The following is a 144,179-nucleotide window of genomic DNA, read 5'->3' on the forward strand; positions in this document are numbered from 1 at the left end:
TGTAACATAGATGGGAGAAAGGATATACATATTGCCATATACAGAGTTTTCCATAGATTATGTTTTCTTTGATAACACTGCAATGTTCATGTGGTGTTATATGTGTGCACGTTAATATATACTATTCATACATATAGATGTGAGTGAATAATAATAGAAGCACTAAAGATTTTCCAAATTTATTTAGAGTTCAAATTAAAACTCAAGAACCTAGATTTACATACATTAAAGAAAGGTAGAGTTAGAGCAAAATTAATGTGAATGCAGGTTATAAAGATAGCTCAATCTCTGTCACATAAAATTTAAATTCACAGATGAAATTCTTTAAGCTCTTTACTGCCATGTCATACTCTGATCCCAGAGAGCAGAAAACTATTCAGACATGTAAAATCTCAAATTTCTCCTTTCTGAAATCGATCAGTGGATAACAAAAACAAAAATCCTCAAGGCACAATACCATTTTCCAGAAAAGAAGCTTTTTAAAATCTAGGGTTACTAAAACTACAAAAACACCTATCAGCCCCTCTATGGCTTTTTTTGGCTGAGGTGTCAATCAATCAGCATGAGATTAGCCCTGGGCTGAGGCGGCTTCAGAACCTGCGCAGGCTTCTTCCTGTAAATCCTCCCCTGCAGAGGATTCTGACTCAACTGGAGAATTTTCTTCCAGTTCAGCACATTCACCACGGCTTTCGTTCTCTGATGTACCTTCATCACTACCCACGGCAGCAGCTTCCTCCGGAGCTGCGCTCGTGACCTCCGAGGTCGTTTCAGTGCTGACCTCTGCTGTCTCCACTGTCGCCGCTTCTGTCATCTCTGGCCTAGGTTCCGCACCGACCGCCACGGTCTCCGCAGGAGCAGCCTCGGCGTCATCTGGACTGGGGGGAGCCTCTTTTACGACCACAGCTGGAGCATCGGGAATCTCTTCAGTAAGCACCAGAGAAGTTTCCGTTGAAGATACTTCAGGGGCTTCTAAACTGGCTTCCTCAGCACCCACAAGGTTCTCTTTTTCACCTTTAAAATTCAGTCCATTAAAAAAAGTGTTAAAGAACACGGGAATACAGTGGACACTCTACAGTCATCTTAAAAGCTGAGTCAGGGAATTCCCTGGCAGCCCAAAGGTTAGCGCTCTGTACTTCCACTACCAAGGGTGTGGGTTCTATCCCTGGTCAGGGAAGTAAGGTACCGCATGTGCTGCCTTGCCGCCAAAAAAAAATTTTTTTAATAAATACATAAAAATTTAAAACTGAGACAGATCAATAAGTACCGATATGAAATGGTCTTCAAGGTAGTCTGTTAAGTGGAAAAGAGCAGTGTACATGTATGGTACTATTTGTGATAGGACAAAAGGAAGGTAAGATGAAACCTAAATAGTTATATTTGTAAAGACTCTCCAGGAGGACACAAAGAAATTGGTGTTACTGGTTGCCTCTGGAGAGGAAAAATGGGGAGTCTGCTATTTTGCAAATTGTTTGGAAACTCTTGAACTTTAAAAAATAATAATTTACATGTATTATTTATTCAAATACAGGTCATGAAAATAAACAGGCCATGTGTCATGTGCAATAGCATGGGAAAATAACCAACTTACTGATGACTTTGAAGAGTCACTAATCCTCCCTCAACCTCAGTTTTTGTCTCCTGTAAAATGGGTATATTAATAATATCTACCTAACAGAGTTATTGGGAGGATTGACTAAAATAATATATGTGAAAACGGTTAAAACCAAGGAAACGCTATGGAAATGCTGTATTTTAGTATTATTATAGTCAACCATCTCATGATTATATTCAATATGTTTATTAATGATATTCTCCTTTTGTTCTCATGACAAAAAGGTTAACACTGGTGCATAAGAAGCTATTTTCCTTGTCCCTTAATAGTGATCATAATATCTGATAATAATGATGTGATAGCTGAAATGGAAGAAAGTATGATATAAAGCAAGCACTTTAAGGCAAAAAGTATACATTAGGGTGAAAATATGAAGTTTCTCTTCTTACTAATTGCCATTTTATCAATCCTCTGAACTGAGGGACTCAGTAGAGATGACTGACTCTATTAATGTCACTGCACACAGATGGTCTTAGCCAAAACTGAAACAAAATGAGTTTCGTAACTTAAAAAAATAACGAGAGAAATGAAAGGTCAAGCTTATAGGCATGAATGGGAACCTGAGTAGGGGAAAAGTAATGTTATCACACAAAGAAGTCAAAGATGCTTGTCAGCAGTTTAAATGTATAATGTTTTCATTTACCAAGCACACACATCCAAAATGTCTTCAGGCTTTGGTTGGACTTTTCCTTTTTGAACGAACTCCTACCCACAGCCATTCTGGACTAAGTAAAGAAGCCAAAATCAAATAGTGTTCATCACTAGACTATGATGATGAAAATCAGTGCCTCAAGGAAAAAGAAAACAGTGAATTCACTTTACCTTGAGGTGGATGTAACTCCGCTTTGGTTTTTTCTTTCAAATCTGTTACATGATCACTGCGTTTGGCCTTCCCTGATGTGACTCTCTTGTAAGTCTGAAAGTGAATGTGTGCTTAAATTTATTTCTTGAGCAAGAAGGTTCACCATGCCAAGTTTAAAGGTATATACAGTTCAAACAGGAAAAACCAATACACACCATCTATTTTTTTTTATTTCCTCTTTGGAAATCTTTGTCATTAAGTAGAATGCTTTCTGAAAATAAAGAGGGATTTCCCTGGTTGTCCAGCGGTTAAGGCTCCACCCTTCCAATGCAGGGGCTGTACGTTCTGTCCCTGCTGGGGGAGCAAAGAATCCACATGCCTCACAGCCAAATTAAATTTAAAAAAGAAAAGAAAGAAATGCTGTGAGAGAGGTCAAAGATAACTGAAAACACACAAAGTAGATAAAGACAAAGAAGAAAGTAGTAAATTATTCTAGAGTAAAAAATACTCTGATAGGCATTTAAAAATATCCCCTGGCGTTCATCTCAGAGCAGCAGAAATTTATGTGCACACAAAAACCGGAACACACACACATTCATGGTAGCTTTCATTGTAATAGCCAAAAAAATTGGAAGTGGTCCAGAAGTCCTACACAGGCTGGTTGGTTACACAGGCTGTGGTGCGCCCATGACATGGGATCCTGCTCTGCCATAAAAGGGATGAACTATAGATAAAAAGGAGTGAACTATAGGTACAGGAAACCATTTGGATGAATCTCCAGGTAAATCATGCTGAGTGAAAAGAGCCAGTCTCAAAAGGTTACATACCTTCAGACTCCATCTACTTAATGTTATTTGCGGGGTGGGTAACATTTTTGAAATGATAAGAAATATAGAAATAGAGGATAGATTAGTGGTTGCCAGGAAGTCGGAGGGAGGGAGAAGAGAGCAGGAGGGAAGGAAGCACAATTACAAAAGACAACACTGGAGATCCTTGTGATGAAAGAATAGCTTTGTCTCTTGACTGTGGTGGTAAACACATGAATCTACACACGTGATAAAATTGCTTAGGACTAAATACATGCAGTTAGGTGTTCACACACACACACGCAAACACATGCACAAGTGCACGTAAAGCTCGTGGAATGTGAATAAGGTCTACAGATCGTATCAGTGTCAGTCTCCTGACGGTGATATTGTATTATAGTTAGGAGAGATGTTGGCACAGGGGAAATGAGGTGCAAGGTATATAAGCTGTCTTGGTATTAGTTATTATAACTGCATATGAAACTCCACTCAATTCTCTCACAATAAGAAGTTTTCAAAAAATCTTCCAAAATGACAGATTTGTAGAGCCCAGTGAAGATTTCTAGGGTTAGTCATTGAAAGCAGAAATATAACTTACCATAGGTTACTTGCAAAACAGAATTGGGAATAAAGCTATCTTAACCTTAGATACAATGTATATCATGTGTAACCTAGAGGACCTAGCTTTTTAAAATCTAACATAATCAAGCAGAGTAGAAGAAAGATCAATTAAAAGAGAGGGTCTCAGAGTTAGACTTTGGAAATAATTTCCATATGACATTATATATTTATTAAATATGAGCATTTAAAATCTATCACAGCTTTTAAAACCCAGCCTGGCATTTCGTTTCTCAAGATACCCAGACCCTGGACTTCCCTGGTGGTCCAGTGGTTAAGATGCTGCGCTTCCAATGCAAGGAGTGCAGATTCAATCTCTGGTTGAGGAACTAAGATTCCATATGTCACTTGGGTGGCCAGAAGTAAATAAATAACTTTTTAAAAATATAGCTGGACTCTCAAAAAATTGAAGTGACCTGGGCCTTTCTCAGATTTTAAGAGGCTCTCATAGTAGGTTTTACTTGGAAATGAAAAAGTGTTCTTGGCTACAGAACATCTGTAGATTCAATTTGGATTAAATCAAATATAGAATTCATTATTCTATATTAGGATAATATTATTCTAATATGATAGAATAATATTATAAGAATACAGGTGTTTGGAGTGCTTCACATTCTGTATTTCCTCCTGAAAGTAGCCTAAGATTCTTGGGAATTAAGGCTTCCAACATTCAAAATTAAAACTATATAATCTTAGAGGTGGAAAGGGACTTAGAGAGCATTGCCTTGTCCAATTTCCACTCCCACTGTCAGAGAACAAGCCCAGAAAGAGCTCTCACGAGTAGCCAGTTTCTAACCGTCCAGTTTATTCCTGCTTTTGCAAAGAAAGATTTAACGGACTGGAGAGGTTCATGTCTGGCACTAGTAAGCATAATTAGGGATGTGGCGATGTTCAGATGAAATTCAGTCTTCCAGCTTCCCACATAATCACATGACCTAGTTTAATCTGTTTTATCCAGTGGCCTATATCTGACTAGAGTAGCTGTGGGCAGTGAATTCAATATTAAGCAGCGGAAAGATGGTAAAAGCAAAGGAATCTAGGTAAGAGTGAAAGCAGATTAGAGGAGGACAATAATAAAAATGACATCTATGAACTTTATAGATTCTTGAGGCTTTCAAATTCCTGAAGATTAGAATATGCATTTTGGTTTCATTGTCTTCATAGTCCTACAAACTGCTCGTAATTAAGACTAAAAATTTCTGTAGTGTCAAACCCAAAATGTAGTGATTGTGTAGTCTTATGGTTTCTGAAGAATAATACTTATTCTACTTTTATTCATAATAAAGATTCAATTTCAATTTAGAAAGTTTATGACAAAATGAGGAATGATTCAATTTAATAGAATTATTATTATTATTTTGGCCACACTGCACAGTTTTTGGGATCTTAGTTCCCTGACCAAGGATTGAACTGTGCCCACAATTCTGAAAGTGCTGAGTCCTAACCACTGGACTGCTAGGGAATTCCCTGTTTCAGTTTGTTTTTTTTTAGCTTCGAAATCATACTATTAAAAGCACTGTTTTATAGTGATTATGGGCAGGGAGTGAATAAGGGAAACCAGGCAGGAAAACATTCTTTTGATGTTATATATGTGGGTATTTTGAATTTTTTAAAACAACATTGACAAATATTATTTTTTAACAAAAAAATATAAAGCTAATAAAAACTATGGAGACAATAAAAAGATTGTGGGGAAGGAAGGAAGAATGACTGCTTGGAGCACAGAGGATTTTTAGGGCAGTGAGACTGTACGCTGCTGAAACGGTGAAGGTGTATGTTCGCATGCGAAGTTGCTTCAGTCGTGTCCGACTCTTTGTGATACTACAGACTGAGCCCGCCAGGCTCCTCTGTCCATGGAGATTCTCCAGGCAAGAATACTGGAGTGGGTTGCCATGCTCTGCTGCAGGGCATCTTCCGGACCCAGGGATTGAGTCTGCCTCTCCTGAGACTTCTGCATTGCAAGCAGATTCTTTACCGCTGAGCCACTGGGAAAGGCGTTATGGTGAATACATGTCTTTATATCTTTGTCAAGATCCATATAATGTACAACACTAAGAGTGCACTCTCATGTAAATTGCAGACTTCAGGTAATAACAGTGTATCAGTATTGACTCATCAGTTGTAAGAAACTGTAGCTCACTAAGGGGAGGTTGTTGATAAGGAAAAGGGGGTCAGAGGGTTAAGGGGGGAATATGGGAATTCTCTGCACTTCCTGCTTATTTTTCTGTAAAACTAAAACTCGTCTTTAAAATAAAGTCTATTAAGTTTTTTAAAAGTTTCTCTCTCAAAACGGTTCTTGGTGAATGTTATTAATAGTACTTACCTTAAAGAATTGTAATTATTAAATGAATCATGAGTCTGAAATATGGTCTCAAATGTCAGCCATTAGTACTACTCGTATTTATAATAACGTATAGTATTTATAATAACGTATTAGTATTTATATATAACTCGTATTTATAATAACGAGTTTTTTACTGGAAGTAATCCATACTTAGCGGTATTAAGCATTTTATACTTAAATTCCTTTTTCATAATCTTGCATATTCAATTACTCGTAGGTCCTGATCTTGACATTGCTTTGAGTTTTACCACAGGTTGTAAAATATATGAATTCCTGAACCCCAAGGTTATTTAATCACTTACATAATATCCACCAGCACTGACTGTGACACCTACAACCAGATAATAGATCATATTTGATCCAGACGATCCAGGGAATTTGTTAGATGATATCCAGCGAAGAGATGCTATGAAAACAAGTTTAAACACAGTTAGCTCCACCATGGGCAAAACTATTTTAAATGATTACATAAAAATTTTTTTTTTTCCCCTCAGTAAGCATAGACTATATTAACATCAACTGATTTTAGCTTAAAGGAATACAGTATTACAAGGTAGGGCAATAATTCCACTTGACATTTTTCTCAATCTAATTTGATAATTACTTATGAAACCTGTCATCTGGATGCTCAGCATCATGCTTTTCTTAGGAGGAATGCAGGCGTGAGTAAGGAGAAATGACAAAAGCACTAAGCAATTTTAACAGTCAAATGAAATACAGGTTAGCAAAAGAAATCCATTTATTATATATACTATACCACAGCATTCAATGGAAAAGGTTATTTTTTAAAATGAATTAAGCAATTTGTGCTTAAAATTTTTGTGTTAAATAAAAATGTATGTGGAAATACAACGTTTCTATAAATCTATAACACAAATGCAGACATAGAAACTTTAATTCTTCTAATATAAAACCTTTAAAGATGGACAGATATAAACTTTTTAAAGACAAATGTTGCCAATAAGTTCATATCTAAAATAGAAGGGCAATTTTGTACAAACTAATAGAAATAGATAAGGTACTACACTACTCTACTTAAATATATTAACTGTGTAGTGCTAGAATTTGTATATACTGTATGCTATGGAGTTGAAATTTTTTATAATAAACTCAAAGCTAGAAGAAGCTTAAAGCTAAAATTCTCTATTTTAAAGATAAAAAAGTAGAGACATTTATTACTCATTTGACAAACACAGTTGGACAGTAATGTGTTTGACATTGTTAGAAGAATTAAGAGTATGACTGAAGGGACCTCTCTGGCAGTCCAATGGTTAAGACTCTGCACTTGCAATGCATAAAGTGTGGGTTCAATCCCTGATTGGGGAACTAGAATCCCACGTGCCTTGAGGCACAGCCAAAAATAAATAAATTAATTAAATAATCTTAACAAAAATATGACTGTAAGCACAACACACCAGGTCCCTAGCCTCAAAAAAGAAGGAAAAGATGTAGAGACAAGTTACTGTAGGCAAATAACTGCAACGCAGTACGACAAATGATGTAATAGATGAAATATGAAAGCCAAAGCAACAACAGCGGGAAAATGCAGTGAAAGAACTCAGCCAGCCGGCTCAGTGTAACTGTCACAGTTGAAGAGACATGACCTAGCTTTGAGGGAAAGGAGGAGTTTGTCAGATAAATAAGGGGAGGGAAAATGGCGCTGGAGGCAGAAGGCAGAGCGTGTGCAAAAGCATGAGGCCTGTGTGATGAGGAAAATGCAAAGTATTTTGATGTGACCTGACACAGAGAATAAGGGTATGGGGACCGGGAAGAAGCTCTGATTTGCAGAAGGCAAATCTTAAGACATCTTCACAAACTACAAATCTCTGTAGTAGCAAAACTGGAAAGATTTTGTATATATGTTCTTAGTTTGCATATAAATGATCATTGCTTAGGAAAAAAACATTTTTTTTTCCACACATTTGCCCAGAGAGGCTATGGTAAGAAGTTATGTCTTAGACATCTAGTGGAGCTTTTGTTGGTTTAAAAATATATCTGTTATTAAATAGGGAATATGTAGTTTTCATAGTCAGCAAGCAGGCATAACTATCATAAAGGTTTTTTTAACAGGAAGAAATAGAGAAAATTACAAACGTTTAAGTAAAGACAAATACAAAGAAAATTAAGACAAAGATATTCAAATGAGCAGTAAAATGAGAAATAAATATTCAGCAAGGATTAGATAAATTTTAGCATATTCATAATATGAAACATAAATATTTTAATTTTTGCAGAAGACTATATGAGAAAATATTTACAATATATTAAGTGAAGAGTTACAGGAAAGTAATCTTTATAGGACTATCCCAGATTTGTGGAAGCAATGTACAAAAGGAAAAAATGCAGGGAGAAAAAATGGTGTGGGACACTGTGCACACTAAAATACAAATAAACAGTGGTATTCACTAAGTGATAGGATTTATCAGTGACTTCTATTTTGCCCCTGAGTTTTTGCAGTGATTTACTATCAACCTAATTTATTTACTCATTAAAATTTTACAGTTTTTAAGCAAAAACCAGAGAACAAAATTTGATGAGGCACAGTAAGAATTTAATCCTTCAGTAAAGTGAATCAATTACATTTTTCATCAAAGTTGAAAGAACCAATAAAAAGTTAATGCTCACGACCAAAGCGAAATTTTCAGACAATTAACAATTCTGAAAATACTTAAATCAAAAAATTAGGTGAAAGTGAGAAAAAGTACTGGTCTTTTTTTGTAGTACTGCTACAACCAGTATTGCTAACCTATTTAGAATTTTAAAACTGCTTTTCTTTTGCCCCAAGTAATTATCTGAAATATGTGTAGCTACCAAAAAAATTAAAAGATATATATGCTTGTCCGGGTGGCCGGTGAGGGCTGCGGTGAGATAACGCGAAAGGCCACGGTCAGGGGGCTCATCTGTCTCCCTCGTTATCTTCAGAAATTTCAAATAAATGGTTTCCTCTTATTGCACCAGCGGAAAACCTGCTCTATCTTACTCGGCATAAAGATCAAGGAAAACGAAGTCTCCTTATTTCTGTTAATGGAGGCAATTTCTTCCCAGGAGCATTTTAAGAGGAAAAATAATGCTAGTTAGGCAGACCTTGCTCCCCTCCCGCTCCCACTAATCACCACCACAGGCTTAATCAAAATGAGGGGAGGGTGTGTGGAAATGGGCCATGGAATTTTCCGCCGGAGTCTTTCTCTTTCCCCTCTCCCCGACTCCAAAGCACGATCTATGCTTAGGAGAGAGGCAAAGTGAAGGGAGAACCAAGAATTTCCCATGAGGTTGTCTAAGAGCCGGCGCCCCAATCAGGGACAGAAAGGACAGGGGAGAGGTATGCGGACTAGGAATGAGCCGGCCGGGGCAGAAGTTCTCCGGTGGCGCGGACCTGGATCCAAGGTCGCCGGCTGCCGGGGAAAGATGCTCTCAGTGCTCACACTTAAGCATCTGCGATGTCCCAGGCCCTATGCTAGGCGCTTTCGTACGTGTCAAGTTTTATTTAATAAGCTTCCAAGTCGCACTGCCATTTCACTTCTAGGAAATATGTCCCTTTCCCCATGTTTTAGAAAATCTACGGGTGACAGATCCAGGGGCGCCGCAGTCGAGCAGCTGGTGAGCTCCAGTTTTCTGTGCAGCCCCCAAAGAAGGTGCGACGAAGCCGCTTCCTCAGCGGGGATGCCACGGCCCGCGCGGGCCGAGTCCCGGCCAAGTCTCGAGTTTATTTCTCAAGAGCAGTTACCCAATTTCTACTGGACCGACACTGCCTCCCGCAACCCGCCTGGCCCGCAGATCTGTGACCATCTGCCCACCAATACCTCTGCATCCTCGTAAAGATGGAGAACGCCTTGGTCCGTTATGTCAATAACAGTGGGAAGCTATGCCTACGTTAGCCAGGCAGTTTTCTAAGCGCTTCTAACTACATAATAATTCATTAAAACTCACAACAATTGTTGTCCATTTACCAGTTGAGAAAACTGAAGTTAAATCACTTGCCCAAGATCAAGATTCGAACTCAGGAAATCTAGTCCGGATTCAGAAGCCCGCGCTGGAAATGTTCCCTACTTCCAAGATCTCCAAGAATTTCGAGGAGATTTCCCGGCCATTCTCTCCCATCTCTCGCCCATCAACTTCAGGCTTCTGCTGCCTGGGGATGGATTTGACCCACCAAGGGCAGATGGGTACTGGGGGCGCCCCCACAATCTGTGCGCGAGGCACCTGTCCTCAGGCTTGGACGCCGGGAGAGGATCCCCGGTCGACACCTGGGACTCACCGTCTTTCCGAAGCGGCGCGGGGCCTGGGGGCGCCCTCAGTGGGAGCGCCAGGGTCTTGGAGACCGCCCGGCGGAGGTACATCGCGCCAGCTGCTAGCAGCGAAGCAGCCTCTCTAGCCCTGAGCCGGCTGCGGGGCTGCGAGCCCCGCCCCGGGGAGGGGCGTCGACCCCTGCCCGCCCCGCCCCAGCGGTCTCTGGAGATGTGCATAGGGGTTGGTCTTCTGCACCATCCTCCCTCAAATCTATCTCCAGACTCTGTTGCTTTTTCCTGGGCCTGAGAACTCAGCTGACGGCGGCACCTCAGTATCGGGATAGGGAAACGTGAAGTCGCTGTCATCTGCCTGCCCACTGCCTTATCTTCCACTCGGAGTGGACTGGAAATGTTTCGGACCTCTCATCTGGAATAAGACAGACATGACTGATCATGCCCCATGAAATCGGAACCCACTTTATCTCATGTACGCCACTAGCATTCCTAGGAGTGGAAAGGGTAGCTGCAAGCTCCCAGAAGACGAATCAAAGAGAGAGACAGCCTCAGCATTCCACTGGTGCTCTGGGTGATGTTCAGAATCGTACGAAAATTCCCACGTAATGGCTGAATCTCTAGGCAATTCACTATTACAATGACTTTAAAATATAATCTCCAAAAGTGCTGCATATTCCTCTACGGGATGTGAAACTGCTGCTGCTGCTAAGTCGCTTCAGTCGTGTCCGACTCTGTGCGACCCCATGGACAGCAGCCCGCCAGGCTTCTCTGTCCACGGGATTCTCCAGGCAAGAATACTGGAGTGGGTTGCCATTTCCTTCTCCGGGATGTGAAACTAGTATTTCCAAATCAATTAAAAACACTAATTAGACTTTTCCTCCAAATTTCAATTACTTTCCTCATCATGTCTTCAAGAATCTGTCATAGTTTGAATACGGAAACTAGTAATTTATGCTTATGACATTTCTTAAATGATTAATCTTTGGGACTTCCCTGAAATGATCAACCTTTGAAAGGGACCATTTCCTACTGTAATAACCCCTTATGCATGTTTGGCGTTTGACAGTTTACAAAGCACTTTCACATAATTTTCTCTTTTAATTTTCATTTTACCCCTCTGAGGAAGGTGGCAATGATTCCATTTAGCAAACAATGGCAGTGACTTTTTTTTTTAAGGACATGAACATGGTCCTTCTAGTTTCAAGTTCTCTGGGCATATTACAGGCAAAATATTTGCTCATTCACTATGCAAATAACTAAACATTCCTCAGAGGTTCTAGTTTTAACCCAATTCTAATATTTAATATACTCTCATTTAATGAGTACAAGCCAATGATCAGAACTGGTTTTTTTTATTTTTTGATGGTCAGAATAATGAGCTATTCCTAGTGACTAAATCTTAAGAGCAATTAGGCAAGCTGTTAATGAGAGGTCTAATTTAGACTTCCAAGCCTGGAAGATGGGGCTAGACCCAGACCATCTACCAAGAAGTTAGGTAGTCCTGAAATACAACAAAATGCAGATTAGTATACTTGCTACCTTTGGCCAGCATCAAGCACATGTCTTAGAATGAACTGCCAGCAGATAGAACAGACTGACAAATAGAATCAAATCAGTGGGGAGAGCTCCCAACCATTTCCAATTTGGTGCTGCTGGATTAAAAAAAAAAAAAAATCTGTCTACCACTACAGCTCATTCTTTCTTTGGCCTACTTAGGTCTGAATTTTGAAAGTTTCCAGGGAGAGGAAATAGTCAAAGGCAGTAAATGCATTTAAATAAATTAATCTAGGGGGGAAAAAAAGAATGCCAGGGAATTCCCTGGCAGTCCAGTGGTTAGGACTAGGCTCTTTCACTGTCGGGGGCCTGGGTTCAATCTAGGGTCAGGGAACCAAGATATTGCAAGAGGGGTGACACAGTCAAAAAAAGAAAAAGAACTAGTGTATACGTTATCCTGGTATTTAGTATACTGGCAGCTTCCCTAAAACAGGATTCTCTCTGAGTAAACACCTGTAAATGGTAATGGGTCCCAGAACACCGTTCTAGATCTTTCCCTTTGGAATTCCAGTGTAGACCCAGGGTCTCAGTATAGACTGAGCTTCTCTGGATCCCCAGGTTCCACAGCAGCCACCTGCTGTCAGTCACTCACACTGTCTATCAGGATCTATCAGAATGCCTACAACATACGTGTTCTAGATGCTGAGGATTGCTTATAATCTATTTCATAAATATTTACCAAGCATCTTATCGCTGGCGTTCCGGGGCGTTCTTCAAGGAACAAGATATGATTTTTGGTACTGCTTACAGTTTCAGGTTACAGAGACATACATAGAAGCAACATTTTTTTCTCAGCGGTGGCTGCCAAGCCTCCCATTAATGGGGGTCAATGATCACAAAGATATCTCTGACCAGACATCAATAATAAATGTAAAAGAAGAGCACTGGTTAGAGCCAAACTGGTTTAAACAATGCAAACCAACTAATTCAAACAATACAAAAATAACTCACATGTATGTGCTGTTTTGCTCAGTCGCGTCTCTTTGCAACCCAATGGACTGTAGCTTGCCAGGCTCCTCTGTCCATGGGAATTCTCCAGGCAAGAATACTGGAGTGGATTGCTATGCTCTCCTCCAGTGTATCTGCCTAACCCAGGGATTGAAACCAGGTGTCCTACATTGCAGGCAGATTCTTTTAACCTCTGAGCCACCAGGGAAGCCCAAGAATACTGGAGTGGGTCATCTATCCTGTCTTCAGGGGCACTTCCCCACCCAGGAATCAAACCAGGGTCTCTTGCATTGCAGGAGGATTCTTTACCAGCTGCGCTACTAGGGAAGCCCAACTCACATGTATATCAGGCTTTAAAATTTTTCCCAACATGTTGTCACATCTGTCACATCTGTGCTTCGTCCTCTACACAAGCCTAAGGAGTAGGCGGAGGGATGTTGATTATCCTTGTATTACACATGAAAAAAATCAAGGTAGTATAACACTGTTAACAGTCTTAGTTTGGGAGTCACATACCTGTTCTAATTTACTGGTCTGAGTAAAATGTGGGTAATTCCTTTACTCATAGGGTTTTGGGAAGCGCAAAAGCACATTAGGTATAAAACGTGCTCAGCTAGTTGGGGGAGGCAGTGCTAGCTTCTGACTTCCAGCCTAAACTGAAGCTCAAGTTTCCCTTACAATGTTCTAAAGCCGCTCAGTGTGCATATGACAATATCCATTATATTCCACCCTCTCATCATATGGTAAAGTCCAGTGGGGAGTTTATTGTGTCCTCTATGTTGGATGTGGCCATCCTAGCTGAGAGAGGCAAGAACTGTGAGATAAACAGTGCTACTTCTCCAGATCCCTTTTCATCTTAGCTTTAAGCTTGTGCCTCTCGGATCAAAGGGAATTTGCTACCTACTCTACTGCTCTTGATGCTGGGAGGGATTGGGGGCAGGAGGAGAAGGGGACGAGAGAGGATGAGATGGCTGGATGGCATCACCGACTCAATGCATGAGTTCGAGTAAACTCTGGGAGTTGGTGATGGACAGGGAGGCCTGGCATGCTGCGATTCATGGGGTCGCAGAGTCGGACACGACTGAGCGACTGAACTGAACTACTGCTCTTGTAGGATATGTGGCTTCCCATTTTGATGCCAGCCTCTTTTCACATCTTGATGAAATACTTCCCAAGAGAGGACATGCCTGTGGGTTGTCAAATTCATTCTATAGCAAGCTGTTTCTCCAGAACCCCAAGAGAATTTTAACAGTAGGTCTTTGCTACAGATGACTCTGTAAGGCTCAGACAAGTTTCCCAGCTGTTAGTCACAGTTTATAATGCTGTCCTTGAGCACATCCTTGACAATTTTTCTTGGTCTTGTTGGGAAAACAAGAATCTAGAGTTGGAGTTAAATTGGTTTGTCTAATGATTTCCACCTAATTGTGATTGTTGACAATATTAATTTCGAAAACATATTTTAAGAATCCTCTACTGACAATATCAATACTTATTCAAGGCTTAAGTTCCATATAATTAAAGGCAATTTTCGAAGACTGACTTCCTAGACTCCATAGAAAGCTAGAAACAGCTTTGTTTTTCTTAATATTAAATCCCTAGGCTATAACTTGTACTTCAACAGATCAATATGGATATAAGGTAAAACAATTTAGAATATAGGGGGACTTCCCTGATGGTGGACTTCTGTGCTCCCAAAGCAGAGGGTGGGGTTCAATCCCTGGTCAGGGAACTAGATCTCACCTGCTCCAACTAAAGATGCTGCATGCCACAACTAAGACTCCTGTGCAGCCAAATAAGTCCTTTTAAAAAAGTGTCTAGGAAGACAGATTGGCAAGCAATTGAGAAGGTGCTGATAAGCACCCTTTTAATGGCCTAAAATACTTCAATAAAATGGAGAAAGGGTAATCAAGACGGTAATTCTTCTTGGAGGTTCCTCAGCACTCCTCTCATCTATCCACTTTCTCTTCTGCAGTAAAAGAAACAAGACATTCCCTACCATTTCCATATTATTTTCCTAAGGCTACCAAAACAAAATGACTACAAACTTGGATGGTTTAAAACAAAATTTATTCTCTCACAGTTCTGGAGGTTAGAAGTCTGAAATCAAGGCATGAAACCTGCAGGCAAGAATCCTCTCTTGCCTCTTCCAGCTCCTGATGTTTACCAGTCCTCCTTGCTTTGCAGACGCGTCACTCCAATCTCTGCCTCCCTCATTTAAGGTTATCTTCTCTGCCTCTTTTCCTCTTAGAAATGCATCGGTCATATTGGATTAAGGATCCATTTTACAAAGGGCTTCCCCAATGGCTCAGTGGATAAAGGATCCTCCTGCAATGCAGGAGACACAGGAAACGTGGGTTTAATCCCTGGGTAGGTAAGGTCCCGTAGAGAAGGAAATGGCAACCCACTCCAGTATTCTTGCCTGAAAATTTCCATGGTCAGAGGAGCCTGGCGGATACAACTAAGCGCACACACTACTCCAATGCACTCATCTGCAAATCTCCTGTGTCCAAACAAGGTAACAATCTGAGATACTGGGGGTCAGGACTTCCACTTATCTTTTTGGGGCCAAAACATGAACCACAACTTCTTAAAACCAGCTCATAAAGCTTTTTTTTTTTCCTACTGCAACTTAAGAAAATAATTTAAATGACTATCTCACAGATACTAAATCTGAAAAAAAAAAAAAAAAAGGTCTGATTCTGACCTAAAAAACTTGACAGCATTGGACATATGATTTTGCCTGCATCTTCTTTTTTATGGAAGTTCTTTTATGTTATTGCTAAAGGAACTGTCATTTGGCCAAGTTTCTCTTAAGTATTTAGTATCAAAATGATTCTTGTTCAGTTCAGCTCTCTCTTAAACTGAGGTGTAAATCCAGAGGCTATTGATTGTGGCCTTCTCTTTAGAATGTGAATTAGGGAAGAGACGGTCTGTGTGTAAAGGCAATAAAGCAGATATACAGAGAGCAGAGCCAGGACCAAAAGTCTTGATGACATTTGAGTTCTAGGCCTCAATTATTCCTGGGCACAGGTGCATGCCTGTTAAGGGGGTCTTAGAGTCATCCTGTAGCCTCTTAATTTTTGTTAGTTTAATATAATTTGAGTTAGGTTTCAACAGTTTAGAAACCATCTTCTACCAGTGCCCCTAGGTGGCACAACTCTAGGAGGTGTTACTCAGAATCTGCACCTCTACCGTTCAATACTGCAGCCAACAGCCCTGTGTGGCTATTTAAAAGAATTAAAATGAAATAAACACTCAATAGTCACATGGAAGTAGGGGCTACTGCATTGGTTAGCACAGACAGAACATTTCCATCGCTGCAGAAGATTCTTTTGGACAGCTCCAGTCTTCATGATGGCTCTCCATGTGGTTACACTGGCACAATCAAGATCAAAGTCCACACAGGGTAGCAATATTTTCAAGGCCTGATGTACAGTAGAGCTTGCTTATTAAAGCTGTATTTTATTTCCAACTGAGGCTATCAGCTTCCAGAATTTAAAGTGTCTTAGAGTTTTCTGCTTCCTTTAGGGATGTGAATTTTAAGTGTTTCTTTTAAAGTTCTTTGAATTGGGAGTTGGTACCTGACTTCTTGGTCCAATACAATTTGACAATAATAGTTTTCTACTGCTGCTGTTAACAAGCTTAGTGGTTTAAAACATCAAAAATTTATCATCTTATATTTCTGTAAGTGAGAAATCCAACATGGGTCTCACTGGGCTAAAATCAAAGTGTCAGCAAGTCTGAGTTCCTTTCTGGAGGCTCTGGGGGAGAAGTTCTTTGCCTTCTCCATTCCTTGGCTCTCTGCCCTTTTCAAAGCTAGCCACAGCTGACTGAATCCTTCTCCAGTCACATTGCTCTGACACACTCTGGTGCCTCCCTCTTCCACTTATAAGGACCCTTGTGATTACATCGGGCCCAGCCAGATAATCCAGGATAATCTATCTGTATGTCTGATTAGCAAATTTAATTCTATATGCCACTTTTAACTCCCCTTTGCCATAAAACCTAACATATACACAAACTCCAGGGAATAGGACATGGTCATCTTTAAGGATCCATTATTCTACTTTCCACTGATGCTGGGCAAATGACTTTTTGCCTCTGGTTTTTGCACATGTAAAATTATGAAACTGGTCTATATGACCCCTAAGGTCCTTTCCACTTCTACCAGCTAAAACTTTGAACCGACAAATGCTAATAGTTACTATTATATTTGGTCTTTCACTGAATTTGGATTAAACACTTATTCTGAAATAATTTAACTGTGAATTTATGTTTGGAAATAACTTCCAAAGACATTGAGCAATCAATCTCCCAGAATAAGTGCTGGCCAGAGCCCCAGACACACACGAAGTCAATGAAACTTTCTATTTAACATCAGAATGGAGTGAAATGGCATATAAATAAATTTTAACCAATTCATAAGAAAGGCTTCTGATGAGGGATAAATGATGTGTTTGTTAATTTGTGTCTATTAACTTCCACCAACCCTGCCTCCCTCACTTTCTGAATTAGTCTGCTATTCACTGGATAAAATTCATGTTAGCAAAAAGAGGCCACAAACTCTGTGTGGCCATATAGATGTAAAAACTGTTACCCAAATGAAAATCATCCAAATTCAAGGAAATGGAGTCAGAAGAAACTCTTTTTGAAGAGGATTCACCTTCACTTTCTCCTCTAGAAGAAAACAGTATTTGGGTTCTTTTGTATTTTAGACAATAGGAGTAGCTCTACCACCCTGATCACTAAAGAGTAAATGCTTTGATTAGAAAGTAAAAGTTGATATAAGGAGTAAATCCTCCAGCAGTGACTTTTAAAAAATCTATATCCTTAAAAAGTTTTCTTACCAATGTGTCCTTAATTATCATTGACCCTATTATCAGATGGCACGTTCCACATTAAAATACTTTTAATAATTTACCTTTGACATTCTATACATTGTCACAATATACATAATCTGAAGAACACAGAAGTATTTTTAATTTAATTATGTAAAACACAAATGCTGACTTGACATATAGTCACACGTAATTCTTTCTCTCACGTTTACAACTCAACAGATTCGTGAATCCAGAGGAACTGCTATAATCACTATATGGAACACACCTATAATGAAAAAAAGAAAAGAAAGCTATAGCATTAGCCAGCAGAAATATTAAAATTACACCATTTTGAATAATTCATCTTATAGCAGCAGGGGAAGTTTGAAAACCAAATCCACAAAAAAATATCAACTCCTCATTTTTATCTAAGTTTTAGCAAAAAACATTTTTTTTTTTTCATCCCAACTACAGGAGTAGCAAAAGCATCTGGTTTCAATTTAAATACCTATTTCATACTTATTTTGACTGGTTGACTGAAGCAGTTTGGGTGGGCAAGGTGATAAGTCTTAGTGATTACTATTTTATTATCCAGCAGATCTAAGTTACCTAGTTTAATCAACCTAATCCACGGAAGCTGAGATTTAGAAAAGTGATTTTTCCCTTTACAAAAGGCTCAATACAGGATTGCTTTAAAAGGATTTTCAGAAATATGGCACCCATATACATAGCTAGGTTTTATTATGAATTGTCCAACTAGGTATTAGCTGTAGCGACAATCGTAACAAAATCATCATGTAGTTTAAAACTTTTTTAACAATTGAATGCCCTGTTTTCATTAAATTTTACACTCATGTGGTATATGACAAAGACATATTAAGAAAGTCATACACAAGCAATGATAACTTGTCCTAAGTGCTAGAAAGGCACTGTGTACAGCACTATTAGATTTAAGAAAATATGATTTCAGTTTCACTCTTAAGCACAACTTCCTTTGAATGCAGTTAAAGCATAATGGTTAAAAATGACTATGCTAAGAGATATCTGAACCAGGTACTAAAAACTCATAAATTTTTCAAAGATAGGAATAGAGGTGCTGAAAAGTATAAACCTGATAAAATAATAAGCAAAACACATTTAGAGGTCAAACTGCATCCTCCTGTTCATCCTATAAAATTGTATACTTACTGTTTTAGTATTTCCAAAGTTTATTCCAACCCATTTCTTCTTTTATACTCTAAAACATCTTCATTATGTTGTTTGATGAGCTAGAAGTAGGTAACAGTTAAAATCAGAAATGTTAATTTTCCTGGCAACTTAAAAGAAGGAAACCAACAGTTGACATTTATATTTCACAAGAGAAATGAGGACACATTAAAAGAATTACAACTATTCTAGTTAGAAATAAAAGGTTAAAGGATAAAAGTCCCAAAACAATGAATGAATATACTTGTTCACCACAATCTGACATACTAATTTGAGAAGGCAACCCTCCAAAGTTTAAATCCAACTTCTGCAAATAAATTACTTCATTCAGTGGGTAATTAATGAACTGGAATGCCTTACCACAGAGGGGCCAAACCAACACGACAAAGCAGAACTCAGTTATTAAATGAGGTTGGTGGATGTGTATTATACTTCTAACCTTAGAAGTTTCATACTGTGAGTGAATGACCAACCTGCACTCCCCAATTATATACGTGTTAATTAGATGTCATGGAGGGCAGCCACTTTCTTAGAATAACTGTCTGACAGATTATGCAACTGGAACAATGCCTTAGTACAGGGTGACATTTGTTGCAACGATTCATTACCAATCAGAGCTCTCAGCAACATGTTTCTTTTTTAGGAAAACTTTAAGAACATACAAAATTACATTATAGCAAACATTATTTAGAACGGATTGTTGTTGTTTCAGTCACTAAGCCCTGTCTGACCCCATGGTCTTGTAGCCCAGCCAGGCTCCTCTGTTCATGGCATTTCCTAGGCAAGAAAACTGGAGTGGGTTGCCATTTCCTTTCCCATTAAAAAAGGATCAGTTACTAACTTGTAATTGACTTTCAGTATCTTTTGCTCCTTCTTATGTCAAAGGGCTGAATCACTGTAAGGAAAAAAATCCCAAATACAGGTCTAGGAGTTGAAGGTGGGCAGCAGTGGAGAAAATTTCAAAACCATTAGCCACAACACAAAAAATTTAAATGCTAACGGAGCATCAATACTTTAAGTCAACTTTTAAAAAATTCATCTATAGAGAGACACTACTTCACAGTGGTCTACAGTGTAGCTCTGTAGTTAGGGAGAACTGGGTTCAGCAAATTAACTTCTCCAAGTGTTTTCTTCATCCATAAAAGGTCAACAATAGTAGTACTATCACATAGTGTTGTATTTAGAAAACATTAAGTAAGTTTTTATAGATAAAGCATTTGGCATACAGTAAACAAAAAGGTATAATTTCCAACAGTGTATTTACACTGTTAAAATCTAATGTCTAACAAATTTAATGGGATTTAATTTGTATTAGTTGTTCAGTTGCTAGGTCGTGTCTGACTCTTTGTGAACCCATGGACTGCAGCATACCAGGCTCCCCTGTCCTTCACTATCTTCCAGAGTTTGCTCAAATTCAAATCCATTAAGTTGGTGATGCCATACAGTCAACTCATCTTCTGTTGCCCCCTTCTTTTTCACTTACCATCTGTTCCTATGGCATCTGAAAAAAGTGCCTTCATAAAACTCAACCTGTCTCCGTCTTCATCAAGAAATACAGGATAAATAATATGTAGTAAAACTGCCATTCACAAAACCATGCGAAGGAACAATGACATAAGTTTCATCCTGGTTACACTTAAAAAATGTTTATTTTGTTTTATATTTGATTAACAATGATGTGTTACAGGTGTACAGCAAGGTGATTCAGTTATACTCATACAAGTATCTATTCTTTTTCAAATTCTTTTCCTATTTAGGTTATTATAGAATACTGAGCCGAGTTCTCCGTGCTACAGAGTAGATTCTCGCTGGTTACCTATTTTAAATAGAGTAGTGTGTACCTGCCTCTGAAATCTTAACATTTTTTAGTCCTTAGGATTTCCCTCATGGAGAAATAGGTTGGATTGGCACGATTGAAGGGAGTAAGTACTTACATAGATCCACAAAAAAGCGGAGGTGCCCAAGGTCAATCCAACTTTCAGCCAGTTAGGACTGCCATGTGGCGGTTCCTGAATGTAGAACTTTGACCGCGATGAAGCTGAAAGGGGACAGAAAGGGTCTCCAAATCTGTAACTTACCGCCTTGTAGGAATAAACCTGCCATTTAAATGCGCATAATCGCATTTCATCCCCGCTTCTACTTCCTCATTTAAACAGCCACGGAGCGGTTCAGAGAGGTCGAGTGAGACCGTGGCCTCTGTCGTCCAGGACGCCTTCAAACCCTCTATATTGGCTTTTGCGAACCTCAGACGACTCGGAAGCGCCCACGGAAGGGTTCCCCTTTCCCCCGTCTAAGTCCACTCGCACAGACCCAGGGAGGTCGGTGGCACTGGGAGGAGGGTGGGCGGCGAGTGATGAGGAGCCGAGAGTCGCGGGTGGAGGCAGGCGTGGGCTCCGGGACGAGGGTCGGCGAAGGTCACCGCAGGACGAGCCCGGGCGCAGTCCCCTCCTGCCCTGGCAGGGCTGGGCTCACCCTGGGAACGGCAGGATGGAAGCTCGGGCCGGCCTGATCGAGGAAGGATACTTACAGACACTCGGGAACCTAGCCGGGGCCAGCAGCTTCCAGAATGGGCGCAAAAAAGCGGACGGCGCCATCTTGCCTGGCTTCCTGGGCTCCGCCTCCTCCAGCCGCGCAGCTCCCGGGGCCGACGTCGGGCCGAGCGCCCCCTGGCGGGTGGAGGCGCGGAACTGCGTGGTACGGCGGCCACGCTGCATGGGCGCCTAACCCTGAGAATGCCAGATAAAGCCAGGTACCCTTAGACCCTTGTCCTCAGTTCTCAATCTGTAAATTAGGGTGAGGAAGGGGATGACTGCAAGGCGGGAGGGGGTACGAGAGAAGGTACTTTAGCCACTTCTCTTTCCTCTGAGAGTTTATTTCAGATCCCCACCCTAGGGATTTACCAAAATCTTCCTACATGAACCAGATCACTGAAAATGAAGGTGTGTTGAATAGTATCAGTTTGATTGATTTTGGCGTTCCAGGAACTGGGCATTAATCCATCATATGATTTATAGGCATCCATCATATGCATGGTCTCATTTCACCTTCACAACAGTCACATAACATGCTGTGGTTATTCTCAGTTTATAGATGAAGCTCAAAGAAGACAAGCTATTTATCCAAGATGACCTATTATTATACCTTACATTTGAGAGGACCTCTTACAGTTCCCAAAGTTTGTTTACACACAGTAGCATAGTAAATCCTCACAACCCTGTGAGGAAAAGAGAATCCTAATATTTTAGAAGTGACCCGACCAGTTCAAGATCACACTTTTGGGGAAACAGGGACTTTAAGACTGAGGATTTTAGACTCCAGATCTATCCTCCTCACCCTACCTAACAGGTTTAAACAGTCCCCTGAGGCCAGGAGCTGCAGAGCAGGCTCAAAGAGCCAAGTTCAAAGAGTCATTCTAAATGATTTTGAAGCAAATTAACCTCTATGCCTCAGTTTTATATCTGTAACAGAACACCTACGCTATAGGTCCCTGGGAAGCTTAGAACATATCTGGTAGTTGCAAACAACTGGCTTTTGCTGATCTCTTATGGCCACCCACTCCAGTATTCTTGTCTGGAAAATCCCATGGATGGAGGAGCCTGGTAGGCCTGCAGTCCATGGGGTCGCAAAGAGTTGGACATGACTGAGTGACTTCATTTTCTTTGCTGCTAAGTCGCTTCAGTCGTATCTGACTCTGTGCGACCCCAGAGACGGCAGCCCACCAGGCTCCCCCGTCTCTGGGATTCTCCAGGCAAGAACACTGGAGTGGGTTGCCATTTCCTTCTCCAATGCATGAAAGTGAAAAGGCAAAGTGAAGTCACTCAGTCGTGTCCGACTCAGCGACCCCATGGACTGCAGCCTACCAGGCTCCTCCATCCATGGGATTTTCCAAGCAAGAGTACTGGAGTGGGGTGCCATTGCCTTCTCCTCACTTTCTTTGATACCTAGTATACTGACCAATAGGTTTTATCTTTTACATTTGAACCAAAATTTTTAATGCATTTAGCTCTTAATTCAAACTGTTGTTTGAAGACCATGTAAAAATATGTACAGGTAAAAGAAATAATTTAGAAAAGGCAGAGGAAGAGTTAGAAAATGCAGAGAAACCAGAGATTAAATTGCCAACATCCATTGGATCATAGAAAAACCAAGAGTTCCAGAAAAACATCTACTTTTGCTTTATTGACTATGCCAAAGCCTTTGACTGTGTAGATCACAACAAACTGTAGAAAATTTAACTGATATACAGAGTACATATGCAGAGAAATGCCGGGCTGAATGAAGCACAAGCAGGAATCAAGATTTCCCGGAGAAATATCAATAACGTCAGATATGCAGATGACACCACCCTTATGCCAGAAAGCGAAGAGAAACTGAAGAGCCTCTTGAAAGTGAAAGAAGAGAGTGAAAAAGCTGGCTTAAAACTCAACATTCAAAAAACTAAGATCAGGGCATCACTTCATGGCAAATAGATGGGGAAACAATGGAAAGAGTGTCAGACTTTATTTTCTTGGGCTCCAGAATCACTGCAGATGGTGACTGCAGCCATGAAATTAAAAGACGCTTGCTCCTGGGACAAAAAGCTATGACAAACCTAGACAGTATATTAATAAGCTGAGACATTACTTTGCCAACAAAGGTCCGTCTACTCAAAGCTATCGTTTTTCCAGTGGTCATGTATGGAGGTGAGAGTTGGACTATAAAGAGGGCTGAGCGCCGAAGAATTCATGCTTTTGAACTGTGGTGTTGGAGAAGACTTGAGAGTCCCTTTGACTGCAAGGAGATCCAATCAGTCAATTCTAAAGGAGATCAGTCCTGAATACTTATTGGAGGGACTGATGCTGAAGCTTCAATCCTTTAGCTACCTGATGTGAAGAACTGACTCATTGGAAAAGACCCTGATGCTGGGAAAGATTGAAGGCAGGAGGAGAAAGGGACGACAGAGGATGAGAAGGTTGTATGGCATTACTGTCTTAATGGACATGAGTTTGAGCAAGCTCTGGGAGTTGGTGATGGACAGGGAAGCCTGGCACGTTGCAGTCCATGGGGTTGCAAAGAGTCAGACACAACTGAGTGACTGAACTAACTAAAGAAATAATAAATTTTAATACTTTAATCTTTTAAACATAATGTCATGTAGGTTCATGTTAAAGGCAAAATAAATGTTAGCAAATTTCTTTTTCCGTCTATATATTTTTTAGCAATGTTATTGAAAAAAATTTTAACCAAAAATTATTGACCAAAAATAGTTGTTTGCTGTTTGGTTCATTTTTACATTCAACTGGTGGCTACAGAGATTGCTACACTGTAGATCACTTTATAGTTTGTAACCTAGTTTGAGCCTCCTGGGCTCATGCTCAAGTAAGCAAACCACCCGACTAATATGCTGAGTCAGTTGTTGGTTCTCAACTTCTTGGCTTCTTGTCCACTCAGCAACCTGTCAGTTGTATATCCTTTCTACACCATCCCTTGGAAGCTTGTCCTAACACAGCTTTTGCTAGACTCCAACAAGTTGGAACAGAAGCCACATTTAGTCAAAGCGTAAAGAGCCATGACTGAGTGACTTAGCACACCCACACCCACACACATACATACCCATTAGGCAAATTACTGAATTTCACTACTGCTATTGGAAAAAGGCTGTTTTCTTCTTTTGCCCCCGTGTCCTTTTACTAGTGTATATTTTGGGAAAGTGATGAAGTATAAGCACATTTCTCTCAGTGTGTTAGAGCTGATGGAACCCTACACTTGGAGTAGGCAGCTGTAGGTGAAACTCCATCTTAAAAAGAATCCTGATGAAGCAATTCCATCCAGGAGCTAATAGCTGTATTTTGGTAGAAGCTGCTACATGACATTCATTTACACATCTCTAGAATTTGAATGCTAACACTTTATTTATGACCCAGGCAAAGGGGAAGGGTTAGAGTTAGCAGCTAAAAAAAAAAAAAAAAATCATGATTTTGTTTTGTTTTTACATATATATGTATCTATTGTTTATCAGGTTGTTACAGACTATTTAGCAGAGTTTCCTGTGCTATAAAGTAGGCCCTTGTTGGTTATCTATTTTATTTTATTATTTTTTAATATAAATTTATTTATTTTAATTGGAAGTTAATTACTTTACAATATTGTATTGGTTTTGCCATACATCAACATGAATCCGCCACAGGTATACACATGTTCCCCATCCTGAACCCCCCTCCCTGGTTATCTATTTTAAATATAGTAATGTGTACATGTCAGTCCCAGACTGCCTGTCTATCCCTTCCCCTCTCACTTCCCCCTTGTAATCATAATTTCGTTCTCTAAGTCTGTGAGTCTGTTTTGCAAATAAATTCATTAGTATCATTTTTTTCTTTTAGATTCTGTATATAAGCAATATTATATATTTGTCTTTCTCTGTCTGATTTATTTCACTTAGTCTGATATTCCCCAGGTCTATCTGTGTTGCTGGAAAACCAAATTTTTAGTTCCAGATTTTTTTATTCAACTCACATCTTCTTGGAGGGTTAAAGTAAAGCAAGAACTGAAAACAGTATAGAAAAATAAAAGTACTTCCTACATGTTTACTGACAAGTATGACAAGGCTGTATATATATTGTCGCTCTGTTTATTTAACTTTGCAGAGTACATCATGCGAAATGCTGGGCTGGATGAAGCTCAAGCTGGAATCAAGATTGCAGGGAGAAATATTAATAACCTCATATATGAGGGTGCTTCCCTGGTGGCTCAGAGGTTAAAGCATCTGCCTGCAATGTAGGAGACCTGGGTTTGATCCCTGGGTTGGGAAGATCCCCTGGAGAAGGAAATGGCAACCCACTACAATATTCTTGCCTGGAGAATCCCATGGACGGAGGAGCCTGGTGGGCTACAGTCCACGGGGTCGCAAAGAGTCAGATACGACTGAGCGACTTCACTTCACTTCACTTCATATATGAAGATGATACCATCCTTATAGCAGAAAGTAAAGAGGAGCTAAAGAGCCTTTTGATGAAAGTGAAAGAGGAGAGTGAAAAAGTTGGCTTGAGGCTCAACATTCAGAAAACGAAGATCATGGCATCCGGTCCCATCACTTCATGGCAAATAGATGGGGAAACAGTGGAAACAGTGACAGACTTTATTTTGGGGGGCTCCAAAGTCACTGCAGATGGTGACTGCAGTCATGAAATTAAAAGACGCCTGCTCTTTGGAAGAAAAGTTATGACCAACCTAGAGAGCATATTAAAAAGCAGAGACATTACTTTGCCAACAAAGGTTTGTCTAGTCAAAGCTATGGTTTTTCCAGTAGTGATGTACGTGAGAGTTGGACTACGATGAAAGCTGAGCACCAAAGAATTGATGCTTTTGAACTGTGGTGTTGGAGGAGACTCTTGAGAATCCCTTTGACTGCAAGGAGATCGAACCAGTCAATCCCAAAGGAAATCAGTCCTGAATATTTATTCGAGGGACTGATGCTGAAGCTTCAATCCTTTAGCTACCTGATGCAAAGAACTGACTCATTGGGAAAGACCCTGATGCTGGGAAAGATTAAAGGCGGGAGAAGGAGATGACAGAGGATGAGATGGTTGGATGGCATCACCGATTCAACGGACATGCATTTGAGTAAACTCCAGGAGTTGGTGATGGACAGGGAGGCCTAGTGTGCTGCAGTCCATGGGGTCGCAAAGAGTTGGACATGACTGAATGGAACTGGACAGCAAGATCAAACCAGTCAATCCTAAAGGAAATCAACCCTGAGCAGTCGTCATGGGAAGGACTGATCCTGAAGCTGAAGCTCCAATACTTTGGCCATCTAATGAGAAAGAAAAGACTCTGATCCTGAGAAAGATTAAAGGCGAAAGGGGCGGCAGAGGATGAGATGGTTAGATAGCATCACTCACTCAATGGACATAAATTTGACCAAACTCCGGGAGATAGTGAAGAACAGGGAACCCTGGCGTACTGTAGTCCATGGGGTTGTAAAGAGTCAGACATAACTTAGTGACCAAACAACTGTTTATTGATTTATGAAGCATGAGAGTACTAGTCACCAAATTTAGAATCTAGAGAGGGATGGAAGTATCTGAAAGCTTTTGTTTAAAAGAAGGAAGCAATCACAGAAATGTTAATATTTTGTAAACGTTGAGTGGCAAATACAGATTTCATTTCCTTCTATAAAATTTAAATATGTAAAGATCTAAAAGTGTCAATAGAGAACATCTTCCATATATGAAGACAGAGGAATTTCACTCTACATTTCCCTTTTGTAGACTTAAAGTTTGCAAAGTTATATATTTATGGTTGTTTTTTAGTCGCTAAGTTGTGTCCAACTCTTTTGCAACCCCATGGACAGGAACCCAACAGACTCCCCTCTCCATGGGATTTCCCAGGCAAAAATACTGGAGTGGGTTGCCATTTCCTTTTCTTGGGGATCTTCCCCACCCGAGATGGAACCTACGGCTCTTGCATTGCAGGCAGATTCTTTACCACTGAGCCATCTGGTTATGGTTGATTTATCACAGTGATATGCAAATACATGGGGTTAGATGAATGAGCTAACCATTATCATCATCATCACCACCTCACATCTAGCCCTGGATATGTTAACTCCCTACATAGCTGCCACTCAGAGTATAACCTGTTAAATGGGATTTCTATTTGTCAAATAGTGGTGATTTATCAGAATAGACATTTTCTTGAGTTCAGGCTATCAAATTACGAACTGTGTGGTCCAACTATCAGGTGCATTTGAACTAGGATGTAACTCACATAAATGTTGAATCAGACTAGTATTCACTGAGTCTTAAATATTGTTATTTGTCATCAGCCAAAAGGAACATATTTGCCAAACTATATTGCTGGCTCATCTATTCAGTTACTCAGCTTCTGGTGGAAACTACTGTTTGTTTCAAAGAGCAGAAATTTTCTTCCCCCATGGTGAAAACAGAGTATTATTTACAGCAGAAATTTAGAGAAATATAGCAAACAATATTGCTAAAAGTACTTTCGGATATGAAGCTAGAGATTTGGAAACTCAAATGAGAAGCTAAGCTAAAATTATCACCTTGAGTTACACAATTTTTCTACTTTTTAATAGTTCAGATAGTTGAAAAACCTGTTGAGGGGGGTGTGAAGTTTGAAGGTTATCACTAAATAACAACTGTATTTTATGAATTCTAAATTAGTTCTTAGTTTTTTTTTCTTTTAAAACTAAAGTTAAAAAACTGGTCATATTTCAAAACTCAAACACTGTTTCTTATATCCAGAATTTTCTTAATGGAACTTTTAAAGAGATCACAGAATTTGAAGAAATTCTGGGATTTGACTTCAACGATCTTACTGGTGACCCAGGCAAAAGGAGAGGGCATTCAAGATAACAGCCAGAAAACCCAAGTATTGGTCCCAGATTTTTCCACAGGAAAACATCTTACTCAACTCACACCTTCCATGGCGCATTAAAGAGCAAGCCAAAACCAGCAAAATATCTGTGTAACTATGATTAAAAGATCAAAGCTACTGGAAGTATTATTTAACGACTCGATGTAAAAAATGCTACTACTGATGGAATTCAGGATCTGGAGAGAGATAATCAAAAGCAATCAAGGATAATAATTGTTCATATGATGTGAAAATCTGTAGTCATTGATAGAATGCCACTTTTAAAATAGTTTCACTGTCGATTTTTAGTGAAATGACTTCGAAGAGGTTCTATTCGGTATCCAGTCTGACCTTGCTTACTGCAGTTCTCTAGTATCCTTGCCAGATACTCTTCGGCTTCCTAAGATTTAAGGATTTCTAGTGACGGGCAGTCAGAGTATTAAGCACTTGCTTGAAGCCAGCTCCAAGGGAGTCAGTGACCTTGAATTCTTCGCTACCCCAAGGTGACCCAACACTGCATTGCATGAACTCGCTGATAAAATGAAAACACACTTTAACCTTCAGACGTTTCTTTGGCAGTGCAAATATGATCTGACTGACTACCTTTGCAGGGTCCTCTTAAAGTAACAAAGTAGATCCTGGATACCCCAGCCAGGCCCGTTTAATTGGTTAACTCTTTCACGCTTTTCAGACTCCATTAAGTTCCATCCTCTCTGTATCAGTTTACAAGTCTCCTCCGCCTCTGCTGCTCAACCAGGCACTTTGTCCACGATCAAACACAGCGCTTCTTGAACAGCCGCATTTTAGCACTTCAGGCTCAAACTCTGATTATACAGACTCGGAGAGCCTACCCAATGAATGAAAGGCCAATCTAGCAATTAGCAGTGGAGACGCGATGCTGAGGCGGTCGGAACCGCAGCCGGTCAGTTTCCCCACGCTTCCCCAGCGCCTCCAAGACAAGAAACCGAAAGGATGGGCGGGGCCTGTCGAGACCCTTCAGGCCTCCGCGGGCCTGAAGGCCTCCAGGTTTCCCAGCAAGCTCCAGGACAGAGGAGGTGGGGAAAGGAGGTCATCGCGCCTGCGCGCTAGTAGGTGTGACCCGGGTGGGAAAGCCCTCGGCGTCCGCCATTTTGGCTGCCTCTGTCGGTCTGTTCAGTTACCACGTGAACCGCCGACGGAGACCCGTTGGGGGGGGGAGGCGGCGGCAGTGTTAAGTGAGAAAGGAAAAAAAGACTACGAGGGGAAGGGGGTGTCGGGGTTGGGCGACGCGGTGACACCTGAGGCCTGGTGGCGGCGGTGGATCCGGGCAATCAAGGCTGAAGCAGCCAGGACGACGGCGGCGGCGGCGGTCGGACAAACAGGCTGACCGAGCCGGGCGGTGGCGGGAGCAGCGGGAGGAGCCGGAACGATGCCGGCCGTGAGCCTCCCGCCCAAGGAGAATGCGCTCTTCAAGCGGATCCTGGTAAGTGTGAGGCTCCGAGCAGGCAGCGAGGAGGATTTAGCCGGTACACGGGCCTGTCACCCCTAACCTCGGCCCACCGGGCACCGGGCCACCCCCGCCCGGGACCCCGCCTTCGTACTCCTGGTCAGGCCGAATGCACTCCTTCGTCCGTTCCTTGAGGTTCCCTCTTCGGCCCGCGCGCCCGAGACCACAGGTTTCCTCCTCCCTGTCCCCACGCTCCGAAGGCCGTGGTTGCGGAGTAGGCCCCTTGCTCCCAGCTTCTAGACGACCGGTCCTCATTCGTCCCGAGCGAAGGGAGGAGAGGCCTGCCTTCAGCAGGGAACCGGGCGACAGGGGCAGGAGCGGCGGCCCGGCTGGTGTGGGAACGCTGCCGGCAGGCCGGGGTGGCACCCTTGGAAGGAACAGGTGGTGCGGATGCCGCACCGCTCATTCATTGCCCAAGCGCGGCTCTCCTTCCATGGTCCGTCCCTCCCTCTTACTCTCCTCTCGGGATTCACCTGTCCCCGCCCGACTCGGGGTCACTGATTGACTTGGGAGGAGGGAAGGAAGAAAGGCCTTCAGAAGAGGAGAGGAAGCTTTCTGAACGACTACCCTGGTAGTCAGTAGGGATGCTTGCGTTTCCAGCTTCTCGGCCTCTCTCATTCCCTCTTTTCTGGAGTAGTGAAGAGACATTTATTTCTTAGTTTCCGAGCGGGAAACAGCCCCACCCCATCACCCTCCTTGGAGGTGGGGCCCACTGCGAGGGGGCGGTCCAGTAGGAAGTGAAAAGTTGAGAGCTTTTAGTTGAGAAGTTCTAGACAAGGGTTTCTTATAGACTGAAGTGTGTTAACACGAATGCAAGAAATTAACAGAGAATATAAGAACTTTTGAAATGGATCTTTTTGACGGTAGCTTAGGCTCGATAATTTCCTGCATTTCAGATATGTGCAGTTTGCGTTGTTTTTTTTGATACATTAATAAGATGATGCTTGGAGGGACTGTTTACGTTGTAGAGTGTCTTGTAGCTTAGGTGCTGTAATTAACACTCTGTAGCACGCTTTTGTTTGGCTGGGTGGGTTGCCGCTTTCATGGAGACATTTCTTTGAAAGAATTAACTACGTTTACCAAACTGCCAAACTGCAGCCTGTCGAGCTGAAATCCATGGGGTCGCAGAGTCGGACACGACTTAGAGACTGAGCAACAACAACCAAACTTAAGACTTAAAATTTGGAGTGTGTGTTACGGAAGTGCTAGTGTTTTCCTTTTGCAGTTTAAATGTATTTCGTTTGTTTGAAAAGTATAACAACTCCAAGGACCCGGGTTTTCTAGACCCGTGTTGAACTAACTTTGATTTTACAAAAACATCCATATGCCTATAGACTTAGTCATTAAGTATGGAAACACATGTAAGAAAGTCACATCCAATACGGTGTACCTCTTAGTTACCTTGAAATCCTTATGGGCAGTTTTTTGGTTTTTAGACTAATGGAGTGTATGTAGGACTGTATCACTATTTCACCAGAAGTTTGTTTTTTATATATTTTAAAGGAGTAATTGGTGTGTAGGTTCGACTGTAACATAGTTTTAGGATAGTAGTTTGTCGTTAATCTTCCTCCCCAACTCTACTTTGAAAAAATTCAAGTTGAAAAGTTGAGATGAGTACAGGGAGCCCTTGCAGATTCTGTAAACATTTAACATTTTGCCAGGTTTGCTTTTTCTCTGTCCTCACACATATACAAGAGTTGAAAGGAAATTGCTGGCCTGATCTTCATCCCTACTGCTTCAGCAAAGCATCCTCTTAGAGTAAGGATATTGTTTTGTATAACCATAATAATAATCACTCCCTAGTATTGTCTAATATCCAGTTTATGAAATTTTCCTAATTGTTAGGGCAGCACTTAAAAACCTTAGAGGTGGACTGTAGAGTTGCACATAATTTAAAAAAATAATAGATACCTTGTACTCTTTATCCACTTTCCCCACGGCTAATGCTTTGCAAAGCCATAGTTCCGTATTGTAACGTTGATACAGTCTGCCAGTCTTATTTAGATTTCTCCATTTTACTTGTACTAATTTGTGTGTATATTTAGTTCTTTGCAGTGTTGCCACACGTGTAGATTACATAACCATCATTACAGTCAACATACAGAACAGTTCCATGAGCACAAGGATCCCCCTGTTGCCCTTTTAGAACTGCACTCTCTCTTGTTCCTCCCATCTCCTCTAACCTGAGACTGGCAACTACCATTAATCTGTTCTCTGTTTTTATAATTTGGTCATTTGAAGAATGTTTACTGAAAAGAGTCATACTGTACATGACTTTTTAGGATTAGCCTTTTTTGTGTGTGTAACCAGATTCCCTTGAGATTCATCCAGATTGTTGAGTGTATCAATAGTTTGTTCTTTTTAATTGCTGAGTTGAATTCTACCATGTGGATGTACCACAGTTTGCTTTAGCATTCATAGCATAACAGTTTTTGATTAAACATCTTAAACTTTAAAAAAAATTTATTTGGTGGTGATAGTGGAGGAACTCCCTTACATTCATTGCTACAATCAAGGTGCTAAAGGGCTTGTTATAAAGTGTATGCAGAAAGAAATGTAAAAATCATTAAATGAAAGGGAATATAATATCCTTATTGTTCTCTTACATTAAAAATGAAGATATTACTAACCAAAGTATGGTTAGTATTTGCTCTTACAAAGTTGTTTCTGCTTCTTCAGTACTTGTAGTAGTTACTGCTTTTGATTTCAACTCCTCCCCCCTCCCCCTCAAAAGTTTGCCTACTCTAATACCTGTAATCAAGTGTTGCTAGGTTAGTAACTGTTAAATCCTTCTATTAGCATTCAGGTTTTCAGCTAGTGCTTTGTTAGTTGTATCCTGCTTGTTTGTAATGAAGTTGTATAAGAATGAAATCAGTTTATATTTTTTAAATATTTGAAGCACTGATTTCAAAATAATGAAGTATGTTTTTGCCTTAATTTTTCAAAAGAAACCTGGTTTACACATCGGTGTGTAAAAAAATTTCAGAATTTCTGTAGTGGATTTTCCTGGCTTGTTCTAGTCTAGTTGGTATCTGAAATTCAATTTTGTTGCATATTTGGCCCATCTTTCCCCCCCCATTTTACTCTACTGTGTTCTGAAATGCTGAGCCTTGCCATGAGTTGGTCAAAATGTCTGCAAAATATGTCTTAATTTGTCTATAGAAAGAACAGTTGATGAATTTAATGTGATATTATCTGGGAGTTTAAAGAAGAGTTATTTGTGTTTGCCAGAGGTGTTTTGTTGTTGTTGTGATTACATACCATTTTAACAGTTTGGAAAACTGAGTTATTAGCAAATGTGTGTTTGCCCACCTATGATGCTATTTGTTTATCTAAATAGTTTGAGGGGCATTACCAGATCTTTATATGACTTTCTTGGGATATAGCTTAAGCTAGGAATAATGAGATTGCTAGGGTAGAGTGAAGTCCACACCTTTTTAGATTTTAGCCCACTTGGAAAAGTAGTTGGACATACCCTCATACCTTGGAATGAAGCTAGTTTGGTGACTGTTAGTGCCTTTGCTTTATTTTCTCTTCTTTTTAGATGTTAGTGTGAACTGTAAGAAAAAAACTCTTTTAAGTTGGAAGTACTTAAAATATGTACAGCATTAATCTATTTTTGGACTATAGCCTGAATGATTTATGTTGTTAGTTAAAAGTCTAATGGATAAAATTTTTCTTTCCTAGAAAAGTGGTGAGAGAAGTTAGCATAGCATGGTGATAATATTTGCAATTTATTGGAAACTTACTCTTTGTATTACACAGTGGAACTTCCTGTGATAATAGAAATGTTCTATATCTGTTCTGTCTATTATCGTAGCCATTAACCATTTGTGGCTGTTGTACACTTGAAATATGGCTAGTGTGATTGAGGAACTGAATTATTAATTTTAATTAATTTAAATTCACATAGCCACAGTGGACAGTGTACTTGTAGAATCCTTCTCTAGTCTCAAAGCATCTCAAGATAGGGACATGTTTATTAAGGAACGCACTGAGATTAAGGTTAACAGCTAGTGTAAGGAATGAAACTTTTTTTAGGACACTTATACCACACCCACCTAGTTCTTTATTAGTTAAAAGGAGTTTTAATAATTGTTGGTGGCTATACATGTTGTGGGTACCTAAAATATTGTAGGTAAATTATTTCATTTTAGTTATTGCTTTTGGAAAAAGTGCTGTTTCTACAGTTAATGATATGTAGGTTGGATTGAGTTGCACATAAACTAAATTAAAATTAGTAATTGTTAACAAGGAGATTTCCATATGCACATGGGAAGGTCAACTGACTTTAATTTCTGTGTGACAATAATAGTTTTGCAACTGAGTGTGGATAGTAACCTTGAAACTGGCTTTAATATACTTTTGCCTGTACTGTATATGTTTAGAATATAATGAAAACAAAAAAGTTTTAGCTGCTCTGAAGTCCCCTTTTGTATACAGTAGGTAATCAAACGTTTGAACTAGAATGAATTTGTTTAAAGGTGAATTAGGAAACAAAATGCAGTTTTGCTATAATGTAAAATAGCTATATTCTTAATAAACACTATATTCTTATAGGGTACAACATACTTTTAAAGTTTTTTGTTTTTTTTTAATGCTTTTAATAAAAAGTCTAAAAAATCTTATGAGAAGAAAAACTGATAATGTTGCGAATTTACTAATTTGTTTTCTTTTAACTTTCTATCGTAAATTCTTACTGGAATGGGTGTAGGGTGAACAAACACATGTCTTTATGTGAATTGACAAAGTATATATATTTTTAAATGCTTTATTGTGTTAGAAACATGAAATATTTAAGAAATGATGCTTTTGGGTTAAGAGAGTTGGTTACAGTATTTATTTGTGCAGGTATTTTGGGAATAGTGTATTCAGGTTAAAAAAAACCCGAATGACTACGTTTTAGTTTTTGATTGTAATAGACAACACTATATGTGTAGAAAAGCAGACAAAAGCTAATAGGAACCTGAATTTAATGTTCGATTCTGTGAGTATTTCAAAGCCTTGCAGTCTTGAACCTTTACTGGGGATTATACAAACTAAGTTATTTGATGATAAAGAGTTGCCATTCCAACTGTTAACTTTGAAGACTGGTTAAAAGCAGTTTCCACAGAGGCAGACATGGTGCTCTGTTTGATTGATGGACAGGAGAGCTATTGGCCAACTGGCTTTAACAGAAGGGATCTCTTTGTTTAGTGTGCATTCTTATTTCCTTTAATATTTCTGCTTCTGATAATGCATTTCTTAGAAAGCATTGATTCAAATTTATTTTCTTTGCTCATAAAAGTGCTTTTGGACATAGAAAGCTAAGTTATAGAAGGGATCATGCACAGAGGCTGTTTGTTCAGAATTTTGTCCCCCAGATACCTGCATGGTTCATTTCTTCTCTTATTCCTTTTATTGATAGAATTCTGCTCAGATATTCTCTGAATGTTGTATTGCGGCCTTCCTTGACCAAAAGCCCTCTTCAACTCATCTCTGTATTTTCTTCCTTGCTGTATTTTTCTCCTTATCATTATTTGGCGTATCAATACAAGTAATTTATCACGTCTTCTATAATTAAGATGTAGGTTTTATGAGAATAGGGACTTTGTTAATCAGTACATATTTTTGCATGAAGTGAGCATGAAGACAGTGACTACAGGGCAAGAGAGAGAAATCTTTATCTTTGGATTTTGTGCTTGCGTAAAGGTTTTTGGAGAAGGGAGTTAACCTGGGCCTTGGCATTGTAGAATACAGTATTACATGAGGTAATTGTAGGATATCAGGCAGAACCTGTATTACTTGGTAAAGCCTTGGAAGTTGTATTTATGAATGAATCATAGTATTAGGTTTGTTTACCTGGCCTTTCTCCCATCACAAAAGCATAAGAGAACATTTTTATTGTTTCTTTTTTGGTTACGTTAGCATTGGAGGAAAAATGGTACCTGGATTAAATGAGGATGTTTATCATGTGGACCCTGTTGGGTGAGTCATCTGTAGTTTCATAAAGCTCTAAAACTGATTCTGATAAAGTCAGGGACCAGTGTATATGATATTATCAGACAGGAATATAAAATGTTAGAAGGGAGAACATTAGTAATTTAGAGTTGCTTTGTAGGTGGTTTTCAGAAAACTTAAAAATCAAATTGAATTCTTGGAATTTGAGGAAGGCTTGCTGGCAAGCTGGTGTGGCAGAGCAAGCCATTTAATCAGTGAGCCTAGCCAACTGTCAGCATGCACATCTAAATGTTAATACAACTCTGCTCTCTGTTAGTAAGCAATAGCCCTACTGAAAAGAGAAGAACTTAAGATTTTCAGTGAAAAATGATCTCAGAAATAATGCCAGTTGTTGGTGTTGATGGTAAGAAGAACAAGTGGAGATTCAAAAGTGATGGTTTTTAGTGTATATAGTAGAATATGGAGGGAAGGAAAACCTTATTCTTGACTTCTGGGAATTTACCTGGAACGTCAGCAGTAAATTTACATTTAAGCTGTTTTAAGATGCAGGCTGTACAAACTTGTATTACAGTTGTAACTTAAAAAACAAAGCAAAACTAGTTTGATGTGTTGTATGTGATTTCCCCGCCCCGCCCCGCCGTGGGTAAGGTATGAATTGTATTTTCATTACTTAATTTGAAACTAAAATTTTTCCATTATTATGGAATTAATCAATTATAGATTAATAAAAGCAATCTTTTTGGCTATTTAAAAGTAAAATGTAAATTGAAATATAGAAATAAATGATGGTGATGTTAGTTTTTTGTTACCTTATATGCTGTATTCCACTGAGATTTTCTAAGTAAAATAATATGAACACATTTTCACTTGAGATCCTTTGAAATTTCACCTAAAACCTCTTGGGACAATTACAATCTTGTTTGAAGCTGGTGATAATTTTAATCTTAAAGATTTTTTTTTTAATACAGGAGATAGTTGAACATTTCTGTGTGTAATCTGTAAGAGGTGTTTTATCTGATAGCGTGTGAAAGGAGAATTGAAAGTTTGCTTTTAAGAATACAGACCTAGGGGGAAAAAAGTCCCTGGAGTTGGTTGTTTACTTCCATACATGGTGGTGGTTCTGATTTAAGAAAAAAAATTTTCTCCTATGTTAATGGGTTTCAGTTAATATGGTATCCTGTTTTTCACCTTTGGTTATCAGTGCTCTGGAACTAAGTCAGAATCTTTAAGAAAGGGAAAATGTAGTAACCTGGCATTTATTGCTCATCTATTCTGAGTTAGGTTCTTTGCTAGGCTTCCCCCCAACCCCATATTAACTGATCTAAACCTTGGTTTACTCTTTTGAGGAAATTGTAATAAGTGTAAACAATACTTATGGTTGCGTTGTTTAAAGTATATTTCTAATTGCTTTATATACAGTCACTTGTGCTATATCAGGACATAAGTTCTTGAAAGTCAGTGTATTATGCAATTGCTGACTAAAATCAGGTAATAACCCACAGAGCTTGTGGGAAAAATAGAGTTGGGCCACAACAATTAAAAACTTCATTGAAAACAAATTAGAAACCAAGGTAAGAACCTAATAAAACTGAGAGCACAGTTTTACATATGTAAAATGGCTAACAAATACGTCAATACTGTAATACAAATACTGCCTTTTGGAAGTTTACTTGTAGAAGTGGGTGTCAAGTATTGCAGCTAGTGAATTACTGTGAAGTGATGGAAGGAAAGTTACCTTAAATCTCAGAGAAAGTTGTAACACCAGGGGTGGGTGGGATGTGACTTGTAGCCCAGGAGATGAACTGAGGGCGCTTAGATGTCTGAGGTGTGTGTCAGTGCTGAGCGTGCCTATTCGGCTCATTTCAGCTGAGTGCAGTTTTCTGATTCACCTAGTATTTCTGGTAGACAAGTCCTACAGAAGCAAACTTCAAATTCAGTGTGCTCAAAATGCCCCGAAGTATCAATTGTGTTGGAGCAAATACGTGTTTTCAAAACTAGTATTCTACTGGAAGTGGCCGAACGTGAGCTTAGAGATCACACAGCCTGGGTCTGAGTAGCTCTTCCTTCATTCACTCTGCTGTTTGTCATTTACTAAACCAGAACTTCTTGCATCTAGTACCTGAGACAGTGTCACATTTGTTGCCAGCTTAGTTGCCACTGCCATTAAATAGACTCAAACTTCTTCATACATTTTCTTTGTTTGAAGAAGCTTTGTACCCAGAATATCAAAAGTTTCAGGCTAATTCCTTCAAAAGATTTTTGAAAAGGGGTGGCTAAGTAACACTTTTAAAGCAGGAAATAAAATATTACATGTTTCTTCAGTTTGTATTTTAAGATGATGAGTTTTAATCCTGACTGCTTTATCTTTTATGCTTTTAAGCCTTAGTTTGTAAATTTGAGTAAAAAGAGAAAAACAGTATTTTTCTGTCCTACTTTACTGGTCAGGTAGTGAGATATGTATAAAAGTCCTTGGTAAGTGCTAAAGCGTCAGTCAGTCAGTCAGTTCAGTCGCTCAGTCGTGTCCGACTCTTTGCGACCCCATGAATCGCAGAACGCCAGGCCTCCCTGTCCATCACCAACTCCTGAAGTTCACTCAACTCACGTCCATCGAGTCTGTGATGCCATCCAGCCATCTCATCCTCGGTCATCCCCTTCTCCTCCTGCCCCCAATCCCTCCCAGCATCAGAGTCTTTCCCAATGAGTCAACTCTTCACATGAGGTGGCCAAAGTATTGGAGCTTCAGCTTCAGCATCATTCCTTCCAAAGAAATGCCAGGGCTGATCTCCTTTAGGATGGACTGGTTGGATCTCCTTGCAGTCCAAGGGACTCTCAAGAGTCTTCTCCAACAGTTCAAAATCATCAGTTCTTCAGCGCTCAGCTTTCTTCATAGTCCAACTCTCACATCCATACATGACTACTGCATAGCTTTGACAAGATGGACCTTTGTGGGCAAAGTAATGTCTCTGCTTTTGAATATACTGTCTAGGTTGGTCATAACTTTTCTTCCAGGGAGTAAGCGTCTTTCAATTTCATGGCTGCAGTCACCATCTACAGTGATTTTGGAGCCCCCCCCAAAATAAAGTCTGACACTTTCCACTGTTTCTCCATCTATTTCCCATGAAGTGATGGGACCAGTTGCCATGATCTTCGTTTTCTGAATGTTGAGCTTTAAGCCAACTTTTTCACTCTCCACTTTCACTTTCATCAAGAATGTGTTAGTAAATGTATAATATAGGTATAGTCTGTTAAAGATGTTACCTTTTCCACTGAATTTCAGACCTTATCTTGGTTTTATGTTACTTATTTTGTAATTTTTAAAAATATTTTTATTTTGTTTTGTATACTTTTTGGTATCTAAGGAGGTTTATATTTTTGTTTTAGTGAGTTGCTTTTATATTTATACTTTAAAAAATTCCTGGGAATTCCCTGGCAGTCCAGCTGACTCTGGACTCCAGTCCTTGGCAGTCCAGCTGACTCTGGACTCCAGTCCTTGGCAGTTCAGAGTCGACTCTTTTACCCTCTGGGCCCAGGTTTGATCCCTCAAGCTGCAGATGTGGCCAAAAAAAATAAAATTCTTTTAGTTCTCTTTTTTCTTATTTAGAGGTGTGGAGGGGAGGGAATTTTATGCTGTGTTTATTAATGTGTGAATGAACTTACTCTACTCAATTTTTTTTCTAGTCTCTTTTCCTTTGACTTTATTACTTTGTGAGAATATGCCATTTTATGTATATTCTACTCATCAATACCTTTGTTTTAGATTTAATTCTATAAATAGAGTTAATGTTAATTTTCCTGAAGTTTTATTGTCTCTTGGTTGGATGAAACTTACTGTCTGGTAGAGATTCCTCAGCCGCGCTTGTGGAAACCTTTTAAGGGCTTAGATGTTAAAAGTGCGTTCCTACAGTCTTGATGTTTGAAGGATAGCTTGACTCACATATTCTTAGATTTCTTAAAAATGATTGCCCTGCCATTGTCTTGTTTGTATGTTGCTAATGCCAAGCTGGTTTTCTTTTCTTTGTTGATGATGTGGTCTTTTTTGAAGATGTGAGTTTTTCTTTATCTGTAAAATTGAATTATTTTACTTAGTTATGTCTCTGTGTTGACTATTCTAGATAAATTTTCCCTGGTATGTGTTTTCAGTTTGTAGATTGATGTTTTCTTTGAGTCAGTAATTATAGTTTTGAATATTAGTTCAAATATTAGTTCAACTGTTTCATTCTTCAGTGACCTTTGCTTATTGGATCTTTGCATCTCTTTTATATTGTTTCCTTCAATTCTTTTATATCGTATGTCTTATAACTTAGTCTTCATTTCTGAGATGGTTTTGTGGTTTTGTTTTTTTTTTTCTATTTTAAATTCACTTTGTTCCTGTTATTTAAACTTTTTGTTCACTCTATTTAGAGTATTTGATTTGAGATGTTCTTTTATGTCTGCATCTGTTTTTTTAGTTATTTCTTATTTGTGATGGAGTGTTATATCTTTCCTCAGTTTTATTGCTATAGTTTTCGGTATGTTTTCATCTGCCCAAATTTTTCACTTTCAAAAATCCTGTGTAAGTAATTTGGTATGGATGCTGAGTTCTTTTTTTCTCTTGTTATTTGTGATGGGTTTTACTGTACCAGCAATACAGACAGTTTTATTTTGGGGTGAGGTTGGGTGGTTTCTTCAGTCTCTTAGTTCAGGAATACCATCTTTGTTGCTACAGTCAAATGCAGTTTTTAAAGTAAGTCCCCTCGGGACTTGCCTGTTGGTCCAGTGGTAAAGAACTTGCCCTCCAGGGGCTTGGGTTGATACCTGATTGGCGAACGAAGATCCCACATGCCACAGGGCAACTAAACCCATTTGCCACAACTAAAGAAACCCATGTGCTGCAATGAAGACCAACCACAGCCTAAATAACAGAATCTATCAAACTATTAAAAACATAAATAAAAATGAACTAAACCCCCCCCCACCCCCACCCCTTGTTCTGTGCTGACTTAGCGGGCCTGTGTCTTCAGTGCTGCCCCACCATCCGGCTTACAAGGGACAGTTCCTCCTCTCAAGGTGGCTCCTGCTCCAAAGCTGAGCCCTACTAAAACTGTCACCTTTGGTCCTACAGACTTGTTGAGCTTCTACATTCTGACTCCCCGGTAGTCATTGCCCTCATCCATCATGTCTGTCAGTACTTCTTTGGACTTCTTACTTGGGTGAACCTGGGTGAATCCTAGTTAATATAACCCATATCAGTGGCTACTAGGGCCCTGCTATATCCTTCTTTTGGACATCTCCTTTTGAAACTTGGAGCTCTGGTCCTGAATGTTTATACACTTATATGTAAGTTAGCTTTTAGTTGTCTCATCTTCTTATAATGCTCTGAGTGATTTTATTTGCTTTCTTCCTTGGCCTGTATGTTTTTTATGAGGACTTCTGTAATGTTTAGAAATTAGGGGCCAGTCATTATCCTGTAAATAATTCATTTCTGTTTTTATGTGTTATGCTGGAAAATAATAGTGTTTGCTTTAAAATAATTTATAATTTACATTTATATAATCGAGTAATTGCTTGTACGTCTCTTTCTGTGTCCCCATGACCACTCCATTGTTTTCCTTAAGCTCGTTGGGATTATTTATCATTGAAATAATTAAATTTTATTAAATAGCTATGGTTTTTTCAATAGTTGTGTATGGATGTGAGAGTTGGACTGTAAAGAAGTCTGAGTGCTGATTGATGCTTTTGAACTGTGGTGCTGGAGAAGACTCTTGAGAGTCCCTTGGACTGCAAGATCAAACCAGTGAATCCTAAAGGAATCAACCCTGAATACTGATTGGAAGGACTAATGCTGAAGGTGAAGCTCCAATGCTTTTGGCCATCTGATGTGAAGAGCCGACTCACTGAAAAAGATCCTGATGCTGGGAAAAAGTGAGGGCAAGGGGAGAAGGAGGCAACAGAGGATGAGACGGTTGGATGGCATCATTGACACAATGGACATGAGTTTGAGCAAGCTCCAGGAGATACTGAAGGACAGGGAAACCTGGTGTGCTCCAGTTCTTGTGATTGCGAAGAGTCAGACACAACTTAGCAACTGAACAATTAAATAGCTAGCTCTTAATCATATGTATGTACCTGGAGTTAGTACTGAATTTTGTCCTGTCCCTAAACACTCACATTCATAGCAGAGTTCTGCTCATATTAAGCAGGAATTCTAAAATTTCGTTCAATTTTCTTTTCTCAAGTGACATAATTTAATGCTGATGGGGAAAAAAAGATAGGTAAAGGAAGTCTGGCATGTTTCACAGTGCATTAACAGGATTATGGTATCTAGTGAGCAGGTGATGATGGTCACATTCAATTCTGCTGCTAGTAAGACCTTATCTGTACGTTTAATTTCTAGACCCAAAACTTGGAGTGATGCAGACCAATGATGACTATCTAATGCTGACACACTACAAAAATACTGGTGTAAAGTTCTTCAGTTCAGTTCAGTTCAGCCACTCAGTCGTGTCTGACTCTTTGTGACCGCATGAATCGCAGCACGCCAGGCCTCCCTGTCCATCACCAACTCCCGGAGTTCACTCAGACTCACTTCCATCTAGTCCGTGATGCCATCCAGCCATCTTATCCTCTGTCATCCCTTCTCCTCCTGCCCCCAATCCCTCCCAGCATCAGAGCCTTTTCCAATGAGTCAACTCTTCACATGAGGTGGCCAAAGTACTGGAGTTTCAGCTTTAGCATCATTCATTCCAAAGAAATCCCAGGGCTGATCTTCCAAATGGACTGGTTGAATCTCCTTGCAGTCCAAGGGACTCTCAAGAGTCTTCTCCAATACCACAGTTCAAAAGCATCAATTCTTTGGCACTCAACCTTCTTCACAGTCCAACTCTCACATCCATACATGACCACTGGAAAAACCATAGCCTTGACTAGACGGACCTTAGTCGGCAAAGTAACGTCTCTGCTTTTTAATATGCTATCTAGGTTGGTCATAACTTTCCTTCCAAGAAGTAAGCGTCTTTTAATTTCATGGCTGCAGTCACTATCTGCAGTGATTTTGGAGCCCAAAAAATTGAAGTCTGCCACCGTTTCCATTGTTTCCCCATCTATTTCCCATGACGTGATGGGACCGGATGCCATGATCTTCGTTTTTATAGACCTTTTAATTCTGTTCTGAGACTGTGTACTTGTTACTTTGGATTTTTGAAATTCTGTTTTGTGAAATACTGATGGAGTTTTTAAAAGTGTTTTTTTTTTTTTAATTAAGCTACCCCATTTAAATTAAGTTTAAAAATTTTTGTACTCGTTTTAATAAAATATACAAGTTTGGGAACAATATTGTATCCACCTCAGAGAGTGGCACAAAATGTCAAAGGACTTAAAACTTTCATGTGAGAAACAGTGAAAAGAACAAAGATGTTTAGCTTGAGTGAGAGAAAACTGAACTCTTAAGAGCTAGAATCAGCAAACAGAAATTAGAGGGATATAGAGTTTGGCTCAATACAACTAAAAACATTTCAGTAGAGTGAGCTGGTACCAACAAGAGTTCTGTGACCACTTGTATTAGATGACATTTATTATAGAAGTAGGACAAGATTATTTTGTAAAATAGTATAAAACCAGGAGGGGAAAAAATCATCCTTAAGTTTGTTTTCATGATTGTAATAGTTTGACAGAAACTGTAGGATATGAAAAGTAGCATATTGTCTGTGAATGGAAGCTCCAACTAAAAGAATTAAAGGAAAGGGAGAATAAAGGCAGTTTTTCAGAGATTAAAAACATTAAAAAAAATTAAAGTATACTTCCCTACAGTGAGTCTGCCTGCAGGTTCGATTCCTATGTTGGGAAGATCCCCTGAGGAGGGAATGGCAACCCACTCCAGCACTCTTGTCTGGAGAATTTCATGGACAGAGGAGCCTGGCAGGCTACAGTTCATGGGGTCACAAAGAGTTGGACATGACTGAGTGACTTTTACCTACAGTGAAATGCACAGAATTTTAAGTGTATTGTTCTATTAGTTGTCTTGAGCATACTTTTTTTTGTTTTAGTTTTGACAGAACACAAACCATTACAGCCTGAATGCCCCTTTTAAGATGTGTTGATAGAACATTAACGTCACCTCAGAATAGAGACCTTGTTCCTCTTGATTGTGTATTTTAATTCAGTTTCTGCTTTCACGTTTCTCTGTAATCAAGCTTTGTTGGGTCTAAGTATTTATTGTAAGCTAGAACTGATATTGTACTTTATATAAACATTTTATTGAGGGCTTACTCAGATTCTTTATATACATTTGTATTTCTCACCTTAACCCTGCAAGGTTGTTAATGTCCACATTTGCAGGTGACACAGTTGAAGCGCTAATGAATTTAATTAAGCCAGTGATACAGAACTGTTAAGTGCTAAGAATTGAACTCTAGACTGTAGAGCAGTGTTGCCCAATATAATTTTTTGTGGTGGAAATGTTCTGTATCTGAATTACTACTACGTTAGCCATTAGTCACGTGTGGCTATTTGAACACCTGAGATGTGGTTAGCGTAGCTGAGGAGCTTTGCTGAAAATTTTAAAATTTTATTTAACACTAACTAATTAAGATGTTAACTAGCCATAGCTCTTGAGCATATAGACTGCACGTGCCCTTTCTCCATACTTCTCTGCTCTACGAAAGCAGGATTACTGGCCCTGCAAGGTGCCAGCCAGGCTGTTATTAAGTTAATAAACAAATGTTCCCTGAATCACTTTTAGCATATCTAAGGTTTGTTTTCTTTTTAAGTTTTTAATTGTGAAAATTTCAAGCATACGAAAACAATGATTCTGTGCATTCTTTTTCATCTGTGACCCCTACCCCCTGGATCATTTTGTCAAATCCCAGGCATCGTTTCAAAATGGCTGACTTTTAAAGCTAAATTTTTCTTTTATCATTTAGCTTGATTTGAGGCTGCATTCCTTTTAATCAGTTTTGAAAAAAATTGCACTGAAGAAAACAATGAAAAGATATGTTTAATACTAAAGAAGATTAATGTTAACATTATGTAATGCTTCCCTTGTGGCTCAACTGGTAAAGAATCAGCCTGACATGCAGGAGACCTGGGTTCAATCCCAGGGGAGGGAAGAGCCCATGGAGAAAGAAAAGGCTACCCACTCCAGTATTCTGGACTGGAGAATTCCATGGTTTGTACAGTCCATGGGGTCGCAATGAGTCAGACACAACCGAGTGACTTGCACTATGTAATGTTAATGTCAAATCTAAATGGCATATATTATATATTTGTGTTACATATAATCTTGTCTTCTATTTTAAATCACCTAAATCATTATTTTCTATTAACATAAATAGCCATAGATTCTTTTACTTGCCATGTCACATTCACACATCTTCAGTCAGTTCAGTTCAGTTGCTCAGTAGTGTCTGACTCTTTGCGACCCCATGAACTACAGCATGCCAGGCCTTTCTGTCCCTCACCAATTCCCGAAGTTTACCCAAACTCATGTCCATCGAGTTGGTGATGCCATCCAGCCATCTCATCCTCTGTCGTCCCCTTCTCCTGCCCCCAATCCCTCCCAGCATCAGGGTCTTTTCCAGTGAGTCAACTCTTTGCATGATGTGGCCAAAGTATTGGAGTTTCAGCTTTAGCATCAGTCCTTCCAATGAACACCCAGGACGGAGCTCCTTTAGGATGGACTGGTTGGATCTCCTTGCAGTCCAAGGGACTCTCAAGAGTCTTCTCCAACACCACAGTTCAAAAGCATCAATTCTTTGGCAGGGAACCTTTTTTTCCTGTAACAAGGGTTTGGAGAAAAAGGATGAACTTCTGTCACCAATAGGTCTGGACTTTTCACAGCTTATTGAACTATTTTATGTATATAAGTAGCCAGCTGTTGTAGAGATTTCTTACCCTCCATATTCTTATTAGCAAAATTAGAAATAAGTTTTTACAAGGGTCAGTGAAATAATTTTCTTGTTGTTCAGTTGCTTAGTCATATCCGGCTCTTTGCGACCCCTTGGACTGTAGCACGCCAGGCTTCCCTATCCTTCACCATCTTCCGAAGCTTGCTCAAATTCATGTCCATCGAGTCAGTGATGCCATCCAACCATCTCATCCTCTGTCGTCCCCTTCTCCTCCTGCCTTCAGTCTTTCCCAGCATCAGAGTCTTTTCCAGTGAGTTGGCCCTTCACATCAGGTGGCCAGAGTATTGGACATTCAGCTTCAGTCCTTCCAATGAATATTCAGGACTGATTTCTTTTAGGATTTGACTGGTTTGATCTCTTTGCAGTCCAAGGGACTCTCAAGAGTCTTCTTAAACACCATAGTTCAAAAGCATCATTTCTTCAGCGCTCAGCCTTCTTTATGCTCCAACTCTCACATCCATACATGACTATTAGAAAACCATAGCTTTGACTGTATGGACCTTTGCCAGCAATGTAATGTCTCTGCATTTTAATATGCTGTCTAGGTTTGTTATAGCTCTTCTTCCAAGAAGCAAGCGTCTTTTAATCTCATGGCTGCAGTCACCGCAGTGATTTTGGAGCCCAAGAAAATAAAGTCTGTCAGTTTCTATTGTATTCCTGTTTATTTGCCATGAAGTGATGGGACTGGATGCCATGGCCATAGTTTTTTGAATGTTGAGCCAGCTTTTTCACTCTCCTCTTTCAACCTTCATCAAGAAGCTCTTTAGTTCCTCTTTATTTTCTGCCATAAGGGTGATATCATCTTCATATCTGAGGTTATTCATATTTCTCCCAGCAATCTTGATTCCAGCTTGAACTTCATCCAGCCTGGCATTTTGCATGATGTACTCTGCATATAAGTTAAATATACAACCTTGATGTACTCCTTTCCCAGCCTTGACATACTTTCCATATTATGACAAAAAAATCCTAAAGTTGTGACTTTCAGATGCTATGATCTGTTGGTATCAGTGCCTCAGTTGAGCCAAGGTGCTGATGGACAGTGCCAGAACACCTAGAGGGTTCCCTTCTGGGCAGGTTCTGCTCTTCCCTGGTGGCTCAGTGCAGTGCAGGAGACCGCCTGCAATCCAAGAGAAGCAGGTTTGGATCCCTGGGTTGGGAAGATCCCCTGGAGAAAGGCAGGGCAACCCACTCTCTGTATTCTAATCATTCCACGGACAGAGGAACCTGGTGGGCTGTAGTCCAGGGGTCGCAAGAGTTGAACACAACTGAGCGGCTAAATCAACCAGTTTTTAAAATTCTTTTCTGTTATCCAGATTAGATACAGTTTTTTTTTACATCTGTTTTTCCTGTACAATGATTCTTTCCAGTTATCTCCATTCTAGTGTTGGGTCTATACAGTGAGTTCTATCCTCATCTCCTCTAAGATGTTGCAGAGGGTTCACTAGTTAACTTCTTCCAACATTTTCATAATAGCTACTTTAAAGTATTGAATAGAGGTCTCTGTATTTGTGGGTTGTTTTTTCTTCTATGCAAGTTGAGATTTTCCTGTTTTTTCGATTGCCACATAATCTTGGATTTTATCCTGGATGTTCTGAATATTAGTATCAGACTTTGGGTCTTGTTTTAAAGGCTTTGGAGAATGTTAATTTTGTTTTAGCAAATCTGGTTAGATTCAGGCTGTAAGCCCCAACTATTTCTATGGACTGTAGTTCTTACATCAGTTCAGGTTTTAAAATCTTTGTAGTTCTGTTGGCTCTGTCCTGCTTTATGTGCCATCCAGTAGCTGCTCTGAGGCCTGCATGATCTATCTATGGGTTCAGTTCTCAAAGTCTTGTGTGTTGTGATCAGATCCATGCATGTTTATGAACCCTGGAATTCATAAACATCTTTATGAGATTGCTTTCCCCAGTTCCACCTGCTTTGTGATGTTTCTGATATTTTGTTTCCTTGGCTCCTTGTCTCACCTTCTGACTAGAAAGCTGAGGTTCTCCTTATTTTGCTCTGCTGCATACTTCTGTGATCATGCCCATATTTGGCTAGAAGCTTATCAATTTTATTGATCTTCTCAGAGGACCAGAATTTGGTTTCACTGGTTTCCTTTTTGTTTTTTCCTGTTTCATTCATTCTGTTCTTTTTACTTTTGTTTTTTCTGCTTACTTTGAGTTTAATTTGCTCTTATGTTTCTAATTTCTTAAGGTAGAAGCTGAGATGATACTTGGAGATCTTTTAGATTACAGGTTTTTTTCCTGACCGCTTTCATAATTTTCTCTTTTGTCCTTAATTTTTAGCATTAGGATTGTGATGTGCCTCTTTTTATTTTTTTGCTTGCTTTTTGTTTTGTTTTGCTCTTTTCTTTCTTTTTTTTTTTTTTTAGTTCATCCTGCTTGGAGTTTGTTGAGATTCTTGGATTTGTGGGTTTAGAGTTTTTGTCAAATTTGCAGTTTTTGATATTTTTCCCACTTTAGTTTTTCTGTCCTCTTCTCTGACTCCTGTTACATGTATGTGTTAGACCATTAGACCGCTTGATATTGTGCCACAGGTAGGAGTTCTGTGTTCTGTCTCTCATTTTCCTCTTTCGTCTTCCATTCTGGATTGGTTCTTTTCAGGTTCACGCAGCCACTTACGTTCTCTGTCATGGTTTTGTTCACTGCACCAGTTTCAGGTTCACTGCAGTGTTTAATATTTTAAGCCCATATCGTTAACTTTTCATTTTCGATGCTATATTTTTCTATTGTACAATTTCTATTCCTTAATAATTCCATTTTTCTATTGAGATTTCCTGTTTGTTTTCTGATTATGTTCATGGTTTTCCTTTCAATCTTTTAATAATACATAACAGAAACTTTTTAAAGTCTGCCTGCAACTTCTGCCATTATTTCTGAATCTTGTTTCTGTTGATTGTTTTTTTTTTTTTCTGTAGGTCAGAGTCACAATTTCCTGTTTCTTCACTTTTCTAATGATTCCTCTTTTTTCATAATGTATATTATGGATGCTAGGGTATTAAGTGTCTGGATCTTGTTCTTTTGTAATAAAGTTTTGTTTTGGCAAGTGGTTAATTAGCTTGTGCATCAGCTTGTTCTTATTTTTAAGTTTTAATAAAAATGAGTCTAGATTATCCTTATTCCTAAGGTTTTGAGTATTTAATGAAGCCTAACTGTTTGGCACTCAAATGTCTCCCAGCCATATATAAGCAGCAATAGCTGTTTAGCTCATGGAGGCCTGGCGTGCTGTGATTTATGGGGTTGCAAAGAGTCGGACACGACTGAGTGACTGAATTGAACTGAACCTGGTAGTTCTTCTTTGCCAGCTTGAGTAGAAATCTGCAGTATACCTGACCAATTTAATATTTGCCCAAGACTCTTGCGCAGATTTCTAAAACTTCATATCTGTACAGTTCTTCTTGATGATACCTTGCTCTATAAATTTCATCTTTTCAGGCAGTTTCTAATTCTGATACCTACTTAGATCAGGAAGACTGCCATGTTTTGTTTTTGTTCTTCCTCTCTATTCTACAGTCTGGAAAATTCCTCTGGGGGGAAAAAAAAAGGTTTTCTTGAGATTTACCTTGTTTCCCTTCAGAAAGTGCACAATCCTGTGTTGGCCCTTGTCCAGTGGCTGAAAATAGTTATTTATTTACTTAACTAGTTTCATGCTTGGCAGGAGCATCAACTGTATCAGTTATTCCTATACATTTAGAAGCAGGAGTCTCAGCGTATGTTGTCAACATTTAGCACATGGGATTTGAACAGTTCATTCTGCTTTAATTATGTCCTGTTTAGCTTTACTGTTTCTGTAGCAGTGTTGATATTTTAAATTTTAGTTGCTAATGAAAACTTAACAGTCTATAATGTTCTAATATTTTGATACTATTATGTTTAATTTTGAATTAATATGAGGCAGGTGAAGAATAGAATAATATGGCATTCATTGCATGCTAAGGGAGACCCTTATTCATAATTCTAAAATTTCAGGAACTCTCCATATACAAGAATTTCAGAGACAGAATTGTGGACATGTATTTTTATTTAGTTTGATGATTTTACTGTGAAGACTTAATATGTCTGCCCACTATGTCATTTTACAAAGCTTGTTGTAAATGAACTGATGTGAAATCTTTGCTCACAATATACTGTGTAGTATTTCTATCTCTTTTTCCCTAAATAAATTTTCTAAAAAATTTAATTTAAGTCTACAAGTTTGGTTAAAACAATATTAAGAACCTTATGATGAAAAAAAAAGAAAGAATCTTATTGTGGTAAATTTATTTCCATGGTTCTGTAGAATGAACTTTAGTGATAGTGTTACATGGGAGTTGCAAAAACAAGCAAATTGCTATTTTTTTATTCATTTACATCTTTTAAATGGTTCAGAAAAGGACACCTTATGATTATATCTTCTAAATATATTTTAAGACTGCTTTTATAAGATTGGATTTTGATTAGACACTTATATTAAAACTGAATTATGCATATATCTGGCCTTATGTTTGGAGGAAAGACATTGTTGAGTGAAATACGTTGTACTCTTTCCTATTTTTCTTGTAAACCCTGTATGCCATTAGAGTTTATCCTTGGGCAAATGAAGAATTTTTTAGGAATTTTTCTGGGATAAGGTAAGTTGAATGTCTGTTGTTACTTTTTCCAGTAAACTACTACTCTCATTTGTAATGAGTGACCTGTTGTAGGAGAAGTGCTTTTTAGAAAAAAAAAAAAAAATAGATTGAAGTCTGTTTCCTTAAATGCACACGAAGGGTATGCCATCTTTAATTACTTTTATAGGTCACATTGACAAGATAATTGGGTTAGTGGCATTGAGTATAATTTCAATATAGAAGACTACCAAATTTCATTAATGGGAACATAATCATTAGGAACTGAAACATAATTACTGTTCTGAAGTGTGATAAAATGAAAAGCTAAGTACTGTACCATCTCATATTCAAATAGAGTTTGGTTTTTGATTTTCATTTGGCAGATTCAGTTATTGGGGGGAATTTTCTAGTTGGTTAATTGTTTTATGTGTGTGCTTTTTTGTCACTTTATTTTTGGCATTTTTATTGCCTATTTGGCTTCCCTGGTGGCTCAGTCGGCCTGCAGTGCAGGAGACACAGGTTCAGTCTCTGGGTCTGAAAGATCCCCTGGATCTTCCAGTATGGCTACCCACTCCAGTATTCTGACCTGGGAAATCCCATGGACAGAGGAGCCCGGCAGGCTACAGACCATAGGGTCACACAGAATTGGACACGACCAAACTGACTTAGCCCGCAGGTACGCATGCACTCATGCACGCACTGAGTAAGCAAAGAAGCAAAAGGTGAGGCAAAGTTGAATTTGTCGATTGGAAGGTCTGTTAGAAGATGACAGCTCTGGGCTTTAATAATACTTAATAAAATTTCTGTATGTGGTGCAGAGAGCTCTCAACCAGGACTGACTCGGAGAGGGCCTCAACTGTTAAGCCCTCCAACAGTTCTCTAGGTATTTTGCCCCTGACTTGGTTTGTAATTTCTGGCAACAGATGCACGAAGGAGCCCGTGCAGATTTTGGGATGTCTTTTTCCTGAACAGTTGTGTTGTTTTCAGTGCTCTGTCTTGCAGACCTCAGCCTCCCTGAGCTTCAGTCTTCGTCTCCTCGTCTCCATGGACTGTGGTGTGCCCTGAGACCCTTCTTCCTGTGCTGTGATCTGTAGAGCAGTGACGTTACCCAGTGTATCGTGTCCCTCCCCCGCCTCCGCGGTTCACAGCCCGTGCTGCCTGTTGTTCAGTGTCTGACAACAGTTAGCTTATACATTTTGTCTCATTTTGTTGTTTAAGATAAAAGGACACATTTCTCCTCACTTCACTGTGGCCAAAAGTGGAACTTCCCTTACTATATTTTTACAGAAATAAAGTTGTAGAAAGCTAATTGAAGGTTTTAAGAACAATGTACTTAAATTATTCTTTGTATGAATGTTCTTGTTGTTGTTTAGTTGCTATGTCTTTTCCGACTCTTTTGCGACCCCATGGGCTATTGGCCCACGAGCCTCCTCTGACCATGGGATTTCTCCGGCAAGAATACTGGAGTAGGTTGCCCTTTTCTTCTTTAGGGACCTTCCCAACCCAGGAATGGAACCCTTGTCTCCCGCATTGACAGGAGGATTCTTTCGCACTGAGCTATTAGGGAAGCCCTTGGTGTGGTTCCTGGAAAACAGTGAGAAGTCATGAGTGTCGCTTTTAATTAGCTTCCTTTAATGCCTTTTACTATTATTACAAGAAAAACGTTGCTTTAGGCTTTCTGCTGGGTAAATAGGAACACTAAATTCAGTTGCTTAGTCTTACGTTTCTTTGGCTGTGTCTGGTTAAGTTACTGCTGCTGCTCTCCCCTCCCTTGTATCCCTCAGATCACTTTGCTTGTTGACTGTGGGAGAATCAGAGTTAGGAAGCTATTGCAGAGAAACTAGGACTGATGAATCTATTAGAGGATGGAAGTGTCAGGGATGAAAGCACAGAGGATAATTAGGTTTCTTGTTTTGTCATCTGAATGAGGTTGAGTTGAAGGAAATGGATCTCTTGAGATGCTAAAGACTTGGTGAAGAACAGATTCTCGGGTTGGGGGTGGAAATCAGTTGTGTTTTGGACTGTATATTAGGTTGGAGAAGTGAACAGTAAAATAAAGATGGTGAGTACATAGTTGATTGTAGAACAGCTTTGTGGTTGGCTTTTGCATTGAGCTTTAGCCAGTTGATTTCTTGGTGCTGAATGTAAAATTTTACATATTTGTTTCTATACATTTTTCTCCTATGATTTTATTATCATTTGCATTAACTATCTCAGCCAGATTTTTGAGTGTTATTGTTTCAAAAATTAAGACTAAAATTTGTTTAAACTTAGGACAGTAAATTCTGACATAAATTATCACATCTTTAAGGTGCACAGACTTTCTGTAATGAACACAGTGCTTTAAAAATCGCTGTTATGAAAACACATGTTGATACATTTTTAGAAAAGGAGAACTTGGAACTTCATTACCACATTTGCTCACTTGTCTTTTCCTTATTCTGTCATTGTGCTTATATCACAGTATTTTGATAAATCAGAACTAAATATTTACATTTCTGTAATGTGTGTATTTATTGTTGAGCCAAATATTACACTGAGACCGTAATTTCTTACATAAGCTTTATTTCTCCTGGAGTTAAAATCTATCTTACTTATTCAGTTCGGTTTCTGTAGACTCATTGGTCATTTTCCCCAAATGTGCCTGTACTCTGTCATGTGCTTATAAATAATATTTTCCATGTTATGAAGTACTCAGGTTCCATTTTTGACTTTGCTAGAAACCTATTCCATGGTGGCCTCTGGAATCCTGTTTCATTTTGGAGTGGTGGTTCTTTTTTCTACGTTAGAGTACTGATTTACTAAGTTCCACGTTGTCTTTTTTGTTTGTTTGTTTGTTTTGATTTCTTTAAATAACTTCCTAAGGAAGAGTGCAAAGATAAAATTTTAACTTTCTGAGAAGCCTTAAAATGTCCTTTTACTTAGATACTTGATTGACAGTTTAGCTGGGTAAGAAATTCTGAATTTTGAAGACTCTGTGTAGATATTTTATAACTTTCAGCAGTATACCATTTTTACTTTAGAGTAAACCTTCAGTGCTATTCTGATTACATATCCTTTTTATGTGACTTGTTTTTTTTCCTCTGGCAGTTTTTAAGGACCTTTATTTCTCGGCTTTGAATTTTCATTATGACGTGTGTCTCTTTCTCCCCTTTCTTTAATTTGCATGCACTTGTTTGCCTTTTGTGGCTTCAGAGACTTCTTTCCTTCAGTTAAAAAGAAAATATTATTTTAAAATATAATTTCCACACCCCCTACCCCAATTTTCACATTATATTAACACTTGTTGGACCTTTTGAAGTCCACTAATGCTTATTTTTTCTAATGTGTGTTTTGTCCCTTTGTCTACCTTTTACTTTCTGTATTTGAACTGTCTATATTTAAAAAAAATTTTGGTTGCTCAGTATGGCTGCATTTTAATTTTTTTTCAGTTTTGAATGTGGAATGTGACTTGTAGGATCTCAGTTCCCCAACCAGGGATTAAACCCAGGCTACTGCAGTTAAAGTGCCAAATCCAAATTACTAGGCCACCAGGGAGTTGTGTGTGTGTGTGTGTGTGTGTGTGTGTGTGTGTGTGTGTAATTGGCATTTTTGTGGAATTTAGAAAATGGCAGTAACATGAGATCATTTTGTGTTTAACAGAATCAGAAGTTTAGCCCCAAATTTAAAGTTGTTTACATTTTTACTAAACTTAAATTTTTTCTTTTTTCTTTTGACAGAGGTGTTATGAACATAAACAGTACAGAAATGGATTGAAATTCTGTAAACAAATCCTCTCTAATCCCAAATTTGCTGAGCATGGAGGTAAGTGTAAGTGTAGTACACTTGCATGCAAGCATAAGTAGGTAAGGTTCTGCTTGCTTATCTGATTTCACTTATTTGGGCTCTGTTACTCCCAGACGCCAAGACTATTTTCCAGAGAGAATGGACCTTATCCTTATGCCTGTGGGAAGATATTTAATACTAATAGTTTGAGTTTATTGTTGGGAAAATGATAACACGATCTACTTGAGTTCTGATTTATTTCTGCTTTGAATATTAGCACCATAGGAAAGGCAAAAGAACCTAGTAAAACAAATATGCTAATTTAAGTTTAATAAGTAAGTTTATTTTAAATGGTTACAAGAAAATTTTGCTTGACAACTTTGGTTGAGCAGAAGAAATTTTATTCCTTAGAATAAACTTATTCAGAAAGTGTCCCTTTGGGCCTTTGCTCATGAACCAGCATCTTCTTATTTAGAGCATTGTATCTTAGCTTTTCAAGACAGTCAAGTTTAAGATGTGATTTATATATATTTTGAAAGTTTATGTAGCGTTAGCCTATGTGAGGGTAGATTGGACAGTGAGAAGTTTGTAGGATAAAGGCAGAGCTTGTAGCTAAACTTTGAAAGAGGCAAAGGAACAGTGAACTTTCACAGGTCTGATTCGTACAGTTAGGAAACATGGTTCTTTGTTAATTGGATAGTGTTCTCTTAGTGCTGAAGAGAGAGAGTAATAATTCTGTTAGCTTTCTATACTCTTGCATACTTTCATTATAACAATAACATTGTTTAAAGACAGAAAGCAGTGGATATTAACTATGTAAAATTTTCGTTCTCCGTTTCCTTCTTAAAAAATAGTTTTGCTTGGGACTTCCTTGAACATCCAGTGGTTGACTCTATGCTTTCATTGCAGGGGGCACAGGTTCAGTCCCTTACCAGGGAACTGAGATCCTGTGTGCCATGCCGCATGGTATACATGTGTGTGTCTATATATACATGTGTGTGTCTATATATATGTGTGTGTGTCTATATATATATGTGTATATATATATATATGTAATTTTGCTAGCCAATTGGATATTAAGTTGTTTTATATTCTTTCTAAAAGTATACATAACAGTAATGTAATAAAATAGACAACATAGAGTTTTTGAGTACAGCATAGAACCAGCTTTCATTGTTTCTAAAGTGTACTTTCCCCTCATATTTCAACACATCTGAAATCAGGTTGCATATGAAGTGTCATAATTTAATTGCAGTAGTTTTTAACAGCAATAAGTTATGATTTATTCTAAACTTCCTGACAACCTACATTTTCATTAAAACACTGGAAGGAGTTTATTACAAGAATAGATTTTTACCTGTTTAACAACAAAGTGTTACTCTCTACAGTACCTTGCTAATTTGGCTAATTGCCAAATATATTTTGTTTGTTTGCTTCTTTTTTCCTTGAATTTACACAGATTTATGATGATTAGTACATACTTTTTTCTTTTTTTTGCTTCCATTTCTTTATCTCTGTTTTACTGTAAATATTGATTCTTCCTTTCTATCTTTAATCCTTATCATTTATACCAAATTAATTTTTCTGTAAATTTAAATTTGTAGTCCTAAAAGTTAGGCAAATTAACTATAACATTTTATACTCCTTTGTGCTTCATAGAATATACATTATAAAATTAAAACTATTGCTTTTTCCCTTTCTGAAAATTAGTATTTTCCTCAACTCTTTGTATTGTGAATGGTGGATGTCTGACATCTTTAGTTTGTATTTTTAATAGTAATCCCAAAGAATCATTTTTAAATGGTAAAAATCAGAAATGTAGATAATTGATGCATATATTTTAATCATTGAACAGTGAATTTAATTTCTGTGTACCTTGGGTTCACAGAGATAAAGTCCGTTATAGGATTTCACTTTCCCATACTTTAAAGGATTGGTTTAACTAGGTCATCCCATGGAAAATAATTTTGTCTTGTTACCTACCATATACATTACCAGATATTCATGTGTTTCTGTATCTTTTTATCTAAAACACAATTCTAGGAAGGCCTGTATTATGGAAATGTGTAGTTACTTCATTTGTCAATTTAAAAAATATTTTAATTCTGTAAAAGCCTGGATATTTTCCGAATAATCTCCTTGAAGTTTTAAATACTTAAGATAATGTAACATTTGTTTTTGAGATTATCGTACCTTTTTTGTTGTTGTTGGTTATCTTTAAGTTCCTTTTTCTTTTTTTTTTTAAATAGAAACGCTGGCTATGAAAGGATTAACATTGAACTGTTTGGGGAAAAAGGAAGAAGCTTATGAGTTGGTTCGTAGAGGTTTGAGAAATGACTTGAAGAGTCATGTGTGTATCCTTTTTGAGATATATTTAAGGGTTGAATTGGGATGGCTTGAGTTTAGGCAGCAATTTGAGAGTCAGAAGTTTTAGATCTCTCTTACTGTGTAACTCAAGAAGAGATGATGCTTTCTTCAGTTGAGTACCATCACTTGCTTTCATTTAGGAAACATTTTTGTATACCTGCCATGGCCTAACATCATATCTATTTACAGATAAATGGGATTTGCCTATTTTAATATCTGTGAAAGCTCTTCCCACACTTAAAAAAGAGGCACCCTGCCAGGTTCATCATAGCATGAATTTAGAGAAGGCTATACGATAAGGCATGTTAGAAGTCAAGTACAGTGTACTGAGGAAACCCAGGGTTTGGAGTGTGCTTCACTTAGGCTTTAATCTCAGCTCAGCTTCTTTTTAACTGTGATCTTAGGACATAGCCTCATGTGTAAGATGAGAATAATCATACCCACTTCACTGTGGTCTTGTAAAGATGTGATGATACTTAACATAGTCCCTGATAATGCTAAGTACTGTATGAGATAAATTTTATTTCATTAAGGGAAGTGTGAGAGTCAGAACAAGTACAAATGTCTAAGGGAAGATAGAGACAAAATTCTGGGTTGCTGTTTTTTAAATAGTTTTAAACAAATATTTCTTTACCTGTTCTGTTGGCTAACAGTTTTAAGTGCTGAAACAACAAATTTTTAAGTGTTAACTTATGTGCAGAGTACATCATGATTAACGCTGGGCTGGAAGAAGCACAAGCTGGAATCAAGATTGCCGGGAGAAATCTCAATAACCTCAGATATGCAGATGACACCACCCTTATGGCAGAAAGTGAAGAGGAACTAAAAAGCCTCTTGATGAAAGTGAAAGAGGAGAGTGAAAAAGTTGGCTTAAAGCTCAACATTCAGAAAATGAGGATCATGGCATCTGGTCCCATCACTTCATGGGAAACAGATGGGGAAACCGTGGAAATAGTGTCAGACTTCAATTTTTTGGGCTCCAAAATCACTGCAGATGGTGATTGCAGCCATGAAATTAAAAGACACTTACTCCTTGGAAGGAAAGTTATGACCAACCAAGAAAGCATATTCAAAAGCAGAGATATTACTTTGCCAACAAAGGTCTGTCTAGTCAAGGCTCTGGTTTTTCCAGTAGTCATGTGTGGATGTGAGAGTTGGCCTGTGAAGAAAGGTGAGCGCCGAAGAATTGATGCTTTTGAACTGTGGTGTTGGAGAAGACTCTTGAGAGTCCCTTGGACTGCAAGGAGATCCAACCAGTCCATCCTAAAGGAGATCAGTCCTGGGTGTTCTTTGGAAGGAATGATGCTGAAGCTGAAACTCCAGTACTTTGGCCCCCTCATGCAAAGAGTTGACTCATTGGAAAAGACTCTGATGCTGGAGGGATTGGGGGCAGCAGGAGAATGGGACGACAGAGGATGAGATGGCTGGATGGCATCACCGACTCGATGGATGTGAGTCTGAGTGAACTCCAGGAGTTGGTGATGGACAGGGAGGCCTGGCGTGCTGTGATTCATGGGGTTGCAAAGAGTTGGACATGACTGAGTGACTGAACTGAACTGAACTGAACCCCTGGAATAATATAAAGTAAGAAAAGAAAAGGATTTTGCTCTCAAGGATCTTACAGCCTAGTGCAGGAAGATATTTGATAGAAGCTTAACACGTCTAAGTACATAAAATGTTACAGCTTGTTCAAAAATTGTCACTAATCCAATAAGGCAGAAGTGAGTTAGGAGTAACCAGAAACTATAAAGGTAAGCAAAGGGTTAGTTAATAAGGCTGTTGTAGATATTTTTTCATCATTTTTAATATTGGTGTAGTGTTCTCTATTGACTTAACCATGCTTTATATAATTCTGCTCCTCTTGATGAACATAAATTTCAGGATAGATTTTTAGAAGGTGATGATTTGTGTGTGCTTGTGTGTTCAGTCGTGTCCAACTCTTTGTGACCCTGTGGCCTGTAGCCCACCAGGCTTCGCTGTCTATGGGATTTGCCAGGTGAGAATACTGGAATGGGTTGCCATTTTTTCCTCTTGGGCATCTTTCCACATCTCCTGTGTCTCCTGCATTGGCAGGAAGATTCTTTACCACTGAGCCACTGGTGAAGATTAGAGGCAGTTAAAAGGCGTTTCAATGCTCAAGAGAGTTGAACAAGTCCTCAAACAATAGGGTATTGTTGTTGAAATGGGGGTGGGCTGAATGAGGAAATAGGTTATGGGGGCCAGAGTTTGAAGGGTAGTATATCTCATACTTTTAAAGCCATGTTCCAACTGAGAAGATTTGCATTATAAAAGCAAAGATCATTTTTCAAATAAAATTTATAACATTATATATATATTTTTAGTTATACATGTCACCCTAGACATTCTTTGTTTACTGACTCTGTTAAGGGTTCTTGTTGTAAAAGTTGTCGGATTGGAAAATTTGAACCTGATCTGAGAGAAATATTATTAACTTTCTGGAAAGGGAAATAGACTTTTTTCTTTTGATTGTATGTATTTTAGAAAGATTACTCAGGCAAGTGAGAGTGAAAGCAGAGAAACTGCAGGAGGTTGGGTGATTTGCAATAATAAAAATCTAAAGTGAAAAAAGACCTGTATTAGGAGAGTAGGATTATGTACATATTTTTTCCCTTTGTAGTACAGTTGTATGACCTACTGTAATTTTACTTACCTGTATTCCTTACTAGACTTATAAAATTTTAATGTATGTCATACTATATTGTGGATACCTGTTCTCTTTCAAAAATAGATAATTCTCAATATCTATTGAGCCATTTATTTTGGGTCAGCCACTGAGCACTTTATACATATTATTCTATTTTGTCACCATACTCCTATGCTGTATGGACTCTTTATTTACATTTTATAATTAAGGAAACATAGTAAGATTAAATTAACTTATTTAAAGTAAGGCAGGCTAGACCTGTTTTCTTTGTCTTGAGAAGCTGTATTGTTTTCCGTTGTTATCAAACTGCTGCTGCTGCTGCTAAGTTGCTTCAGTCGTGTCCGACTCTGTGTGACCCCATAGACGGCAGCCCACCAGGCTCCCCAGTCCCTGAGATTCTCCAGGCAAGAACACTGGAGTGGGTTGCCATTTCCTTCTCCAGTGCATGAAAGTGAAGAGTGAAAGTGAAGTCGCTCAGTTGTGTCCGACTCTTAGCCACCCCGTGGACTGCAGCCCACCAGGCTCCTCCATCCATGGGGTTTTCCAGGCAAGAGTACTGATGTGGGGTGCCATTGCCTTCTCCAGTTATCAAACTACTACTATCTTTATATTCTTTCTCTTTTTTAAGCTTTTAATTTTATAAATAGCTGTAACTTTCTGAGTTTCCTGGAGAACATTATTGGAATATTATTTCTTGACTTGTAGGTTGTATCCTTAACTAAATCCTTTAGGTTGGCATGTTTATGGCCTTCTCCAGAGGTCAGACAAGAAATATGATGAAGCCATTAAGTGTTACAGAAATGCGCTAAAATGGGATAAAGACAATCTTCAAATCTTAAGGGACCTTTCTTTATTACAGATTCAAATGCGAGATCTTGAGGGTTACAGGGTAAGTAGAGGATTTTTTTTATTCTAATGAAGAAATATTTTTAACGTATTTAAAACTTTTTTGAGTACTTTTTGATAACAGTTTTCCATTAAAAAAATTGAATTTGCCTCCTTCCTCCAATAGTGGTTGTGTTTGTAACTGGACTAAGCAGATTTAAAAGTTACTTTACTGTGAAGCACAGTTGGATTACTATACAAGATTGAGTTAATTTAGTGAAAAATTAACACACACACACACGTTTGTTCTTTTTACCTCCATAGAGACTAACATTCTGTTTTTGTTGCTACATTAGAGAGGGGAGATTTTTTCCTTTCAGTTTTACTCAAATACAGTTAATGTACAGTACTGAATACATTTTAGGTGTACATCATAATGATTTGATTTACATCATGAAATGTTACCACAACAGGTTTAGTGAAGATGCATCATGTTATATAGATATAAAATAATACAAAAAGAAAAAAAATATTTTTTCCTGATGATGAGAACTTCTAAGGTTTACTCTCATAGCAGTTTTTACATATAGCCTACAGAAATGTTAATTATATTAATCATTCAGTACAGGATATCCCTAGAACTTAATTTTGTCTTGGAATTGGATGTGTGTACCTTTTTATCACCTTCATGCAGTACACCATCCTGCCCCCTTCCCACCTCTGGTAACCACAAATCTGATTTCTTCTTCCGTGAGTTTCATTAGTTGGTTATTTGGCTTTTTTTTTTGAAGTTTAACTGCCCTTAACTGCTCATATTAGTTCTTGGTGCACAACATAGTGTTTTGATATTTTTATACATTGCAAAATGATCACTATAGCTATATTTTAACCCTTAAAAATCAGTCTCTTAAATCAGGTTTATTTAGTTCCGCTTTTTTTTTCTTCCATGAAATGCCTACTGAGTTGCTTTCTGTACTTCTTCACTCAGTAGTTGGGCACTGTATTTATAAAAAACTTTTTACCATTGCATTATATTTTCCATTCTTTCTGCTCAGAGTAAGTAGATGAGTAAGTAATAAAGGGTACCCTATCTTATGTTTTAACTTTTAAAAAAATTATTTCTAAGATTATCTTGGAAGCTTCATTGTGCTTATTAAATACTTTTATGCTTCCATAAATCTACACAATATAGATGTTTAAAACTATTTTTTATTAGCATTTCCATCATTATGTTACTGTTGTGAGTTAATATGATCTTTAAGGAGCATTTACTTTTTTTGTAAACCTAAGAAAAAGTGTTCTTTTTTCCCTTAAAGGAAACGAGGTATCAGTTACTTCAACTTCGACCTGCACAGAGAGCATCATGGATTGGTTATGCTATTGCTTACCATTTATTAGAAGATTATGAAATGGCAGCAAAGATTTTAGAAGAATTTAGGAAAACACAGCAGGTAACAACCAGAAGTTAGACCTAGTAAACTAGGTTTGAGTCTTAGTATAACTGAAACAAAGAAGATTATAGATCTTCAAATAGTATAGATTTACTAACTTTTTATTTGAAATAGTTTCAAACTTAAAGAACAGTTGCAAGAGTAGAACAAAGAACATAATAGAAGTTCACTCACATTAACTAATTGTTAATATTTGATACGTTTAGTTTATAGTCTCTATATGTACTTAGCTATTTTTTCCTAAAACATTCAAGAGTAATTGTAGACACCATGCTCTTTTACTCCTAAAATGCTTTTGTGTGGTATTTCCTGAGAATAACTCTATAGTTGTCAACTCTTATAGATAGTATTGTATAAATTATAAAAAAATTCAGAAATTTAACATTGATAAACTGTTAGTATCTAATCCACAACCAATATTCAATATTTACTAACAGGCCTATTTATATCCTTTCTAGGATTTTTTCTTTTTCTTTTTTTTTTTCCATTTCCATGATTCAGTTTAGAATCATACCTTACATTTAATTATCATTTTTCTATAGTCTCTTCTAATCTGGAAGTTTCAGGGGCTTTCTTTTATTTCATGACACTGTTGTTTTTGAAGAGTCATGGCAGTGCTTTTGTAGAGTATTCATCAATTTGGATTTCTTTATGTTTCTTCAGTATTGATACTGTTATGCATTTTTGGCAGGAGACTACAAAAGTGATGTTGGGCCCTTCTCCCTCCACTCACCACATTAAAAGCCATGTGGTGTCTCATCCATTTTGACTGTCAAGTTTCTTCACTATAAACCAGTTGTTTCTTTTTCTCTTTGTATTTAATAAATAATGTGAGGCTTTATGAGTAGTCTCTCCCTCATCAGACTTTCACCACTAGTGTTAGCAAAATTCATTGATTATGATTCTTGCCTGGATAAGCTGTTCCTATGATAGTGGCAAAATGGTGATTTTTCTGTCTTATTCCTTCTAGATTTATTTGACATTCTACTTTTAGTAAACTTTCCTTTCTCCCCTATTTATTTGTTATATGTAAGGACTTATGGATTCTTATTTTATTCAGTGGGTTTTACGTTAATATTGTTAGTTTTAGTTGCTTCCTAGAGAGATATTTAGGAATTTTAAAAAATGAGTTTTATCAACCATATATTATCCTTTGATTTCTTGTATGTATTTAAGTGTGAAAAGTTTTTTATATGAAAATAAAATTCTCACTGTTAGTATTCCTTGTATCCATATGTAGACATCCCCTGATAAAGTGGATTATGAATATAGTGAACTCCTTTTATATCAGAATCAAGTTCTTCGGGAAGCAGGTCTCTATAGAGAAGCTCTGGAACACCTTTGTACCTATGAAAAGCAGATTTGTGATAAACTTGCTGTAGAAGAAACCAAAGGTATTTTTTTTTAAGAGTGCAATTTATTCTGATATTTAACTATGACAAAGAACGAGACTGAAAAATTGTTGCATCATAGCTCTTTGATGACAAAATTTATTTCTTACTCATGCACTTCAGATAATTTGTAACGTAGGAAAATACACATTTAAACAGTAGATGTTGTTATAGGAAAAAATAATGGTGAACAATAAGTTGTTGAATGAAGTGACTCAGTGCAGTATTGTTTATTTAAGTATCTGATCTGAAAATATTACAGTTTGATTAAAATACAGGAGGCAGTTGCTCAATTTTGAAAGACAAGATTAAGTTTCTTAGAAACTGCTTATTAGCAAACTGAATGTGTACAACAGACTTCTTTATTGTCAGTAATATATATTGATAGATCAGACTTCACTAAAGTGCTTATGGGACATTCCTAGGCTTCTTTATGGTTTACCTCAATATCTTTCTGAACACTGAAAACATGAACTAGAAACTCAGGTTTGTATGTGTGGATTATGATGGGAGGATGGGTAGATCCTTCAATAAAGATCTCCAGTGTCACCATGTGTTAGAGGGTGTGAAAAAGGAGTCTGTAGTTTTAAAAGTTTAGGAACTGATTATGGAAAACGAAAGAAAAACAACAAGTAATTGAGTACTTTCTAAGACTTGCCATCTGAAATGTTGCTTTGCCTTTGTCAGACCAGGCAGCTGGAATTTTTTGGTTTCAAATTTCTCACTGCCTTTGAAGTTGAACACTAGAGAAGTGTGGTGTGTGTGTGTGCAGACTGGATTTAGCCATTGTTCTCCTGATGAACTTTTCAGCAAAGAATAATGCTACTGGCAAGAGAAAAAATGGAAGTCCAAGGCACCCAGAACTCATTTGTGAACTCTAGATCCAAGACAGCCACTTTCACATGAGTTGATCATTCCTGAGCGGTCTATTAGTTATAAAGGAGTAGGTTTCTGACTAATTGAAAAGATGATAAGGTTAAAAAAACTAGTTTCAGTTCCTTCATTGTTTACCAACCAGCTATATGATGAGGGGCAAGATTGGGCTTCAGTTTCTTTATGGAAATACATAACATTGTTCAAAATACTCTAAGTACATTGTTTTATTTTACTCTTTTGATAACTTTATTAGTAAGGAAGAAGGACAGATCAAGCTGAGGACTTAGAGTTGACCTATGGATTTTAGCAATTTGGAAGATACTGATTACCTTACCAAAAGGAATTTCTGAACATTTGGAAGGAGGGTAGTAAAACCCCAAACAGGTCAAATAGATTTCAATGAGATTTTAGTAGAGGAGTTGAGGAATAGCATGCAAAAATGACTCAACCAAGTAGTTTTGCTGTATAGGAAGGACATCCAGGGTAGTGATGGGTGGAAGGGTTGCAGAATCAAAAGATTTTTGCAGATTGTACTTACTGTGCTCACTGGATAGTGAGATGGAATATTTGATGCAATAGAGGGGATGTGATCTAGTGGATAAATTGAAGGGTTAGCCTTAGATAACAAAATGAATAGTTCATCCACAGTAATTAGAGATGATGGAGTGTATGGGCAAGTAGGTGTGTCAGTGTGGTGGATAATTTGGGAGTTTGTCTTGCTTTCATTTTCCCAGTGAAATAGGAAACAGCTATCAGTTCATTCCACAAAATATGTTTTGAATATCTATGGTGAACCAGGTGGTGGGGACAGGGAATATAAAAGAGGATAGAAGGGAACTAAAAGAATCATCAGTCATTGGCCATTCCAGTAATAAAGGCATTGATGTTAGTGATAGGTGGTCAGGATAATTTAGGAAATTCCTGGAGTGGGTGAGTGGCATAGTTAGGCAGAAAATTTCATTGTTAATTGTTATACGATCAGTTCCTTCTACAAGGAAAAGGTGGGTAAAGATCATGAGAAGGAAATATGGATGAGTGTGACCTATGGGGGAAAGATTACAGGATATTATTTATGTTTTTAGTAAAGTAGTCTTTTGGTCAGTGTAGAGCAGACTGTTAACTTTGGTATTGTTGACATCTTGGGACCTAGATGTTGGAGATTGAAGTCTCCTGTATGTTGCATAATATTTAGCAGTATCGGTAGCTTATATCTGATACCGTAGCACCCGCTTCCCTGTTGTGACACTGAAAGTGGCTCCGGTATTGCTAAATGTCTCCTGGATGACAGAAATGCACCTGGTAAGAACCACTCAGGATAGAGACATTAAGAATATGGGTTACTTTAGCCAAATTGCTTGGGTTCAAATCCTGACTCTAACAATTAACTGTCTGAGAGACCCTTGGCACATTTACTGATTTTCTTTGTTTTTAAATGATACAAATAATAGTAACCTATTTCATGGAGCTTTGAGAATTGAATTAGTTTTAATGCATGTGAAACATTTGAAAACTCATTTTCACACTCAATAAGTGTTCATTTTTATTATCTGATAATAAAAAAGGGTGCAAGAGTGCAGTCTTGGCTTGAAAACAATATCTTTGGTGAATGGGAGCCCATTAAAGTAGGGAAAAGGATTCTTGAGCAGTGTTTGAGGCTAATGTGAGTTTGGAGCTAATATGCTTCTAGTGAAACCAGTGCTCCAGTGCCTTTATCTGCAGCTTCTTTTATGAGAAGGTGTGCAGCAAGCGAATAATTGGGGTCATACAGACCTTAATGACAGAATGTGGTCCACTGGAGAAGGGAATGGCAAACCACTTCAGTATTCTTGCCTTAAGAACCCCATGAACAGTATGAAAAGGCAAATGATAGGATACTGAAAGAGGAACTCCCCAGGTAAGTAGGTGCCCAGTATGCTACTGGAGATCAGTGGAGAAATAACTCCAGAAAGAATGAATGGATGGAGCCAGGGCAAAAACAATACCCAATTGTGGATGTGCCTGGTGACAGAAGCAAGGTCTGATGCTGTAAAGAGCAATATTGCATAGGAACCTGGAATGTCAGGTCCATGAATGAAGGCAAATTGGAAGTGGTCAAACAGGAGATGGCAAGAGTGAATGTCGACATTCTAGGAATCAGCAAACTAAAATGGACTGGAATGGGTGAATTTAATTCAGATGACAATTATATCTACTACTGTGGGCAGGAATCCCTTAGAAGAAATGGAGTAGCCATCATGGTCAACAAAAGAATGCGAAATGCAGTACTTGGATTCAATCTCAAAAACGACAGAATGATCTCTGTTCATTTCCAAGACAAACCATTCAGTATCACAGTAACCCAAGTCTATGCCCCAACCAGTAATGCTGAAGGAGCTGAAGTTAAACAGTTCTGTGAAGACGTACAAGACCTTTTAGAACTAACACCCAAAAAAGATGTCCTTTTCGTTATAGGGGACTGGAATGCAAAAGTAGGAAGTCAAGAAACACCTGGAGTAACAGGCAAATTTGGCCTTGGAATACGGAATGAAGCAGGGCAAAGGCTAATAGAGTTTTGCCAAGAAAACGCACTGGTCGTAGAAAACACTCTCTTCCAACAACACAAGAGAAGACTCTACACATGGATATCACCAGATGGTCAACACCGAAACCAGACTGATTATATTCTTTGCAGCCAAAGATGGAGAAGCTCTATACAGTCAGCAAAAACAAGACCAGGAGCTGACTGTGGCTCTGATCGTGAGCTCCTTATTGCCAAATTCAGACTTAAATTGAAGAAAGTGGGGAAAACCACTAGACCATTCAGGTATGACCTAAATCAAATGCCTTATGATTATACAGTAGAAGTGAGAAATAGATTTAAGGTACTAGGTCTGATAGATAGAGTGCCTGATGAACTATGGACTGAGGTTCGTGACATTGTACAGGAGACAGGGATCAAGACCATCCCCATGGAAAAGAAATGCGAAAAAGCAAAATGGCTGTCTCGGGAGGCCTTACAAATAGCTGTGAAAAGAAGAGAAGTGAAAAGCAAAGGTAAAGGAAAGATATAAGCATCTGAATGCAGAGTTCCAAAGAATAGCAAGAAGAGATAAGAAAGCCTTCTTCAGCGATCAATGCAAAGAAATAGAGGAAAAGAACAGAATGGGAAAGACTAGAGATCTCTTCAAGAAAATGAGAGATACCAAGGGAACATTTCATGCAAAGATGGGCTAGATAAAGGACAGAAATGTTATGGACCTAACAGAAGCAGGAGATATTAAGAAGAGGTGGCAAGAATACACAGAAGAACTGTACAAAAAAGATGTTCATGACCAAGATAATCACGATGGTTTGATCACTCATCTAGAGCCAGACATCCTGGAATGTGAAGTCAAGTGGGCCTTAGAAAGTGTCACTATGAACAAAGCTAGTGGAGGTGATGGCATTCCAGTTGAGCTATTTCAAATCCTGAAAGATGATGCTGTGAAAGTGCTGCCCTCAATATGCCAGCAAATTTGGAAAACTCAGCAGTGACCACAGGACTGGAAAAGGTCAGTTTTCATTCCAGTCCCAAAGAAAGGCAATGCCAAAGAATGCTCAGACTACTGCACAATTACACTCATCTCACACGCTAGTAAGGTAATGCTCAAAATTCTCCAAGCCAGGCTTCAGCAATACGTGAACCGTGAACTTCCAGATGTTCAAGCTGGTTTTAGGAAAGGCGGAGGAACCGGAGATCAAATTGCCAACATCCACTGGATCATGGAAAAAGCAAGAGAGTTCCACAAAAACATCTATTTCTGCTTTCTTGACTATGCCGAAGCCTTTGACTGTGTGGATCACAAGAAACTGTGGAAAATTCTGAAAGAGATGGGAATACCAGACCACCTGACCTGCCTCTTGAGAAACCTATATGCAGATCAGGAAGCAACAGTTAGAACTGGACATGGAACAACAGACTGGTTCCAAATAGGAAAAGGAGAACATCAAGGCTGTATATTGTCCCCCTGCTTATTTAACTTCTATGCAGAGTACATCATGAGAAACGCTGGGCTGGAAAAAGCACAAGCTGGAATCAAGATTGCCAGGAGAAATATCAATAACCTCACTTATGCAGATGACACCACCCTTATGGCAGAAAATGAAGAAGAACTAAAAAGCCTCTTGATGAAAGTGAAAGAGGAGAGTGAAAAAGTTGGCTTAAAGCTCAACATTCAGAAAACGAAGATCATGGCATCCGGTCCCATCACTTCATGGGAAATAGATGTGGAAACAGTATCAGACATTATTTTTTGGGGCTCCAAAATCACTGCAGATGGTGACTGTAGCCATGAAATTAAAAGATGCTTACTCCTTGGAGGAAAAGTTATTACAACCTAGATAGTATATTCAAAAGCAGAGACGTTACTTTGCCTACAAAGGTCCGTCTAGTCAAGGCTATGGTTTTTCCAGTGGTCATGTATGGATGTGAAAGTTGGACTGTGAAGAAAGCTGAGCACCAAAGAATTGATGCTTTTGAACTGTGGTGTTGGAGAAGACTCTTGCGAGTCCCTTGTACTGCAAGGAGATCCAACCAGTCCATTCTGAAGGAGATCAGTCCTGGGTGTTCTTTGGAAGGAATGATGCTGAAGCTGAAACTCCAGTACTTTGGCCACCTCATTCGAAGAGTTGACTCATTGGAAAAGACTCTGAAGCTGGGAGGGATTGGGGGCAGGAGGAGAAGGGGACGACAGAGGAAGAGATGGCTGGATGGCATCACCGAGTCGATGGATGTGAGTTTGAGTGAACTTCAGGAGTTGACGATGGGCAGGGAGGCCTGGCCTGCTGTGATTCATGGGGTTGCAAAGAGTTGGACATGACTGAGCAACTGAACTGAACTGAATGTCATTCAGGGATGAGACTGATCATACAGCCCAGGGAAGACAAGCAGTGTCTTCTTAAAGGTTGCTGAAAGGCCTGAAGAAACAGGAATAGTTTTTCTCTAAGATTGAAGGGTAGGATTGGTGAGACAGGAAGAAAGTCAAGACATTTAAGCTTAAAGCAAGATATGTATTTGGTAGATGAAAAAGAGTAAACTCAGTAGTTGGAAGAGAGACAATGTGGACATGATTTGGGCTGCTAGAGCAGAATCATTTCATAGCTGGTTAAAACATAAGGTTAGGGTAATGGACTGGCCATTAATTTAGATTCTGAAATTGTATGTTGTCAGGAGTAATTGAGTAGATGATGGCTTAGTGACTGTGTTCAGTGAATTTGAGAAAGTAGCCTGGAGTTAGACATATACCTGAATAAATTGAGGATGTGAAGAGGATAACATTGCTACATATGAACTTTTAAAAAAAGGAGAGACAATACTGTAACATTGTAAATAGTCTTATTGAAGGGAGTTGAGAACCCACTTCCCAATATTGAAGAGGTTTTAAGAGAAAGTTTGAGGAAGAGTTAAACATACTTAGTTAATTCAGTTTTTTTTTTTAAATCAGGGGAACTTCTGTTGCAATTATGTCGTTTGGAAGATGCAGCTGATGTTTACAGAGGATTGCAAGAGAGAAATCCTGAAAATTGGGCCTATTACAAAGGCTTGGAAAAGGCACTCAAGCCAGGTAACATTGATTAAAATTACTTTCTAAGCTTTAATTGCTTCTTTTGGTAACATACATTGTGTTAATTCACTGAAAATGCTGAGTAGAAAAACTGGTTAAGAATTGGTTCAAAATCTGAATACAAAAGTACATTTGTGAACTTCCATTTAATATGGCAGGCAAGGTGTTTTCTGAAACCTCTCTTCTACTACAAATTCATAGAAATAGTTGTAAAAAGAGTTTTGGAAACAAGTTTTTAAAATTCACAAATGAATAGCAGTGTCAGAAATATGAAAGGAAAATGCTTACTTACAGAAATGGAGCTGTTCTCCCTAAAGGAAAGAAGGAAGCGTAACTCTGTGGTAACCTGTGGCTATAGCAGAGTGTGGCCTGCCAGGGCAAGTGAATGTCACCAAGCTGAAAGGGAAGCACTGTTTCCTGTGTGAGAAGAAGGACGCAAAGAAACTTGGTACAGAGACTCTTCCCCCCAACCATTCTCTTGCATGAATGGGACCCACTTGTGAGGACAAGTCCCAGAAACATGCTGTATACAAAAAGTCAAGAGTCTCATCCAGGATGATACAATTTGAAGCAAAATTTCCTACACAACTGATAGTAAACTATTCCTGGTACATTGATAAATGTGAGAGAATCCTTGTAACAATGGTCATTCTCTGTAGTAACACTAGTATGGAAACAAGAGTGCCGGCGAAAGGGAGAGTAGAGAGCACAGAGGAATCCACGGTGACGAGAGGTGGTGAAATACGGACAGTTATGAGAAAGGATTTGATGGAATCTGGGAGATGACAAAACCTACTTACTGATGTGACGTAAAATTTTTCATAGATTAAATATGAGAGGCCATATCTGAGGAAAATTAGTGAAGTGAAAGAGTGATTGAACAAGGAAAGTTCTCACCTGAAAGTAAAAGAAAATATTAAAGAATTATGAAAAAATCAAGATAGAGGATAGATAATAAATCAAAGTTCCAAAATAAATCAAAGGAGAGACGTTAGACAAGAGGCTGAAGAGAATATTAGAAAAGCAATTATGGAAACAGGATAACCGAGCCTTTCTTAGAACTAAGTAGAGGAGTCAGATTTTGAAAGGCCACCTAAAGCAGAACAGGATTTTATGTAATTGTGGGTTAAAATATGGAAATTTTAGAAGGAATTATTCTAAAATGATTGTTGTTATATTTAAGTGCTTAGATTATGATAATTTTTTCCCATGTTTAAAATTTCTGTTTAATATAGTAATTTTTATATATTTTCAGAAATTTGTAGTTCTCTAGCAAAATGTATAATTACATAAGGAAAACTTTTGTTTTGGTCTGCAGCTAATATGTTAGAACGACTAAAAATTTATGAGGAGGCCTGGACTAAATATCCCAGGGGATTAGTGCCAAGAAGACTGCCATTAAACTTTTTATCTGGTAAGTGAGAATAATTGCAAAGGAATGAAAATTATATTATGGTATACAATATCTGCCCTTGGTTTCAAATATATGAGTATGCATATTAAGATTGTAACGTGCGCTTTGTTAGAGTTGTCTGGGTAAATGTAAATCAACAAGATTTTTTTCTTCCAAGGTGAGAAGTTTAAAGAATGTTTGGATAAGTTCCTAAGGATGAACTTCAGCAAGGGTTGTCCACCAGTCTTCAATACTTTGAGGTCGTTATACAAAGATAAAGAAAAGGTAAAGCAAAATACAATGGTTGTTTTATTTTTTGACTGATTTCTTTCCTCGGTGTTTGGATAATTGGTTTTTGATTACCCATGCATGTAGTACACACTTTGTGAATCTGCTAACAGTCTTCCTAGCCCTTAGAGTTTAAATGCTTTGTGTTTATTTCCTATTCATTGTCTTCTCTCTTTAGCTGAATAATTTACCACCTATTTGTTTTCTATCTTTTGTTTCTGGTGTGTACTTTTCAGTAAATCAGTGCAGGTATGAAAAGTTGGTACAGTAGTGATTTCTTCAATATTGTCTCTATTCCCTCCTCAGGGTGAAAGCCAGAAGTGATTTTTTGTTTTTAAACTAAGTTTTAGCTTAGTAATCTTTATCCTTTTTAGTTGGTAGAAAAAAAATTCTGTCAGAAGAGTTTGTTTAATGTCCCAGTAAGTCAGTTTGCTTTTTCAGCTATGAATACACTATTCAAATGCTTGTTAAAGTGTGTTTTAATCATAATTTAGATTATTTTAAGTGCAATGACAACAAGACATGTTGGCTGGGTTAAAAAAAACACTTCAAAGATGGAACAGATTAAACATTCTAAACACTTAGAGCACAGTCTAAATCATAAGTGAAAGTCAGTCGCTCAGTGGTGTCCAACTGCCACCCCATGGACTATACAGTCCATGGAATTGTCCGGGCCAGAATACTGGAGTGGGTAGCCTTTCCCTTCTCCAGGGGATCTTCTCAACCCAGGGATCAAACCCAGGTCTCCCATATTGCAGATGGATTCTTTACCAGCTGAGCTACCAGGGAAGCCAGTGCACAGAAAGGGCACTTATTTGCCAGTCTTTTGTTGAGAGGTCTAGGATATGGGCTTTATTGATGACTGTTCACTTTTCTTTTTTTCCTTGCTTAAATCACATTAATAAAATGTGGTCTTTTTCTTCTAGTTTTGGCAGAGTGAGAACGTGATGCTTGTGAAGCAGTCTTGATTGTAGAATCGTATATATTATTATGGCTTCTCCCTTTATGGTTGTCTTATTTAAACCTAGATTGGTAAAAAGAAAACAACCTAATTTATCTTTGAGTCTTTCCACACACAGTGTTCATTCAACTTATAGAAACAATTCTTTCTTTTGTTCTCATTTCTTAAGTTTATGTAACATTGGATTAAATTCTGCAATGATGATAATGAATGCAACTAATTCAAACAGGTTTGGGAAAACAAAACTCTTCGTAAACATGTAGCTCACTTAATGGGAGCAGAAGAACATGGATGTTTCAGAATAGCCTAGCTGTGACCACAGTTTTCTGAAATAATGGAGAGAGCTGGTGTTAATATGTTGAGTCAGTTAAGTTGAGGTTATTTAAGAGAGTTTCTATAGTAATAAATTCATTATAGATGGATTAAGCAAAGAAGGGAATTATAAATTAAAAGTATTCACAGATCTCTTACAAAGCCAGGAGTCAGTAGTATAGTCATGACTCAAGAGAAAACAGAACTGGGGCAGCCACTCACTCTCCTAGATCTCAGAAACCCACCTCCTGTTCCGTGCTTCAGTTTTACTGATGTTTTCCCCTCGATGATGAAATTGAGAGTTGATGCTGTCATCTGTTGGTGGAATTTCTCTTTTCACACAGTATTTAATTCTTGATTCCTGAAGTGCAGATATTAACTGTGGGTATTATTTATGTAATTTAAGATAAAAATGAACCAAGATTTTAAAAAAAATACATAACATTACCTCTTTTTGTCCATCCTGTTCCTGATTTCTAGTTCAGCTTGATGCTTTATTTTATGGCAGGAAAAGGAGTTGTCAGTAAGTTTTTTAAAAAAGTTTTGCCTTAAAACACACCTTCAAAAGTGTATGGTCTTAGATTTTTATCCATAGGTTAAGAGATTTAAAAAAAGGTATGTATGTGAGAGAGTGGGGGTGGAATCAGAAGAGAGAGGGAATTTGAAATATTTATTTAGCCCTCTAATAGTAAATAACATGCTTTGCACAAGCATAGTAACTATATAATAATTTTTCTTTTTTCTTTTTTTTACTAAAGTGTGCTTGTGTGTTTGTACTGTAGGTGGCAATCATAGAAGAATTAGTAGTAGGTTATGAAACCTCTCTAAAAAGCTGCCGGTTATTTAACCCCAATGGTAAGTGCTCAAGTTTTGTGTTTTAAAAAAGTCTTAAAAATCTTACAGTGTTATGAAATTCTTGATCAAAAGGTCAGTATTGTTCATTATTTGGTCAATAAGCTTAGTATATTTAAACATTTTTCCCTTTAAGATGCATTAATATGTATATTATGTGAAAATATTTGATAAGATGATAACAGTAGCTTATTGAAAATTTTATGTTGAGCTTAAAAACATCTCCAAAACTACATGTAATAATATAATGACCCTCCATTTACTCACCACTCAATTTCGGTAATTTTTACCTCATGGGCAAGCTTATTTCATCTATATTTCTTACCTGTTTCCCTCTACTCCCTTGTTATTAGAAAACAAATCCCCCAAATCACATCATTTCATCCATGTATATTTCAGTATTCTAAAGATCACAACCATAATAGCATCACCATACTTGAACATTAATGCTTCGTTAATATCAAAGGAAAATGTCCATGCTTACATTTCCAGGTACCTTAAAAATAGTTTTTCTCTTTGTTTCTGAAGTTTATTTGAATGAAGAGCCAGATGAAATCTGTACTTTTGAGTTTTGTTACTATGTCTCTTTAAATTTTTTTTATAAATCTGTAAGTTTCACCTCTGTTTTTTCTTCTTTCCTGCAATTTATTTATTAATCAGTTTTGTGTGTGTGTGTGTGTGTGTGTGTGTGTGTTTTCTTTTTGTTTTAGTTTTTCTGTAGTCTAGTTTTTGCTGAATATACCCGTATGGTGTTGCTTAACAAGTTGTTTTTCTGTCCTCTGGATTTATTATACATTGTAAGTTAAATATAGAGCTATGTAGTCTAGTATGGTAGCCATTAGTCACATGGGGCTATTAAATTTTTTTTAATTAAATAAATTTAATTAGTCACAGTAGTCACTTTCAGGTGCTGCTCAATAGCTTTGTAAATCTAATGCCTACCATATTGGACAGGGCACATCTACAACATTTCCATCATTGCAGAAACTTCACATGGACAGGTCTGACTGTCTACAGGTTTGATGAAATTTTATTTTTTCCCCCTTTTTGTTTTAAAGACAAAGGGATGAGCAAGATTATTCCACAAGTGGTGGTTGTCCTTTGATCAGGAGGCATGAAGTGTTTATTTCATGTGTTACATGAACTGTTACAAATTACAAACTAGTAATATTAATATCTGCTAATGTAACATTTCAGGTTATACAGAAAAAGCAAGATAAATGCTTCTTTTTCTCCTTTGCCTTCCTACTTTTTTGTTCTTTACCAGTTTGAACTAATGAATTTCAAAATAGTAAATTGACTTATCAGTAGCATCCTTCAAAGGTGTTATAAAGATATTATTTTGAATTCATGGCTTTAAACATATCTGATGTTTTAAATCATTGCAGTTTCAAATGGTTCCAGCCTTCACATACTAGGGTAGTAGTTGATAGCTTCCTTGCAGTTTCGTATGAAGAACTATTCTAGTTCATCTTGTATACTTGCCCATAGCAGACCTGTAATCATTTGTTTTTTCCAAGGAGCCCTGTTTCCTACAGTGGGAAAACCCAGTATGGGACCTGGGGTGCTTATTGCTATTGAGTTGATCACTGTTTCTAGGTCTCAGGTGAATTTTAATAGTACTTTTTAGAAGGCGTTAGCATGGTTTCATTGGTTAATCATCATGATGTTCCTTTGATTATCAGCATTTTCCTACATATTTTGCAAATGTGGAAGAGGTTCAGTGACATGCCCAAGAGTATGCAGCACTTTAGTTGCAGATCTATCAGATCGGGAGTTGGTGAGTTCCACTCCTATTGTTTGTCCACTGAGCCATCCTACCTCTTCTAGGATAAAAATAAGCAATCTGTTGCTTTCTTTGAAAGCAAATAACAGTTCTTTAGATTTTAGAAATTTGTATTAAAAAGCATTTTTTAATGTGTGGGTTGTATATTTAACTTACACATTTTCTTGTGAGTATATAAATATAAAACTGAACTAAAATACAGAATAAGTGTTTTTACTTATCTCATTTTTTGGTATAATTTTTAGTTTAACCCAAAGTATACATTTTTGCATATTCGAAATAAAGATATATTAAGAATCTTATCAGCAGAACTCAAAATAACCACATCACAAGTATATTTATGTATAGTTTGGTACATTAGCTAGAAACCCAGTTAAGCAGTCATGCCTTTCTTTTTTTTCTTTTTTTTTAACCCTACATTAATGAAAATTTTCTCTGTATTCTTGTTTTCCCCCCTCATACGTAACATCCTGACCATAGTTCTAGTACAGTTTGTTGTCTCTATGCCCCACCCCCCAGTTTTCTTTTTAGGTAATTTGTTATAGCTTTGATCTCATTTATCTACCATGTTTATGATAAGCATGGCATTGTGCTAGGAGCTGTAATGATACAGAGCAGAAAGTGTGGTGCTGTCCAAAGATCTCATACATTTAGAGCTAGTTTCATAACTAGATGCATAAATAACACGATTTGACCTACTTTCCTTATTGATAAAGATAGAGCCACTTTGAGGTGGCTAGTCTCTTTAATATAGATAATGACTAATTTTTCTCCACCTCCTCCCCCATTCTTTAAAGATGATGGAAAAGAGGAACCACCAACCACATTACTTTGGGTCCAGTACTACTTGGCACAACATTATGATAAAATTGGTCAGCCATCTATTGCTCTGGAATACATAAATACTGCTATTGAAAGTACACCCACGTTGATAGAACTCTTTCTTGTGAAAGCTAAAATCTATAAGGTAAAAAATCTTTTCTACTTTTTTTCTTACGAGGTAATGAGACATAAACTTTTGAGAACATATGTTACATTCTAAATGCTCTAAGAAAAATGATGTATTGGATAGCTCAGAACACATGGAATAACATATTTTTCTCAGTATGATTGCTTTTTAGACTTTTCATGGTCATGCTAATTTGCTCAATTATTTGTATCTGTATATATACACCAACACACATATACAAATGTACACAGTGGTTATTCATATATGTGATTGTTCATAATATATGTTCTCATGCATTCACACATACATATCTGGTTATTTTCTTGATTTTAACTAGCAAAGGAGATAGATAATCTAAAGTAATTAAATTTGCTGTGAAATGTTTGTTTCTCTTGACATCTGAATATGATCATGTATCAGTATCTGGTAATCTTAATAATATGAAACTGGAGATTTCTACTGTGAATTCTACATGTTATCTCTGCCTCTTCAATTTCTGTGTCTTGCTTGAGAATCTCTATTCATATGTTCTAGTATCATTTTAAAAATTTTAATACAAGTTAAATTTAATAATAGAAGCTCTTGGGGAAGAAGTTCTAAACCAATAATTTATTTACCAAAAAATAATGAAATTAAGTAACGTTTTAAAGCAGTTTTTAAATGCCAGGTAATGCTTTTTAGTTTTGTGGCTTTGCCAAATGGACTAGTTAGCTGAATTAAGAATGAGGATCGTCGTGGAATGTCCACTAGTTTCCATGATTCCTTAGAGTAGTATGACCTTTACATTGAATTATTTTGTTCTCACTTAAAGGTTTTGATTATTTTCTTTGATTCTGCCATTATTTTTCAGTATTCACTATATGCCAGGCATTGTTGTAGTGTGTAGCCAATGAGGTTATAACAGTAGAGAAAATTTTTAAAACAAACCTTTACTGTCAGAGAGCTCATAGTCTACATAGCCAGAAAGGTATCCAAACTTATAGTAGATTGTATGCATCTATGTTGATTAGGGTTGTAAGAGATAGAAGGTCACCTTTGGAAGCATTTGTGTCTTAGTTACTTATGAACAGGAAAGAAATTACCTGCATAGTAAAATTAGCATTACTGACAGGTTTATTTTGTTTTTGTTCCCTCTTTAGCATGCTGGGAATATTAAAGAAGCTGCAAGGTGGATGGATGAGGCCCAGGCCTTGGACACAGCAGACAGGTTTATCAATTCCAAGTGTGCAAAATACATGCTAAAAGCCAATTTGATAAAAGAGGCTGAAGAAATGTGCTCCAAGTTTACAAGGGTTTGTACAGCTAGTTTGTTTGTTTGTTTATGAATAAAAAGTTCGTACTTGTATAACTTGTTTATTTTTCAAAGTTTATTTCTGATATTTTTCATGTCAAGACAAGATTTTAATTAAATTGCCTTAACAAAAAAAATTAAAATCAGCATTACTATAAAACGTTATTTCTCAGGTGGCACTAGTGGTAAAGAACGTGCCTGCCAGTGCAGGGGATGGAAGAGGCCAGGCTTCGGTCCCCGGGTTGGGAAGGTCCCCTGGAGTAGGAGATAGCAACCCACTCCAGTATTCTTGCCTGGAAAATGCTGCGGAACGAGGAGCCGGTGGGCTACAGTCCATGGTGTTACAAAAGAGGTGGAGATGACTGATACGGTTTATAGTGCATTTTTAAACTCTGATTTATATTGAGATATGTTCAATTGAAATTTTTAGGGGTGAATATACTCATATTAATTGAGTGTGTGCTACTGTTCCATCCCAAATTATGTAGATCTTTTTGATTAATCATTTATGAGGGTTTTTTAGTGGTTATAAATATAATTCTAATTTCTCTCACATGTTAACTGTTCCCTGTTACTCTGAGAATGGTTTTAAAAAAATAGAAATTTGTTCTGAAAATGCAGTCAATTAAATCCCATGGTGTAATAATGTATTTGGTAAGACATCATCTTTGAGTGTGTGTGCTTTTCATATAGGAAGGAACATCGGCGGTCGAGAACTTAAATGAAATGCAGTGCATGTGGTTCCAGACAGAATGTGCCCAAGCTTATAAGGCAATGAATAAATTTGGTGAAGCACTTAAGAAATGTCATGAGATTGAAAGAGTAAGTAATACATACATAAAAGTTTCTCATTTTATTCTGTTACCCATTGACAGTTTTGGGGAAATCCTCTTAATTTTTTCTTTTCTCTCAATTTCTAATGCATAACAAATGATTGCTAAAAATCACTATTCACATTTTTCAAAGTTTATAATAAATGTAGATTACATATTCAGCAGACTTCTCCATTGTCTACTCTTCCCATCAGAATTCATGTAAAAAACTTAATGGAAAGTTTGTATCTTGACTATGTTTTCATTGATTTTTGGATGTTTCTTTCAAATTGATGCTGCTTCTTCGTTAATACATACAAAGCTCATTAAGCTATGCCAGAAATCTCATGGTTGTGAGTTTGCTGGTGGTCCCGTATGCCCTTGATAAATATTAGATACAAGCTTTGAAGCCTTTTCACAGTACTTCTGTAACTTACATAATTTCTCATTTTCTGATAAATTTGTTATTTTCCTAGTCCTTTCACTTTTTAGTCATTTCTATCACTAGTAGTTGGCTTTCACTTTTTTAAATGTTTTTTAATATATATATAAATAATTTATATAAATTGATGCTTCTTTTGTTACTACAAGTTGAGAATCCCGGAGGTTAGTTGAAATGTGTTAATTTCTGGTTGCTTGACCTACTTCCTAACTAATTTCTCTCCCACATACCAACATTTCATTGCATAGGATTCAGATTTGTATTCTCGGAAAAATTGCCTAATACTACATATTAAAATCCTTTGCAGATTGTTCTAAATATAAAAGCTGAATGTTTAACGTGTAAATCTACTGTACTGCACCATTATGTATGCTAATAAATTATGTTGGATTTATGATGGTAGCTTTATTTAAATATGATTAAGGAAGGAATAATATATTTTAAAGCATTATTGTGAAAAAAAGATATTTATTGATATTCTAAAATGTGAATTCATCAAATAAACATAAAATAACTAGAAAAAAATAAAGCATTGTGTTTCCTTTCATTCAATAATTCAGTCACTAGTGTATACCACAAACTATGTTAGGTAATGGCCTATTGTATTTGCTTAATTGATATGTAAAGTATTCAAATCCAATTATTGTAATTTTAAAATTTTACTGATTTTTATTTTCATGCCCTAGAAACAAGTAATTCCAAGGCTTTCATTTTTGTAGCTTCTTTGTTGTTGCTGTACTTCACTATAATAAAAAAGATAATTTTGTTAGCATTTTATAGAAATCACTGATGACCAGTTTGACTTTCATACATACTGTATGAGGAAGATTACCCTTAGATCATACGTGGACTTACTAAAGCTAGAAGATGTACTTCGACAGCATCCGTTTTACTTCAAGGCCGCAAGAATTGCTATAGAGATCTATTTGAAGCTTCATGACAGCCCTCTTACAGATGAGAATAAAGAACATGAAGCTGATACAGGTATCATATTCAAAGAGTTATTTTTTTCTGTGGTGTGTATATATGTATATTTATATTTTTGTGTAACATAGATTTTTCCTGAGCTTTTTTTTGAAAGATGATTTTTTAAAAAAATAATTTTATTTTTGGCTGTGCTGGGTCTTCATTGCTGCAGGGGGTTTTTTCTAGTTATGCAGAGGAGGGGCCGCACTCTAGTTGCTTTGCATGGGCTTCTTGTTCGGGTGGCTTCTCTTGTTGTGGAGCAGGGCTCTGGGGCTCGCAGGCTTTGTAGAGCACAAGCCCAGTAATTGTGGCGCACAGGCCTGGCCTCTTCATGGCATGTGGAATCATCTCAGATCAGTCATCTCAGATCAGGGATCTAACCTGTGTCTCCTGCATTGGCAGGTAGATTCTTTACCACTGAGCCACCAGGAAAGCCTCTTTCCTAAGCTTTCTGTTTGCACATTGTGGGACAGTGTTATCCATGCTTTAGTAAACGGTGATGGCTGTTTTGTGAATTTCTCTGAGCAACAAAAGAGAAATACTATTGACTATAGTCTTTAAAAGTTAAGCAGGAATTTGTAACTGATCATTAGCTTTTTTATCTTAATTTATTTTTTAATGGAAGGATAATTGCTTTACAGAATTTTGTTATCAGCCAAATATCAACATGAATCAGCCATAGATCATTGGCTTTTAAGGAGTTGAATTTCATCAACTTTAACTTAATATGGTGGCTCTGTGGTAAAGAATTTGCCTGCCAGTGCAGGAGATGTGGGTTTGGTCCCTGGATTGAGAAGATCCCCTGGAGTAGGAAATGGCAACCACTCCAGTATTCTTGGTGGGAAAATCCCATAGACAGAGGAGCTTGGTGGGCTACAGTTCGAGGGATTGCAAATACAGTGAGGCACGACTGAGTACAAGCCATGACATACTGAAAGATAGGTATTGCTTGAACGTTAATACCCAGGTTAGAATTGAAATTAAGCCAGTAACATTGCTGAGTGATTTATCACTTGACCATTTTTAACATGCCATTTTAATAGCAAGATGTCAGGATGTGTAGGAAGAAGTCTTCCTTAAAATAATTATTTGGGAAAGGATCTCAGAATAAAAGTGACCTATGTATGTAAAAAGATAATTAATTGCCCCCAAATTTTGTGATTTTATTCAGGGCAAAAATGTTATGGGGGTTGAGGCATAAAAACTGTCAGAATTTTTTTCCTCAGTTCTGAGTTTTTTTCTCTTCTGAGGTTATGGTTGGTTACTTTCTATATTCTTCCTCCTGCTAAAGACCTTTGCATCCTTTTGTTAATTTGTTATTATAAAATACCTAAGAGGCAATGGCAACCCACTCTAGTACTCTTGCCTGGAAAATCCCATGGGTGGAGGAGCCTGGTAGGCTGCAGTCCATGAGGTCGCAAAGAGTCGGACACAACTGAGCGACTTCACTTTCACTTTTCACTTTCATGCATTGGAGAAGGAAATGGCAACCCACTCCAGTGTTCCTGCCTGGAGAATCCCAGGGATGGGGGAGCCTGGTGGACTGCCATCTGTGGGGTCACACAGAGTCGGACACGACTGAAGTGACTTAGAAGCAGCAGCAAGAACAATTTAGAAGATTCTAAGGTCTCATATTGAAACCCTTGCACAGATTTCACTTAAATCTCTGTTGTTATTGCTTCAGCTGGAAAGAAAATGCTAGTGAGAATCTTTTTTTTTTTTTTTGCTAGTGAGAATCTATAGGACAATTTATAATTGAAGATGATATCAGTGATCCTCTGGCTTTGCTTATTTACTTTCCTATTTACTCTTCCTGCCTTCCACATCTTCTTTGAATTCTGCAAATAACATACAATTAACTCTTTTTTTTTCCCACACATGTGGCATGCAAGATCTTAGTTCCCAAACCAGGAATTGAACCCATACCCCTGCAGTGGTAGTGTGTAGCACTAACCACTGGACCACCAAGGAAGTCCCAATACACATTAACTCTGGAATATACCAAGTTAAAGCAACTCATAAAAACACCTAGCAGATGTGAAAATCCCTCTTCACTTTTCTCCTACCTGAAGGTTTTCTCCTTTCAAAGGGCTGTCCCTATTAAGTGTTCAATTTCTTTTGTGCACGATTACCATTTTCAGTTTCGTATGCACATATGTTCTGCACAGTTTCAGGGTTTGTTCTTTTGGTTGTTTTGTTCGTTTTTTTCAACCCATAAATGGGATGATATCATTCACAATGTTCTAAAATTTACAACATTTTAAATGTTGTTAATGGGAACGAGGGTTCCCTCGTCTCCATTACAGTGCTAAAGTAAATGTCCTGTTAGTCATCATGGTGCACATATTTATTCAACAGGGATTGTTAGAAGAGGAGATTACTAGGTCAAAGATGATGAGAATTACATAGCCTTCCATAAAAGTTTTTGTTGCCACCAACAGTGTATTGAGATTGTCTTTTATTTTATTGCTAACACTGAAAATTGTCCATCCTTTACATTTTTGTTACTTAGGGGAAAACATCTAATTTATAATCATTTATTTATTTGGCTACTTTGGGTCTTAGTTGTAACACACAGGATCTTCGTTGCATAGTGCGGGTCTTTTGTTGCAGCGCACGGATTCAGTAGTTGTGACACAGAGCCCAGTAGTTGCGGCTTGCAGGCTTAGTTGCTCTGAGGCATGTGGGATCTTAGTTCCCTGTATCTTGAGTCCCTTGCAAGGGGGAAGAATTGCAAGGCAGATTCTTAATCAGTGGACCACCAGGGAAATCCTGCTTTTGGGTTTCTTACATGAATTGCCTGTTCATATCTTTTACCTATTTTATTTTGAAACTTCTTGGTTTGTAGGAGATCTATCTGTATGTGTTCAGGACCTTAATCCTTATTTATGTGTTGCAGATGTTTTCTTCCTGTTGCTTAGGTCTTAGCTTTCTTTATGATGGGTATCTTTCATTATGGAAAAGTTTTAATTTTTCTAAGACAAAACTATTTTAGTCTTTTATGGCTTCTGGGTCTTGGCTTAGAAAGGCTTTTCTCCTTCAAAATGTATAACATATTTATAAATATCTTCTTTGTTTTCTCATAATGTTTGCTTTGTTATTTTTACATTTGGCTGTGTGATCATCTGGAGATAATTTTTATATGTGATGGAAGGTGAAGGGTGGCCTTTTTATCCCCGAATAAAACACTGCTGACTTCGAAATAGTACTTATTTGAATAGGTCATCCATAAGTTTAAAATGTCACTTTTATCATAATCTAAGCTCTGAAAAAATATTATGGTGGGTTGTGGGCATGGCATCTTGTTCTCACATATATTAAAATTTATTATTGTTGTTGTTGTGTAGTTGCTAAGTCGTGTCTGACTCTTTGTAACCCCGTGCACTGTAGCCTGCCAAGCTCCTCTGTCCATGGGATTTTCCAGGCAAGAATACTGGAGTGGGTTGCCATTTTCTTCTCCAGGGTATCTTCCCATCCCAGGAATTGAACCCGCATCTCCTGCTTTGGCAGGTGGACTCTTTACTCCTGAGCCCCCAGGGAAACCCAAAGCTTTTTATAAAATCATACTGAAAACTGTGTTGTATTGATGTTGGTACACAGGTTTCTATTACCCATTTTTCTCTTCTTGACGTCAAGATATCAGCCAAGGCATCAAAGGATTGGCCTGGGTTGGAGAATATACTTCCAGGATGGCTTACTCACGGCCAGAGTTCTGTTCTTGGCCACATGGGTATTTGTATGAGGTGGTTTGGGTTTCTTCACAACATGACAGCTGGCTTCCTCTGAGTGATCCAAGGGAAAGCAAAGAGGAATCCGCAGTACTTGTATTTCCTAATCTTGGATGTCATACATACTCACTTCTAGTGCATTCTATTAGTTAGAATCTAGTCACTAAGTATAGCTCACATTCAAGGGAAGGAGAAATAGGCTTTACTTTTTGAAGGGAAGAATTTGTGGCCATATTTTAAAATCACCATAGTGGTAGAGTATTTTAGAATGACTTTTTTCATTTCATTAACAAGTGTTTTTCAAATACCTATTGAACATGTGGCTTTCAGATTTATTGCTTTAAGTCTACACAATACAGTTTTCCCACTGTATTATAGCATGTATATCAGAGATTTCTAGACTTTCTTTAAGACATTTTGTGGCTTGTACCTCAAAGAATAATTGTTAATTTTTAATGTCACATTTTAAATTTACTATACAGTTATTCATTCTTCCTTCAACAGATATTTGAATGTTTTCTGTGTGTTTTGGTATGCTGCTAGGCCTTGACAGCACAAAGATTTTGAGTAAAACAAGGTCTCTTCCACCACGGAGCTCACAGTCTAAAAGAGAAACAGAGGTATAGACAAAGTATCATGACAAGCAGAATATGTGAGGCATGGTGGCAGCACTGTTTGACAGGTTTAGAGAAGGCCTGACTGAAGCATAATACAGTGCCGTGGGGGTCTGAAACCGCTTGTTGCATTCTTAGAGCTGCCAGTAGTCTAATTGTGCGGGAGGAACTCACGCTTTTGTGCTTTGCTGCGGTTGTCACAGTAGGTCTCCTCTTGGTTGCACAAGTTTTTTGAAGATGTTTATGTTCTTTAACAAATGCAGCCTTATTAAAGGCACATGAACGTGTGTAATATGAAACATTTTTAATGGGAGTTTGGGAATATTATTAATACATAATAGTAATTGACCATTATAAATCTGATTAACACGTTGATGGTTTTATTAACACTGCTTACAGCAAACATGTCTGATAAAGAGCTAAAGAAGCTACGTAATAAACAAAGAAGAGCTCAAAAGAAAGCCCAGATAGAGGAAGAGAAAAAAAATGCAGAAAAAGAAAAGCAGCAGAGAAATCAGAAAAAGAAGAAGGATGATGACGATGAGGAAATTGGAGGCCCAAAAGAAGAGCTTATTCCGGAGAAACTGGCCAAGGTACTTAAAAATAGTATTTACCACAACTGAGTAAAATTTCGTGACCAGCTATTGTTTTTATAGTCTTTTTCAGCCAATTTGATGATAGATTTTAGAGTAAGAGATTTATTTTCCATTTTCTTCTTTCCTCTGTCTCTTCTGTCTTCTCTCTTTTCTGACTATATGTCAGATTTAAAACTTGAAGTAATGATTCTGAGTACTGTGTATGGCATATTGGAAAGTTATGGCTTTTGAGTCATTCTGATCTGGGACCACATAATTAGCTCTTACGTGTCACTGTATATCTTAGACACTTTGTCTAACTTCTCTGATGGTTTTTTCAATTATAAAATGTGACTAGGCAAAATCATTACTAGACAAGATGTTAGAACTAGAGAAAATATACGTGTATAGAATGCAGTCTGTTATAAGTGGTAGCATTTAAGTTTTTATATAGTATAAATTGAGCTTCTCAAAAAGTGAATTCTATATGTCTCTCACTTGTGTTGTCAACTTACAGTATATTGTACTTATTAAATATTTGTGCCTAAGATCTTTAAAGTACTCAAATATTTGCCCCAAGCCAAAAATCTTATCTGCCATTTTTAACTGTTAGACTGAAACCAAGGCATTCATTGTCATGTAAATCATTTTGATCAGTAATATACCTATGCACTTTTCTTCTGACCCTTGATACCCTCCTACTCCACGTGCGAGTAACTGCATGCTTTATTACGTTAAAGCAATATAATAAATAATAACCCTAGAGTTGAACTTTAGCCTTATTAGTAACTAAAAATCCAAAGTCATTGATTGCTTTATAACTAAGGAAAATTGTAATACCTAACGAATAGAGTTCGAAAATACTTTTAGAATTATATCCTAGCAGATGGACAGTAATATCTCATAGCATTATTGCTAATTAAGAACCATTGATAAATGTAGGTTGGATTTCACAAAGCTGAATTGACAAATAATTTTGTGCTTTTTAGAAACAAAGATACTGCCTTTTTATTGTTGTTGGGAGTTTATTGAAAGACTATACAGGGATCTGAAGAAGCATGGAAAATTGACCTTTCAGGCCCCATAGAGAACTGCAGAGTTCCTTGGGGATAATGCCAACTTTATGGGGCCTTCCATCTTTATGCCTCCGCTCTTTTCTTGCTACCGCTTTTACCACCATCACTGACTGCCTGCCACTCTCATTCTTTCCATTTTCTGTCTCATGACTTAATGACTCTTTTTCCTGTAACTCTTTTTGTCTTTCTTTATAGTTTAAAGAGGGGCTCTGTTTGTATGTAGTTGCTGTCTGATAAGGAGTGCCCTGCATAGCAGATTTCTCACACTTGGTTTCCTTACACGCTGTTCCATTTTCTTTGCTTAGCCTATGATAGCTGCTTTGGGGCCAGATGTCAAGTTACAGTCTAGTCATTTGTAGCTGGAGGGTTGTAAAGTCTCACAGCAAAAGCACCATAGAAAGTACTTTTGACTCCTTTATTTGGAAGGAGCCTAGTGGAAGGCAGCCAGTTTCGTGGACTCCTCTTCAGTATATACTGTTCTTACCTGTTAGGCACGTAACACCTTGCTCTTTCTAGGATGCCTGCATCTAATAGAATCCCCACTCACCCATACCCCAAAGTAGTGGCAAGGCCAGATTTTACACCATGCTGTCATAATCAGGAGGGGCATCACAGGCTGTTTTAGAAACTGCCTGCCAATTATGGGTCTGTAATCTATAGTTGCTTTTTTTGTTTGTTTCTTTTTGTTTTGGTGATCTTATATTTCATCATTCTTCCAGGTAGTGAATGATAAATTTAGTTCACCAGATCAAGATAATTTAAATAAAAGCATTGTTAAATTAGCAGTTATTCTAGTTAAGAAAGAGAAAAGGAAAATGAGAGGTTTATTAGCTTAATGTTGAGTTAACTGAATGTAAATCTGAAAGCTTGATGGAATGTATTGCTTGCTTATCCAGCTACCATGAGGCAGTAGTTTTTAGCTGATATTTTTAAAGATTTTTTTTTTTTTGATGTGGGCCATTTTTTAAAGTCTCCATTGAATTTGTTGCATTATTGCTTCTGCTTTATGTTTTGGGCTTTTGGCTGCAAGGCTTGTGGGATCTTAACTCTGATCTTGAATCTGCACCCCGTGCCCTTTTGAGAGAGAGGCAGAAAAGAGTACACACAGTGCTGGCAGTCCCCCAGTCTCAGTCTCAGTGAACATTGCGGCCCCCGCCCCCTCGCCCCCGGGTGTGAGATGCGGGGGGTGTGACTGCCATCCCAGTTCTTACATGCCTGCCAGAGTATGACTGTCTCACTACAGTGATTGCGATTTTGATACTTAAATATATGGTTTTCATACATACGACACAGACTAGTGATACTGTACATTCATAGCTATATCTGTGTGTCTTACCTTCAGGGATTTTCAAGGGTAGTTTATCCTAAAGCACTGGTTGTAGAACATCATCCCTATTTATATGCTTTTGTTTATGTCACTCTCTACTGTATTATATGGACTTCCCTGGTGGCTCAGAGTGTAAAGCGTCTGCCTCCAGTGTGGGAAACCGGATTTGATCCCTGGGTTGGGAAGATCCCCTGGAGAAGGAAATGGCAACCCACTCCAGTATTCTTGCCTGGAGAATCCCATGGACAGAGGAGCTTGGTAGGCTACAGTCCACGGGGTCACAAAGAGCCGGACATGACTGAGTGACTTCACTTTCACTTTCACTGTATTATATATATGTAGCTGTAGACTGTAGTTAGCTTTGTCTTGGTTATGTATATAATATTTAATCATTTAGATTTAACTTGACGAAGTCTTACCTTTGAGAGGCCCACAGAAGCATGTGGGGACAAGAAATCCACATCTCCTTTGAGGGCATATGTTTTCATTTATTAGAGTTGCAGACAGAATTAATTTCTCTCTCTTCTCTTTTTAAAGTAAAATACTCAATTTCAGTCAGAGTAGTGCTTGTAATGGGCTTCCTTTGTGGCTTAGCTGGTAAGGAATCCATCTGCAATGTGGGAGACCTGGGTTCGATCCCTGGGTTGGGAAGATCCCCTGGAGAAGAGAAAGGCTACCCACTCCAGTATTCTGGCCTGAAGAATTCCTTGGACTGTATAGTCCATGGGGGTCTCAAAGAGTTGGACATGACTGAGCAACTTTCATCACCACTACCAATGCTTGTAATGATTCAACTTCACAATATCCTTTTTGTTTCTATTTTATAATGATAGCAGCCATGTCTTTCTCCAGTAAATTATCCTGGTCAATGTAGTGACATTCACTTCAGTCTGTACTTCTTAAGGAATTGAAAAGGTTGCTATAGCTGGGTGGTAATTTCAGTTTCCAGTTCTCTACTTTCCCTGGTAACCATTTCTCCCCTGTATACCACAAATTCTAACTCATTAAAGCATAGAGTTATTGAGGTTTGACAGAAAACAGCAAAATTCTATAAAGCAATTACTCTTCCAAAAAAAAAAAAGAGTCATGGGAAGAAGAAGCAGAAAATTCACCAGTGTGAGAAAAGTATACTTATGAGGGCCCCTATTTTCTCCTCTGTCTCTTGATATCTACAACTATTACAGTAGTGATACTGCCACATACTGATTTCTGGTTTAGAGCTTATATCCTGGAATAATGACTAGGTGCTTTACATGCTGCCGCTGCTGCTAAGTTGCTTCAGTCATGTCCGACTGTGTGACCCCATAGATGGCAACTCACCAGGCTCCCCCGTCCCTGGGATTCTCCAGGCAAGAACACTGGAGTGGGTTGCCATTTCCTTCTCCAGTGTGTGAAAGCAAAAGTGAAAGGGAAGTCACTCAGTCATGTCCCACTCTTTGCGACCCCATGGACTGCAGCCCACCAGGCTCCTCTGTCCATGGGATTTTCCAGGCAAGAGTACTGGAGTGGGTTTCCTTGCCATTGCCTTCTCTGGTTTTACATACTAGTACAGGGTAAATCCTATAGACACCACTTACTGTGTAACTTGATTTTGCTTTTAATGCTGTTAAATAATTTCCTTCGCCTAAATCTGTGTTGGTGAAACCACAGATTACTGTATGGGCAGATATGGCACATCTGAATTCCACGAATTCCACTGAGGGTGCGTTGTTATTGCCTCAGTGATGAGAGAGGGCAGGTGTAAGGACCCAGAGGCTGAGTGTGAATATAGTGTTGTGCCCTAGCCCAGCCCCAGTCTGCAGAGACTAGTCCTGTTTCAGTACTCACAGGGTGGTAGAGACAGCGTTCTGTAAATATAAAACTTCAAATGACACCGCACATGTAGTATGGCATTTGAATAAATATGGATTTCTGTAGAATGCGGAGTGGAACAAAGCAACACAGAATGGATATTGTACTATTTTTTAATAGCTTGATTATACTCAACTTTCACCCATTCTCTAATGTTCTCTTAGCCCTTGTCATCCTTTCTCCACCCCCACCCCACCCCTCCTGCCCTTGGCTATCTTACCTGTTTCCTTCCTGTCTTTCTTTTCCTGGTTCTCATTCTATTCTATCTTCTTCTTTACTTGTTGGATAGTTTCTATCCACAGATAATGTATAATCTCAGTGAATGAGGAGTTCAGAATCCCCTTCCTTTAGATTGTGGGAGGGTAAAATATGGCAGTGTATTTCTGGGTGACTGGTAAGTGGTTTTTTCCGAAAAAGTGTTTTTAATAAATAGAGTAAATTAACCCCCCCCACCCCTGCAAATCTTGCTTCCATTTGTATAATATTTCTTATTTTTGTTAGGTTGAAACTCCATTGGAAGAAGCTATTAAATTTTTAACGCCATTGAAGAACTTGGTGAAGAACAAGATAGAAACTCATCTTTTTGCCTTTGAGATTTACTTTAGGAAAGGTAGGCAATTAGAGAATAGTGGCTCTGATAAAATTGATCACTTTATTTCTCAGAATATAGTTGCCAACTCTGATGGCCTCACCACTGTAGGATATTGTGGCAAATGCAAGTGCTGCTTCCTCACAAAGAAATGCCTGCCTTTTACAACATGGGGAGTTACAGTGATGTGATTCTCTCCCCTAGGGCATTAAAATAAAAAATAGATGTACAATATATAACTAAAATTAAGGTGAAATATAGTGATTATCATGCTCATATGTGAATAAAAATTAGTAACTGAATAATACACATAGATCTTAGAATAGTGTCTGGTACACAATAAGCAGTAAATAATGTCAACCATTAGCCATTGTTACAGATAGAAGATGCAGTGTTTGAGGTGTGTCTTGAAGAACAGACCATACTTCTAAAAGAAAAGATGCATAGAAAGGAAGAATATCTATTAAGAGAAAACAAGTGTGTATAAATAATGTTGAGGTTGCCTTTGTTGCCTAAGCCAGGTAAAGGTTAGATGGAGGATTTTGGTTGCTAGATTTAGAATTCTTATAAGATTTTATGGTACTGAATTGATGTAATCCAAATGGTTCATTGAAAAAAAAATTTTATCACTAAGATGATACATATTCACGGAAATAGAAACTGGTTAGTAACATCTGACAAAAGTTACTACTCCAAACAGTAACTGTCCTGCTAAGAGATAGAATAAAATGATACCTCTGTAGAGTATCCATCAAAAAATCATGATTATCAAATTCTGGGGAAAGGTTACTGTATAACATTGTTTCAAAATAAGGTTCAGAACAACTATAGTTTATTTTAATCTCTATTAAGATACTTATATGGGTATGTAAAATAGAACACTAGCTAAGAAGAAAATAGATCAAAACATAAGAGACTGTCTCTTGATGGAGTTTGAGTGATTAAAATACTTTCTTCTATATTTTCTATTTTCTACAGTGCTCCTGTCGTAATTGGGAAAATTAGTTTAATAAATAGTCCAGTAATTTAAAAGTTTTGTTAATAGTTAACACAGCTCTCTTTTAAGCAAATATTTTTTAAACAAATATTTTTGCATGGAACCCCAAAGTGTAAAATACAAAAGCCGTTCTGCTGTAAGTAGTGAAAGGCAGTCTGAATCCTACTAAGTTGGCTTCTTTGCTATGTACCACCTCTCAGTCACTCTCCAGCATTTGGAGTCTGTTGCTACAGCATGAAATGGGCAATGATAAAGGACATAGCTGTATTTTTAGCTTTCTGAGTGTAGCAGTTAGGGGAAAAGGAATTGTCAGAGGAGCCTAGGGTTTCAAATTTTGATATTTGTAGAGTTGTACCCTATTAGAGAAGTCTTAACAAAGACGGCTGTGGATGAGACTTGGAATTGTGAGTATTTGGGTACACTTTTCCATCCAATAAGTGGAGACACTACTAAAGCTTGGAAAACATGAGGGATGGGGTGAGAAGGGATAGCATTGGGAAAGATTAGAAGGTGATTAAAAACATAACCTTGGTCAATACTCTACCTTTGATGGGGAAGAGAAGCCAGGGATTGACCGGAGAGGAACACTGAGGTGGAAGGGAAATGATTTCACATGTCGCAAAACACAAGAAAGGTGTAAACAATGTACTTTCAAGCGTAATCAACAAAGTTTTCTATCTAAATTTTTTATACTTAAGAAAACCATTTTTCTTAATGTTGTGTGGAAAATATTGGCTAATGTTGCTAACCTGAGGAAGTCAATTGCTTCAGTCATACGTTGCTTTCCAGATGTGATTGACTCTAAATGAGTTTTTCTATTTGTAAGATACTATTAGTCCTCTAAAGGAGGGTATCTCTTTTTATTAAATGATCAAAATATATCTTTTTCTTTTTATAGAAAAGTTTCTTTTGATGCTACAATCAGTAAAGAGAGCATTTGCTATTGATTCTAGTCATCCCTGGCTTCATGAATGTATGATTCGACTCTTTAGTACTGGTATGTTTTCATTTTCTGTTACTTAAATATTTGACTACAGTAACTGATAGTGACTGAATAAGTGATTTATACAAGTTTATCATAAATTCAAATCATTTGAAAGCTATTGTGTATTAAATTAGCCTGTGGAAAAAACAAGTCTTTTCTTTGTGGTGAAGGTCTTTATTTTAAGGCTAGAAATGTTACCTGATTTTGACACAGAATCATTCAGTCCAGATATTTGAGAATCATCTTTATTTCTGTTTCTTAAAGGTTAATAAGTTGAAATTTTGAATTGTATTTCATTATGTGACATAGTTAATTGTTGTAAAATTAAAAAATCTCTTTGAAATTGACAAATTATCTCATTTACCTGTCTCTAGTATAATGATTTGAATCATAAAATTTTTGTCAGTAAATGTAGGGTAAAAGTAACTTTAAAACAAATAGTTGTCCTTTTCAAGTGTTTAGTCAGTAAGATCCATATGTAAGTTTTAATGTGAAGTAAAGCTACAGAATTTTAGAAAACGAAAGGTGGGATATTATGCCAATTATCTCTCATAGTTGAGAAATCTAGGACACTAAAACGCTAAATTACTTATTTACGATAACACCAATAATTATTAATGAAATAGAAATGAGACTCAGATCTTCATATTGTTCTTTCTACTACCAGAGCTTTAAATTTAGAATAAAGTACTTCTGTAGTCAAGTAGTAGTTTTTGTTTTTGTTTTTAAGTAACTGGATAAGGAGAAATTCAGTGTTTAGTAAAACAGTCTACAGAATTTGAAAATACTATTAGCTGTCTCATTGCTAAATACTCAACCCCATGTGAATCCATGCATTATATAAAAATGAGATTAAACCAAGTATCCCAGTCATTCTTTTGAAAATGCTAAATTGTCCCAGTTAACATTATTTTGACTTATAAGAAAAGGTAAAGCCTTACTTAGATCATATTTATGCTTGTCAAAAAACTGATTTCCTGTTACGGAGGCTAAATTATAGAAAATTTCCGCCCAATTTTAAAAAATTCTGAAAGTAATAATGTAGTCATATTATAGAAAGTAGAACTAATTGCTGTATTTAGTGAAAATAGGAAGTTTCTTTTTAGTCTTTTTTTTTTTTTTTTTGGTATTAAAGAAAAAAAATTTTTGAAATCATGAATCAAAAAGTTAAGGCTGGAAATAACAGCCATAAATCATTTTTAGTTAGGATGAAATGCAGTCAAGCTATTTTCAATAAATATACACTTCATTTTTATACAGTCAGTTTTTTCCTGAATGATAATAAAATAGTACATATAAAGTTTATGGAGTTTGAGTTATATTCGTTTGAAATATAAATTGGAAGTGACAAGCATATACTTCGAATGAGTGTGTGGCTTGATGAACATATAACCATTTTCTTGGAACAGTTGTTTCAGAAAATTTAAATGCTTATGAACTTTAGAAGAACAAAGAATGGTCCTAACATTAAAAGTTAGAATTAATTGAGTGGAGTTAATGTTAGCTATTGTCATTGCTTCAGGTATTCATCTGACATCATTGTCAGGAAGAGATTTATAAAGTGAAACAATGGCTCCACACTTACTTTATTAGTTGTAGAACCTTCTCTAAGTGAATATTCACTTTAGCATGGTTATGAGCATCTTCCAAATCTCCAGAACATTACACTACCAGTGTAAGTAGTAATCGTCCCCAAAGTCATTTACTGTATAGGATGTCCCCTTCCCCCTTTAATTATGAGAATGATAGTATCTCTTCCAAGTTTTTCACTTTTTTTTTGTAAGTTGTAGAACTTAAGGCAATTGTTATTATATTTCCGGTCAGTTCTAAGTCGAAATAGGACCTTAGGTATTCATTTGTTTTGATACCTGCTTACATGTTTATGTTCCCTTAAATGTTTTTAAAATTAGTAGGTTTTGGTCACCTTAATCTATAATGAATCTTATATTATTTTCCTCTCTCATTTGTACAAACTCATTTTTTCCTTTGCTCTGCAGCTTATTTCTCATCTGTACTTATGTATTTCCTCAAAAAAACCCTTGCTTAATTAATATGGTCATTTATTTATTTTGCTGTTTTGAGTGGTAATCACTTAGCAGGTTGTACTGTAACTAGTAGTGAGTAATCATTGTCTCACACAAAATATCCTTTTCTACCGAAATTTTAACCAAAAAATGCTGGCTAGTCTGGGAACCCAGGGAAACTCCTTTTGCTAAGAATCAGCCCCTTCTTTAATGTAACTTTTAACTGTTGGTGATGACTAAACTTATTCAGTCTGCTAATAACATGAACCAAACATTGTTTTAATTTTAGGGTGTCTCAGGACTCAACTCACATGCCCCTTGGAAAAGGTTTAATGTATCATGGAAGACAATTAGATAATCTGAGATTTTTTACTTTCTTGAGATGTCAGTAATTTTTGGTTAGTTTTTTATCAGTGTCACAAAATATTTAGATTGACTCCCTGTGCCTCCATTATTCTTCACCCATAAAAGATTTTTTAATAAATCTGGCACATTTGAGGCTGCTCCTTCCATAGGACATTCTAAATTTTGCTACAGTAGAATTGATTGGTTGGTTGTTGTAATATCTTCCTGGAAATTGCAGTTCCAGTTTACATGATTAGTGATTAGAGGAGAAAACTGAGTTAGTTGACCAGAAACAATTTGCGAATTAGTAAGGAAGTGTTTTTGGAAACATTCTTTTTTTAATCTGTTAAATAAATGAATGCTTTATTAATATAAACTATTACTACAAAAAAAGGGAAATAGCTATTAGTTGATTTTTGGAGTTATTTAAATATTCCCTCTTTGACACGTCCTAAACACAAGACATATATATTTATGTATTTTTAACTGTATGGGCTTTTTTTAATAGCAGTTTTTATTTTTCTGAGATTTTTTTTAATCTGAGGAAAACAAGTTAATATTGAAAAGCATGAAAAGTATGGTTCCCAGAGATGAGCCAGAAGTTTACTTTCCTGTCTGCATATAGAAAGTGTCCTGAAAGCATTGCAGGCAAACCACTGAGGCCCTAGAAGTAATAAATTGTATAGATACCTGTTTGTTGACATAATGTTCATTGTAATTGGCTATAACCTATTTTAACAGATTTTCTCCTTCCAGTTCACTCTGTACTCCTAAGCCCATTCCCCACCCCCAAGACAAATATTGATAAATTTGCCAAATCCAAGTTGAAAATACAGGCATAATGGAGATTAAGCTAAATTCTTTAATTAGTAGCTCATTTATTTGAGTTAACCAATTCTATAGAATGATAGAAGAAATGCTGTTCAACCAGCAAAGGGCACATATCAATTATTTAGTTGCTGACTACATGTAGAGTATTTCATTTGGAAGTTTGCTATTCAAAAGTTCAGTGTTTTTAAACTTAGGGTAGTGATCTATTAGTGAGAAAATGAAAGAAGTTGAGTGGGTCATTATCATTTGGAAGCATTTGAAAACTTAAAATAGAAATAAATTAGAGTATAAGATACACGAATGTGCTGCACAATGCAAGGGTCAGTGTTCTGTGAAATTTTTGCTTCCCATAATAAGTTATGTTTATAGGAAACATGGTCATCAGAGTACAGATACTTGGTTGTAGTCAAGAGTTTGAAAGCCACAATGCTAGTTTCTAATCATAAGGAAAATCTATTTATGTTTTCTTCAATCTGTGACAAAAATAGTACCTACAGTATATGGAATATCTGTTATGTCATTAGCTATTTTATTTGTGGGGCTTCCCAGATGACTCAGCTCTAAGAATCCACCTGCCAATGCAGGAGACAAGGGCTTGATATAGTTTGATCCCTTTGTCGGGACCATCCCCTGGAGCACGAAATGGCTATATACTCCAGTATTCTTGCCTGGAAAATTCCATGAAGAGAGGAGCCTGGCTAGCCAGCCACGACTTAGCGACTAAACAATAACATTATTTTTGTAGCTTTTTATTACTGTGATCCTTCTGGGTTAGATATCACCTCAATTTTACAGATCAAGGAATAGGTTCAGAGAGGTTATGATTTGTCCACACTCAAATCATACTCAAGTCTGTTTGGTATCTCTCTATACCAAACTAGGATTCAGCCCAGAGAGATGGGGAATCAGTTTTTCCATCTCCAAATGCCAAAGCGTATGATGACAACAGTGTATTCCTTACAGGAGAAGGTGGTTGTTTGGAAATTACTATGTAGTGATAGCAAGTTCACATAATCACTGAATATAAAGATCCATGGCTTTTTTTAACTGATAAATTTGTAATGGTTTACTTGGATATAGAAGATGGAATAGGGTGAGGAAAATTCTTTTAATCTTCTGCACTATATCTGGTAGCCTTTGAAAAATTGTTGGATTATTAGTAAGTTTATACAGTCTTTGTATATATAATTGCTTTGTTTTATTGACTTCATCAGGTAGATAATTTCTTAATTCCACAGATTGTATCAGTATCTAACTGCTAATAAGAGTTTGTTTTTAATTTGTTCAGCAGTGTGTGAAAGTAAAGATTTACCCGATGCAGTTAGAACAGTATTAAAACAAGAAATGAATCGTCTTTTTGGAGCAACGAATCCAAAGAACTTTAATGAAACTTTTCTGAAAAGGAATTCTGATTCATTGCCACACAGATTATCAGGTAATCAGTTTATTTTTTCCTTATCTCGGGCTCTAAAACAGCTTCAGTTTTTACGATAGTGGGTCATTGGCAGGTTACACACTTTTTGTATGGCAGAGGCAAATGTGTATGTGTCACATTTTAATCCTATGAAACAGGCAGCTTAACCTCCTATATATTTTTTAATCTTTTAGATAAAATCATTACTATGAATCAAGGTTAGTAGTTTCTCCTGGTTCTGCATAGGCATTACAAAGAAGCACGTGTAACTGAATTTAGCTATCTATTACATAAACTGAAGGAGAATCTCTTTATTTTTCTGTCTCATTAGCATGCTCTTAAAATTCACTTAGATGCAACCATCATCTTTCATTTCTCATGCTTATATAAGGTATGAAACTTGACAGTGCTGCGCACCTAAAAATCATCTCACAAGCAGGGATCATCTGGCAAGAGTCTGTGCTAATGAGCCAACGTCTGGACTTGATGGAACCCATGGGTAGTGTTTTAGCAGTGAACTCATGCCTGTCAGGGTTGGGTATCTCCCATACCCCTCTCTGTCACACCAGACACACAGACACACACAACCCTACCTGTCAAAACACACACACAAGTATTCTCCTTAATCCCAAATTACCTTCATTTTAGAAAGAAGAAAGCTATCCATGGTCCCACCACATAAAGACAAATATTATTAGAAATATTGGTGTTTTTTCATAGTCTCTTACCTTACTCATTCTCTTAGTTTGGACAGTTAGACTGTTTCTGGTCTACTCAGGTTTTTGTTTTTTGTTTTTTTCAAATAACAGTATTTCAAATGGCTGTTTGCATTTTTCTAGTAAAGTGCCACACTGTGTGCACATAGATCTTGCTTTTTATATTTGAATGGATAGAAGATAAAAATGCTGGGTTTACCTTGAAATAAAACATTCTCATTTTCCCTCTCATTTAGCTGCCAAAATGGTATATTATTTAGATTCTTCTAGTCAGAAGCGAGCTATAGAGTTGGCAACAACACTTGATGAATCCCTCACTAACAGAAACCTCCAGGTAAAGAGTTTTTCATTATTTCTCTGTAAGAGTTACTTGACTCTTTTTGTTTCTACTTTCACCAGAATAATTTTCACCAATTAATTTTTTTTGTTATTTATGCATATTCTTCTCCAAACTATTATGGCTCCATCTCAGAAACTTAGTTTATCTTAAATTTATTTAAGATTGTATATGTGTGCATACGTATATAGCAAGATCCCCTGGAGAAGGGAATGGCTACTGTCCACTCCAGTATTATTGCCTGGAAAATTCCACGGACAGAGAAGCCTGATTGGCTACAGTCCGTGGGGTTGCATAGGACAGAGCAGCTAGCACTTCCACTTTCAGTTAGAGTAGAACCTTGTAAACAGAGTCTGTGGGGTACTGTATGTCTGAAAACTTCGTAGTATTTTCCAAGTGAAAAGGTGAAGAAAGAAAACAAGAGAAATGCAAGTCACCATGAATCATTTAAAAATATAAGCAGACCGACTTAAGGGTTTGGTTGATAGAATTACTAGTATTCATGAAAATTTTTCCTTGGATGTATATGCTTTGTGTTTCTGAGACTCTTTTCCTTCTTCATCAGTGGACATACCGTAAAGGTTCTCTTTAATTTTAATAGAAGGTTAAAAAATAATGTTTGATTTTGCCGTCTGGCTCTGAGCCTCCAAAAAATTTAAAGACTTAGGAACAGTCATTGACAGTGGCATGTACATTTCAGCACTTAACGCACGGGACCAGGTAGGCTGAGGCACCATTGTCAAAGGTTACCTGCTGAGAGTCTTTGGATGTAGCACCCCATACCTTGTTTGGTTCACCTTAGTCCTGACCCTGTTTATATATCCATCCTTTCGTGTAAACCTTGCAGTTCTGAAGAAAATAATTCTAATGGAATGCATAGCGGGAATAAATACTTTTCTTTAAATATGTACATTTTGCCTCTCATTTTGAAAACCTTTTGGTAATGAAATGTCCAATAAATTCACAGTAAAATTTTTTTTCTTTTAAGCAAATTACAATGTGACCTTTTTTCTTTCTCTAGACATGTATGGAGGTATTAGAAGCCTTGTGTGATGGTAGCCTAGGAGACTGTAAAGAAGCTGCTGAAGTTTATAGAGCAAATTGTCATAAGCTTTTCCCTTACGCTTTGGCTTTCATGCCTCCTGGATATGAAGAGGATATGAAGATCACAGTTAATGGAGATAGTTCTGCAGAAACTGAAGAACTGGCCAATGAAATTTGAACATCATTAAACAAGCAAACGGAATGACTTTGGACCATATCTAGTGTATAATATTTTTGTCACGCACCTGCTGCATTGCTCTAACTTACACAGAATGAGAAGAGTAAATGTTCTTGCCTTCAAATAGTGTTTTACGTTTTTTATCCTGCTGAAAAAGTATATATAAAATATCTAACATATTACAGGATATAGGTTCAGTTTCTTAAAAAATTAAAAGCTGCTAAAATTGAGGGGTTAAAAAAAGATACCTTATCCTATTCCTACCTACCCACCCATGTTTTTAAACTAATTTATATAAAATCTGGAGGCTGTTACAGCTAACAAAGCAGGTGTGTGGCAGAAATATTACTTTAAATTTGTCTTGTGAGATTTTACTATATCTCAGACAGCATAAATGCTGTTTTAGCACTGGATTCTTTCACTGAGCACAAAGAGTTGTTGGGGCTTTAGCATCTAACTGATTTTGTTACGGGGTTGATTATGACCATAGGAAGTATGCAATGTGAATCACTATTTACAGAGAAACCTACAACAGATGCTTGATGTTGTAGAAGCGGGGACATATAGATACCAAGCAGAATTATAAGAAAACCTAGAGGGTGTTCAATACGCTTGTTGTGTTTCCAAAATTCACTGTACATGATCAGTTTGGTGTTCTTGTACCACAGTTTTTAACTGAAGGAACCAGTTGGAACAATCTCAATTCTAACTAAAACTTGAAGAACTAAAATAACAATGCAGACCTTTCAGCATTGTTTTGGCCAAACTTGTTAAAACTGTAATGCAAGAACCAAATGCACTGTGATGTGGCACCAACCAATTAGCAAGCATGAACTTTTCACCCAAGAGTGAAAAAAGAAAATCTACCATGGCTTGAAGTTAAAGAGCAGAACTCCTGACTACCATTCTATGACTGATCAAGAGACTAATAGTTAAAAACCTCAGCAGGCCTTGTTCACGATATGCAGAAAAAAATGTGCTGCAGTTTAGATACCTCTGGAATTTTTCCACAGTGTCACAGGTTTGTAATACTTGAAGCCCTACATTTCTAAGAATATATTTCTTGCTCAGTTGTTTCAGGCAAGCCCAAGACTTTGTAATTTTTAAAGGGCCCAAGATTTCTTTCTTTCTTTCTTTTTTTTTTTTTTCAATAACAGACCAGCTTCTTTTTCCTGCAGTTACAGATGTAATTTCCTTTTTGTTGTCAAACATAAGGTACCAAATATGATGCAATAAATTGTTTTGAAAAACAGTTGTGTGAATATTTCAACTAATATGTGTTGGGCTTCTGTGAAAATACACAGGTGGAAACAGAGGTGCAAGCCAGAGGCAGTGTAATGTGCTGTAAGGCTAGTTCAGATGGGAACTTTTTGGAATGGACTTAGTGTTGGTGTCAGGGAAATTCCATTAAGCAAGCATAGTGTTGTTCCTGCATTAAGATTTCCTTGAGGGCTAGGATGGCAGCAGGTACTATGAATATAATTAGTAATTTGAAAGGAAAAGTGAGAACTGCTATTTTGTTTGAGAAAACGAGCCTTAAAATTTTAAACCCAAACACTGAGAACTAGCCAGAGGCTCTGTATTCTCATTGCATTTTCAAGATCTCAGCAAATAAGGATATTAAGTAAAATGAATCGATTGTATATATAATTGACCTTTTTGTGGTACTTTTAGTTTATAGAAAGTATATTCTAAAGGGAATTTTCAGGAGACCTGATCCTTTTACTGATTGAACAGTTGTGCTAAACTCAGCATTTCATAGTACATGACCTGCATTCCACATCCCAGTCTAGTAATTTAGTGGTGTAAAGACAAGTACAGACTGGACTCTAGTGCTTTGTTATGTTTATTAACTGGCCCTGTCTCAGGAACATCTTAACAGATGGCAAAAACAAAAACAAAACTTTTTCAACTTCTCCTATGAGTGGCAACTGAAGTTCTTATTGTTGGTAAAGAACACTAGTGCTACCTCTGCCACTAATGAGGTGTTTGGAGGAGGCACCAGCCATAAAATAGGGGGTGTATGTGTGAATCATGTTTAAACTCTACTGTATATTGAAACAAAATTCTTATATTTGTCTTGACAATGTTCAAATGATGTAGACTGTCTTAGAATGAATATTCATAAGTACTAAGAACTCTTGATGCAGAGGCCACCCATGAGGAGCTAAATTCCTAACATGTATATTGTATTCCAAACCAATTTTACTGGAACTATTAAATAAATATTTTATTTTCTTTCAGGTTTACATGCTAGTGGATACATTGTCTGGTCTCAGAGGATATTGACAGAGGTTCATTTTATGTCCAGACATCACCCCAAAAACATTGTACTGTGCTGTCTTACCCCGGATAGTATGAACTGGATCATCTTACATTTGCCTCATTCATTCTATTCCAAATGATGCTGTGGGGGAAAACAGGGTTAGGAAAAAAAGGAGGGGGGGAAATGCAGTGATGATGTAATCTAAACAAGTGCCTTATGTTTATTGCTAAGAACTGGTGTTATCAACCCTTTTGAAAAGAAAGGGTCCCTTGACCTGTATTAACATAGGAGAAGTAAAGTTCTTTTTGTTTTTCTTTATATTTACTACTCTTGTCATTTCTCATTTAAAAACTAAAATCTGACTATCAGGTTAGTTTTCCTCAGCTTTAATTCGATAGTTGAGTCTTTCGCATTTTCAGCATTTTTCTGTACCCATTTATTATGCACAAGAATAAAGGTGATCTAATAGCATGACTGAGAGGAGTCCCGATACTAGTGAATAGCTTTCCTGTGGGTTTTATGACGCCCTTGTTTTTCACAGTGTTGTTTGTACTCCACGATATATTGCTGTTAGAGCTGTGAAATGAAAGCTGTGACTATAAAAAGAGGCCAGGAAAATGTGGTCTAGATCAGGTAGGTCTAGATAATTTATCTAAATTTGTGATAAATGCAGGGAAGTCTCTTATACACCATTTCTAGGAATATTTCAGCTACCACATGTAGCATCTGTTCGGGAAAAATTTGAAAGTGAAGTGTTGGATTTTCTTACAGGATATGTATATATTTGTCTTAATAATTACCAGCCTTAAACTTTGAAATTACTCTTGCTAAGAATTCAAGGAAAGACTGAGCTTTCCAGTGGGAGGTAGTCTTGTTCTACCTGTGTTCCACCTCTTAAGTTACAGGCAAGGTTTCTTGATACCATCCTGCTGACATCTGAACTTTGCTAAATCCACTGCCAAATCTACATGAAAAATTCCCGTGAAGTGGCCGTGCGGCCCCACAGGGGGCTGAACCTTTCAAGTTTTGTTCCAGTTTTGATGGTTGGAAATCTCACAACTTGTAGCAATAAAACATTTTTGGAAATGGTTATTCTTTGTTGCATTGCACTTTCAGTATGCTCCTACTAGAGGGATGTTGGTAGTGTGCAGGAGGTTCTGGAGAAAAGAATGCTCTCACTTTGATGAAGCAGATTATTGGGTACACACTTCAGGTTACACAGCCTAACACTGCTGCCTCCATCAGGACATACCCTCCCTTATGGTGATGGAACAATGGGCAGAAGGAAAGGGAAGCAGTGTGTTGTAGGAGAGAGTTTTCCAGCCTCTTGGTTTATCCAGCTGGCCCTTGAAGTGATGACATCTTGGGATTATAGCCAAATAAAGAAAAATTGGTACTATTTAAATTAGAACTTACTGAACTGTCAATTATAGATAAACTTGGAATTTTATTCCTCAGTGCTATTAGTAAGGGTTCTGTGTGCAAGAAATAGAATACACTTTGTTTCAAGGTTTCTTGTAACAAAAGTAATACTTGGCAATCTAATAAGATTGTAATTATGGTTCTTACATTTTTTAATACACATTTTTTGGTGTCTAAAGAGTGTTTTATTTCATACAACTGGTATAGTTCTCTTTAACTGAAAAAAAAAAAAATTGATGGTGATGGGAAATTTCCTATCTGTGTTATAAAGAATTCTGCTGTTGCTTAAATCCTCAACTTGGCCTCAATAAGTATAACATTTCAGAAACAACATAGGAGTGGAGAGAGTTTTTGAATATATTCTGGATCCCGTGGCCTGCTTTCAGCTAATAATTAAATTTGCCTTCTATATTTAGTTCCTGTGAATTGTCTAAGTCTCCATACCATTTTTTGGCTGTCTTTCCAATCTACCATAGTTTTCTAGCATTGGGCTTTGATAAACCTGCCATTTGTTTACTTTGATCTGCAGGTTTATCAAGTCCATTGTCTAGTGACTGATGCCTTACCACGACTGGTCTAGGTACTGGGTTTTCTAAAGTATTCTTCTAAAACTCTTAGTGTTTCTTAATAGTGAATAACTAAGCTAACCACCTCTCATCTTTCTTTTGAACTATTAATATTTGCCTTTGAATAGTCCTACTATTGGCTGACATCATCCATTTCTCATAGTATTTTTTAGTGACCTGCTAGGATGCTTGTTTCTTAGAGAAATATCTAATTACAATGTCAAATGAGTATTAATGTAAAGCCATTTTTAATGTGATGTATGAAATCTTAAGAATTTACACTGGGCACATTTTAGGGTAGTGACTCAGTACATAGTTGATATTCAAATCTTTGTGAAATTTGCTATGAATATTGGCCTACAGATGGTAGAAAATAGCAATAAAGCACTATTAACTTTCAGGTCATTTGCTGCAAAGGCTTAAAGAGGTTTTTTTAATCTATTGATTTAGAATATTCCCATTTTTCTTCCCTTTGGCCCTGTCTGTTGGTCTTCAGAGATTTCCTCGGAATACCACAGATCCATTTTACTTTATTTTTATGTTGAATGAATTTCTCACATCTAATTTTCGGTTTTCTTCCTATAGTTTGTCAGAGGAGTGGTTGTGACTGGCCTTGTAGGAAGCAGATGACTGAAGGACCATCCTCCTTCTCAGTTGCCTGTTCATTGTGGCATTAGTTGGCAGTGACTCTTCTCATCCGTCATGTCTTTAGTAACCAGCCAGTCAGGTAACGATCACGTCCAGTGGAATTAAGTGACTTCAAAGATTGTCACTCACTATTTTTCTTTCTTTCAAACAGTACAGGGAGGCTCGTAACACAAACCACTTAACCTTTAAGGCTCTGTTTTCTGCGTGGTAGTTAGTTCAGTTGCTCAGTCGTGTTTGACTCTGCGACCCCATGGATCATAGTATCTCCACTTTCAATCATTACAAGTAAGGAGAGACACTAGGTGGAGGTCTGTAGTAGTTATTTCTAAACACTTGACCTATAGATAGCCAGTGTTCGTCACAACTGGAATTGTGGTCTAGTTGATCTGATCTACTTAGGGCTGGCAATTGAATCTTTTAAAACTTAATCCTAGTTGTATATTAGAATCCCAGGGGGATTATTTAAAAGCCACAAACCCCAGTGCCCAGGCCCGCCTGCAAAGTTCTGATTTAAATGACCTGGAGCCAGGCCTGGAAATTGGTCTTTTCTTTTCTTTCTTTCAAGACTACCCCAGTGATTCTTAAGGTAGACTGTTGTGTTTTTTGTTTTTTTTTTTTTTTTTTTTTTGAGGAAGTTCAAATATTTTAAAGAGATACAAGCAAAAAGATGAACTTTCCCCTATCTTACATTAAGGGGAAGAATGTATATTTCGCTCCTTTCCCTCATTCTGCTGCTCTGCTGCCTGAGGTGTGTGGACACTTGGTCACTCAGTCGTGTCTGTTGGAGACCCTCTGGACTGTGTCGCCCACCGGGCTCCTGTGTCCATGGGATTTTCCAGTCACGAATACTGCGTTGGGTTGCCATTTCCTACTCCAGGAAATCTTCCTGTTCTGAGATGCTGGTATTCAAAGAAGAAGAAAAAAAGAATCACTTCTACATAGTTTTGTTACATGTCCTGGTGACTTGGCTTCATTTAAGCAGTAATTCCTGCAGATGCATGATGGAGCTTTCTAATGGATGCATACCAAAGCAAAGCACAAAGTCGTTCAAATAAGGATGGGTGGTGGTATTATTCCCTGAGAGTTCATACACTCCTAATACACAAACCTAAGCCTCCAACAAATATGTAGGGGTTTTTTTTTTCTTCCATAAAGGACTACATTTTCCTTCTTTCTTTTAATTGAAAGTTAACTTAAAAAAAATTTTAATTTAAAATTTAAATTTCGGCTGCACTGGGTCTTTGTTGTGGCAGCGGGCTTTCTCTAGTTGCGGCGTGCAGGCTTCTCTTGCGGAGCACGGGCTCTAGAGAGCGCTGGCTCAGCAGTCGTACTGTGTGGGCTCTCCAGCTGTGGCATGCAGTCTTAGTTGCCCTGCAGTATGTGGGCTCTTAGTTCCCTGACCAGGGATCAAAACTCTGCCCTCTGCATTGAAAGGTAGATTCTTAACCCCTGGACCACCGGGCACGTCCCTGCATTTCTATAAATGAATGAATTTCTATTACAGATCTCAGGTATGAGAGGAACCCTGATTCTGTGACAAACAGAATTAAAATACGGCTTGTTGGTATAGAACCTGGTAAGGAGGTTTATGTGCTACAGAATCATATATCAAATTAAAAACTAGTTTATGAGAGTTGTTGAAATAATATTCTGAATAGTTCTCCCAAATTTATCCAACCTAGTAATTTTCTGTAATGAAATGGGAATTGTTTTATAGACCAGCCCTTATATGTATCTACTTTATTCCTGATTGGTTAAAGATTTTGATGCATGAGACAAGCTAATACTGTTCATTGCCATTTTTGTGTTTATAGATATGGATGGTTTTCCTTTATCTTAAGTTCAAGTTAAGTTAAACTTACCTTAAGACAGAACCAAGTTTAAATCCTGGCTCAGGTATCTTAGGCAAGATACTAGGAATTCCTAGTTCATACAGTTGTTGGAAGGATTAAGTAACATATTGTATATGTGGTTATCAGAAAGCCTGACATATAAGGATTCATTATAAATATTCATAGGCATTATTTATAAGCATTCATTTTAAATGTTAGTATTTGCAAAAGGATGTTCCCTTCTGTTTACTTTTCAGCGTTCTATTTGATTATCTCTGTTTATCTCCTGTAGTACACTGGACCAGTATACTCAGGAAATAGTTTATAATCTTTTTGTAGATATTAACAGCTCAAATTATGCTTTTTCCCCCTAGTGTTTTACTTTACATGTTCTAGCACTTTGGATTACTTTGCCTTTTCATACAATAGAGAAAACCACCAGTAACACCTCTGTCCTCCCATCATTCTGACATTCATGGAAACTTACTAGTATTAGTGAACTTGGCAGATTTCCTGATGCTGCTTTTATAGTTATTTAGAAGATACAAAATAACACCAGATCCAGTGTCTTTCCTTTCATCCATTCAGTAGTTAGAAAATGCCTACCACCTCCAGAAACTATGCTTCATACTGGGGATATAGGACATAGCTGTTGCTCTCACAGTTTTCACAGGCTAGTGAAGGAGACAGGCAAATCAAGAAATGATTGCAGCAGCAATATATAAACCCCTAGGAATCAGTACTCATTTCTGTTTGGATGAACTGGGAGAAGCTTAACAGAGTATGTTCCTTGAGCTTGGAGAGATAAAGATGAATTTCATATACAGACAAAAGATAGCATGTGCCTGAAGGTTCAGATACGTGAAGCATGGTCATGTATTCAGGGACTGTAAAATAGTATGAACAGAATCTGGGAAATAAGGGTGGAGCTCAAGTTAGCAATACTTAGATGGCTACTAAAAGGCTAGATTTGGCTCTATAGGGTCACACAGTCGGACATGACTGAAGTGCCTTAGCAGCAGCAGAAGCAAAGGTCAGTTATTGAAGAATTAGGGAAGGAGGATAAGTATTTGAGAAAATTCCACTAGCAATGTGATGGTGGGAGTAGGGAGTGAGATTGGAGGCGCCAAGGCTAATCAGAAGACTCAAGCTGAGCTAATACTCCTGTGCCAGGCAATGTAGTAAGCATTTTGTACTGGTTAGCTCATTTAAACCTTAAAAAAGTAAGAGGCAGGTATTGTTCCCGTTTAACAGCTTGAGAATCATAATTTTCCACTGGTCACATAACTTGTGAGTGAGAAAAATGGGCATTCAGGCCCAGGTATGTCTAACAAAGTACTTGCTTCAGATCAGTATAACAACTGGAAAGAAGTGAGGACAGCAACAGTTGAGTATTAACATGAAGAAGAGAGCCAAGAATACAAAAAATGTTAGGCAGATAGGACCTCCATCAGCGAGCGTCAAAGTTAGCAGTGATGCGCAGGGTTTCGGCAAAAAACAACTATCTTTAACATTATCATTAAACAGGGTCAAGAATTGAGAAGGAGAAATTGAGGGGAAAAGAAAGAGGTCTTTTCAGACATGAATTTTAGGCATGTAACAACGTGTAGTGGGCAGCTAGGTACATGAGTCTAAAACGTACAAGAAAAGTGACTTGAAGGGTGAGCCATGAGTGGTATGACTTGACAAGACTGCTCAAAGAGAATTAAAAAAGGGCAGAGGAAGAGAAGCTAGTAGAAGAACCTAGTAGTCAAGGAGCTCGAATTTGAAAATAGTAGTTTTGAGGAATCAAGGGTTTTCAAGGATTGGGGTCAATAAGTTCAAAATCAAGACCCGATAATTCACATCTATCTAGTTGTTAACATTTTGGAATAAGTCTGGATATCAAATGTTGGCCAAAATGTTGGAAAACAATAGAGGAACTCTCAGGTATCCTGTCTTAGAGTGTATAGATTGGTATAATCATTATGAGGGCAATATTCATTTACTAAAATGAAACGTGCATAAACCAGCTGTTCTGATAGGATACCTGTATCTGTAGATCTAACTCTCGATATAGATTTCTGTGTCTGTAGATATATAGAGATATGCCCTGTAAACATTCCCACACATTTGCCAGAGATACGTGCAAGGATGTTCATTGCAATATTGTTTATAATAATGAAACTTGGAAATAAAATGTAACATAAATGAGTAAATTGTGGTATATTCATTTAATGAAATGCTCTACAATTCAATAAGCTAGCATTAAGTGAATCAAGAATTGCTCTCCAAAACAGGAATGACCCAAAAGCAAAAAGGAAGTTAAATGACATTATATTTCTTATATGTAGAAATTTTAAAATTTCTTCTAAAATTTTTAAGCCAGATAATTCTAAATATAGCTTATGTGAATATTCACATAAAGTAAAAGTTTAAAAACAGCTTTGGGAATTTTAAACTGTCCAGAACCACTGTCTAGAATTCGGGACAGTGGTTCTCTTTAAACAAGGGCAATTCATGTTGGGAAGATGAGGGTCCTTTAGTTTTTATTTCTTAAAAAACATGTTTGAGATAAACATGACAAAATGAAGAGTGATGAGGGGCTTCCCTGGTGGCTCAGTGGTAAGGAATCCACCTGCCGATGCAGGAGACACGGTTTCAGTCCCTGGTCCGGGAAGATCTCACCGTGGAGCACTCAAGCCATGCTTTACAACTATCGACCCGTCCGGGCTCGGCAGCCTGGGAACCACAACGACTGAAGCCTACGAGCCCCAGAGCCCGTGCTGCGCAACAAGAAAAGCCACTGCAATGAAAAGCGCCTGCTTGCCACACTAGAGAAAAGCCCAAACAGCAAGGGAGACTCATTCGGAGGATGTGTAACAATTTTTCCAGAAGAAAAGAGACTCAAATAATATCTAAAACATTGCCCTTTGTAATTTCCAAAGTACTAAGTCAGGACATGACTTAGCAACTAAATAATAGTTGCTGAGGTTCCTGACATTGTACAGGAGACAGGGATCAAGACCATCCCCATGGAAAAGAAATGCAAAAAAGCAAAATGGCTATCTTGGGAGGCCTTACAAATAGCTGTGAAAAGAAGAGAGGCAAAAAGCAAAGGAGAAAAGGAAAGATAGAAGCATCTGAATGCAGAGTTCCAAAGAATAGCAAGAAGAGATAAGAAAGCCTTCCTCAGCGATCAATGCAAAGAAATAGAGGAAAAGAACAGAATGGGAAAGACTGAGATCTCTTCAAGAAAATTAGAGATACCAAGGGAACATTTCATGCAAAGATGGGCTAGATAAAGGACAGAAATGTTATGGACCTAACAGAAGCAGAAGATATTAAGAAGAGGTGGCAAGAATACACAGAAGAACTGTACAAAAAAGATGTTCATGACCAAGATAATCACGATGGTTTGATCACTCACCTAGAGCCAGACATCCTGGAATGTGAAGTCAAGTGGGCCTTAGAAAGTGTCACTATGAACAAAGCTAGTGGAGGTGATGGCATTCCAGTTGAGCTATTTCAAATCCTGAAAGATGATGCTGTGAAAGTGCTGCACTCAATATGCCAGCAAATTTGGAAAACTCAGCAGTGACCACAGGACTGGAAAAGGTCAGTTTTCATTCCAATCTCAAAGAAAGGCAATGCCAAAGAATGCTCAAACTACTGCACAGTTGAACTCATCTCACACGCTAGTAAAGTAATGCTCAAAATTCTCCAAGCCAGGCTTCAGCAATACGTGAACCGTGAACTTCCAGATGTTCAAGCTGGTTTTAGAAAAGGCAGAGGAACCAGAGATCAAATTGCCAACATCTGGTGGATCATGGAAAAAGCAAGGGAATTCCAGAAACATTATCTATTTCTGCTTTCTTGACTATGCCAAAGCCTTTGACTGTGTGGATCACAATCAACTGTGGAAAATCCTGAAAGAGATGGGAATACCAGATCACCTGACCTGCCTCTTGAGAAACCTATATGCAGACCAGGAAGCAACAGTTAGAACTGGACATGGAACAACAGACTGGTTCCAAATAGGAAAATGAGTACGTCAAGGCTGTATATTGTCACCCTGCTTATTTAACTTCTATGCAGAGTACAGCATGAGAAACGCTGTGCTGGAGGAAGCACAAGCTGGAATCAAGATTGCCAGGAGAAATATCAATAACCTCAGATATGCAGATGACACCACCCTTATGGCAGAAAGTGAAGAGGAACTAAAAAGCCTCTTGATGAAAGAGGAGAGTGAAAAAGTTGGCTTAAAGCTCAACATTCAGAAAACGAAGATCATGCCATCTGATTCCATCACTTCATGGGAAATAGATGGGGAAACGGGGGAAACAGTGTCAGACTTTATTTTGGGGGGCTTCAAAATCACTGTAGATGGTGATTGCAGCCATGAAATTAAAAGACCCTTACTCCTTGGAAGGAAAGTTATGACCAACCTAGATAGCATATTAAAAAGCTGAGACATTAACTTTGCCAACAAAAGTCTGTCTAGTGAAGGCTATAGTTTTTCCAGGGGTCATGTATGGATGTGAGAGTTGGACTGTGAAGAAAGCTGAGCATCGAAGAATTGATGGTTTTGAACTGTGAAGACTCTTGAGAGAAGACTCTTGAGAGTCCCTTGGACTGCAAGGAGATCCAACCAGTCCATCCTAACGGAGATCAGTCCTGGGTTTTCATTGGAAGGATTAATGCTGAAGCTGAAACTCCAGTACTGTGGCCACCTCCTGCGAAGAGTTGACTCATTGGAAAAGACTTAGATGCTGGGAGGGATTAGGGACAGGAGGAGAAGGGGACGACAGAGGATGAGATGGCTGGATGGCATCACTGACTCGATGGACGTGAGTCTGAGTGAACTCTGGGAGTTGGTGATGGACAGGGAGGCCTGGCGTGCTGCGATTCATGGGGTCTCAAATAGTCGGACACGACTGAGCAACTGAACTGAACTGAAGTCATGTCCAACTCTTTGCGACCGTGTGGACTGCAACGTGCCAGACTTCCCTGTGCTTCACTGTCTCCCAGAGTTTGCTCAAACTCATGTCCGATGAGTTGGTGATGCTATCTAACCATCTCAACTTCTGTTGTCCACTTCCCCTGCCCTCAGTCTTTCCCAGCATCAGGGTCTTTTCCAGTGAGTCAGCTCTTCGCATCAGGTGGCCAAAGGATTGGAGCTTCAGCATTAGTCCTTCCAATGAATATGCAGTGTTGATTTCCTTTAGGATGGACTGGTTTGATCTCCTTGCAGTCCACGGAACTCTCAGAAGTCTCCAGCACCACAATTCGAAAGCATCAATTCTTTGCTGCTCAGCCTTCTTTATGGTCCAACTCTCACATCCATACATGACTACTGAAAAGGCCATAACTTTGAATATACAGATCTTTGTCAGCAAAATGATGTCTTTGATACACTGTCTAGGTTTGTCATAGCTTTCCTTCAGAGAAGCAGGCATCTTTTCCTTTCATGCCTGTAGTCACCAGTGATTTTGGAGCCCAAAGAAATAAAATCTGTCACTGTTCTCACTTTTTCTCCATTTGCCATGATGTGATGGGACCAGATGCAATGATCTTAGTTTTTTGAATGTTGAGTTCTAAGCCAGCTTTCTCAGTCTCTCTTTCACCCTTATCAAGAGGCTCTTTAGTTTGTTGCTTTCTGCCATTAGAGTGGTATCATCTGTGTTTCTGAGGTTATTGATATTTCTCCTGGCAGTCTTGATTCCAGCTTCTGCTTCATCCAGCCTGGCATTTCACATGATGTATTCTGCATAGAAGTTAAATAAGCAGGGGGACAATATATAGCCTTGATGTTCTCCTTTTCCAGTTTTTGAACCAATCAGTTGTTCCATGTCCAGTTCTAACTGTTCCTTCTTGACCTGCCTACAGGTTTCTCAGGAGACAGGTAAGGTGGTCTGGTATTCTCCTCTCTCTAAGAATTTTCCAGTTTGTTGTGATCACACAGTCAAAGGCTTTCACATAGTCAATGAAGCAGAAATAGATGCTTGCTTTCGCTGATTCAACCAGTGCTGGCAATTGATCTCTGGTTCCTCTGCCTTTTCTAAACCCAGAAGTTCTAGGTTCACATAATGCTGAAGCCTAGCTTGAAGGATTTTGAGCATGACCTTGTTAGCATGTGAAATGAATGCCATTGTATGGTAGTTTGAACATTCCTGGGCATTGTCCTTTGGGATTGGAGTGAAAACTGGCCTTTTCCCCATCCTTTTCATCATAGGGTATTGAAACGCAAAAGTCAAGAGATAACTGGAGTAACAGGCAAGTTTGGCCTTTGAGAACAAAGTGCTCATGTGTAGGTATTATTTTCCTTCCTTTATGGATGAAGAGATGTGTCTCAGAGACGTTACATGACTGGCTAAAGAGTATCCAGCTAGTAGTAAATGGTTCAATGGACCTGTGTGCATCTTTCCTTGTGTTCCTTCTACCATTGAAATTAGATGTTAGAGCAGAACTTGAGCCCAGGTTTTTCTTTCAAGGCAAACTATAAACTACACAGTATTCCTGGATCACATTATTTTGCTTAAAGAGCTAAAAGTGAAAGTGAAGTCGCTCAGTTGTGTCTGACTCTTTGCGACCCCATGGACTGTAGCCCACCAGGCTCCTCCGTCCTTGGGATTGTCCAGGCAAGAATACTGGAGTGGGTTGCCATTTCCTTCTCTAGGGAGTCTTCCTGACCCAGGGATTGAACCCAGGTTTCCCACGTTGCAGGCAGACGCTTTAACCTCTGAGCCACCAGAGAAGCCCCTTAAAGAGCTATTACTGAGGTTAAATGCCTTGGCTATTTAGAACTGTCTTAGAAGAAAGTTGCTGCCATTTTAAAAAATGGATATTTTTCTAAACTATGCATTTTTGTACAGTATTTGTTTCTCCTTTTTGCTTTATACAACATATTTTATGTTGACACTGCTTTGTTTCAAACTTAACCTTTTCCCCCCCATAACCCCTTTTTATGTTTGGATTTCCACTCAGTGGGAAGTGAATTTTTAACATAGTGAAGATCTATGTTTAAGATCGTTTACCAGTTCCTCCTTTATCCCTTAAGATCCCTTAAGGTCATTTGCCAACTCACCATTTATTCCTTAATTTACAGGCAGTGAAAGAAACAACTGCAGTTGCTAAGATACCCATAGTAACCTGGCCAAGAGCTGTAAGGTATAGATGTATTGATTATTAGAGATTGTCAGGCTGTCTTGCTAAAGTATTATGACTAAAAACTGAGATAATTGAGTCTATTTTGTCCTTTCACACCAACTACAATATTATACTTCAAACCAGAGTGACTCTTCCTGAATAAAATGAGAAAAAAATTACCACTAGTGAAAAGTAGCATAAACTCACAATTCTAATGTTTGTTACATTTTGTAGTTAGGAAGTCCTTCACAAACTTTGCAAAATCAGTTTCCATAGAGTAGTGGGAAGTGAAGCCAGGGAGGGGTTTGAAAAGAAGATGGAGATGGTTTGGAATAAACAGCTGACTAAAGACAAAAATATTAGTGAACAGTGGTAACCACTGAATTGATTTTGGAAATCATGAAAGTATAGTGATTTTCTGATTGTTTCTAGTACCTCAGCTGAATGGCTCATAGAACGAGGCATGTTAGAGGACTGACCGAGAACTGTGAGTTGGATGAGATACAGAGAAGATAGACGAGGATGAAGGGAAGTGGGCTGAGGGCAGTCATGCCCAGCAAAATACAGCGATGTTCTACAAATGTGTGTTGGAAGAGAGCGGGGAAGGGAACATATGAAGGAGGATTGGAAGCACCAAGTAAAAACCGGTTATGGAAGGAAATGGAATGAAGAATGACCTGGAAGCAAAGGCAGTATTATAGGAACGAAGGTCTTGATGAGCTTGTGGATCAGGCATAGTGAGGGCACTTTGGATGGAAGGATAAGGGTACTGAAATCACTCCAAGCTACTCCATAGCAAAGCAGAGACTGCAGCCCACGGAATGAGGTTGAAGTAACCCTTGATCTGCGATGTTCGGCTGTTCAACAGACCATCCACACAAATATGGAAATAGGAAATGATTCATGCAGTGAATTGAAGTTTAAAGGAATAAAATGATACAGGTATAATGTTATTCTGGAGAATGACCTGGAGATTAAGATGTGAAGGACAAAAGCAAGGCAAAGAATAGCAAAATTGGATGGAGTAAACTTCAAAAGAATGCAAGTTTTTATAGAAAAGTGAAATGCTTTAGAAGGGACTATGGGACAAAAAAGGGTAATACCAGTTCTGAGCTTTGTGGAACATACAGCTTGGGGAAACTGCCAAGGAGACAGTGTCTTTGAGAAAGAAGTCTAGGAAATAAGAGCCTACCAAAAAGGCTGTAAAGATATAGGTGAGTTTACTTATTGCAGAATAGGTTGCCAAGGCCCACACCAAGGGCCAAGGGAGGGTTTTGTGGGGATGGTGGAGATGAGGGGTCAAGAGGGCAGGCTATCAGGCACACAGCAGTCAGGAGATGAGAAATGACAGGAAGCTGATGGATGGGTGAGGAGGCTGCCTTTTGAGCAGTGACCAGGAATGAAAAGTTGGGATGGAACTATGGTTTCTCAGCTTTTTATCCAGTTGTTTTGAACAAAACTGGTTAACTGAGGGTCCCAGGGAGTGTTTAGCCTTATCTTTGTAGGAGTGTGGTGTGGTGGTAATTGCTACTGCTTTGCAGGGATTGCTCTGCAGAAAGTTAAGTGTGGAAGTATTTGGCCTAGTCTCTGCTGGACTTCCTTGTGATTTAAAACAAGCTGCCAGGGATTTGCCATACTCTGGCTGGTGTGCAGCACCCCATCTTCTAGAGAACAGGACCCCTGGACTTTTTCTATAGGACTGCACCCTCTTTAGTATAAGGATGAGTATCTGTGCTTTACATAATATGCAATTCCCTTTTTTCCTGCTTTTGAAAAAGATTTCATTCGCCAGTCTTTTGGAGAGAGTATGATACAGTAGTGCCAACATCCGTTGGATCACAGAAAAAGCAAGAGCTCCAAAAAAACATCTATTTCTGCTTCATTGTCTACGCCAAAGCCTTTGACTTTGTGGATCACAACAAACTGTGGAAAATTCTTAAAGAAATGGGAATACCAGACCATCATCTTACCTGTCTCCTGAGAAACCTGTAGGCAGGTCAAGAAACAAGAGTTAGAACTGGACATGGAGCAACAGACTGGTTCCAAATTGGGAAAGGAGTGCATCAAGTCTGTATATTGTTACCTTGTTTATTTAACTTATATGCAGAGTACATCATGCAAAATGCCAGGCTGGGTGAAGCACAAACTGGAATCAAGATTGCTGGGAGAAATATCAATAACCTCAGATATGAAGATGACACCCCCATTATGGCAGAAAGTGAAGAGGAACTAAAGAGCCTCTTGATGAAAGTGAAAGAGGAGAGTGAAAGAGCTGTCTATTCAAAAAACTAAGATCATGGTATCCAGTCCCATCACTTCATGGCAAATAATTAGGGGAAACAATGGAAACAGTGACAGACTTTATTTTCTTGGGCTCCAAAATCACTACAGATAGTGACTGCAGCCATGAATTTGAAAGACGCTTGCTTCTTGGAAGAAAAGGTATGACCAACCTAGACAGCATATTAAAAAGCAGAGACATTACTTTGCCAACAAAGCTCCGTCTAGTCAAAACTATGGTTTTTCCAGTAAGCATGTATGGATGTGAGAGTTGAACCATAAAGTAAGCTGACAGCCGAAGAATTGATGCTTTTGAACTGTGGTGTTGGAAAAGACTCTTGAGAGTCCCTTGGACTACAAGGAAATCAAACCAGTCCATCCTAAAGGAAATCAGTCCTGAATATTCATTGGAAGGACTGGTGCTGAAGCTGAAACTCCAATACTTTGGCCACCTGATGCGAAGAACTGACTGATTGGAAAATACGCTGATGCTTGGAAAGATTGAAGGTGGGAGGAGAAGGGGACGACAGAGGATAAGATGGTTAGATGGCATCACTGACTCAGTGGACATGAGTTTGGGTAAACTCTGGGAGTTGGTGATGGGCAGGGAAGCCTGGCACGCTGCAGTCCATGGGGTTGCAAAGAGTTGGCACGCTACTGAACGAACTGAATGAACTGATGGTACGGTGGAAAAAGCGTGGACTCATACACTCTTGGGTCTGAATCCTGAAAGCTTCTTAGCCAGTTTACTTAACATTTCTGTTATATGTACCTCTTGGAGATAATGGAACCTTGTATGTCAAGTGCCTTAAACACAAAAAGTACTGAATGAAATTTTTCCCAGGAGAGCCTTGAGCATGAGGCGGTCAGAGGAGACACAGTCACCTACCCGCCTTATCCGTAGTGGGGCAGCCTAAGCCACACTGTGGTAGTCACATTCACACCCTTAGGAAGGAAATCTAATTGGTTGGGACCTTCTGTATGTTTCTTAAGTAGCTATATGAAAGAGAAATTGAACATTGTCAAGAATGATTCAAAAATATTCAACAGCTAGATGGCAATGTGGTCTTTGTGTCTTAAGTGAAGAAATCGATCAAATTTCCTCTGTCAGTGAATGGCCTGGTTTTACATTACTGCATGAGATAATAACGGGACTGTTTATTCCATTATCTTCTTATATTCTGAATTTAAATATTCCCTAGCATTAATTCCCTAATAAAGTTGAGCAGTTTCAGTCTATAGAAATAAATGTTGTAGACCGTTGTACCTTATGCAAGGTATTTAATTATTTAATAGTTAATACCTAATCATTTAAGTGCCTTTGTCCTTTTTCTCATGATTATCTTATCTGGTCTGGAAATTAAAACACACACATACATAGATCTTATTAAAACATTACACTAACCTCAAAGGGAGGTATATTTTTAAAAAGTTTTATTGAAGTATAGTTTACATATAGTAAACTCCTCTTATTTAAAATATACCACTGACACATGTGCATACCCACGAATCATCACCACAATGAACATACCCATTACCCCAGAAAGTTTCCTCAGGCCCATCTGTAATCCTTCCCTCCCATCCCTTCCCAGGCCCCAGCCTCAACTTTCTATGTCTGTAGGTTAGTCTGCATTTTCTAGAGTTTTATGTCAAAGATCATCATACAGTGTTTACTTTTTAAAATCGGGTTTCTTCCACTCATCACAATTATTTTGAGAATCATCTGTGTTGTTGCGTGTATCAGTGGCTAATTCCTTTTTTGTGTTGAGTAATAACCTCCTAGAGGTGCTCTAGAAAAAACAAATTTGAGATGTTAGATGAAGAAATTACCATGAAGCACTGGGACTTCTGTTTTTCAGACATTTAAATGAAACTTTCTGATCAAAATGGTCTGATACTAATCTATATAGTTTTTGATTAAATTTAATTGGAGGATAATTCCTTTACATATTCCATCAACATGAGTCAACCATGGGTGCACATGAGCAACTATATGCCAATAAAATGATATTAGTCTATATTAATATTGTACCTCATGTGCTCTTTCATCATCGCTCATGAAAGTCTCAGGTTTAGCTTTATTCATCATGTGGTCAAGAGGACCACACTGGAGGCTTGTTAAAAATAATATGAAAGTTGAAAGAATGGCCCACTGCCATTGTTGTGCAGTGTCTTACCCAAGTGGAAACCAGCACATCGTAATTAAAAAACTAGAAATCTGCTTTCTTTTAATCTATGAACAGATAAGTCACTGGATTATTCACAGTTCTGCAAACATTCCCCATGCTTTCCCATGTCAAGTCTTTTCATACTTCTCATTCTTGCTGAAATGTTCTTTCCTCAGTTACCAACTGAGCAAATTCTGCCCATCTTTTTCTCAGCCAAGTAGAATTTCTTCTCTAATCTTTCTTAGCACGTATCATCTTTCTTTTATTCATCTTTATATGTAGTGTTAACTTAAACTTTTTTGACTGTTTATCTTATTTTTATACTATTATAAGCTCTTTAAGGGCAGAAATCGCATTTATTCATCTTTAAATCCCCCAAAGTGTATATTAGATGCCTGGTTGGTACTCAGCATATTGCGATAAACAGGAAAGTCATAATTAGTGCCATTATCAGCCTTCTTGAGGATTGTGCTAGGATTCCAAGGGGAGCATCCATTGGACACTTAAATACATTTGGAGCCATGTGAGCTTTTTACTGTGTCCTTCACCGACATTAAAAACAGAGTGTTGCCATGGTACTGTTATTCCACCATGTCCCAGGCTTGTGGTCTTAGCATTAGAATGGGTACTTTTGATATGATGGACATTTAAGATGAAATCTGTATTATATATATAAGCAGAATTTTGACAGTTGCATACAACATCTGTCATTGGCAACAAGCATAGTCTCGCTTCCTCTTACCTTTGCAATCTGATTTCCCACAACTCTCCTAGTCACAACTCCCTTCCAGCCAAACTAACTCACAGCAGCCTTAAAGCCAGAGCTTTTGCCCGTTCAGTTCTTCTGGCATGGAGCTCACCGCACAATCCCCACTCCTTTCCGAGGACAGCACATGTCTCACTTTCTCTGTGATGTGCCCCTGACCATGCTAACCCACAGTGACGCTCCCCTCCTAGAAATCCAGGTTTACCGTCCTTCTAGTCACATCAGAATATCTGATGTTTGCGTCAGCTCCAACTGTTATTTAGTTCTTATTTGGCGTTTTTATTTATATAGATTTTTTATTCCAGCGTTTTGTTTGACAGGTACTGAGTGTGATAGGGAAGTGAGGATTAACTGGCCTCACGAGTCTAGGAAACTCCTATGAAAAGAGTGTTTCAGAACTGGCCCAAGCAAAGGCCTAGGAAGCACAGATTCTGAAGAAGGGGACATTTGGCAACTAGGTCTCAGTTCAGTTCAGTTCAGTCGCTCAGTCGTGTCCAACTCTTTGTGACCCCGTGAATTGCAGCACGCCAGGCCTCCCAGTCCATCACCATCTCCCGAAGTTCACTCAAACTCATGTGCATCGAGTCGGTGATGCCATCCAGCCATCTCATCCTCTGTCGTCCCCTTTTCCTCCTGCCCCCAATCCCTCCCAGCATCAGAATTTTTTCCAATGAGTCAACTCTTCACATGAGGTAGCCAAAGTACTGGAGTTTCAGCTTTAGCATCATTCCTTCCAAAGAACACCCAGGACTGATCTCCTTCAGAACGGACTGATTGGATCTCCTTGCAGTCCATGGGACTCTCAAGAGTTTTCTCCAGCACCACAGTTCAAAAGCATCAGGGGTGCATTTTTTCCTACCCTATGTCAGTAGCGACATATGCTACTCACAGCCTTTATTCAAGCCTCTTTGATTTACTCAAATATGTTGATTAAACATCTCTTGTGTGCCAGGCACTGTGCTAGACTCTGGGTTTGGGGTTACAATGGCAAGAGATTGAACAGCCTCTTTGCACAGGAAACATATAGTCTGAGCTATAGGCCTGTTGAATGGTCTGAATGTTTGTGTTCCTCCAAAATGCTTATGTTGAAATCCTGGCTCAAATCTGTACCAAGGTGATGGTATGAGGAAGTGAGACATTTGGGAGATGACCGGGTCATGAATGGGATTGGTGCCCTTATAAGAGGCCCCAGAAAGAATTTACTTACCCCTCCCATCATGTGAGGATGCAGTGAGAAGTCTGCAGCCCGCAAGGGGGTCCTCGCCTGACCATGCTGGCACCCTGATACCAGACTTCCAGCCTGCAGAACTGCTAGACATAAATTTTTGTTGTTTATAAGTTACCCAGTCTGTGATGTTTTGTTATAGCAGCCTAAACAGGCTAAGACAGCAGTAAATAGATAATTATAATATTTTATACTACAATAGGGCAAGTAGAGGGTATAATAGGAATATGGACAATGGAGGTGGGACAGGTAACCCAGACTTAGGAAGATCAAGGACTGCTTCATGGAGGAAGTGCTGAGTAAGCTGAGACCTTACATATAGGTGTGAATTATGAGGAGAGGGGACAAAGGGCAAGAGAAGAGAAAGGGAGAGTATTGTAGGCAGAGAACAGCATGCTCAGAGTCCCAGAGGCAGAGTAAGGAAGACTGAGACATTGAAAGAAGACTGCTTCTTATCTTGTAGGGCTGTTGTGAGGTTTAGCTCTTAGAACAGTGTCTGTCACAGAGTATTCCATAAATATAAGAAATCATTACTGGGCCTGGAGCATAGAATTAAGGGTGAGGATGAAAAGAGGTGAGAAATAAGGCTACACAAGTAAGCAGAAAACTATAGATTCTGTACCAGGCATTTAGCCTTAATCCAGAAGTCACTGGCAAACTCACAGATCGTGAATAGTGGAGTAAAATTCCTGCATTTTAGAAAGATGGGCTGGGACTAGTAGCTTGGAGATAAGGCAGAAGACTGTTGTAATCACAGTCTGAACTAGATGTGGATAATGATAATGGGGAAATGTGGGTGGATTTCAAGATATTTGGAAGGTGGATGTGTCAGTTTCCTGGACTACCATAACAAATCACTACAAACTTGGGGAATGAAACAGCAGAAATTCATTCTTTCGCAGCCAGAAGTCTGAAAGCAGGTGTCCGTCGCAGGGCTGGCCATCCTTGTTCCCGGCTGTGGCCTCACAACTCTGGTAACTCTCTCCATCCTCACACTGGCCTTCTCCCCGTGCCTGCATCTCACGTCTCCCTCTTCATTCCTCCTCTCCTTTCTCACATAAGGAGCCTGGTCGTTGGATTTAGGGCCCATCCAAAATCCAGGATGCTCTTATCTCAAGACAGTTTTGATCATACCTGCAAAGAGTATGTTTATATGTTTCCAAATAAACTCACATTCAAAGCACCGGGAGTTTAGGACATGGATATATGTTTTGGGGAGAGGGGGACACAATTTGACCCAACATAGAAGAATTAATGGACCCCTACTGATTGGCTGGATGGGGATGAGGGGTTTGGAGGGGAAGGGGAAACCAGGGGTGACATCCATGAACAACTGGGTGGCGGATGGTGCCATTTACTAAGTAACAGTGGAGGAGAAACAGGTTTAGAGGAAGAAAGTGACATCTTTATTTTGAGGTGCTTGTGGAAACCCAAGTGGGGTCAGGTAGCAGTTGGTCATGTAAATTGTGAGTCCAGTGGATGGAGAGGAGGGCTGGGCATACAGTTTCGGGTGATAACTGAAACTATAGACATGGGTAAGATTCCCAAGGGAGAATCTGTAGGATAAGAAGAACCCTGATCAGAATTCAGACACACAAGAGTTTTGGGGAGGGACAAGAAGAGTAGCAGTCAGGGAAGGAGTAGAAAACATTAAGAGAGGAAAGCCTCGGAAAAGGCCAGGGAAGAAAATGACGACAGCAGGAGTGAGCTGTTTCTAAGGAGTTTAGGGGAAACCAGAATGAAAGAGGTGAAACAGTGCAAAGAGCAGAAAGAAACATTGCAAAGAGTTTGGCTGTAGGAGCAGGTGAGACTGGCAGGTGATAGGAGATGCAGACAGAAGATTTTTTTCCATTTAATTTTTACTCAAGATGGGGTAGACTTGTGCCTGCTAGCAAGAAAATTCTGTAAGCCGGAGCGTTGAATGTAAAGGCCAAGTCAAAGTCATTGAGGAGGCAGGACATAGATGAGACATTATCCGCAGATAAGAAGGAATTCTTTGGCTGTCCAGTGGATAGGACACTTCCACTGTAGGGGGCCTGGGTTTGATCCCTGGTTTGGGACCCAAGATCCACAGGCCCTGAGGCATGGTCAAAAAAAACAGGGAAGCAAACAAATAAGAAAAGGAAAACATCTCTTCTGCTTAGTGGAGAAAGAGGGGAAAGGATGCCTGTAGAAGGAGGTAAGTCTGCTGATCTGATGGCAGGTGGCTATGTTTTTTCATTTATTCATTCAACAGATATTTTTGAATGCCTGGCACATGCCAGGCACTGTTCTAGATGCTAGCAATACAAAGAGAACAAAACAAGGTCTCCGTCTCCATAAAACTTACATGTCAGGCAAGTGGATAGAGAAATACATATGTATGTATTTTTCAAAGCCCCAGTAGTTGGTCAACGCTATGAGAAAACGTAAAGAAGCTTAGGGAGGGAGACTTGAAAGGGTATCTGTTTAAATAAGGTGTCTAGGATCAGCCTCTTTGAGGTGGGAAATGAAAAGGCAAGGCATTAAAGATCTACAAGGGTTATTCCAGGCAGAGGAAACAACAGATATACAGGCTCCGAGGCAGGAGTATATTCGGCAGCATCAAAGAGTAATAGTAAGGAAGCTCTCTGAAACTAATATTGTAAATCAGTTATACTTCAATTAAAAAAAAAAAAAGTAAGGAGGCCAGTACAGCTGCAGCAGAGGAAGGCACGAGAGAGGTATGAGAATGGTAGGCAAGGTTCTGGTCACAGAGGTCTAGCAGGCTTTGGTGGGGATTTTAGACCTTTAGTCTGAACGTGATGAGGACCCTTGGAAGGTTTTGAATAGAGAAGTGACCTGATATAATCTGTGAACCAATAATGGGGCTGCCTGTGCAGAATAGATGGTAGAGAACAAGAGTGAAAGTAGGGAGTTCGGTTAGGAAGTTACTACACTGTCAGATGAGCGATGATGATGGCTTGCACCTGCACGGTAGTTGTGAAAGGGTAAAAAATTAGTCCAACTGGGAATCTATTCTGAAAGCGATGCCCACAGGTGTTACTGAGAGACTGAAGATGGAATGTGAAATAAAGGAACTTAGGAGCCTCAGACACCTCAGATAGAACACTGGCTAACATAGAATTGATTCCTTCAAAGAAACCCCAGCCCAGGTGTATGAAGAACGTTTGGATGAGATAAGCACATTACGCAGGGAGAAGGGAAGGAAATGTACTGGATATATTTGCTAGATGCCTATACTGTGTGATTTTTGTGTGTCAACTTGTTGAATCCTCCCCATCACCTATGGTAATGTTATTATTCTCGGTTTTAGAGAGAAAAATTATAATTTAGGTTAGATTTAACAGTTTATTCAAGTCATCTTATTTGTGAATTTTAATTTGATTAACAACTAAGCTCTTGTCACTAACTTAGAAAATAACACTTTTATAGCACTTAGTATTACATTTAATCAAATTAAAATATTTAATCTATTTTGAGGCAAACTGGTTCTCAAGAAAAGTCAGTTTTAATTAGATGATAATTCAAAGGTATGTATCATTTGGGGAGCAGTTCCGAAAGACTGTTTAGGTTTTCAGGGCTCTCAGAAGCGAATGGCGCTAGTTATTTCACATTTCTAATCTCACTTTCTGAAGAATCATCCCTAGTACAATTTTTGCACTTATTAGGTCATATGCCTTTTTTTTTTTTTTTTTTTTTGACGCACAAAGATAGATCCAGAGCTAGAGACCATTTCTCCTAAGAATTTGAGCAAGAGCTAGGAGAGGGGAAGAAGTTCATGCACAGGTGCATGTTGCGATGGTAACTCTTCAGCTCTGGTGAATGAAAACTTAAGGGCGGGAACATACCATGGAGAAAGCTGGAGCAGGGGAACCCAGGGAAGCCTACCTATAGTCCCAAGATTCCTTAGCATCTGGACACCGGAACCATGCAGAGTAAGTCTGTTTATCTGGACAGGATTCTTACAAGCAGCTGGGGCAGGGCTACTTTGTTTCTTTATATTGCTCTCCCTTAATGTTTATACTCTTTTTAACCTGGAGGAATTTAACCCTGGACATGTGGGATATAATGGAAAAGGCAAGGGCGATTCAGAGACTAAGATGGCACCTTAGCGGAGGTTTGGGAGAGGAATGTGGACCTCAGAATGCCTGCGCTGCCCCAAATGGGCAACCTCAAGTAGGTCATTTTCTCTGAGCCTTAGGATCCTCATTTGTTACATAGGGATAAATGAGAGTAAAAATAGGAACTACCTCATAGGTTCCTATGAGACTAAAATGAGTCAGTCTATAAAGTACTTAGCCAAAGGGCTCCACACGAGTTTGTTACTATTAATAAGTTTCACTATCAGTGTGACTCTAGACAGACAGCTTAAACTTTTGCCTTTTATTTCCTCAGCTGTACAATGATCGATAGAACTAAGTGATACTGCAGATTTGTTTACAACTTTATAGTTATGACGTTTGTTATGTATGTTGTTTCTTAGGGTGATAGGAAAGAAGTAAGAAATCTTCCCATGGTAGCCACCAGGTGGCAGTAGTGAGTTTTACGGACGTCCCGCTTTGGGGGGGAACTTCCTATTTTTTTCAGTAAACAAAAAAAAAGTTTAATCACTCATAATCTCTATTCCCAAGGAAATACCAATAAAATTTTGATGTATAACCTTCCATCCAGGTTATTTCTTCACATATACATGTAAATTATTATTTTTCAATTTTATGAGAAATGGGGCAACATATTTTGTTTTGTAATCAGTTTTTTTTTTAAACACAAAATTATATGTTGAACATTTTCCATAGCAATTGATGTAGTTCTACATCATCATTTTTAAAAGTTCCATGGTATTCCACAGGTATTTGTTTAAACCATAATTTGTTTGAACTATCCTCTACTTAGCAAACACTGATTGGAAAAATTTCCAGAAGTGAAATGCCTGTGCTGTGCACCCCTTTTCTCTGTTTTTTTGTTTTTGCATCTGGTAGAGCAAGGTCCTTTATTAGTGCCTTCCTTCAGAATTTAATTGACTATCTAAAGCCTTTATTTTTCTTGATGAAATTTTAAATCTTTTAATCAAATTCTGACCCTCTGTCTCCCCTAAAAATTTCACTGGGATTTTGATTGATACTGTGTTAAATTTACAGATTAATTTGGGGGGGGTGGAATCTGCATCATTCCAATATTTTGTCTTTCCACCCAGCAGTACGGTGTACTTCTCTAGTCACTCAATTCTGTCAGAAAAATTTCAGTGTTATTTAGTTTTCATTTAGTTTACTTCAGGATATTTTTGTTGTTGCTGCTGTTAATAAACACTATCTGTAAAAATATTTTTCTAATGGCTTGTGCTGGTATGTAGAAACACTATTAATTTCAGGGCTATTGATTCTGTAGTTGGCCATGTTACTAAACTCATTTAATGGGTCTAATACCCTTATCTATCCTTTCACTCATTTTGTAAATACTCATTGAGTGCTTACACTGTGCAACGCACTATTCTAGGTCTTGGAAGTAAGCAGTTAAAAAAAAAAACCTGTTCTCAAGATCTTTACATTCTACTGAGAGAAAACACTGAACAAATAAATATATGCCAGGTGGTGCTAAGTGCTAAGAAGGTGGGAAAGCATAGTGAGAGGAGGGAAACCGACCATAAAAAAACACTACTTTGGATAATGTGTTTAAATAAGCCCCCTCTGATAAGTTGAACTTTGAGGAGAGACCTAAAATGATGCTTTTCTTGGGTTTTCCCAGTAGATATTCATGTCATCATATGCCCCCCGCACCCCACCCCACAGCAGGGCCCCATGCTCCTGGAAGGCTGGCTGTCCAGCGGCAGTGATACCAAAGATCTAGCCTGTGAAGGAGGCTTCTAGGGTTCTCAGTGGCAGTGTTTCAGCACTGTCAGTGTTCAAAGATTTAAATAACGGCTCCGGAAGTCTTTCCAGCCGCAACCCCACGCGGATTTTAGAGGTTCACAGAGTTCAGGGTGCTGCTGGCCAGTTTACTCTTCCCTTCCCCTCCCAAATCACGGGATCTACCTGCTTCACCAATTTAAGCTGCCTGAGGGGACAGCCCCAAGAGACCATTATTGCAGGCTACAAGCTGTTTGAAAGAACAATCCCAACTGGCTATAATTTCCTCTTTAAAAAAATTAGAAATAATTCCATCATAACTCACTGCCTCTTTTAACAGGTCAAGCCCGTCACATGGAGCTTTGAAGGAACACTTTTGTGTATCTGTCGGCTGTGCGGGCCTTGGCTGCCGCGCGGGCTCTCCTCTAGCTGTGAGCAGTGGCTGCTCACCAGCTGTGCTGCGAGGCCTCTCGCTGCGGTGGCCTCTCTCGTGCAGCACAGGCCCTGGGGTCCGCAGGCTCCAGCAGCTGAGGCCCCCAGGCTCTAGGAGACAGGCTCAGTGGTTGTGGCAATCAGGCTTAGTTGCTCCAAAGCATGCGAGATCTTCCTGGATGAGGGATCAAACCTGTCTCCTGCCTTGGCAGGCAGATTCTTTATCACTGAGCCACCAGGGAAGCCCTTAACCCCATAACGCTTTGTTTAAATCTAGCCTAACTTCCCACTTCCCTTAACCTGTTTTGATTCTTTCATTGTGCTGTCATCAGTCAAATCCCCTATTATCCTTAACAACTTTTCTAAACATTCCCTTTACTCTAACCCCAAACCCAGTCATCTCCTGTAATACTGGTTCCTTGCAATACTCTCAAGTTGTAGCTGTTTTGTTCTGCTTTAAATCCTTCAGGTCCTGCTTGCTCCCAATTCCAAACATTTCCCCTTCCTTCGAAAATGCTAGTTCCTTTGAGGTGCATACCGTTACACGACAGCCTGAATCAGCCCAGGTTGTGTCTGTGTGCTCAGTCACTTTAGACATCTCCAACTTTCTGCAACCCCATGGACTGCAGCCCGCCAGGCTCCTCTGTTTATGGGATTCTCCAGGGAAGAATATTGGAGTGGGTTGCCATGCCCTTCCCCAGGGGATTTTCCTGCCCAGGGATCGATCCCATTTCTCTTAGGTCTCCTGCATTGGCAGGTGGGTTCTTTACCACTAGCAATACCTGGGAAGCCTGCTAAAACAAAAACGTAAACATTCTCAATAGAATGTAAGCGATACACAGAGCCTGAAAACAGAAGAATCAAAATGTCCAGGATACAATCTAAAATTACTAAGCATACAGAGAACCAGGAGAATCTCAACTCACATGGGAAAAAGAGATGTCAGTGCTGAGAACACAGATAGTGGACTTACCTGACGAAGGCTCTGAAGCAGCCATTTGTTGGAAGACAGCTCCCCATTGATCTCTTGTATTTCTGCATGTCATTTGGGCAAGGGCATTAACAGCTTTTTCCTGATTTTTTCAGGGATGTTTGTGTAGCAAACATCCTTAGAAGACAGAGATAATGTCTTCCTCTGGGCCCAAGGGGAGATTTGTTTGCTGTCTAGAATAAAAAAGATGAGTTTCTCTCCATTACTCAGTTGGATAGGTTTGCGAGTCCTTTATTACAAACTGGAGTTTCCCCATAAAGTTCCTCTCCTATCAGGAAACTCACTGCATACACAGGTATCACCTGGTCCTCCTGACATTGCTTGGTAGGAACTGGGACTCAGGAAACTGTCAGAAATCCTGATATTCTACTTCCCACTGCTGCAGTGAGTGATAAATTGTCCTTTGTCTCTGATTCAGGAGACTCACACCTTCACCACTATGCATTAAACTGCAACAGCCTAACTTGTTAACTTCTAAGTAAAGTAAAATGCCAGACCTTTCAAAATTCCGAATTCTGTTATAAAAATTCTCCTAGCAATAAAAAAAGCACTTTTGAAACCAATGGAAAAATAAAAAGTATCAGCAAGAAACAGAAAATATAAAGAAACGTTTAGTTTAAAATTGAAAAGTGTAATAGCCAAAATTAATTATAAAAATTCACTGCATGGTCTCAGTAGCAGAGGAGATGACAGAGGAAAGTGTCAGTGAAATTGAAAACATCAATACAAATTATCCAGCCTGAACAACAGGGGAGTAGGGGTGGGGGTGGGGAATTGAATAAACAATGAACAGAATCTCAGGGACCTGTGAGATAATAGCAAAAGGTGTTGAAAATTTTTTGAATACATAATGAAAGAAAAGTCTCAAGTTTGGCAAAAGATATAAACCTGTTGATTCAAGAAGCTCAACAAAGCCCAAACATAATGAACATAAATCTGTGTCTAGATACATCTTCATCAAAATGCTGAAAAAAACAAACAAAAAAAATCTTAAAAGCAGCCAGAGAAATGCAACATATTACTCCAGGGTAACGTCAGTTTGAATTACTATAGGTTTCTCATCAGGAACCATGCAGTCCAGAAGGAAGTAACACATTTTTAGAGTGCTGCAGTAGAAGAATGGTCAACACATAATAGTATATGCAGTAAAAATATGTTTCAGAAACTAAGGTGAGATAAAGGCCTTCTCAGATGAAGGAAAACTGAAAGAGCTCGTTGCCAGTTGGTCTGTTCTGAAAGAATTGCTAAAAGAAGTTCTTCAGACAGAAGAGAAATGATACTAGGAGAAAACCTGGAACATCAGGAATGAAGAAAGAGCGCAGGAAATGGTAAATATTTGTATAAATGTGGTAAATTATTCTCGAGTTCATAAAACTTATTTGATGTTAAAAGCAAAAATTACACCTTTGTCTGACGGGGTTTTTTGACATACATGCTAAGTCGCTTCAATTGTGTCAGACTCTGCTACCCTATGGACCATACATAGCCCACCAGGCTCCTCTGTCCATGGTATTCTTTAGGCAAGAATACTGTAGTGGGTTGCCGTGCCTTCCTCCAGGGGATCTTCCTGACCCTGGGATTGAACTTGTGTCTCTTAAGCCTCCTGCATCAGCAGATGGCTTCTTTACTACTAGGGCTACCTGGGACATATGTAGATGTAATTGATGACAATTAGAACATAAAGGGGAGAAGATAAATGGGCCTATGTGGTGGTCAGCGTTCTGTATTTCACTTGAAAAGAAAAAAAAAAACACTGATTCTATACAAATTTTAAAAGTTTTAATATTTGCCTTCCTTGAACTTTGTTTTTGCTTCAAGGGCTTTGCAGTTGTTTTTTCCTATGTCTGAAAAACCATTTCCTTATATATACCGTCAGCCCTCCCTATCTGAGGGCTCTGCATTGGTGGAGTCAACCAACCTCAGATTGAAAGTCTTTGGAAAAAAATTTTCAGAAAGTTCCAAAGAGCAAAACTTGAATTTGCCATGTGCTAACAACTACTTACATAGCATTAACATTCTATTAGAAATTACATGTAATCTGGAGATGATTTAAAGTGTATGGGAGAATGTATGTATTAGGTTAAATACAAGTACAACTCTATATTATATATGGGCACTGAGCATTTATGGATTTTGGTATCCTCAGGGGATCCTGGAAACAGTTCCCTGAAATTGAGAGTGTTTTTTATGTGGCATATAGGTAGATTTTTTTTAAAAATTTCAGTTTCTATCTTTGGTAATTTTAATTGCTTGTTGTTGAGTTACTAAGTTGTGTCCGACTCTTTGCAACCCCATGGACTATAGCATGCCAGGCTTCTCTGTCCTCTACTATCCCCCAGAGTTTGCTCAGATTCACTTCCAGTGAGTCAGTGATGCTGTCTAAACCATCTCATCCTCTGTTGCCCCCTTCTCCTTTTGCCTTCAGTCTTTCCCAGTATCAGGGTCTTTTCAGGTGAGTCGGCTCTTTGAATTAGGTAGCTAAAGTACCAGAGCTTCAGCTTTAGCAACAGTTCTTCCAGTGAATATGCAGGGTTGATTTCCTTTAGGATTTATTGGTTTAATTTCCTTGCAGTCCAAGGGATGCTCAAGAGTCTTCTCCAACACCACAGTTTAAAAGCATCAATTCTTTGGTGCTCAGCCTTCTTTATGGTCCAACTCTCATCCATACATGACTGCTGGAAAAACCATAGCTTTGACTATATGGACTTTTGTAGCAAAGTGATATCTCTACTTTTGAATACATTGTCTAGATTTGTCATAACTTTCTTTCCAAGGAGCAAGTGTCTTTTAATTTCATGGTTGCAGTTACTCACTGTCCACAGTGATTTTGGGACCAAGAAATGAAATCTGTCACTGCTTCCAATTTTTCTTCTTGTGAGGAAGGCTTCTTTTCTTTTCTTCTTGCCATGAAGTGATGGGACTGGATGCCATGTTCTTAGTTTTTTGAATGTTGAGTTTCAAGCCAGCTTTTTCACTCTCCTCTTTCACCTTCATCAAGAGGCTCTTTAGTTCCTCTTCACTTTCTGACATAAGAGTGTTATCATCTGCGTATCTGAAGTTGTTGGTATTTTCCCAGCAATCTTGATTGCAGCTTGTAATTCTCATTCAGCCAGGCATTTTGCATGATGTATTCTGCATAGATGTTAAATAAGCACGGTGACAATATACAGCCTTGTCATACTCTTTTCCTAATTTTGAACCAGTCAGTTGTTCCATGTCTTGTTCTGTTGCTTCTTGACCCATAATACAACTTTCTCAGAAGATGGGTAAAGTGGTCTGGTATTCCCATGTCTTTAAGAATTCTCCACAGTTTGTTGGAATCCACATAGTCAAAGGCTTTAGTATAGTCAATGAAGCAGAAATAGTTGTTTTTCTGAAACTCCCTTGCTTTTCCATGATCCAATGAATGTTGGCAGTTTGATCTCTGGTTCCTCTGCCTTTTCTAAACTTAGCTTGTACGTCTGGAAGTTTTTGTTTCACGTACTGCTGAAACCAGCTGAGCATAACCTTGCTAGCATGTCAAATGAGTGCAATTGTACAGTAGGTTGAACATTCTCTGGTATTGCCTTTCTTTGGGATTGGAATGAAAGCAATTTTAATACATATATATTTATTTTGATTCTTGATGTATTTGAATTTATTTCTACATCCTTTGTGTTTACCTTACTTTTTCTGAGCTGGTTTTTTTTTTTTTTGCCCTCTTTTGGGGGGATTTTTTAAAAAAATTAACTTTTGTTCAGAGTTTTAAAATTCCATTTTTCTCTCTTTATTTAGAATTGGTACACTCTATGTTTGTTCTTTTTAGATGTTTTCTTGTACCTCTAATTTAACAAAATGTAAACAGTATATTAACCCTTCTTCTAAACAAAACAATGATCTTAGAATCATTTTAACTCCATTTACTACTCTTCCTCCCAACACCTACATGCTATTATTTTTTATTCAGGATACTAGTTCTGCCCATTTTTTAAACCTCACAGATTACACGTTTTTTAGACAGTGTTTAGCCTGGTATGCTGCAGTCCATGGGGTCGCAAAGAGCTGGACACAGCTGAGCAACTGAACTGAACTAGATTGACAAGTTTGTTTACCTTTGATTCACTCTCAGTTCTGTCTTGCATCACAGACTATTCTAGGATAATTCCCTTGTAAATTTTTTTTAAAGTTCTCACTTTATGCCAGGCTTTGTTCTAATTGCTATTTTTTACTAACTCATTAAATTCTCATAGCAGGTCCCTGAGGTATATACTGTTACTGTCAACATTTTACAAATGAGAAAACTGAAGCACAGAGATGCTAACTCACTCACCTGATGCCCCACAGCTAGCAATGGCTGAGCAGGGGCTCACACCGGTCTCCACAGTGAATACTCCTAACCTGTTTCAAACACTGATTCCCATGTATCACTTAGGAGTTCCTTTAATGCGGGTCTCCGAGGTAAACTCTCATTTCTCATTTATCTTAAATATTTCTTTTTTACTCTTGTTCTTGAACAATAGCTTGGGTAAGTACACAATTCTGGCTGACCTATTTTCCATCAGCACTTGAGAGCTATTATTCCATTAATTTTTGGCTTCCATTGATGCTGAGAAATCCATTGTCATTTTAATTGTTCTTCTGCTAGTGGTCTGTCCTTTGGCTGCTTTTAAAGTCTTAAGAGTTCTTCATTCGTTTACTATGTGTCATTATGCATTTCTTTTTATTTATCCTGCTTTGGTTATGTTGTGACTCTTAAAACAGCAAGTACCTGTTTTCATCCTTTCTGCAAAAAAAAGGTATATACTTATTAAATATCATATATTATAATATTTGATATTACATGGTATTTTATATAAATATTTGATTAATTTAATAAATATTAAATATTTACTATTAAAATTTTAATCTCATTAGGACACTAGTAACCAGTGAAGATAGAGGGTAGGGGTTGACTGACAGGAGGCCTGAGGGAACTTTCTGGGGTGAATATGTTGTTTTGCATTATAGATGTATGTGTGTGTGTGTGTGTGTATGTGTGTGTGTGTGTGTCTGTGTTAGTCACTCAGTTGTTTCTGACTCTTTGCGACCCCATGGACTATAGCCCTCCAGGCAAGTATACTGGAGTGGGTTGCCATTTCCTCCTCCAAGTTATAACCATATATGCACTTAGAAAAACTCACTGAGTGATGCATTTAAGATGTGCATTTTACTATATGTAAAATTTACCTAGGGGGGGAAAAAAGAACTATAGAACAATATTGAACGCTAATAAATGGAAACACTGAAATTTTTAGGGGTGAGGTCTGCAACTTACTCTAAAACGCACCAGAAACAAACAAACAAAAACGCACTGATGGATGGGGAAAAGAATGAACGTGTGCGTGCATGCTCAGTCTGTCTGACTTTTTGCCACGGCATGGACTGTAGCCCACCAGGCTCCTCTGTCCTTGGAATTTTCCAGGCAAGAATACTGGAGCGGGTTACCATTTCCTATTCCAGGGGATCTTCCCGACCCAGGGATCAAACTGGTGTCTCTTGCATCTCTTGCATTGGCAGGCAGATTCTTTAAATGATATAGCAAATGTAACAAAATATTAATTAGAATTTAGGTGGTATATACGAGTGTTCACTCCACAATTCTTTTAACTTTTCTGTGTATTTGAAAAGTTTTGTAAAATGTTAGGGAAGACCACTGCCTCTTCTTTATTCTACTCTATTCTTCTGAGACTACTGCTAGTTATACGACTGACCCTCTCATCCCAGCCTCCACCTCTTAATTATCTCTTTCATAGTTTTAGTTATTTTCATATTTTATATTTTAGTTAAGTTTCATATTTTAGTTATTTTTAGTTGGGCGAGAATCCCTTAGAAGAAATGGAGTAGCCATCATAGTCAACAAGAGTCCAAAATGCAGTACTTGGATGCAATCTCAAAAATGACAGAATGATCTCTGTTCATTTACAAGGCAAACCATTCAATATTACAGTAATCCAAGTCTATGCCCTGACCAGTAATGCTGAGGAAGCTGAAGTTAAACGGTTCTATTAAGACCTACAAGACCTTCTAGAACTAACACCTCCAAAATTTGTCCTTTTCATTATAGATGACTGGAATGCTCAAGTAGGAAGTCAAGAAATACCTGGAGTAACAGGCAAATTTGGCTTTGGAGTACAGAATGAAGCAGGGCAAAGGCTAGTAGAGTTTTGCTGAAAGAATGCAGTGGTTGTAGCAAATACCCTCTTCCAACAACACAAGAGAAGACTCTATACATGGATATCACCAGATGGTCAATACCGAAATCAGATTATGTCCTATAAAAAAAAAAAGCTGGCAGATAATTGCTTTACAATGTTGTGTTGGTTTCAGCAGTACAGCAGCGTGAAGATCCCTCACTTTTTTAAACATTTGGAACATAGATATTCTATACTTTATCAGTTCTACTACTATGGCCTTTGGTGTTATATGTCTATTGAATATTATTTCTGCATATACTCACTCATAAAAGGTTGGCTTCTTGGTGCTTGTAGTTCTTTGTAAGCTCTTTTTTTTTTCTGGCCATGCCACTTGGCTTTAGGATCTTAGTTCCTCAACCAGGGATAGAACCTGGGGACTTGGCAGTGAAAGAGTGGAGTCTTAAACCACTGGACTGCCAGAAAACTCCCTTCACCTCATTTCTTGACCTTAGTTTTGGGAATCCTCTTAACCTAAACTGGGGATATTTACTTTCAGAAAGTTTTGCTTCTTTTTCTGTTCATAGCCAGGGAGCAATACAGACTTGAAATGAATTCAGCTCCCTTAGAGAATCTTGTTTCAGTAGGGACTCTCATGCTTGGCTTTCCACCTGGCAACTGGGCCAGGGCAATGTATCAGCATAACAGCTGATATCAGCATAGGTCCTCATGTGTGGTGGTAGAAGAGATTTCTTAGGACTTTCTTAACTCTTGAGAATAATAGAGCATGTCTTAGGCAGATTATACCCATTCTATAGGAGGAGGCCCCTCTAAGAACCTTACCAGCCATGCTTCTAAAAGAAAATATTTGACTTTATTAGTAAAGGATGTATTCAAATAAATTAGGATGTATTCCTAATTTATCAAAGATTTTTAAATTAAAAATGGGTGTTAAATTTTAGTATCAAATGCCTTTTCAGCATCTGTAGAGAAGACAGATAAGATTTTTCTTCTTTAACCAGTAGTATTAAGAACTGTTTTATCTCCTAGATTCATTGCCTGTGCTAAAACTGGAACTATGCTCTTTAAATATTCTTCCCTTGCCAGTTGGTACAGTGTTAAGCTATGTCAGTAGAGAGTGCTGGAAAGAATTTTCCTCCTTAATCCTTGCCTGCTTGTTGCCTGGCACTTGGCCCACGCATAGCTTCTCCTGCACCCCTCATCTTGCAGTGCCTGCAGCTTTTCCTTTGCCTGGCTCCTGCACTCTCGATGGCTTCCTAGTGCCTGACTCCTGCAGTACAGGCGTGTCCCCCAGCACCAGGCTCCTGCAGTATGGGCAATTTCTCCAGCACTCAGCAGCTCCTCTAGATCCCCTACCTTCAGACTATTTGGGAGCAGAGCGGCTCCCACAAGACTCCTACCCGTGAACAACTTCCTCTGGCACCCCAGAGGGTACATTTTCAATGAATTCCAGAAGGCGGATTTCCAGTGTGCCTCACTGGTACAGAAGCAAAGCGAACTGCTTGTCAGTCGGAAGCCATGGCCTTGTCCCCTGTGGGCTTCCCTGGTGGCTCAGTGGTGAAGAGTCTGCTTCTAATGCAGGAGATACGGCTTTGATCCCTGGGTCAGGAGACCCCCTGGAGAAGGAAATGGCAGCCCACTCCAGGATCTTTACCTGGGAAATCCCACAGACAGAGGAGACTGGTGGGCTACAGTCCATGCAGTCGCAAAAGAGTTGGACACAACTTAGCAACTAAACAACACCACAACAACTTGTCCTCTTGCAAGGTCTGGATCTCAGCCTGGAGTTGGGGCATGGCCCAGGTGCACCATGGGGAATCTATCTTAGCCCTAGGGGTAGTAAGCAATTCTTTTATCTGATATTCCCATAATATTGAGTTCTCTACTTTCTACTAGCGAACCTGTTGTTATCCCAGTCTCATCATAGTTATAATTCTCTATATTAAACTGCATGGTCATATTACTGTGGTTTCTGTTTCCTGATTGGACCTTGACTAGTACTTTCAGTCATTTCTAAATTGACTGAAAATTTAAAAAAATTCTCCAAGTTTATGGTGTATCTTGGTGGAACGTTCCATATGCATTTTGAAATAAATATGTACTCTGCCATTGTTTGATGTAGAATTCTGTAAATATTAATTTGGTCAAATTAGTTGATAAAATTGTTCGAGTCTTCCATATCATTGCTGATTTTTAAAATCTACTTATCTGTCGAAAACTGTGAGGTAAACTTTGAAATCTGTTATAATTGTGGATTTGTCTATTTCTCTTTTCTGTTGTCAGTTTTTAATTCATGTAATTTGAAGCTTTGTTACTATACCTTCTTGATGAATTGACCCTTTTATTATTATGAAACATCCCTCTTTATCCCTGGTCTTGAGGATAGGCCAAATTCTTTTTTCTAAAGTCTACTTTGTCTGACAATAATATGGGTATTCCAGCTTTATTGTATTTGCACATCTTTTACCATTTTACTTTGAACTTAACCTGTGTCTTTATGTTGATGATGACTTTTTTGTAAGAAGTACATCATATTTTGTAAACAATACATAATTGGACCTTGCTTTTTTATTTGGAGAGGTTTGTCTTTTTAATTGCGTGGTTTAGACCACTTACAATGAATTTAATTATTGATATAGTTGATATTTGTTTTCTATTTGTCCAATCTACATTAAATTTTTTTCTCTTTCTTGGCTTCCTTTTTGAGTCATATGCAGAATATTCCATTTAATTACTCTATTGACTGCCTTAGCTACTCTTCTCTCATCATTTCTGTTGTTGCTCTAAGTTTGACAACATGCATCTTTAACTCATCATAGTCTACTTTTATTAATCATACTATAATACATAGTATAATATATCTATATGTTTACTTCTGTTTTTCCCTCTCATTCTTTGTGATATTATGGGCATATATTTTCTTTCTATATGTTATAATCCCCATAGTATACTGCTATTATTTTTGCTTGAAACAGTCAACTCTGAAAGAAATTTTAAAATGAGAAAGGAGTCTTTTAAAATTTATCCAGATTACCATTTCTGGTGCTTTTCATCCCCTTGTGTAGTTCTGCATTTCCACCTGATATCATTTGGCTTTGATCTCAAGAACTTCCTTTAATATTTTACATAGCATAGGTCTGTTGTGACACATTCTCTTGGCTTTTATTTGAAAATGTCCTTATTTTGCCTTTGAAAGAAAAGTTTGCTCCATAAACAGATTCTAGATTGACTTTTTTTTCTTTCAGCACTTTAGAGATATTGTCTTGTTTTTTCTGTTTCTGATAAATAGTAAGTGACAATTCTTTGTTCTTATGTTTTTATTATTATTTTTTTTTTCTGGCTGCTTTTAAGAGTTTCTCTTCTCACTGGTTTTCAGCAGTTGATCATAAAGTGCTTTGATGTTTTCTTTTTGTTTATCTTACTTGGGGTTCATGGAGCTTCTAAGATCTATGATAGTATAGTTTTCATCAAATTTGGAAATATTTGTTGCATTGTTTTTTCAAATACTGCCCTCTCTCAGGGGTACTCCAATTACCTGTATATTGAAGTGAAAGTGAAAGTTGCTCAGTCATGTCCAACTCTTAGCGACCCCAGAATATTGAAATGGGTAGCCTTTCCCTTCTGCAGAGGATCTTCCCAACCCAGAGATCAAACCCAGGTCTCCCGCATCGTGGGCATATTCTTTACCAGCTGAGCCACAAGGGAAGCCCAAGAGTACTGGAGTGGGTAGCCTATCCCTTTCCCAGTGGATCTTCCCAATACTGGAATCAAACTGGGGTGTCCTGCATTGCAGGCGGATTCCTTACCAATTGAGCTATCAGGGAAGCCCTGTATATTGGACCACGTCATATTGTTCCCCATGAAACTGAAACTCTTGCCTTTGTACCTATGTGTTATAATCTTTTTTTAAAATTGTGCTATAGTTTGAATAGCTTCTATTGCTGGCTTCAAGTTCACCAATCTTCTACAGTATCTAATTTGCTGTTCAGGTTCTACAGTGATTTAAAAATTTTTTTCATATATTGCATTTTTCATCTCCAGAAGTTGGACTTCATTCTTCTACATATCTTCCATTTTTATCATAATGTTCATATTTAATTGTAAATTCTTGATTATATTAATATAGCTTTTTAAATGTCTTATTGCTAATTCTGTAATCTCTGTCATCTCTGGTTTTGTCAACTGATTTTTGTCTTGGTTATGGGTCAAATTTTGCTGAAGCTTCACGTATTTAGTAATTTTTTGTATACTGGTCATTGTAAACATTATTTTGCTGATTGTTGTGTGTGTGTGTGTGTGTTTAAGTGTTGAGTCTTGTTTTGGGAGGAAATTAAGTTATTTTTGGATCAGCTTGATCCTTTCAAGGCTTGTTTTTACACGTTACTAGAAGGCGATGGCACCCCACTCCAGTACTCTTGCTTGGAAAATCCCATAGACCGAGGAGCCTGGTAGGCTGCAGTCCATGGGGTCGCGATGAGTTGGACATGACTGATCGACTTCATTTTTTCACTTTTCACTTTCATGCATTGGAGAAGGAAATGGCAACCCACTCCAGTGTTCTTGTCTGGAGAATCCCAGGGACGGTGGAGCCTGGTGGGCTGCCGTCTATGAGGTTGCACAGAGTCGGACACGACTGAAGCAACTTAGCAGCAGAAGCAGCAGGTTACATCTAGAGTAGCTTTTAATCTAGGGCTAATGTAGCCCTACTGCTGACGTATAAGCCTTCAGGTGCCTCTACTTAATTTCTCAGTGTTCAGTGAGGTATTTACTCCAGCTGGTAACTCTGAAGTCATCCAGTCCATTATGAGCTCTGGGAATTTTTCCATTTATAGCTCCCTGGTAATTGTTCTTTTCTTGGTAGTTGATCTTTGCTTGGCCTTGCACAGTATTACTCTACACATGCTCAGATTTAGCATGTGTAGTCACAAGCAGTCAGCCAAAGACTCAAGATTTCTGTAAATCTTCTTAGAGTAAAGAAGATTCCTTTTTCTCCAGTATTCTTTCAAGCACATTCCACAAATTGCATCTTTTTTGCTAACCACGATATCCTTAGCCGCATGTATAGGGCCTGCATGTTATGTGGTAGGTGCTCAACAAAATACTTTTATGAACACATGGGCCTGTATTCTTTTATATTTAAAGTTTCCTTTATCAGAGTCCATCTCCTTTTCCACTTATTTTTCTTGACTGCACTGGGCGCTCATTGTGGTGCACAGGCTTCTCTAGCTCTGGCACGCAGGCTTAGCTGACCTGCAGCATGTAAGGTCCTAGTCTCCCTACAGGAATGGAAACCGAGTCTCCTGCACTGGACGGTGGATTTTCACCCGCCGCACACCAGGGAAGGAAGTCCCTCCTTTCCATTTCTAACTTCATCTCTCCTGTGTGAAAATCTCTGCTACTTTTGTTTTGCCATATTTATTTTATTGAACATGTCAAATAACCAGCTCTTTTCTTTTATGATCGGTTCTGTATTTCTGGATTCCAATTCACTGCGGTCTACTATGATTATTTTGCCTGCTGTGCCTTTAAACTTTGTGTTTTTCTCATTTAAGATAAAAGGCAGTGTAATGTAGTGGTCAAAGGACTGTGTTTGGTTATTGACTTTATCACTTATTAGCTGAGTGAACTTCAGGAAAACAGTTAACTCTCCGAGCCTCAGATTCTTTGTTGATAAAAAAGGGAGAATGTTAGTTGCTTCATACGAGTTAATTTTTATAGAACACAACAGTGTCTGACACATTAAGTACTATATAAGTGATAGGTAAACCATATTTTTACTATGATTTTACTAACATTTACTAATATGATTTACTAATATTTTTCTATATTGGTTAGTATTAAAACATTGATCTGTGATTTTCCTTTATGTACTACTTAAGCTGAATCCTTATGTTGTTTTATTGTTCTCATTGTCATTACTTTCTAAATAGTTAATAAATCAGCAATTGTGATTTTTTTCTCCTGAACCAGAATTAGAGATTTTCCTTTTAGCTTCCAAGTATAGTAGATAAATTTTCTTTTTTCCTTCTACTTAAAGAAAAAAGAAAAAGAAAGAATAGCTTGTTTTTACTGCTGTGGTATCAGACAGTATAACTTAAAATTGAGATTTTTCTGTGTAGTTATTTAGAAATAAATGTTTATAAATGTGGACATTAAAAAAGTACATCATCTTCCAGGTAAAGAAAGTTTAATTTTAAATCTCCTAGTTACTTAGATCATCTTCAGAATTATCAGTTGCCTTTGTTATATCAAAAACAGGGAATGCTATATAATCAAACATTCTAAAGGTGAGGAGGGAGAAAGGGAATGAAATAAAGGAAACAGCAAAGACCACCATGACTGGGGCATTTTGCATATATCAAATATTTGTAAGTCTTGCTTACTCATAATTTGTGTTTATTATCGAGAAGAATGGCACTACCATAGGCACACTCACCTTTAACTTATTGTCCACTACAAGACCTTCCATCCTAGCTCCTTGTCAGCCTCCACACTTGAACACATCTAGAATTTCTAAAGTCTTCTCCCCTGCCCCAACCACAAGCACAATGGAGATATACAGAATAGTTAAACTTCATAAATCCTCAATGATCCTGCTTATGAAGATGTAACTTGAAGAATTCTGAAACACAGAATTCGGAAATTTACCTATAAAATGTTGATGGTAATTTGCTACTTAGATGCTAAAACTAAAGTCCTTTTGTTATTTATAACGTAGTATCTCTCATAAAATATTTGGGGTTACTATTCACCAGTGATTTGGTAATCTGGTGGAGGCCAACAAGACCAAAGCTATACTTCTCTGGGGAACTGGAATTCTGTCTTTAAGGGAGAGATGATTCCTGATGTCAAATGGGATGGATAGGAAACCAGAATTAGCAGAAAACCCCTTATATTGGCAAGTGATTCTCAATGAAAGTGGGAAAGGGACATAACACCCTCCAGGGGCATTTGGCAATGTCTAGAGTTGATTTGGGTTGTTCCAAATAGGGGTGGGGTACTACTGGCAGGTAGTGGGTAGAAGCCAAGTATGCTACTAAATATCTTATAATGCATAGGACAGCTGCCCACAACAAGGAATTGTCTGGCTTACTGACAAATACTGCATGATATCACTTATATGTGGAATCTAACAATACAACTGACTGTATATCCAAAACAGAAACAGACTCACAGATATAGACAACAAACCTGTGGTTACCAAAAGATAGAGAGACACGTTAGGGACAAACTACTATGTTTATAAAATAAACAGTAAGGATATACTGTATAGCACAGTGAATTATAGCCATTATCTTGCAATAACCTATAATGGAGTTTCATCTGCAAAAGTACTGAATCACTATGCTATATACTTGAAACTAACATAATAAGTCAACCATACTTCAAAGATTTACAAAAAAAAGAATTATCTGGCGCAAAATGTCAGTAGTGCCAATAAAGGCAAGCAGGTAAACTCTCTTTTGTCCTCTGTACTCAGGCCTGAACTTAAACAGGGAAGTTTTCTAGGAGCTACTCCTTGGTTAAGACCAGTTAAAAAATGGCCTCTGCCACAGGGTGGTGGCATCTCTTAATAAATAAAAGTTGACCATAAGTAGTTGTATTTTGTACATAAGAGTACCCTTATTTTGTTAATATCCAGTTTCTATCTCCTATTAGAAAAATACTTTTAAATAAGACATCTTATCCTAAACTACGTATAATATTCCAGTTGTACCATTAAAGGATCCAAATTCAGTCTCTTCTCAGCTGTGTAGTAAAATATGAAGGAACGGAAGGGTTACACGCTTATACTTGGAGGCCAAGTGGTAGTGGTGGCAAGCAGTGAAAAACTCCAAGAACAAATGAATTCTCAGAAAACAGGGCTGCATAATCCATCCACTCTTCCCAACAGTAGCATCTTCTTCAAGAGTCAAACCTGGAGGTTCTGGAATTATTCAATAAAAAAAGAGTAACATACACTTTACTCACACAAGGAATCTCTCAAACTGCAGACTAAAAATACAAAACTCTTTGTAACAATGTCAAGGGTCTTTTCCATCTAAGTGGTGCTGAACTTTGTATAACTGGTAAAGGGTGCAAACTGACAATGCTTACACAAGAAACTTCTCCCTAAACTCATTTATTCATCATTTGCTGAGTAACAATGAGCTCTCCGTCAGTAGTCAAGAGCTGACATTCTAGTTGGAAGGCACAACACATAACCATGAAACAAAGAGCAAAGACAGTATTGCTGAGGCCAAAGAGCGATAACCCAAAGTGTACTAGATTTAGAATAAATCAAGAACATTCTGAGCTGAAGTAATCAGGAGTGGCTTCTCAGAGATGAGACTTTTGAACTAGGATATGAAATGTGAATAGGATCTAAATAAACAGACAAGAAAAAGACTAAACCGAAAAAAAACAGAATACAAAAAATACAGAGCAAGGGTTTTGTGGTGTAAAGACAATGATGCTTTTTCACGATCCTTTAAAATTACCTGATTATCCAGCTTTGAAGTCTTCAAATGTTTTTTGTTATTAAATCTTCAGATGCTATCCTTTAACTGGGATAGGTAAGAGTTGATTAGAGGAATATTTCCAAGGCTCTCTAATAGTCTCTGGGATGATTTATCTTCATGGAAATAAAGTCACAAGTAAACGATTAGGATTTTCCAGGCCATGTTCTGGTTTCTATAACAGGAAACTGACTAATGTAATTTACTCACCTGGTACACACATTCAGCCAGGTATGTAACCTTCTTCCCCCTAGCTAACATAACTTGGTATATCAGTAACTGTATAAAGTTTTTCTACCGCAACAGAAATTATTGTCGTATTAAAGGCTTTTGCAAATTGCTGCAGCTCGGCATGCTCAGCTTTTACCACTAATATGCTCTGCCACATTTTCATTTTATGGACTGAAAGGGCTTTTGGTTCTCTGTTGTTCCCCTCATTCTGTTTAAGGCATGCCATGTCTTCCTCGCCATAGACCTTGAATTTACAAACTATGCGCTCAAACAGAAAACAAAACACCCCCAAAACTCCAGTCTTATCAGAAAACAAAACTCCTCACAAAAAGCAGTATTTTTGCACATTTTGGAATTATTCTATGACTTAGTGTATGGTAGGTTTCCTCGGAAAACTCTCAGTGATCCGGAGAATCCTCTTTAAGGCTGGGTGATCTCGTCTATTAATATTTTCCTGAGATATATGGCTGAAGACAACTGTGTGTGCTCCGTAATATTCAACGGCTACATCATCATCACCCAAGCACGAAGACATAACTTGGGCACAGTAGGTTATATACTCTCATGAGAGAGGCCGTCTAGTACCAGCTCCTGGGTTCAATGCCACCAAGCGGCCCTCCTGTGATCTTCTGGGCGGGGGCCTTGGGCACCTGAGTCCCGCGGATATCGGAACATTGCTTCGGCGCCTAATGAAATTCTCCGTGCGAAGGCGGCGGGAGGCCTCTAACTCCCGCTTGCTCACTGACAGCCCTGCTCCTGCCGAGACTCAAGCTCCGCGCGGCCGGAGCTCGCCTCTAAGGGTTTCCCGCGCCCAGGCGCGGGCTTCTGGCGGCGCCTAGCGCCCCTCAGCCCCGGTCGCTGTCTCATCTCCCGCGATCCCGAGAGTCCGGAGGGAGCAGGGAACGCGGAGTCGGCCCCCAGCTGCAAGCCGAGGGGACCCGCCTCCACTTCAAGTCCGGGGAGCCCAAACGAGAAGCCAAGGGCAGCGCCGAACCTTCCGGAGACCTCGCACGTCCCCGTCGGGCCCACGCCAGCGTCGAAGCGGCTCTCCCGCCCTCTCGCGAGAGAGTGCCTGGTGGTACCTCCTTCCTTTCAGCTTTCTCTCCCCGCCCCCAGAGTGCTCGCGCCGCTTCCTCCCGGGGGCGGGAGCCTTGGACGTGGCGGGGCCGGGCCAGCCAGGGTGCCGGGCCCGGGGCGGTCTGCTCGGCTTCTCAGCAGCCGGCCTTCCGCGCCACCGACAAGCCCCCGACAGGCCCAGTGCCTTCGCAGGTAGACGGGCCCCGGCCTGGCTGACGCTGCGGTGGCGCCGTAGGCCGGGCGGAAGGGTCAGCGAGCCTGGGCCGGTGGGCACCACACCTGCGCGGGCGGAGGCCGGCGGGAAGGTGCGCACGCGCGCTGCCCGCGGGAGGGCGGTGGCTCCGGGGACGCTGAGCAGCGAAACCCGCGGGCTGGGCGCGCTGGGTGGCGGTGGCGTAATCTCGCAGCCTCTCAGCGTCTCCTTCCCTCCGCCTCAGTTTGGGGCGGGTCAGGAGAATGGCTTCGGACATAGAGTCGTCGCTCGAGGCGAGCTTCTCATCCAGCGGTGCAGTGTCAGGGGGCTCAGGGTTTCTGCCACCGGCTCGCTCCCGCATCTTCAAGATAATCGTGATTGGCGACTCCAACGTGGGCAAGACGTGCCTGACCTACCGCTTCTGCGCCGGCCGCTTCCCCGACCGCACCGAGGCTACGATCGGGGTGGATTTCCGAGAACGAGCGGTGGAGATTGATGGGGAGCGTATCAAGGTGAGCGGATGGGAGACTGTCGGGAGGAAGGTTATCCCGGGATGACACGTGTGCCAGCCCTTCGTGGGTTAATTGCTGGGGCCCGGTGCAGGGCGTGCGCTTCATCTTTTCTCACGCTGATGTGAAGATGGGAGTTGGAGATTGGAAGGATTTGTATATAGCAAACTTCTAAGGCAGTGTTTCTCAAACTTTATTGTGCAGGAGATTTACCTGGGTTTGTCCCCCCCCGCCTCGCCAAGTAAAGATTCTGATTTGGTCAGGTCTCCGGTGTTGCACATCAGCTAGTCAGTGGAGCACACATCGCGTAGCCAGCGTGTAGGACTGACTTATGGGCCAGGTCTCACGTGTTGGGAGTTAGTGAAGTAAGGCCAGAGGAAATAGAGTGAAATTTCTCAGGCATGGGAATTTCATTTAGTAAATATTATTTGTTAAACATTCATTTGAACACTGCCCTAGGTTTTGTGGAAGTAAAACCCCCGTTGCCTTTGAGGAAGTACCTAGGTATTCTCTTGCAGGCAGCTTTGTTACAGTAGTTTCCCGATGACATTGAGTTGTTTAGAAAATTATGTTTTCCTGCTGAAACATTCCCTAGTTTGTACTTGGTTCCTCATTGGGTTGCCAGACCACATTCTCGGTGCCACCCTCTTTCAAGTCTTAAGTCTTATTGATGGCTCCTGAGACTGGAGAACACAGTAAAAGTGGAGAAGGTAGTAAGCTCAAGGCCAAGCCTGGGATTCTCAGGGATTGGAATAGAAGCATTGGAGAATAAGGCATCAGTGACCGGATTGAGGCCTAAGGTAGTGCAAACCTTAGACACACTTCTTCACTCTGACTGATGTTCAGCCACCTGCTGATACAATCCCTTAAAACAGGTGCACTGGAGGAACTACTCTGCCTTCCTTATACCGTGTTTTTTAATTAATTTATTTTTTGCTTTAAATTAGGGTGTTCATCTTTACCTCAGTCCACTGGGGGGGAAAAAATAGGCTCACTTCATTCCCACACCCACATTCTTCAGACATGAACAATTTAGTTTTTGGTTCCCCAGTCTAGGGGCTTCCCCGTTGGTGCTAGTGGTAAAGAACCCGCCTGCCAATGCTGGAGACATTATGAGAACTGGGATCGATCCCTGGGTCAGGAAGATCCCCTAGAGAAGGACATGGCAACCCACTCCAGTATTCATGCCTAGAGAATCCCATGGACTGAGCAGCCTGGTGGGCTACAAGTCCATGGGGTCACAAAGAGTCCGGCACGACTGAAGCGGTGTAGCATAGCATAGCATAATCTCTGGCCCATCTCCCCACCCCTGGAGGGGTTTTACTGCCAGTGATAGGAAAGGAGAAATAGGGTTGAAAAGGCATCAGTCCTCTGCAGGCCCTTTTGCCTTTTAATCTTAGCTTTAATTTTCCATTGTCCCATTCAAGCTGGGAATGGTAGTCTTTTGGATGCATTGTGTTAGGGAGTTAAGAAAGATCTGCATACATTGCAAAGAAAAAGGTAGAATAAGAGGCTGAATATTTTCCATCAGAATTAAGTTAGGTCCAGGAACCTCTGGGGGAGGAAAATAATAGGACTTCTGAGGTTAGAGGGGGATTTTGTTTGGCAGAAGGAGTTCTGAGAGAAAGTGCCTGGGTTTTGAAGCCCAGCTGGCCTGGCTCAAATCTGAACCTGTGAAAGGGCTATGTGTCCTTCGTAGAGAGATCAGCACTACCCAGTTTTCAATGTAAAGTCTCACATCCCAGGAACCCTCTCAGTCTTAGGCAAATTGGCGTGGTTGGCTAGTCTAGTGGTTAGGCAGGTTCCTTAATCTTTCAGTCTATTTTTCTCCTCTGAAAAATGGGGATAATAGTACCCCATCAGGCTCACATGAGGGTTAGATGAGAACAGATAGAAGGTACTTGGCTCAGAGTCAGTGATCTTAAGAAGATTCTTCTCCCCTGGTGGTTTAACATCATGATTTCTCTTTGGCACCATCAATTCTGTGACTGCACAACCAGAGTGAAACAGAGATAGAGTAGGGCATAGGCAGACAGCTGAAGGGAAGGTGAAAGTGAAAGAAAGTGAAAGTGAAGTCGCTCAATCGTATCCGACCCTTTGCGACCAGTGGACTATAGCCCACCAGGCTCCTCCATCCATGG

The 144,179-nt window shown here is 38.5% G+C and overlaps 4 protein-coding genes across 5 annotated transcripts in view; 2 read left to right on the top strand and 2 right to left on the bottom strand.

Moving 5' to 3' along the window:
* MGARP (mitochondria localized glutamic acid rich protein) lies at positions 164-12,213 on the bottom strand. Its single transcript, XM_018061550.1, has 4 exons — positions 10,438-12,213; positions 6,485-6,588; positions 2,435-2,528; positions 164-1,011 (listed from the first exon to the last, which is right to left on the bottom strand). Exons 1-4 carry the CDS (start codon positions 10,772-10,774, stop codon positions 569-571), a joined length of 978 nt encoding a protein of 325 aa, XP_017917039.1. The 5' UTR covers positions 10,775-12,213; the 3' UTR covers positions 164-568.
* Positions 17,817-21,612, bottom strand: NDUFC1 (NADH:ubiquinone oxidoreductase subunit C1). The gene is made up of 4 exons (XM_005691234.3): positions 21,479-21,612; positions 20,886-20,989; positions 18,934-19,013; positions 17,817-18,031 (listed from the first exon to the last, which is right to left on the bottom strand). The coding sequence occupies exons 1-3, from the start codon at positions 21,543-21,545 to the stop codon at positions 18,954-18,956; spliced, it is 231 nt and encodes a 76-aa protein (XP_005691291.2). The 5' UTR covers positions 21,546-21,612; the 3' UTR covers positions 17,817-18,031; positions 18,934-18,953.
* Positions 29,405-100,395, top strand: NAA15 (N(alpha)-acetyltransferase 15, NatA auxiliary subunit). Of its 2 annotated transcripts, none has more exons than XM_018061551.1 (20): positions 29,405-29,767; positions 53,926-54,010; positions 56,221-56,325; positions 59,735-59,892; positions 61,145-61,279; positions 62,520-62,673; positions 69,009-69,128; positions 70,447-70,542; positions 70,700-70,806; positions 72,865-72,937; positions 75,518-75,687; positions 76,809-76,961; positions 77,654-77,782; positions 78,985-79,198; positions 83,922-84,115; positions 88,853-88,961; positions 90,836-90,934; positions 95,411-95,557; positions 96,489-96,586; positions 97,611-100,395. In XM_018061551.1, the coding sequence occupies exons 1-20, from the start codon at positions 29,714-29,716 to the stop codon at positions 97,809-97,811; spliced, it is 2,601 nt and encodes an 866-aa protein (XP_017917040.1). In that variant the 5' UTR covers positions 29,405-29,713; the 3' UTR covers positions 97,812-100,395. The 2 variants fall into 2 exon arrangements, with proteins under 2 accessions (XP_017917040.1, XP_017917041.1); XM_018061552.1 differs by having other exon boundaries at positions 29,434-29,767; positions 95,414-95,557; positions 97,611-98,131.
* The window catches only part of RAB33B (RAB33B, member RAS oncogene family), an 18,790-nt gene continuing 15,937 nt past the window's right edge, over positions 141,327-144,179 (top strand). The window contains exon 1 of the mRNA XM_005691232.3: positions 141,327-142,041. Coding sequence (XP_005691289.2) covers positions 141,793-142,041 — 249 coding nt within the window. The 5' untranslated portion in view covers positions 141,327-141,792. The remainder of the gene's footprint in view (positions 142,042-144,179) is intronic.

Source organism: Capra hircus, chromosome 17 (assembly GCF_001704415.2).
Source record: "Capra hircus breed San Clemente chromosome 17, ASM170441v1, whole genome shotgun sequence".
NCBI lineage: Eukaryota > Metazoa > Chordata > Mammalia > Artiodactyla > Bovidae > Capra > Capra hircus.

Coding starts and splice junctions, on each gene's coding strand:
- NDUFC1 (XM_005691234.3), bottom strand. CDS start 21,545: ATGGCGCCGTCCGCTTTTTTGCGCCCATTCTGGAAGCTGCTGGCCCCG. Junction 20,990..21,478: donor GGCTAGGTTCCCGAGTGTCT/GTAAGTATCCTT, acceptor GTCCCCTTTCAG/CTTCATCGCGGTCAAAGTTC. Junction 19,014..20,885: donor CCGCTTTTTTGTGGATCTAT/GTAAGTACTTAC, acceptor ACCTACTTCTAG/CTCATCAAACAACATAATGA.
- MGARP (XM_018061550.1), bottom strand. CDS start 10,774: ATGACAGCGACTTCACGTTTCCCTATCCCGATACTGAGGTGCCGCCGT. Junction 2,529..6,484: donor TCAGTGCTGGTGGATATTAT/GTAAGTGATTAA, acceptor ATTCACTTTCAG/ACTTACAAGAGAGTCACATC. Junction 1,012..2,434: donor GGAGTTACATCCACCTCAAG/GTAAAGTGAATT, acceptor TGAATTTTAAAG/GTGAAAAAGAGAACCTTGTG.
- NAA15 (XM_018061551.1), top strand. CDS start 29,714: ATGCCGGCCGTGAGCCTCCCGCCCAAGGAGAATGCGCTCTTCAAGCGG. Junction 59,893..61,144: donor GAGATCTTGAGGGTTACAGG/GTAAGTAGAGGA, acceptor TTTCCCTTAAAG/GAAACGAGGTATCAGTTACT. Junction 88,962..90,835: donor TGAGATTTACTTTAGGAAAG/GTAGGCAATTAG, acceptor TTCTTTTTATAG/AAAAGTTTCTTTTGATGCTA.